Here is a 129,189-nt window from a genome sequence, read left to right on the forward strand (position 1 = left end):
GACTGGTTGAATTTCAGTTTAATTTTCTAGTATTTTGTATTAATTTTCTTTTTCAAATTTATTTTTGTTCACGAGTCTAGGGTATCTAGTGGATTTCAATCAATTCTAGGGTTTCTGTTAAGAAGAGTTTGATTTTGGGATAGGTTTTAAAGATCTTAGTCTTTGCTACTTTAAGATCGGATCGTTAGTCTTGTAATTGCTTGAGCAGAAATTGCTGTTAACGCCTATTGGTATTGTTTGTTCTGTTTTTATTTAGATCATCTTGTCTATATTTTGTTTATGCACAAATTTGATTTATTCATGATGCCATTAGGGTTTTCGCTTTAGAATAATGGGGATCTCTGGGTGCAGGCATCATTACAAGATGTTGGTTCCTGAAATGGGTTTAAAGTTCTATTTTTTTTATTGATGCTACCTTGATAATTTTGCAGTTAGTGATCAAAGAGTTCAATTTTACTTTTTTTTCCTTTACCCCATCAAATATTGAATGATATTCCGTATTACTTGGTAGCGATTCTTTTATTCAATCATGTGATGTTATGTCTTGTATTAGAATTTTTTCTTATGGGAGGCTTTATTTTTCTGTTGCAGGTTTTGTTGATTTGAGGTTTTTGGGTGATAGTCATGAAATTCAGGAAAGGAAGTAAAATTGAAGTATTGAGCAAGAAGGAGGTGTCATCAGGCTCCTGGCGCTCTGCGGAAATAATTTCGGGCAATGGGCATAATTATGATGTAAAATATGATTGGAACCAAGATTCCACAGGCAGTTTGATGATTGAAAGAGTGTCTAGAAAGCATATTAGGCCTTGCCCACCTCCTGTTGAAGGTGCAGTTGATTGGGTTGTAGGTGACCTTGTAGAGGTCTTGCATAATGTATCTTGGAAAATCGCCACAGTTCTAAAGGTTTTGGGCGGGGATGCCTTTTTGGTTAAACTACTTGGAACCTCCTTGGAATTGACAGTTCACAAATCTTATCTCAGGGTGAGGCAATCTTGGCAACACGACAGATGGGTTGTAGTTGGAAAGGTATGTACTTTCTCTTTTTTGCAAGTGCCATCTCCGATACATGATATTTGATTAGATCAAATTTAACAGAGTATTTAGAAATCTATAAACTAAGATTTACTAATTAGTTGCTTTTATTTGCTACGACAGGGTTCTGCAACTAGGGGAGATGGATGTTTGGACAAACTCTCGACATCGATATTCTATCAGAAGACAAACGTCCATGTACCGGCAGACGCTCCCAAGGCAAAAAGATATGTAGGAGATAACTTCATTCTGGATAAGAACAACATTGGTTTTGAGGAGTTCCAAAGGGTTCCTGCAAAGGCTTTGAAGAGAAGGTCATCTTATGCTACATCTCAGGTTGAAGCAACCGGACCTGGTCGAAAACGAAGAGCAATTGAGGAAGATGGTAGGCGCCAAAGAATGGTTTCTGAGCATCCTTCACCATTTTCGGAAAAGGTAGATGCTGTTGCTTCCCCACATAATGTGATGGGTGAAAAATACATGCATGCTTCCTTAATAAAACAATCTGGATTTTGTAAAATGGATATGGTGAGAGCAGAATCTAATGGAGATGTTGAGTGTGTTTTAACTAGAAGCTTAGAACCTAATGATGCTGACAGTAGTGTGTCCTCTGTTGGTAGTTGTAGCAGTAGTCCCTATAGAATGCCTTTTCATTCTTTAACTGATCGTAGTCAAGAACCCGAAGACTGTTATAGTGATGCTGAATCTTCCTGTGGTTTGGGATATGAAAAAGAATGTTTCCTTCTCAAGGAAGACGACTGGGCGGAAACAGTCCATAGATTAGAACTTGACGCCTATCGTAGTACCTTAGAGGCATTATTTGCCTCTGGGCCCTTGAGTTGGGAACAGGAGGAACTAGTAACAAACCTCCGTCTTAAACTCCATATTTCAAATGACGAACATTTAATGGAGATACGGAACTTAGTTTCAGGTTCCAATTAGGTTATAGGAAAAATTTCCAGGTCACATGGTATATTTTTCCTTTCTCATCCTTACCATTTGTTGGTTAGTTTTTGTTCAAATTCTTTCTTAGAATTGTAAGGTGCAGAATGTATTCAATATGTTTCTCTAAAGTGATTATCTTTCAAGATTTAGACAAGTTAAAATTTTGTACTATAATAGTTTTGTTAAAGAAAGTAATTTCTTGCATTCTAAGTTCATTAATAGTGTTCAGTTCTTATGTAGTAGTGAATTGTTGATTAGATTTTGTTAAGCATTTTTGTGACATGAAAGGTAGAAACGGGTTCTTAAGCATCCTGCATCAACATGTAGCAATTTAAGTGACAGATACTACTGCACGTTTTGAGTCTGTTTACATGTATCAATCAATTAAATTATGCAGTGTTTTAGGGTAAATTGCTCCTGTCTGGTATCTCTTTCAGGGAAAATTATGGTTACCTATCTTTATCGCTTTGGACAATGAAACAAGGATATGTTATTCATTTATTAACTTTAAAAATTTGGAGGGAATCTATCCCCTTCTTTCTAATGGTTGGAAATGAAGATTATTTTTCAGCTACAAATCTTTCATGCTTCCGTGACTTGTTTTTTTTCTGTTAAAAATGAGACGGTTTAAGTTTTTATTATTAATGTAATCGAGTAATTGATTAATTGTTTATCCAGGCTAGTGGAATTGTCTCTTATTCCCAATTCTGTGCCTCTCTTATTTTTACTTCAATGGATTATCTGATTTTGACTTCTTGCATAGCATTACAGCTTAAGTGAATGCTATTGATGCTTCCCTGCATTTTCAGGGCCGAAGTTGGGGGCTTGTACACCTTGCTTCCAAAGGTTTAGAGAGATGATTGTGGGGTTCCCTCATCTTTCTTGCTGTAGGCAGTGGGGCATTACACACATCCAGTCCGCTACAGATAATTAACATCTAATGAGCTAGTGGTATCATTATTATATTTGTTGTTCCTTCTATTTCAGGCTAACTAATGCCTATTGGTCCTTTTATCTTGTGCTGTTTTGAAGGGAGCAAAAAGTTGCTCGAACAATGGAATTTGGTGGTTATGCTCCAGAGGTTTTGTTTTTTCGACCTTCGAACTTATTTATAGCGTAATCTTATGCTTCACTAATTGATAAACACCTTCAACTTTGTCAAGGTTTGTGATACTAATAGTATTGCATGTTGTGTTATCACCTCGGGCTACTTGTAACTCTTAATAATGTTTTCCTCTGAAGCAGAACCAATTCCTGGGTGTTTTCTTATGGAAGCGAAGCATAGATGACCATGTGGGTTTGAGATAAAAGGTTCTCTGCTTTATAAGAATACCAATATCAGGTAACCGTCATTTCAATAAGGTAATAAGAATGTGTCGTAGGTGGAAAATGCAATGGGATGGGTAGAAAGTAGAAACAGCCTAAGTTCATTCCACTTGTGAATGCAAGCACAGGTAAAGAATTCATTGAGAATATGGAAATCCGAAGAACCAAGACATGTCTTAACCAATGCCTTTGGACCACGGTTCACTTCCGAAGGTGGTACCAGACCACTGGTATTGGTAGACAATATGCTAGCAGCATTCCTTTTATGAATAAATAGTTGAGCTTAGGCAGTTATCGTGCTTATCACATCTTCATGATGTATCAATGCCCTGTAACGACTAACGTAGATCGTAGTTGATTTCTCAAAACAAAAAAATCTTCACAAAACTTAAAATCTTAACTAGTTAACTAAATAGTTTGTAGCCAACTACTCACCCAGTTGAGCCTATAGATTTTTATAAAGAAATTGGGTTAATTGGAAGCTGAAGATTTTGGGTACACCAAATTTGGGATAATGGATCACGAACCCACGGTATTTGCAATCTGTATGCCGTACGCAAGGGGGTAGAGTATCTGGTAAAGTTGTTTTAAACATTGCATTTGATATTTAATAGTCTAGAAAGTATGAACCTTAACAACCCATTAAGTAGAGAGGAATGTATTAGAAATCATGAATTTGGCAGGAGTGGGAAGAATGAAGGGGAAATAATGAATCCGAAGAAATAAATTGATAAAATTCAAAGCCTGACAAGATATATTTGAAGTTTAATGGAGGAAGCATCTCAGAGAAGCTGTCTACAATCTTGTTTTCAGTTCTGCTTGCAATCACTGCTTCACAGTTCTTCTCTTTCTACGAGATCACTTGTCTCATATTGATGATTTGCACATGTTTAAGTTTTTTTTTCTCGGCTTCATACATCTCTGCACATAATGCAGGAAAAAAGCTCAACAATGTTGTAGAATTACCGGTCAAGTGTAGGAGAAGGTGCCATCACATTATATCAATCTGTGACCCTTAGTGTGAGATCTGGCTGTCTTTATGTCAACTGTAAGATACCCTTTCTTCTAGTTAAATTACTTCATCTATCAAAAGCCTTTTTAGCTGAAAGTGCTTAACCGATCTGCCTTAAGGTCTACTCGGGCATCTCTCGTTTCATACAATCAATCTGGAGACACTGGTATAGAAACTTGAATTTAGTTTTGATTCACTTACAAACTAAATCCATGGTCAGTTCCCGGTGTTACTATTTATTCCTTTTCTCGCCACTAGCTTTTCCCTAATTGAGTTTCAGATAATTTTACCTCTGTCGATTTTCCTACTAGAAGAATAAGAATGCGTTGTAACACAAATTTATGAATGACAGTAGGACTATAAATTATATCGGTGTTAAAATGATATCTTCATGATATTCAGCTTTGCCTGTTTTACCGCGTGTTTGCAACTTTGCAATAGTGACACGGATTAAATCTCAAGCAGTCAATAAGCATCGACTGGCAGTTCGAATGAACTATGATAGTTAGCCTTTGTTTGTTGACTCCATTAATGGATTAGTTAGAAGTATGGAAGTTCAATAGTGGTCAAAACCCTGAACTGATGATTTGATTGAGCAGGATGAAGAAGCAAAAGTTTGAAACTTGGGAATTGTGTTTAAAGGTGAGAGGAAATGGGTTTTGCACTTTTAGAGGTTAATTTGAAGATGGCAATGGGCTGTTGGGGGCATGCTGGGCTGGGTTATGATACCAATCATGATAGGGAGAATTGAGTTGACACCGAGATTTGCAACGGGCATCTGAACGCCATCCACTTTTAAATTTATAGCTCCTTGAGTACGCGCCCTACATAATAAATATAGACCCACCAATCTTTCGCCAATTTTGCATGCATAGGGGAGCTCTCGACCCGACCAGGTCGGTACTTCACCAAAGAAGATCAACACCAACTCATATTTGATGTAGGTTTATGTATATTTGTTCTATTTTTATCTTTTATCTTATTTGTTAACTCTGTAAATACACCATTGTAAACCCTACTCTGATATATAGAGAAATCTTCATTAAGCACTGAATACTCTTCAGCTCGGTTTCTCTAACTCTCGATCACGATATCTCTCTCCTCTAGGCTCCTTTCATCATCACCAGGGGGATTCTCACTTCACAGCTTGCAGTTGAAATAACTGTGAATCAAAAGGTATTTTGTTTCGATAGTTTACGTATGATATAATTTACATAATAAGAATCACGAATCAGAAACCTTAACTTTAATATTCGTCTTCATCTTGTAGTCGCCCAGTTGGGTGGTGCTTATGTCCATGGGCACCTATTGGGTGTTACTCCAATACCCTCTACAACAAAAATCCAAGTCAAACGAACATGAAAATCAAGAGGTTCGTAATCTGATCAATGAAGTGGGTGTGGATTGTTTGAATAGGATCACTTTCAATTTTCTCAGAAACAAAAAGACAATTAAATTCTATATGGTTTGTACATTTGGGGAAAAGGGAGTGGAAGCGATGTGTATCAACCTAATTGTCAAAATAAACCTCAAATGTTTGAAATTTGAAGGTTTTGGAAAAGATTAACCAAGATTTCTTTGTGTAGGAGTGTCATCGTCAGTGACTCCTCTTCAGTCTAAAAATACTGAATCTAGTCTATCAGCGCGCTCTCCGCGGGCTCTCTCATCCTCAATATGATGTGACCAACAATGACCTCAGTATCGTTCCCTCATAATATTTTATGAAATCATTCACTGGCAACAAGATTAACCAACAACAAATACAAAAAATAATGTAACTTATCAATAATGATACTTTTTTATGAGCTAAAGTCGGCTGGAATTTAAAGACACGAAATTAGGGTACGTATAATACTCTGCTATAACATAGACTACAAGTAAATATAGACAATCTCTCAACCAAAAAAATAAATAATATAGACAATGAGTAGCGTCTTAATATTGTGATATTTCAAGGCGTATTATTGGGATCTTAATTGGTTTCATTTATCGATGAGACGGGAGTAGATTACATAGGAATGTTCATTGAGGCGTCAAGCATGCCGAAGAGTTGGCACAGACTAGCCTTTAGTATGAAAAGAATAGTAAATATAGGGGTTGATTGAACTCTAACGAAAATCACATAAAATAGTGGAAGATGAAAAGAAAAAAATAGAAAAGAAATGCAACCGAGTGGGAGGGAATTGGCCTTCAACACAAAAGAGACAAGGGAAATACACTATTTTTTTTGTTTTTTAGGGAAATACACTCAACCCACCTCTTGGAACTCCCACTTGAACTGCCTGTGAGAGAAAAATAGATGAAAATGATATTGTTTTAATCTATTTACCAATATTAATTTATCAGTATATAAAGCAACAAAAGATATACTCAACCCACCTCTTAGAACTCCCACTTGAACTGCCTGTGAGAGAAAAAAGATTTGTTTCTCTCTCCTCTCACATGTTCAGTCATGTGGAGAGAGAAATCATTGTTTCTCTCCCAGGCGGTTCAAGTGAGAGTCCAAAAAGGCGGGTCACGTAGATTTTAATTTTCATATCCTTGTAATTCACCTCTTCTAATTTCTCTCTTTTTGAAATTTATATAATAAAGTATCTTTTTAGAATGTACCCTCACATAGTATCGATGTATTAATGCCCTTTGTAATGATGACCATTGTAGTCAATATTAAAAAAAAAAAATTACTCGTACTTATTAGAATTAAAGACATAAACTTGTTTATGGACAATCCACATCTTGATAAGTCATAATTAAACGGATAATTATCTCCATTGATATATTCATAATTAAAGTTAGTTAAATCAACTTTAGAGATTAGGTAATTATATAAATCTCACATGCTTCATGGCATGCTTTGTTTCTTTAGCAAAGTAAATCTCTATCTACTAATAGAGTTTGGATACCCTAACACATGCTCTCATGGGGACTCTAAATTGAACAACAAATTAGATTAGAGCTTGAAAGAACATTTAGGAGATCCCCATATGTAAAAGATAAAGTTTTTATTCCCTCCAAAACTTGCTACTTTGAATAAGCACTTAATCCTATAAAGTCAAAATATAAAAGAAACTTACCTCTTGGATTACAACTAACTTTGCTTTGAAATTGTAGTAATACAACTTCCCAAGGATATCTTACTTGTCTAGGGTTAAGGAAGTGTTTTTGTTTTATTTATAAATGTTTATACGTTTAATTTTTTTTAAATAAAGTCATTTCTTATGAAATACTAATTGGGTTTTAGCTAAGATGCACTATGAGGTTTAAAGAGCTTAATTGATGTGTTTTCTCGATTAATACGTGAAAAACAAATATTAGCTTCATAAGTCCTTGGCCTTTGGTGGCTCGAATAAACATTTACGCATTTATATGGTACTGTGTTATATGTGCATTGGATAGTCCATGTCGCGAAATTCATTTTTAAATTAGTGTTTTTGAAGAAAATTTGTTGTCTAAGTAGTGATTTTTTGAGTTTGAATTTGAAATTCTTTTTACAAAGAGTGACCCAATACTTGATGTGCTGTTATCATCAACTATGTAATGTTTACACTCTAACATTAATTTTAATCTAGACCTTAGCTTTATCATATTATATTCAAATATTTATTTAATTGCAAATCCACAAGTGTTCCTTTTTTGGAATTTCATACTTACTCGTTACTCTCTTCACTTTTTTATCTTTAGGAAAAAAACAATTTTCTTTTTGTTGAAAGATGAAAAAACAACTCGATTTCAAGGTTTTCTTGAATGCAAAATGAAAGAGAGAGAGAGATGAAGGTCGTCGACGGATGTTCTGTCGCTCGACCCCCCACCTGCCGTCAATCAATCCGAACGACGAAGAAAGATATAATCAAAGGTTGGAAAGGGAAAAGCTTTTAAATTATAGGTAAAAAGAAACAATTAACAGATAAAGTTGACTAACCAAAATTTAGTGTGAGGGCCATTTCTAACGGTTGGATAAATATGGAGTACAAATGTTTAAGTTAGTCACATTAAGGGACCAAATTAAAATCAAACAAAAATAAACCTTCTAAAGTATGTTATGTTTTAATTCTTGAACTAAATATTGCGACAAACAAAAATATAAAACAATTCTTGCCACTTAGTGGAAAGAGTTACTCTTAAATCGCAACACAACGAAAACTTACCATGTTCAACAAAAAAAAACGAAAACTTACCATTCTTACATGTGCAGCTAAAGACTTAAAAAGAGGAAGACAAATAAACGTATAGTAGCAAACATATAATACTTATAAATTTGTGGGGTTACAAAATTGTATACGAAAAAAACTTATACATTACATATAGGCCGAGCGACATAAGGTGTAGGAAAAAAAGTCCTGATTCTAGTTGAGAGAAGATTACTCAAAAAGAAAATTAAGAGAAGCACGCCAAGGGTAATCTGGACTTTTTCAAAAAACAGAGGTTCTGAGTTGTTAGAAGCAACCATTGTACAATTAGTGGTAGTATATATTATAAATTCGTCCATCTTAGGAGCATATTGGTCTTTTGCCATTTGTTCAACTTACACTGGACAACAATGTCGAAGGGGTACTTTCGTCATATAAAATATTGGCATTGTAGGAGCAAGTGGCAACCCTCCCCTACTTGTGTAAGTTGGGCATATTTTTGTTTAAGTGGTTGTGATTGTGAACTAATTTCATCATGACCCTTGATCTTGATTCTTAGTAGGAACCTCAAGACGTTGGAATATAATCGGTGCACCGTGTTGTGGATGTAAGAACATCAGAACTGTCGGAGCGTGTTGGTACTTTGGTGATAATTTGAAAAAGAACCGTTGAAGTATAGTTGCAATCGCTAGCTTCACTTGTAAGATTGCTAGGTTTTGGCCAATGCATGTACGTTCCCCTAGTCCAAACGGAATGAATGCCATTGGATGTTTTGCAGCTCGGGCTACTCCGTTAGCAAATCGAGACGGGTTAAATTCAGTTACATCGGTACCCCATAGTACTTGATCATGATGAACGGCTAAAATTGGTATAAGGAGCTCGGTCCCGCCAGGAATTCTATAGCTACCAAGATCTACATCACTCTTGGCTCGTCTTATAGTAGCGATAGCAGGTGGATACAATCGTAACGTCTCGTTCACTATCATATTTAGCTGCACAACAAAACAACAAAAAGATTTAATTAACTGCAAAATGACAAAATTGTCCTGGTAAATTAAATGACCAAAATGACCCTGGTGATGAGATCAATGAGTAAGTAGTAAACTGCAAAGCTGTTAAAAAGGAAGGCCGTACTTCATATCACAAAATGACAAGAATGCCACTTGAGAATCTAAATTAGTAAAAGGACGATAAGGAGATGTTTGGCTTCTCTACTTTTGGGGAATCCAGCCATGTTAGCTCACATCTATATTGTTAGTAACAAAAGGGACAAAATTGTCAGACTGTTTCCTTTGACACCCAAGCACGCAAGGGTATTTTTGTCCTTTCTCAATAGCTAAATGTTGGTTGAGCCACCAAATACAAGAATGATAATTTCCATTACCGTGTAGGCGAGGTTAAATTTGACAACGAGGTGGACAGACATAATCTAGAGAAGAAAAATATAAAGAGTCTCTTTTGAGATCCTTACCGTCTGCCTAGTGTTGGGTTGAATATCAGCCAAACTATGAGCACTGAGAATTTATTTGGACATACTAAACTAAATACTTGACCTTAGATCAGAATAGAAATGTCTTTATCAATAGTATTATTAATAATCTATAACTTACCGTTTTAAGTTTTACTATATGATCTTTTGTAGGGACGTCAAGTGACCCACACACTTCCACGACCTCCTTACGTGCCTTCTCTTGCCACTCTGGATGCATTGCCAAGAGAATTGTTGTCCACGTCAGCAAATTTGACGTAGTTTGCTTTCCGGCAAAGAAGAAACTCTTACATTCTTCCACTATATCAAGGATGGTAATCGTTGAAGAAGAATCCGTCGGAATAAGAGTTGAGTTTTTTGCACTTGCTTCAATCATCAATCCTAACAAGTCCTTAGGGAATTCGTTTGACATTTCTTGGCTAGAATTCATTTTTCGACGCTCAATAAGCTTAATGAGGGATTTCTTGATTTCTTTATCCAACCTCCAAGAACCTCTGTTTGTTTTCGTTGGAAGGAATCTGAAATAAAAATTACAGAATAATTATTCTCCATCAAAACTTCACAGATAAACACGCGTATTTTAATAAAAGTAATACCGAAAATATTTTAGTCATTTAAGTTAGATACAGCTATTACCAAAATATGTAATTTATATTATACTCCATTTATACTATTTTAACAATTTATTTATACATATAAATAAATTAAAGTACCTGTAACCAGGGATAAAAACTTTCTGAAATGCTTGGGCTGCAAAAATCATTTGCTCTTCTTGTAAGTGAAAAATTGCCTTTCCTTCTTCATAGCTGCTGCTACCAAAAGCAGTTCTAGTAATAACTTCTTCTACTAAGGACTGAAAGCACTCGGAAACTTCGACCTCTATTTCGCCGGAAACTGACATTTCAGACCATTTTTCTAACATTTCCAGTGAGCTTTTCCCCATCACAGGTATCAACAACTAAATTTAAAACAAAGAATCAATCAATTAACCCAAGTTTATTTTTTATTGAAATTTATTAAGTGAAAGTCATATTTTATAAAAAAAAAAAATTAAATTTTATAATGGGTTTTGTATTTACTTTGAGATTTTCCATATGAAAAGTTGGTGTGATGATTTTCCTATGGTGAGCCCATTTTTCTCCTTTGAGGCTTAACAATCCATCTCCTTCAAGTTGTCTCACAAGAGGGTGAGACTCATTTTTCTCATACAATTCTGATTTTGAAGTGAAGATTTCTCGAATAAGGTCGGGATCCGCTACTGCGAGACGAGCTGTTGGTCCGAACCATATAAGGAAGGTTCCACCTGCATTGAACCAAGTTCTCCCATTGTCAAGAAAATTATACTATATAATATGAAACATTTAAAAAAAAAATTTGTCAATTCTCTAAAATTAAATTATGGGTAGCCTTGAAACAAGTTTATTATGGTAAAAGTTTGGTTTGTAAAAAGAAGTAATAAGATGGAAATATAGGTGGGGTTAGAAATGTGACCCAACAAAAGAGAGAGAGAGGGAAGAAGATGACAACTCATGATAGTAAGCCATACAAAAAACTGCAATCTTCACAATCAAAATTAAAACTGAAAAGAACATTAGAAGAAAAGATAGAATAAATGACAATGAACACTCAACCTCTTCTCTCAAAAGTTTGACAAAAATGATCACAAGATAATTGTGACAAGAATTTTGCAAGTATTAAAAGCAAAAAATAGCAAGAAGAATAAGCATGATATGATGTCATGATACCTCAAAAAAAAACACCCATCACAATAAAACAAAATCTCAACATCAAGCTAGGATGAAAACCCACTACTTGAATTTCATTTCAAAATTGAAAACAAAAACTCATAGCAACCCAAAACCATAAAAAAGTTCAGCTAAGCAATTGAAGACTGAAATTAGTTTATTCTTCAAAAAACCCATATATATATAATATATAGTGAAAATTGAATATTTACTCATATTGAGTAAGAAAATAATGCAAAGCAATTTTGTGAAGAAAAGACTAACCCTTTATATATATATATGAGAATAAACAAGAAAAAAGAGCCAAGATGAATAAGTTGGAGAGAGAGAGAAGGTATATACCATAGATTTTCTTCCAATGATGGTAGAAAGAGAAAACTCTAGGGAGAATATTATGGGAGAGAGACATGGGTTGTGAAGAAGCTTTGAGCATCAAAGAAACAAGTTCTTTGACATTTCCTATAAAGAAATGATAAGGAGGTCCTTTGATTCCTTGTTTTGAGAAATGTTCTTCAATTCTTTTAGGTCTCCACCAAAGATAACTCACTACTTTTAATACTACTACAAACACTAAGGACATTATGAATAGTAACCATATCCAGTACGACCCACCTTCTTCCATTCTCTTCCCTTCTTTACTTCTCTCTCTCTCTCTCTCTCTCTCTCTCTCTCTCTCTCTCTCTCTATCTCTATCTCTAACTTGTTTTAGTTGTTGTAGTAGCCTTTCTTCTTATCTCCTTCATTTATATACTTTCTTTTCAACTTCCCCTTTTTATTCTCTTCTATGTGGGTGGGCACACCCTTTCTCAGGTAGCTGGTATAGGGACACCTACTTGGTATATTGGGAATTTGGGACATTACATAAATTTAATTTTCTTTAATTCTGTTCGGCCTCTAATTTATGACCAACTTCACCATTTGGCCCCCATAAGTGCTCGACTTTCCTATTTGGTTCTTATAAGTATTAGGGAGTTCGATTTGGCCTCCAAACTTTTTTAACCTTCCAATTCTACCCTCGTGACATTTATGTAATTAAAACTTTTTTTTCATTTTGTCCACCTCACCTCAACCATTTCCACCTTATCTTTTTTCTAGCGACCTTCAAATTTTTTTTTATCTTTCTTCTTCCCTAACCTCTGGTATCCTCCACCTTTTGCTCTCTTTCTTTTCTTTGTTTTTATTCTCTTCCATCTTTCTCTCCCTTCCCTCTTCTCTACTCCCTCCAACTTCTTTGTTTCAGCAAAAGGGTTTCCCATCGTTGGAAAGTCGCTGGTCTGGGGAAACCTCAAATCCAGTCCCCCCAAACGAAGCTGAGGAAAGATAAAGAAAATTGAAGATCATCGTCACCATCTTCTTTATCATCTCTCTCCTCTTTCCCTTCTTTTTATATTGTTGTCATTTTCTTCACCGTCTTTCCTCTCAACTCTTTATGCTTTTTTGGATGTCGGCAACTCTGTTATGTAGGCGAAAAAAAAATGTCCTCCGACTTCGGCAGAAAGGGAGGTGGGAGACAGATTTTTGACTCGGTGGTAGGATGCAATACTTTCAAAAAGGTCATTAAAGCAAGTTGTTTGGTTACACAAAATGATAGGCTCTAAATAAAATTGATCTCCCAATAGACCTTCTAAGTGTCCCTATACCAGCTACCTTTCCTCTCTACATTACTTTGAGAGAGGGAGAGAGACTATCTTTAGGGGGGGTTTGCAAGGCCGGCGCCGTAGGGGCCGCCAATGGAGCTATAGGGGTCAACGCGGAAGGGGTGTTTTTCTGATTGTTTAATTAAAATTTGGACAATAATACCCTTACATGTTTAAAGTTGTACATATGTATCCGTTTTTTAAATTTTAATTTTTGGTTGTAGGAAATTAGCCTAGTGAGCTGTTTTGAGGACACATAGTTCAAATTTAAATATAAGCCAAAATTAATTTGCATTTATGAGGATGCTGGAGGCAGTTATTCGATAGAATAATAATTATGGTGAAAACTAAATTATTTTTGTTAGAAAAAATATTATAAACGAAACATGGGTTTGCTTCTTATCAAGGGACAAATATGCCATTTTTTAACAAATAAATTCTTGGAAGTTGATATAATTTGATTTCAAACAAATTATTTAGGGTTTAGGGAGATTTTATAGACAATGTCTTTTATTGTCAAAGGCAATGTATTTTGCAAGCTTGACTTAGTCAATTCATCATGACCAAGTTTGGTTAAAGGCAATAATGCTACCTAGAAGATTAAGTTGACCAACCGGAGAAAAAGTCACCGGCCGCCCATCTCCGGCGAACAATCTTAATTAAAAAAAGTTCAAGATGTGGCGAAGAATCTCTTCTCACCTTCAAATTGTATCTTCATTTCGAACAATTCTGAAAATTAATTTCAATAAACTGACGAATCACTGTTTTATCAACTCATCAGTTTCATCTTCCTCGACCACCAAAATTTCTCCTTTTCAGACCGCTTCCCCTCTCTTCTCTCAACATCCAACTTTTGAATCTAGTAAAGATCCAAAAGAAGCCCTTCCTTTTGTTATTTAATTTAGTACCTAACGTTTTAATTTGGTGGAGATACATATGTTTTTGTAGATACCATTTTCTCCAATGGGAAAAAGAAGGTTGAAGATGTAATGCCTATAGCAACAGGTCATGAACGAGATGAGATTGAAGCGGAGCTTGAGATTTCTGATTTTCATTTGTTTTCTGGATTTCCTTTCATTAATACTATAAAGAACTTAAGGTTTGATTTGTCTTGCCTCTTTATCTCAAGGAAGAAACCTTCAAGAAATGGATAATCAGATGGTCTTTTTCGTACTAAGGTAATAGATATCTTTTGTATTAGACCGAAGAGAGGGAGAGATGAGGGGAAAGAAGGAGAAGCTGGAGAAGGAAGAAGAGAGAGAGAGAGAGAGAGAGAGAGAGAGAGAGAGAGAGAGAGAGAGAGAGAGAGAGAGAGAAGGAAAATCAGATCGTCGGTAGGAGTCCGTCAGCGCCGTTAGGTCAAATCTTGGTTGAGGCATTGCGTCTTCAATACACATTGTCTTTAACTAAATTGGGGATTGCATCTAGCGAGATTGCCTATAACAACTTTGGCCATTGCCAGTAAAATCTCTCGATTATTTATAAGAGTTAATTCCTATTTGGCCCTCTACTTTGTGACCAATTTTCTTTATGATCTCCTATTTTTCATAAATTCAAATATGGCCCCCTTTTAGTGTAAATGTCATAAGTACCCTTCATATATATATATATATATATTTTAAAAATAAAGTTAATTATAACACATGAAATTTTACCTCACTTCCACCTCATATCTCTCTCTCCACCTCACCTCATTCTTCAACTTACATCTCTCTCGGTCGCCGGAGAAGACAAGGGTGAGTTGGAGAGAGACAGAGAGAGAGAGAGAGAGAGAGAGAGAGAGAGAGAGAGAGAGAGAGAGAGAGAGAGAGAGAGAGAGAGAGAGAGAGGTGAGTTGAAGAGAGAGGTGATGTGGAGAGAAAGATGTGAGGTGTATAGAGATGTAAGGTGGAAGTGAGGTGGAATTTCATGTGTTAAAATTAATTTTATTTTGAAAAAATATATATAAGAATGGTACTTATGGTATTTACACTAAAAAAAGTGAGTCATATTTGAATTTATGAAAATAGGAGACCATAAACGGAACTGGTCACAAAGTAAGGGCCAAATAGGAATTAACTCTATTTATAAAGTATATGTGTATATATGTGTGTCCCAAAGTGTGGACATGACTATTCTATCCTTGTATTTTTAATAGTATAGAAAAGTATAAAGAATAAAATTCATACAAATATGTTATTTGGGAGAATTATTCTATATGCAAAAAAATAATTATAATTAGTCTGCATGGAAATATGGTACATGAATTTAGAAGGGTATGAACAATAAAACAAAGACACGGCAATCTCACATAATATTGTTCTAAGTTTCTCTAACAATTTTTATTATCTTCTTAAGTAGATTCAAAATACTAAGTTAACTCTCCATGGTCGGGAAATGGATCAACTCATTATTTTGATAAGTAAATACATTATGCAACCATATTAAGTTAATTATCCAAAAGTCAAAAAAAAAAAAACGAATCGATGTTAATGTGAATCATCAATCTATTTTTTTTTTAATATAGGGACCTCTCATTCACAAACTAACAGACTAATTTTAGCATTTTGTTCGTGCTTCTTGTTAATAACTACATAATAATTGTGTCTAATGGCAAAAGAATGTGTAAAAATATAAACAAAAACATTTTGTAATTGAAATTCTAATCCTTCAACTCAATAATTACTAGTGATAGGAATTGATTAGTTACAATGATGGTTTTAGAATCATTGATAAAAATTAGGTCAATACCCATGATACACCATGTTCATTGTTCAATAGAAAAGTAAAATCTTTAGACTCATGACTCACTAATGTAGAGATGATGTCTGAAATATACCCAACTCACCTTATTGGCATTCGATTCTTGTCTACATTGACTTTCAGTTTGATTTTGAAAATCTTTTCCTTTATCATAATTTGAGAGAAGAAATCTTTTTCCTTCTCTATCTTTTTTTATTTTCTAGATAAAAATTATAAGGGTATATTAGTCAAATGTGAGGACCTGTTAACTACTGTCTTTCTTTGAACTTCCCATGGTAATGAAGTACACAACTATCATTGGTATTTTAATTCTTTATTATTAGGGCTTTATGAAATGAACATCATTCTTCCAATGTAGCTGCTATTTTTTGTAATTTTAGAATTTCCTATTCTTTCACTCCATGCCTATTATTATAAGTGAATTTCCCTAAAATCGTTTTCTTCTAATATTAGTGTCTAATCAAATCTACTTTAGGACTGGTAGGCTATCACAGCTTTTGACTCTTTGAATACGGTTGTAAAATATGAACTCCGCCGACCTTGAAAGTAATAAATAATTGTGCCTATTGCAATGCCGCTTAACTGTGTTGCTTCAACCGATAAGTATGCAACCTGGTACGCAACCTTGAAGATTGACATTGCTCTGTGTCTCTAGTTCAGTAGTGTCAAGTACGTTTTCACTTCTTCTTTTTTCAAATTGCTCAAGACCCACTTTAACACTTCGAATTCTCCTCAAATTTTGGTCTTCTCTCTATAATGCACTCTCTAGGATAGAATTAACTTTTGAGAATATCTACCTTGGCCTTTTTTAAATCAACTTGTATGTAATTCAAAAAATTTCTTTCTTTTAATTCTGCTTTTAAGTAAGGGCTTGCGAATAATATCTTTTTTATTTTTTAAAGTAATAAATAATACTAGTTAACATTTTTCCTTTTTAATCCTCTAAATAGTATTTTTTTTGTTGGACTCACAACCTCAATTAACCATCTTTTAGGGTATGATTCCTTCATTGAGTTTCAAATGGTGAAAATATGTTTTTTTTTTTTTTTTTTGCAAATAGCCAAATACAAATTGGCATAAGTGGTTGATTGTGGTCGGCTAAAGTTGTGGCTAAAAAACTGAAAATTTAAATTAAATTTTGAACTAATATTGTCTTAAGCTGTAGCCCCAACTTAATATTAATCTAGCGCTGCCGCTAGCTTATTTTATTTTCGTTCAACTATTTCTAGTTGTACTTATCTGTGAGAAAAAAATTGTCAAACAATACTTCTTATTTTAGGGTATCAAGATTACATAGTTGTAATAAGAATTTGTCATTTTATTTCCTTATTTTCGTTATTCAAACATTTGTTTCGATCGAAATTCATGGATGTCTCTTAACCATGAGAAAAGGGTTTCATTTTTGAGTCACGACCTTTCGGAATAAATTAATATGATAAAATCTAAGGTATATACATTTGCAACAATCAAAACTAACAAAAGACAATTGTATCATTGTATGAAGTATGAAGATAATATATATAATGGGCCTGATAATATAAAATGGGCCCAGCCGACTATTTTCCTCTGGGTATTGGATTTTTGCCTTCCTTTTTTTTGTGCATGAAATCCCTCAATTCAGGCAGCATTTTAAGCTATCCAATGTCATTGGATATTTTGTCTATCTTTTTTTATGTTTTAGTGTGATATGTAAGATTTTTTCTTTCTTTACCCAATTCTGCCTCACATTTTGATAATTTAATCTTGTATTTGTTTTTGTTATTAATTGGGGTATACATTTTAGATGAGTGAACACTTTTCTTAATAGATATAATGTTGACCACAAGTTGACTCTAAAACCACAATATAGGGAAGAGATCATATCTAGCAACTTTTTCTTTATTCATATGTAAGTTAATTTGTGCATGCTGACTAATAAATACAAAAAGTATACTCAACCCGTTTCCTGTGACTCCCACTTGAACCGCATGCGAGAGAAACAAGAGTTTCTCTTCTTTTGCCTCGAAATCCGAATAATATGAATTACTCGAGGTGGCTCTTTCAGGCATTTACCGAACCCTCTCACATGTTCAGTCACGTGGAGAGAGAAATCTTTGTTTATCTCACAGGCGGTTCAAATGGAAGTCCAAAAAGGCGGGTCATGTAGATTTGTTGTAATAAATACGAGACCAGTTAAGTACAAACGCTAGTAGTTTGCATAAATTTAATCATCAAATTACGTACCGGTTATTTGAGTTTTTCAATCCCTAGCTAGCCTTATTTTTCTTTTGAAATTATTACTTATAATTCATCATTTGTAATTGTTAATTTATAATTTATCTTTTTATTTACTTTTATGTTCATAACTTCATTTTTCTACTTCTTTATTTCTTTTGCTTTATTTTTTTAACAAGAATCTATGGTTGTTTGTTGTTCGCAAAACAAAAAGAAAATCATGTTCTATAGATGACTATCTCTTTTGTGTTTGCGGAATATGGATTTATATAATTTCTGTCCAAAGGTATCAGAACAACTTTCATATAGTTTTTCTTATAATAAAATAAGGAAGTACATGAACTATGCCAAAATGAATATTTATAAAATGCACATATAAGTTTATCTTGTAATTTTAAAGAAGAGAAAGGATTGAATTTAGAGAAGGTTCTTTCTATTCTCCTTGTACTCAAGGAATGATTTGGGTAATGAGAGGGAAAGAAGGAGGCACAAAGAGGGTTGGTGTTTTGGGAGTTAGCTATTAAATCTGTGCACATGGAAACAATGCTGTTTATTTTAGTGCCCCGCCCTCTCTCTCCAATTTTGATTGGGATATATGCCTTGGTCCACCCAACAGTAGTTACCCCACACTAGGGCACCTTCCTAATCTTGTCTTAATATTCCCAAAACATGTTGGGGGCCATGTGCCCCTCTTTTACCCCTCCCCACAAGTCACACCAACTAACCCTCCTCTGTTTCTCTTGGTGTTACCACACTCACTATTCAAAGATATAAGTTTGTCTAGCCCATAATTAGAATAGTCCCACATTGATAACAGATAGCTCTGGATGAAGTACCATAAAATATCTATTGGGTGTCTATTTATCTTCAATTGATTTCCTTAGTAGACTTCAATAAATTTATTATGGTACAAAATTTTGACCCGTAGTAACAACTTTAACAGCTAAATAGTTCTCGTAACCAACAACAAATATGTTTTTGCTCTAAAAAACTACAAGTGCAAAGGTTAATCTCGGGTAGATTGAAAAAAAAAAACAGTATCATTTCTCCCGAATGTGTCTGTTGATTTTAAACTGAACATCTACAAAATTTAATGACCGTCCCTGTGTGATATTCTGTCATAATTACCCTATTAAAAGTAACAACACTCATGACATTGTCGTTAGCTGATTTACCAGGTCACGGTGTTTATTAAATTACCCAACTGAATCACATTTCAGTACTTTGATCGTATGCAATTTATATTCTCCTCAAATGATTTACATTGTCGTTAGCTGATTTACCAGGTCACGGTGTTTATTAAATTACCCAACTGAATCACATTTCAGTACTTTGATCGTATGCAATTTATATTCTCCTCAAATGATTTAAATATTATCTTTGATATACAATAAGATACTATAAAGTAAGATATCAATTTCAATTTCTTTTTTTTTGTTGTTGAAAGAATTTCAGTATAACTAACCCCACATACAAACATGTCAACAAAAAAAAACCCCACATTCAAATAAAAATACAATATAAATCAGTCAAAAAAAATATAAATGAAATCAAAATCCACAAATATTTCAAATGCATGAAATAGATTCACATTTAGTAGTAGAACCTAAGCACCCCTTGTAATTTACTAATTTAGGTTATGGGGCTCGATTGAAACTTAACGGCGATAATTAATTTCTTGAACTCACAATGTTCCCCACAACGTTAAGTAAAATAGCATATGATTCTATCATTACCCGTTAGTGTTTTGTACTTTAAACAATAATATATATTTTTTGATAATTTGACGTACAACCTCGGAGTAAATTAATTATTTTATTTAATTCCTTAACTTAGTAATTATATTCTTAATTATTTATAGTCTTTGAGTGAAGGATAATACATTATAAATGGAACCAAAACATATTTTGTTAAGATTTTCCACATTATTTATATTGAATCCTTCATTTAGACAAGTATACACCTATGGTTCTATACTAGGTTTATGAATTAATCAAGTGATTTACTGTAATGACTTTTAACAAAGGTAACAATACTTATGAATTTTAATTTAATACATAATGAAATCTCAAGGAAATAATGTCATGTTGTCTTATTGGATAGATTAATATCCCGGAAATAAGAAAACAATGGACATCATTGTTTTTTTTTATGAAGAGTAATGGACATCATTGTTGGTGAGCAAAAAAAAAATTGTTTTACGAATACAAATTTTTAGAAAGAGAAAAAAACACTCTAGAAAAGAATATGATCGTTTCGATCAGCAGAGATTTTTTTGTAAAACTACGTATCAAGAGAGTTTTTCAAAGGTTGTCTATGATAGTATAAATGACCAACAAATTCGTCAAAAGAAAAAACGAAACTAGTTTTGATACATGTAACAATTATTGTTCTAGAAAGAAAAAATACAAATGAAGCTTAATCAGATGATGATATACTCGATTTTATATCTCTCTTGCTGAAAATGACATCAATGATGATCCAATGATGCAATCTTACCTCTAACGCATAATCGTAGCGTTAAAAGCTTGTCAAACAGAAATGGAAGAAGACGGATTTGTTATAATATTACGACACAACTATATTGTGTTATACTAGCGCTTAACATTCTATTTATACTCATCATACGTTATGACGAGAAAAAAAAATTATTTAGAAAGAAAACAATTTTCTATTCGAGCTGAAGAATGAAATAGGATTTTTCTCACAATGCAAATGATGTTTCGTAACATTATGATCAATATTTGTACAAAAAGAACATTATATTCAATCGTAATGCCTTCTCAAAATTCACATGGATTCATGTGATTTCACAACTCGAGATATTTTGATGCGAAAAAAATGACTAATTAGAACGATGAAATTTGAACTAAGTGAAGAGAAATAGTATTGTTGTATCAACTTTCTCCTCCTTTACTAGACTAGTTTTATTTTTCTAAGAAAAAACAAACACTATAATTATCATAAAAACATTAAAAGTTTTTGGTTGGAATAGTTATCAAATTAGTTTTATATTCTAGGTCTCAAGTTCGAAACAAAAATATTGGTATATTAATATTCTAAAAAAAATGTACATTCAAGCTTTTAATCACAATAAAATTTAATAAATATAATAAAAATAATAAAATTGACATCAAATCAGTACAAACTCTGATCATTATCATTTACTGGCATATACTTCCATGGCTCACCAACTTGAGTGCTTCTAAGAAGATCTGATTTAGTTTTATTTTGTCCACTTTCCTATTTAACTGTATTTATCCTTATATATAAGAAGATAAATATTGGAAAAAATATAATTTTTAGTAATTTAAAAACAAATAAATTGCATAAAAAGACAAAGTGGAGATCCAATCAACATAACAGGCTTTGAAGTTAACGAAAAAATCAAAAAAATCAATCACAAAAAAGTTGGCAGATGATAAGAAATCAGTAGCTTTAATTTTGCTATTTTTTAGATTCTTGTTTTTGTTTTTTCTTTTGTGTCATTTTAATTTTTTGTATCTTTTTTATGGCAAAAAGCTGCTAAATAGTTTCAATTTTGGAAGGGCAATTGCATTATTTGTCATATTAGTGACAAATTAGGCTGCAATTGGATATTTTTCCATTCGACAACATTTCTCTTTTGGGACACAAGGCTCAAGGGGTATTCATTCAAATCTATTTTTCCTCCTTGCTCGTTATAACTGATTTATATTAAAATTTGACTGGTCACAGAATAAATAGTACAATTTCGTTCCCGTTGAGTGTTTTTTGTGTTCTCCAAGGGTTAATGTTGAGTTTTTTTTTTTTGCTAAGTTGAGTTAATGTTGAGTTGGCTCATAAAAGTTTTAAAACGGACATTTAAATCCTAAGATAACTTTACATAAACTATATATATTGCAATAAAGAGAAAAACATGGAATATATATGCGGAAATTCGATTCATCTCTCGATTTGGTCACTTCCTCAACCCTCCATCTGATATGAGACATATCACTTGAGCGTGGAACAAATGGAGAGAGAATAGTGAGAATATATATGCTCAAGTGATATGTCGTCATCTCAAAAAAAAAGTGATGTGTCGTCACATCAGACGGAAAGTTAGGGGAGGGACCAAATGGAGAGATGAATTGAATGTTTCATATATGAGTGCGAAAAATTGTGAATTCCGACAAAAAATTTATTTATAACTCTTTATATGATAATGTAAACATGCTAATATGCTACATATTTTCTGCTAAGATATAAATAAGTAAAAGACATAGTTGATATTTGATTAATTATTTATTATAAATAAATTTCAAGTATGAAACACAAGAAAAGATTATATTAAATAAATAATTAATCAAATATCAACTGTCTTTTACTTATTTATATCGAACTCAAGAAATAAATAATTGCATTACTCGGTTCAAATTGTGTCACACTGTTTTTTTACTTAGTTTTATGGGTTTTAGGAGCAAACGTACAGTTTACTCGAACTCATGTAACCAGTAACAATGTGCCTTCTACTGTCGAATTTAAGAAATAAATTTATATCTTATGGAAAATGATCAAATGTCCGGACACAATCTCGGTCTAATCCCGGCCAGAGTATATGGTCTGGCACAGCATGGGGGCTGTTATCTTATAACACAACAAACCAAATGTGTCAAATTTGAACGATCTCGAGGGAGTTGGGATTTGTGTCTAACTGAGTAGTTCTATCAACCCCTAGATACAGATATAGAAAGTACAGCATCTGAAATTTACTCCCCTGAATTTCTTGTGATTAAAAAAAATACATACTTTTTTTTTTTTGTTGAGAAAAGAAATAGAAGGACTAAAATACAGAAGTTAAGAATCAAATCATCTCTCTCTCTCTCTCTCTATTGGTGTCTTTTACAATCAATCTTATGAGGTTCTGAATTTCTGATAAATGTGAGTTAACGAGTTTTTTGGACGAGTCTTTCTAACTCTGACCAAGTCAATTATCATATCAAATCTTAGTCATACACGTGTCATCCAATCATCCAGCCCCTATCTCTTCTGATCTGTTACCCAATCATCTAGGCCTTTTTGTAACATCAACTCAGCAATAGTGAATGAGTCAGACTCCAGCTGGTTTCCTGCCATTAATTACCTAAGAAATTTTTAGATTTGGGTCCCTAGAGTGTATCCAATTTTGTCTTTTAAGTCTATAAATGGTAGGTATAGCATTTAGATACCAAACTAACGGTCGATTAGTTTGATAGTTCAATAAAGTTTATTACTATTACATAACAAGGTCGTTACAAAATCTATTGTCATATACATCAAATAATTAATAGTATTAGAAGCCAACACCACAAAATTGCAAGTGTATACGTAGAAATAAGACTCCTTTCGTACCCCACATGATAATTAAACTGAAGTAGAAAAAAAAATGTATTATATAATTCAAAGAAAAATAAAGTTGAGAGATCTTTTCATCAATTTGTGGGATTTTGCTTACAATAAAATTTCTTGAGTGAAAGATTTCATCCAATAAATTAGGATTTATGTATGGATGATTGAAGCAAATTAATGTCATCAGGGTAGAGCTCTTTTGATTAAATATGTAGATTTCAAACTTGATAACCTTCATTTGCAAATCACAAAATTTAGGAAGTAATGTAGTGATTTGTTTTAATTTAAATTCTTAGATCAATCTTTAGGCTATCTTTACTTAGCTTTATTAAAAATATGTCTACCTACCTCGAACCGTCACTTAAGCTCTTCCCCACAAGTAAGCAATATCTTAAATATGTAGTATTTTTTTTTAAGTTTTACAATCATCTTAAAATTTAAGATGTTGTCGTTTTATGCGACAAAACTAAAGTGACGGTTGTAAACATGATTCGTAGGATTCCACTTCTTAGTTTTCCAGTTTAATATATTATTTGTATTGTGAGAATTCAGAATTGAGTGTTTAAGATTTTTGTAATCTCTGCAATCAAAACCTAATTCTTTTGAAGAATAAAAAATTAACAAAAATAAAATAAAATGGAAACATCTAGGGGTAGCTTAGGATGGAAAAAAATCGAAGCTTTAAAAGGAAAAGGAAACTAGAGTGTTATTTATTTTGACTAGAGTTATACCAACTCTATTCTAAGCCGTCTAGGATCATCTGTCTATAAATCTCAATTTTTTTGGGGATAAACAACACAAATCTCAATAAATAAAATAAAATGAACGCGGGGTGATTCTGGACAGTTGTTAAAAAAACCCAAGACTAGAGATGTTTGAACATTACTATAGTTTATTTGTTTACAAAGATAACAACCTCTGCTACAAGTATCACTGTTATGATCTGTACATTCTTCATTCTCGTGACTCGATGATCTTAATTTTATGTTTGATAAGTTTTAACTTTTTTCACATAAAAACACTTGTTTTATGACTTTTAAAAACTACTTTAAACTTTTTTATTTGCTTTCCCTAGATGTGAAGAAAAGAAATAAAATCACACCATAAAAAAGGTTTAATAACAAATACTGCATTTCATGCTTAATGTTTTGTCCCATTAAAACCATATTTGTCTGAGTGTCTCTGTCCAAACGGCCATGTCTTTTTAACTTAAATAAAAATTAACTTTTTATTCCTTTAATAGCCATTAAAGAGTGGGAGGTGGTGTTTGGCGTGCCAACTTTTTTTTTTTTCTGATTTTATTTTATTTTTATTGTCTTTTCACTTTTGATATTAAATCAATTTTGTAAGAATTAGTGCTTGTCAAGAGTGCAGTAGCACGTGACATACCTATTAGAGTTAAATTTTGTGTTAGTGAAGTTAAAACATAATTACTAGAACGCTAAGTGTGGTGGATATTGTAAAATTAAATTTAGTTTTTGAAAACACATAATTGTTAAGAAATGTGTATAGATAGGGAAATGTTCTGAAAATGTATTATAGTTGTTTAAATATAGAGTTAATTCCTATATGGCCCCCTACTTTGTGACCAGCTTCTTTTATGGCCCCTTTTTTTCGTAAATTCAAATATAGCCCCCTATTTTCAAGTAAATGTCCTAATTGTCCTTCCTATTTATATTTTTCAAAATAAAATTAAATACATTCCACCTCATTTCCACCTCACCTCTATCTCCACCTCACATGTCTCTCCACCTCACCTCTCTCTCTCCACCTTTCTTTCTCTCTCTCCACTTTTCTTTCTCTCTCTCTCCACCTTTCTTTCTCTGTCTCTCTCTTTCAACCTCTCCCACTTCGTCTTCCCCGGCAAGGTCGCCGGTCGGAAAATTTTCCGGCCGGCGACCTTAAAAAAAAAAAAAAACTCATCTCTCTCTCTCTCAAAAGATTCCGGCGAAGGGGTTACCCTTCGCTGGAATCTGTTGAACCAGACCTTTAGGTCTGTTCCGAGCAGACCTTCAAAGGGTCTGCTCGGAACAGACCTTCAGATCTGTTAGGTCTGGTTCAACAGATTCCGGCGAAGGGGTTACCCTTCGCCGGAATCTTTTGAGAGAGAGAGAGAGATGAGAGTTTTTTTTTTTAAGGTCGCCGGCCGGAAAATTTTCCGGCCGGCGACCTTGTCGGGGAAGACGAAGTGGGAGAGGTTGAAAGAGAGAGACAGAGAAAGAAAGGTGGAGAGAGAGAAAGAAAAGTGGAGAGAGAGAAAGAAAGGTGGAGAGAGAGAAGTGAGGTGGAGAGACATGTGAGGTGGAGATAGAGGTGAGGTGGAATGTATTTAATTTTATTTTGAAAAATTATAAATAGGAAGGACAATTAGGACATTTACTTAAAAATAGGGGGCCATATTTGAATTTACGAAAAAAAAGGGGTCATAAAGGAAGCTGGTCACAAAGTAGGGGGCCATATAGGAATTAACTCTTAAATATATATATTGTTTACTAATATCACGAGGAAACCACTACTGTTATAACAATTTTTAACGGAGTCAAAATGTCGTAAGGAAAACAAGTGAAAGAATGATTATGATAAGCAACATTTGTTTAACGTAGATAAATAATAATAAGAGGAAAGCTTATCGTTGTAAAAGGTTAGAATGGTCAAAATTATTGAAAATATACTAAAGGTCTGGATAATATCAAGATCTAATCTTTTGAGTTTCAAAGATATACGATGAAGATTTATCAAATTAAGGTGTCCAAGATATGGAAGGTCCCAATTGTGAGATAGTTGAGACGAAAGATTTTATGAGGAAATACAATAACAAAAGAGAGCATTATGAAAAGAAAATAGCTTTGTCATAAGAATTACAATATGAGATATATTTGGAAGGAAAGTTCTCATCTAACAACATAACGCATCAACTTTTATTATTACAAGTTTTCTGAGTTGATCGATATTTTTGTGTCCGTACTCTTATTTTATTGTAGAAGAAAATCATCCTCTGATCATATTTTTTGTTATGCTCTTCATTAATACAAATATACCAAAAGAAGTGTCATTAATGCAGAAGAAATATGAAACTCAACCAAGTTTGCATTTGAAGTTTTTTGTGTTAAAAGTTATCCTTCCGTTATCCTAAAAGGGCTAAAATGAAAGTCCATATAGTGGCCCACTAGTTAGAAGTCACTTTATTAGGTCTAGCAATAAATTGACATGCCATTTAACCTCTCTACCAAGCAAATTTGTGTAACCTTACTCCAAGAAAGGGACTTTGTTAGGGTTAGAGGAGTCCTAAAACTTAGGACAGTGTCTTTGAGTCTCCTCTATTTTTGTGGGTATGCTTGCAAAGGTCAGACCTGTTTTTTGAAGCATTGAATGTCTTGCTTTCATACACTATTTGCTTTCTAGTTGGATTGATTTCGATATCTTCTTTGTGGGCCTAACCTTGTTTTTGGTTTATTTGGTTTATCTGTCCTCGCCGACAATCAGAAGCTCATAACAGGTCGTGTTGTATCCAAATTACGCGATATATTGGACACTGTACAACATAGTGGACGCCACGTTTTACTATTGTCGTCTTGATGCGGGTCTTTCAATTTTAATGAAGTGGGCCTGTGGGCTAGTGTGTAGGACTAACCATACCCCTCCTCTTTAAAGAACACCATCCTCTTATGTCTCTTCTTTTCAACAATGTGGATAAACAAATATGAGGGTTTCAAATTTTAACAGGCTATGCCAAATACAGGATGACTTGTACCAAGGGTCACCGTGTACCATTATTAAGTTGTGCCCTAATAGTTAATCCAAAACCGAGATATGACATAACGCGTAAGCCTATACCATGTTGTCATGACAGAAAGAGTCATAGCCAGGGCCATTCGTCCCTTCCAAAGTTAACCCGGCCGGCCAATATGAATGTATACAAGAAATAAGTGTTTAGGGCCTATTATTGTTAGAGAAGACATAAATGACGTTGGAACGAGTACGAAGAAACTAGAAAACCATGAATGCCCACAACATGTGAAATGGTGAGACAACGTAACAGGATTGTGTAAGAGTATGAACTTCAGAGAAAACTGTCTGGCTTGAAACCTAGCTAGTTATTAAAAATGTCTTCTCTATTTATGTCCATGTTAAGTCATAAAAACCATTACTAAGGTAAGGTAGATAAAGAAAATGAAAAAAAATGTCCCTACATGAAATTATAACTTGTTTGGGATTGTTGAGTAAGCAAAAAAAACAACTCGAAAAGATATCTCAACAAGCATCTGAGTAGACATAATTGACTAATAACCGAGCTATGTTAATAGACAGGCTTAATATCCGAGTTATCTGACTGTTGACGTGAAAAAGAAAAGAAAAAAAAAAAAGGAGAGGAAAAGGTGGTACTTATACTTCGACGCTAAGAATTGCCCAATAATATAGTCCTATAGTTTTTTTATCAATCACATATGAAGTATTTGAGCTTTAACTAGAAAAAAGATTAATAATATTTTTGGACATTTTAGATAGGCTTTGAATTGGAAACCAACTAGAGAACTACATTTGGTATTAGAGCAAAAGCCCACATACTGATATAGACAACAAAGAGATTGATGGTTTGGAAATCCTCTTCCACTTATCTCGTATATGGAAGACGGTCATAATCGATAGCAACACTCAAAGACGAGTATCTTCTTTATTCTCCTTCCTCTCTCTCTCTCTCTCTCTCTCTCTCTCTCTCAAATACTGTCATGATCATCTTGTTCAACGATATACTCAAAGGCGATGATGGTATGTGTCCTTGTATATAGCCTATGCATATACAAGTCTTCTATTATTGTGTCTGTTTATATATGTCACTATAATATGATCCTAAAGCTAGAATATAGGGTCATTTGTGGTATTTTCTCTTATTTGAATAGAAGTATGATCCGACTCGAAAATAATGTTTTCGGTGGAAAGTAGTCACCTTATGTGCTCTTATTGCGATCTATTCCCTTGTAAATAAAACTCAACTTGTTGCTTATGCATAATCCTGTAGGCTCATTTTGGGCTTCCTTTTGATCTCACACTCAATAGTTTGCAGTAGACATAACCCAAAGTTTTCAGGATATACATGGCGGAGAAGTACTATATAACATGCAAACCGATGGTAAGTTTGTTTGTTCTTCTCGGCCGATCAGACCATTCGATCAAGTCATAGGGCCTTGTCTACTTTACCTAGATAAGATAATTACCCAATTAGAGAAGTTCTTAATTTAGTTTATCTTTTCTTGTACAACAAGGATTCCTAATATCTTGAACTTATAACATTTTCGGCGTATAAATATACATAGAGGTTTAGGATTCTTTCATCCAAAATCTAATTCTATAATGAAGTGCCCAAAAATATTTGGCCCAGTCCATACTAAAGGCAAAAACAAGAAAAGTTAAGATGAGAGCAAACAAAGGTTGGGACTTGGGACATTTCAGATGCACTCACCACTTGGATCTAACATACTCACATTTCACTTGATTTAGTCAATCTCCCATGACCAAGTCATAGGTTATTCTCACTCACCACAGAACCACTTCTTCCTCCATTAGGGACTATCAAACCTCCTTCACCTCTCTCTAAAATCTCCTCTGTTCCGGGTGGGGGGGGGTGGGGGGGTGGGGGGGTGGGGGGGCACCTATCTTTGTGAGCGAGCTGCCATTTTTTCAACAATGTCAAATCTGTGTGTAGATGACATAAGGGTATAGTAAAAATGGTAAGTGCGAATAATCGTGAGTGCGAATAATCGTGACTTCCAGATTCAACCAAACAAGGGCCAACCATTATTTTTTTCAATTTATAGAAAAGATGCAGGGTTGTACAAGGGACGGGGTTGCCAGTGCAGCAGGCTGCATAGCGAAATCTCGGGTGCCCAGAAAGCTGCCCACTCAAGCGACTTGGGTTCGCAATGGACCAGCTCAATAGGCCCATCTTTCATCACAAGTGCCTTTCAGGAAAATCTTTTAGGGAAGTCATTTGGGCACAGGCGCACAGCCAGCTTTCCAACCGAAAAGAATACATCCAAACCACCAACCCAAATGTGAGAAGAACAAACATAATTCCATGTCCCATTTAAAGGCACACAAAGGAGTAAGAATCTAATACCTAAATTGAAAAAGAACAAGCATTTGTCTAAATATAAGTGTTTGAACCCATTAAAAAAAACCTCCCATCACTCATAGCTGAAAGAACAAAAACAGCATCCTGACGGAGAACAATCTAACACAATTTCCTCTAATCACTAGGCCGAATTTGACCAGAAATTATTATATGGTTTCTTGCTTACTCAAATGCATCATCGTCGTCATCAGGGAGTGGCTGAGCTGCTGCTTGGAGCAATTCCTGCTCATGCCTGGAAAAGATAAAAAAAATGTTTTGATTAGTATTTGAATATCCTGGGTTTTCAATTAGCGATACTCTAGTAAAGTAGCTTAAACACGTAAAGAAGCTTATATAAACAAAAACTTGATAAATGTTATTTTGGATTGCCGACAAACAAACCAAAAATTGTACAAAATATCGAAGTAAAGTAGCCTAAAACAATACTACTCATATTGGAGTTGATAAGTTGTAGAAATCTTTTCGGTATATAGTTATCAGTTCAATACTAACCTAAGGATAAATATTAAGAATTATGTTGATAATGTGAAAGGAAGTAAGAGAAAGAAAAGAACGCTTACTTCTCTTGAGCAGCCATGTCAATTTGAACTTCAGGAGGGGCAAGAGCAGGTGACTCGACAAAGTGGAGGTTAGCATCACTGCAGAAAAGAAATATTATGTTAGCAATTTCCTTCATATGTTTGGAGGGGCGAATTCACAAAGAGCTCCATAGTAAAATACCCTGCAAGTTTTCTAGCGAGATATAAGAAAGGCTTCTCGAAATTGTAGTTGCTCTTTGCAGAAATTTCGTAGTACTGCAGATTCTTCTTCCTGTGGAACGTGACCTGCTTTGCTTTCACTTGCCTGTTCTTAACATCAACCTTGTTCCCGCAAAGAACGATTGGGATATTTTCACAAACCCTAGAATAATAAACATGGAATTAAAATATGTACGGAAATTTTTAGAATCTACAAACAGAAGGCCTGGGAAGATAAAATAGAAGGTAACATAAATGGGAGACCTGCAGAGATCTCTGTGCCATGTGGGGACATTCTTGTAAGTCAAACGGGCAGTGACGTCAAACATAATGATTGCACATTGCCCGTGGATGCTACAAAAAAACAAAAAGTAAGTATGTTATTGACTATGGAATGAAATAGAAGTCGACTTAACACGAACTAGGCAAATCAAACAGAAATCCAGACTACATGTAACATATGCGTTCTAGCAAAACAGTTCAGATAAGGTAATGCACGCTTGCACAGATAAGAACATGGACAATTTCGCTTTTAAGACGGAATTTGTTCACTGTAGTTGGAGAAGCAAATTGTAGTGTACTGCACCTTTCCACCTTGTTTAGTTGCAAAATCTTCATACTCGTGTTCTTAACGAAGAAGTACAGAGTTGAAAGGAAGTTTATCATCAAGCAAAGCTTGTATGTGCTATATAATGTTATGCCTGTTCTTAAAGCTACTATGCTACATACACAGTATATTTTACGTACAAAAATTGAGTATGAGTTGGCCGAAGTCAACTAGGTAAGCTCCTTCATTATAGTACATGGTCGTGGAGGTGAGGGGACTCAACTCCCACGCGCACCTTTTCGGGAGGAAAAAAAGGGAAAAGGAAAGAAGAAATCAATTTTCCACTGTTTCTGGGTCATTTCTGAATTCTCACAACCTAATATAGAATATAGAGGGGTCGATCAAGCCACACAACTTAAAAATTTGTTCTCCATTTCTAAATCAATTTATGTACGTTCTTTATACAATTTAGGCAGGGAATAATGGAGGGGAATGCGTAAAATTTCTAACAATGTTAATTTGAGTATGTTCAACCATAAATGGAAGAATATCATGAAGCAATAAAATTGCACTAACGATATCAATTCAAGTATTGTCAACTGCCAAATGTTCAGAACACTTTCACATAACAATTAAAGATAACCTAAATCTAAACCATCCAATTCCAAAGATCAAAAAGCATCATGAAATGCCCACATATAACACAAAATACGGGTAAACCAAAATTGACCAATACATTTATAAGAGGAATTTTGGAACACACAAAATACTATAAAGAAAGATCAAATTTCTGTGGGATCAAAACTTGTAAAACTGAATAATAATAATAAGTTTAAACATAAGAAAATCTTACTAATATCCATCTCTAAGTCCTCCAAACTTCTCTTGTCCGGCTGTATCCCAACAATAAAACCTAATCGGCCCACAATTTGTATGGAAATCCAAAGGATGAACTTCAACACCAATAGTAGCTGCAAAATTATCAATGTTTCAGCAATTAGATTTGTATTCAACACCAAGATTTCAAAAACTAAATGATTTCAAAAACTAAATACTTACGTTCGTATTTCTTTTCAAATTCTCCAGTAAGATGTCTTTTAACAAAAGTAGTCTTCCCTGCATTTATAATAATAATAATAATCAAAGATCTTACCTCTCTCCATGATAGAATTCTATCGAATCAAAACTACAAACAAAATTAGAGAAGATAAGAAATGATCATCTTTTACCAGTTCCACCATCACCAACAATAACAAGCTTGAAACTAGGGTAATTGACGGTCTGTTGATTCGGAAGTGCCTACGATGAACAAAGAAAGAATCGTATAGGTTAGGAAGACAAAACCACGAAAAATAACGTTAAACCCTAATTCTAGAGAGAAAAGTGAGTTAGTGACGCAACCATATTTCGCTCAGATTCTAGAGAGGGTGACGAATTTGGATTCTGAGAGAGAGAGAGAGAGAGAGAGAGAGGAGTCATTTATACAAGGGGGAGTCTGTAACCCCCTCCATTTCACTCTTGGGCCTCCCACACTCTTCGGGCCCACGGATTGGGTAGTCCGAGATCACTCAGACTGAGCACGATCTGTGTTGGGCTTGAAGAGCACTGACTGACACTAGTCTGGGACTCTCACTAATCCATGGTCCTGATCAGTTCGAACCCCACAGGAAGTGCCAAGAGAGGCAGGCACCTGCTAAAGCAAAAGTATGGGGCGACCTCAAAGGTACCCTTTGTACCAAAGAAATGGGGTTTACAACCACAAGAACTTGGATCCCATTCCAACCAGACTGCGGACTTGCTCACTCTCTTATCTTTCTCTCTTTTAGGATTTAGTCTTATTTAGCAACGAGTTAGACAATTTTTTTTTTTTTGAACCATTGGAAACATATCCATTCATAAGTGATAAAATCACGATTTACATGGACGATAATTGTTATTTCTCTCCTGATGTAGAAACGCAGCAGAATTAAAGATATGAAATAACTAAATAAGAACAATGAAATTAAAGATCAAATAACTCTAAATAATAAACTTTATTAAAACTTCAATGGGGTTTTTCTCTCAAATCTGAAAATAATAGACAAACTAGATATCCCTCTTATAGGGTTTTGGACTTTCCTAGATAGACTTGAATTAGAATTCCTAAATAATTAAATACTGCAACTTGCCTAAATAACTGGACTAACTCTAGACCTTTCCAATTATTGGAAATATTAAAATAGCATAATTCCTAAACCAAAATTAATTAATAAACATACTAAAATAAGAACTTTCTAAGTCCTCTCTCCTTGGCCGGTTGGACCATGATCGGGTCCGGTCATGGAATTAGTCTCCATGCCGGGTGCCCCTGCATCAGCATCCTCTTCCCTCAAGAGGTTCGTCCCGAACCGTTTGTGAAGAGAATGTAATTCCTCCGATCCATCTTCAATTGGTAATAATGTCACAATCTTCTTCTTCCATGGAAATTCATAAACATTCGAACGACCACGGTAAGTGGCATCAACATCAGATTGCCATGGCCGTCCTAATATGATGTGGCATAAATCCATATCTGTAACATCACAATTAACTGTAGACACATAAGAAGAACCAATAGAAAGATTAATAGTACACATATGATCAACTCTTGTAGTAGTACCGAACTGAATCCAAGCTGTTTTATATGGTGTTGATTTAATCACTGTAGGAATACCCAAGAAATTGACTAGTTTAGTAGAAATCAAATTCTCTACACAACCATTGTCAATCACAATAGTACAAACTTTATTCAGTACTGTTCCCCGTGTAACGAACAAATTCTTTCGTTGAGATAAATTCCTCTTGAAAGGTGTGAAAAGAACTCGTCGAGTGAGTAACATAACCCTATCACCATTGTCGGGAATAGTGTTAATTCGTTCAAATTGATCCTCATCTGTATCCGAATCAGCTTTCTTTTCTACCAAATTAGCTTTACCGCGAGAGGGGCAAGCATTAGAATAGTGGCCTGTTTCAAAACAACGATAACACTTAACTGGTGGAGGCTTTTTATAAGGATTTTCTGTTAGTGATTTAGTACCGTCTTCCGCCTGCTTTGATTGATCTAATTCATCTGGTAGAGTTCTGACTGTTTGATTTCTCGTACTATGTCCTCGAAAAATTGAACGTGAATCAGATTCAAAAGACCGAGCTACACTAATACATTCAGAAACCGAATTAAAAGCTCTCAAATTAACCAAATCTTTAATATCATTACGAAGTCCGTCCTTGAATTTTTCTACTTTCATTGACTCTGAATCTGGGAGATTAAGTCTAGTAATAAGTCTTTGGAATTCCGAAGCATATTCCTCAACGGAACGTCTTCCTTGGCGGCAACGTAAATAATCAACACATAGTTGGTTCTCATAATCCGGAGGGAGAAAACGGGAGAACATTAATGGTTTCAATTCTAACCATGAAGAAATAGGTGGAAGGTTTAATAAACGACGATTCTCAGATTCCTGTTTCCACCAAGTAAGAGCAGTTTTAGATAAATAACCAGTTACACAACGTACCTGTTCAGGGCCTTCAACTTGCATAACATCAAAAAATATCTCAAGTCTAGAGACGTAATCCAAGAAATCTTCAATATTAATCGAACCATCATATGAAGGTACCTCCATTCGAATACGGTATGATGAACTAGGATTTGGAGATTCGATGTCGGTGGGTGGAATGTAGTGATCACGTTCGGTTTGGTTGCTTTGTACTCCCAAAGTTTGTCGTTGTTGTATGTTGGTTGGACGGGTGAGAGTGGTAGTAAGGTCACGGTTGAGAGAATTGGTGGAGAGGTGGTCTCGGTTTCGGTTGACCGGGTGGTTTTGATGACGTTGGTTGGTAGTGTTTTCGGGTTGGAAAGGGAGGTTGTGGTGTGGTTCGGTTTCAAGGGGGCGACGGTGTTGTGAAGGTGGTTTGACCGGATCAAAAGGTGTGGTGGTTGATCGTGTTTCGGTATGAGGGTTGTATTGGTAGTGATGTTGATGGTACGGTGGGTTGGTTTCGATTGGGTTTGTTGGGAATGATGGGTATCGGTTATACGGGTAAAGGGTACGTGGGTCTTGTTGGGTCGTAACGGTTCCTAAAGGGTCAATTGGTTGGGTTAGGTTGGTGATGTTTCGGTTGTTGGTTTGTGGAGTGGTGAGGGTATTGTGATCGGCCGAAAGGTGGCTCTCGGGTGGTGGTCGGTGTGGTGTTGTCGTCGGCTCGGGGAAGGAGAATGATGGTGGTGTTGAAGAGTGGGTATAGGGGGGTAGCTAGGTGTTGGAAAAAATGTGTTTGGTGAATAGGAGGTGGTGAAGGGTGGTGTTATAATCGGTGGAGGGTGGCTAATGGTGTGGCCGAAGAGTGGTGTCGTCGGTTCGGAGGAGAAACCTAGAGGGGGAAACCGAGTGGTTGTGGTGGTGGTGGTGCCCATTAGTGGTGAGGGTTGATGTGTGATAGTGGTAGGAGGTGGAGTTTGGTTTTTACACATACCTTCAAGTTGTTTGGAGATGATGGTGATTGAGTCATTGAGTTGATCGAATCTTTTATCGATTTTGTCGAATTTTTCTGTTGTTTCCTTCTTGTACTCATTGAACCCTTCTTCCAATTTTCTTCCTGCAGATAGCCCTTCTTTAATGTTGTCCCATTCAGAAGAGAAAGTTGGTGATTTCTCCTTAGTTGGTGTAGTAGTAGTAGTATTAACCATGATGATAAAAGTGATGAAGAAAAGAAAAAAATTATGGCTCTAGATACCACTTGATGTAGAAACGCAGCGGAATTAAAGATATGAAATAACTAAATAAGAACAATGAAATTAAAGATCAAATAACTCTAAATAATAAACTTTATTAAAACTTCAATGGGGTTTTTCTCTCAAATCTGAAAATAATAGACAAACTAGATATCCCTCTTATAGGGTTTTGGACTTTCCTAGATAGACTTGAATTAGAATTCCTAAATAATTAAATACTGCAACTTGCCTAAATAACTGGACTAACTCTAGACCTTTCCAATTATTGGAAATATTAAAATAGCATAATTCCTAAACCAAAATTAATTAATAAACATACTAAAATAAGAACTTTCTAAGTCCTCTCTCCTTGGCCGGTTGGACCATGACCGGGTCCGGTCATGGAATTAGTCTCCATGCCGGGTGCCCCTGCATCATCTCCTATGAAAACTTCACGAGAGTTGCATACTTTTAAATGCACAAGTGCCTCATGAAGGGAAAAAAAATTGGACTAGACACAGACACAAAGGATCCTAAAGATCCGAGAAAAGAACCCCCGAAGGATTGACAAAAGGACCCTAAAGATCCGACTAAAAAGACCCTGAAGGCCGACTAAAGAAAATAAAGAAAATTCCAATACTAAGACAAATATAAAAAGAAAGAACTGCCGATGCTATCATCCGGAAGATTGCTTTCAACACCGGAAAACCGCCTTCATTGCCGAAAAACCGCCGCCATCCCCGGATAACCGCCGCCACCACAGAAAAACCGCCGCCACTGCAAACACCCACCGTCCCGACGAAGAGGCCACTCTGTGTCATCACAAAACCGCCATCTTCTCTTACCAGTAACATGCCCCCACCATCACCACAATACACCATGAAAACCCTCCACCTCTACCATTAGTCACAATCCCATTCTTCACCACCACACCACCCCCACACCACCACACTACCACACTACCACCATCACTCAACAGTCAACACCCCTCAGAATCCACGCCACCACCACCACACCTACTTAAAAAACCAACAAGTCTTGTCCAAAAACCAGTTGCACCACCACCACATCACCCCCATCATCAAACCAACACCATCACTAAACTCCACCGCATAAACCACATCACCACCACATCCCACCACTAAACACCACCAAATCTTTCCGTCTAACCCATTTGCACCAACACCACCGCCACCACCACCATCACAAACGGTTAACTGTATAAGAGAGAGAGAGGAGAGAAAGAGGAAGAGAGAAGCTATAAAAGAACCATAAAAGATTCCGGCGAAGGGAGAACCCTTCGCCGGAGAAATCGACTAGATCTGAACGGTTTTCCTTTAGAAACTAGATGGAGGAGAGAGAGAGAGAAAAAAAATGTTGTAATACGAGTTAGACAATTTGAAGCGACAATCGTAGCTAGTTTCTAGCTTAATATTGCGATCTGTAGAATGACTTAGCTTGACGATCTTTATCATCTACTTTTCATTGTGACATCTCTCAATCTTCAATAACTTCAAAAAGACCAGCGCTTTGGGGAAAGCAAAATAGTTTTCGGGGTGTGAAGACATTGGTCAATTTTGTTTGACAATTTTATTTTGTAAGTTGTTACAAGGGAATAAATTTAGGGACTTAAAAAAGCAATTTCAAATTTAAGAAAATAAAAATAAAAAACCCTCCACCTCACTTCACTCTCTCTCCACCTGACCTCTCTCTCTCCCCACCTCACCTCTCTCTCCCCACCACTCTCTCTATCTTCTCCGACCAGGTCGCCGGTCACCACTCTCTCCCCACCACTCTCTCTATCTTCTCCGACCAGGTCGCCGGTCGGAAAATTTTCCGGCCGACGACCTTGTCTGAGGACAGAGATAGAGGTGGGGAGAGAGAGAGATGAGGTGGAGGATTTTTTATTTTTATTTTGAAACATATTCCCCATAAAATGTTTCCCTCAAAATTTTACATATTCCCTTTAATATTTCACACCTCGAAAACTATTTAGCTTTCCCCAAAGCGCTGGCCCTTCGTAAACTAACCGCCCTATTTTGTAAATCCTTTTCCTACTTACCCTGACTACATTTTCATAATCTCAGGCAAGAAATCTCGACCACATTTTCATAATCTCAGGCAAGAAATCTGGCAAAGGGATTCCTCCCCTTCACCTTAGAGAGAAAGAAGAGAGCAAAAAGAGATAAAAAAAAAGATAAAGAGAAGATAGAGAGAGAGAGGAGAGACAGGAGAGAGAACGAAGTCGTCGGGCACTGACTAACTCCGACCGACGACTTTAAGTATATTTTTGGTTTATTTATTTTTGGGTTTAAACCTTTTTTCCGGGATAACTTGTTTCCCTAAATCAGGGACCTTAAGATGTAACCCAGGGTTCAATAAGCAAGAGAAGGCAACCCGAAGAACCATTTAGTATCTAGTTAGCTAAAAATTTCTCGCCCATCAACAAAAGCCACAAAAATACCACTAGAACGGAGCCAACACAAACATAAACAGAACTATTTTGAACCAAGGTAGCAACAGGGAAGAACCAATTGTCTCAACCATTTACTTAAAACAATGACCCTCCATAATAACACAACCCATTAAAGCTGAAATAAGAAAAAACAGCATAGTCTTTGGGCACTCAATTTCCAAACACAAATCTTCCCAATCAAAGGATCATCGATGCTGCATGGTTTAATATTATCATCACATTTAATCGAATGCATCATCATCATCATCTGGAAGAGGCTGAGCCGCAGCTTGGAGCAATTCCTGTTCATGCCTGCATAAAAACCGAGTCGAGTTAACATCTCAATTAGTTCTCTGGTAGCTTAACCAAGTATATGAATGGACAAAGAAAACCGATCTGATGCATGAAATGGTATATTTGTTTCCTAACCAGGTTAACACCATAACAAGGAGTGCATCGATGGAACTAGTCTAATATCGTCCATCACAAGAAGCACAGATAAACATACAGAAAAATCTGACCCACTACTCAATTCTATATTTCTATCCACGACAAACATATGAGCAGCGTTAGCAAACAAAATTTCTTTTTCTTAATCTATGTATGCATTAGAAAAACAAGTTTTTGAACTTACTTTTCTTGTGCGGCCATGTCAATTTGAACTTCTGGCGGGGCAAGAGCAGGAGACTCGACAAAGTGGAGGTTAACATCACTGCAAAATGTTTAGGTTAGAATTTCCATCAGTTGGAGCTGAGAGATAAATGGAATACAAGCAACAAAAATTAATGAATCGTCTTAAAAGTACCCTGCTAGCTTTCGGGCAAGATACAAGAAAGGTTTCTCGAAATTGTAGTTGCTCTTGGCTGAAATTTCATAGTACTGCAGGTTCTTCTTCCTGTGGAATGTAACTTGCTTTGCTTTCACTTGCCTGTTCTTGACATCAACCTTGTTTCCACAAAGAACGATTGGTATATTCTCGCAAACCCTAAAATCATACCCATTTCATTTAAATTCATATAAAAAATTCAACCAAGAATATACTTATAGCAAATAAGATGATCGAATTTCGTATAACAGACCTGCAGAGATCCCTGTGCCATGTCGGGACATTCTTGTATGTTAGTCGAGCTGTAACATCGAACATAATGATCGCACATTGTCCATGGATACTGAAAAGAGAATAATGTGTTTAGGTGTCAAATACATAACTACAACCAGTCCACTACAACAAGCCAACGTGACGGCAAAACAAGAAACTTGTGCTTTGAGAAGTTGAAATTGCAAAAACACCCAAATCACAATCCTTGAACATATGAGAAATATAGAGATTTGAATAAATCATATCCATTTCGTTAAGATTTGAATTATGATTACATCATTTATCATACAATTGAAAACCCACACAGTGTTAACAGAGTAACCAAGATATTCAGTTTCAGCCATTCCTTTGGCTGTAGAGGTTCGGAGAATTATCATCGTCAACCTAAGTAAGCTTCTAAACCCAACCTAAGTAAGCTACTAAGCATCATTAAAATCTGAAGATCATGCTATAAACAAGTAGCAGTAGTAAAAAAACCAATTGGCAAAAAGATCAAAACTTTACAAACCTCACAAACAATACCATCAAATAATTGAAATTTAAAGATCACTAGAAGTAGGATCAGACATATTTATAAATAAATATGAACTTACTAATATCCATCTCTGAGTCCACCAAATTTCTCTTGACCGGCTGTATCCCAACAGTAAAACCTAATTGGACCACAGTTTGTGTGAAAATCCAATGGATGAACTTCGACACCAATGGTAGCTGTAAAATATCACAAATTTCAGCAATCAATCACGATCAAACAACCCAAAAATAACCTAAATTTCAACAGGATCTAATCCTTACGTTCATATTTCTTCTCAAATTCTCCAGTAAGATGCCTTTTCACAAAAGTAGTCTTCCCTGAAAAAAAAAACACCCAAAGATCTATTTATATCAAAACAACAACAACCTAATGGCTTCAAAACCAGTTTGAAATAAACCCTAAAAACAAAGAAGATGATTAGTTACCAGTTCCACCATCACCAACAATGACAAGCTTGAAACTAGGGTATGCCACGGTTTGTTGATTCGGGAGCGCCTGTAGTAATAAAACAAACAACCATGAGGAAAGATCATGAAGAACAGTAAAACCCTAACCCTAATCTCGAAGAAGAAGAAGAAAGTAAGGAGCTGAAAACGAACCATGTTATCGCCGCCTCTTCCTTGAGAGTTTTTAGAGAGAGAGAGAGAGAAAGAGAGGGTTTTGTGTGAAATTTGAATGTTCTGTTGAGAGAGAGAAGGGTTTCTAGCTTTATACTCAGTGGGCTTTGGGCTTTTGAAAGATCTCTGCTTTCTTTCGACGCGAGCCTAATAACCGTGCGATCAGAGTTTACATTTAGCCGAAGATGAGACTGAGACCGTACACGTTTCGGCCGGTTACAGCTTCTCATGATTCTCTATAGCTGCGTGGTATTGGCGCTGTATTGGGCCCGCTTTAGGGTATCTGGTATAAATTGGTCCCACTCCTGGAGAGAACATTTTTCTTTTTTGAGAAATCGAGTACCATTTACGTTAGTCGTTACAAGGAATTGATACATGATGAAGATGTGATGAGCACGATAACTGCTTAAAATCCGACAAATTATTATATTATTTACTATATATATTGTCTAAATTACATGAGATAAATTTCGATGACAAACTGCTTCCATCGAGACTCGACCTCACGACCTCATGGGCTTAAGAGGGGTGTCCAACCGTTTCGCCAAAGGGTGGTGCACTAGAGAAAACACTTCTGCAAAAGTCATTATATACTATAGGCAAATATATGAACAAAAAAAAGTTTATATAGACAAAATTTTAAAGAAAATGTCACAACAACTGATGAAGTAGGCAAGAATCGAAAATCCAATTGTTGGATTCACGGCAATTTCTCTCTCTTTATGGAACATGATGGTGTGATCGATGGATTTATATTCACACCATCTTCACGCTTAAATTGGCAATTCTCGAATCACGATCTGGATAGTGATGGTGGCTACTTTGTGGTGGTCGCGATCTAGATGGTGGTAGTGGTGGCTTCTTCGTTGCACTGGTGGTAGGGATCTGGTTCATGTTGGTGGACGGTGGTGGTTCTACGGTGGTGGTGGTGTTATATGGTGGTGGTGGTGGTGGTGGTTCTGCCGAGATGGTGCTTTTATGGTGGCAGTGGTTTTGTGGCGGTAGTGGTTCTGTGGTGGTGGTTGTTTTGTGATGGTTTGGTAGTGGTGGTGGTGGTGTGGAGGTTCTATGGTGGTGGTGGTGGTGGTTGTGTGATAATTTTTCTTTATCACGGGAGTATTAACGTCATTTCATACTTTTCAGAGGCCAACCAAATACAATCACCCAATCTATCAACCAAAAACTGTAAGTGTCAAAAACTTTTAAGTTTCGTTTTGCAGTGGCCAAATATATTACTTGTTTCATACAATTTTAATATGTCACAACTGAGTCGAAAATTTGCTATTTCTGAGAAAATAAAACTGAACAAATTAGAAGTAAGATCAACAAAAAGAAAACAAATTAGAAGTAAATTCGAAATTAGAACCAGAGGACCTACCTCTAGGGAAGTATTATGGAAGTCTTTTGCCCTCCATAAACTAAAAATAAGTAAATAACAAATAACCTTAGTATTTGTAATTTATAAATATCATTAAAACAAAGCTTAGAGCTAATCTCAAACTAGTAAAGTCTCTGCTTGAAAAGACAACTAAATATTTAAAGGTATACACTAAAGCCCAAACTTTAACATGAAGCACATACACTCAAGGCCTACGAAGGCTCATTAACTTGACGTCGTCGATAACTGGTCCACATAGTGATGCCATATCATCGCTTCTCATTGTGTAAAACGTACTATAGAACATAATTCGTGTTCGAGTTTTAGTAGCAACAAATTGTAGAACTGCACGTTTGGAACCGCCTTTGCCATTCGATTGATAAGGGACTTTAACGGTATTTAGATCAGCAAAGGCCTCGACTACCATTGAACCTTGACAAGTATTCCTAGCATCTCCTACCGCGAACGAAAGACGGTAAACCTTTCCTGGGATCGTTCGAACGATTTGAGCAATTGCACTTTCTTTTCCTGCAACGAGTTCAACTGCTCTCCTTCCTTGTGGTACGGAAAAATGTTCTTTATCAATGTATTTTACGGCTTTAAGAGATTCAATCATCCAACCAGGCAATGGAGAATGATCATCTTCGATGTTTGGAGGAATCAAAACACCCCAAGATGTGTTTGGAATGATGTATGGACCTTCCTCAAATCCACCATTTTTCAACAAGTTCACTACATGAAACACAAACACAAACACAAACACAAACACAAACACAAATGTTATAGGACAATCATAAACAAGTGCCAATAAAACCAAATGGGCTTTATAATGAGGCCCTGTAAATACTTACGATTTGTGGGCCTTGGCGGGTATAAAGCCTTCATAGCAATGGAATCAATGAGAGGCCCACAAGCAGGATCCTCTTCAACTCCTGGATTATGGATGATAATTTCAACCTCTGGATATTCTGCTTGGAAGGCCCATGCGTGAGAGTCCCAACCGTTGCTACTATACAAAGTTTGCATGGGGAGTACGCCGAAGTCTGGTGCGACAGACACGTTAAGCCTCTCTTCCTGCGCACATGTTCGAGCCGCGCTAAATGTTAACGAGTAGTACATTCCCTTTGTTACTTTTATCTTTTGTTTTATCGATGCTTCATTTCCTAGCCTTACTGCAAAGGCTCCTTCAGGTACGACTAGTAACATATCTCCTTGTTTCTGTCCTGATTTTATGTACTCAATAAAGCCTGATAACTCCCAATTTGGTATTGCGTTGTGACCTATCACCACCGTTCCGTTCATTTGAGATGCCTTTGGTCCGTACTCGAAATTTCCATTAGGCAACAAACCTGCATTTTTTTTTAGGAAATTATTAAATAAAGTAAAACTTGGTTAGTCAAATTTCGTAAATATCGTAATGGCCAATAATTACAAATAAACATTTCACATGGTGTAGTTTCAAAAATACCTATATTCCATATTTATAGTCATGTCCAATGGTTTTAAGTACAAGTCGGCAATATACGGTGGATTTAAAGCCGACAATAGATGGGAACAAAATAATGGAGGGATAACAATAGAGGATAAGCTCGTGAGCTAAAATCGTAAATATTAACGAGAGATGGTTAAAGTTGTAAATTCAACTTGTGGTACGTCCACAATAATAATGAGTTAAAAATAGTGTCTGTAAACTCTCAACCTAGCCATCTGATATTCTTTCATAATTTCCACAATTTAATTCAACCACCAACCACAATCCACAAGATCATAAATTTAAAACAAAAGAAATTTGTTGAAAAAAGTTAAAAATGTTTGATTTCAATAAATTTTAAAAATTAACTTTGACTCTAACTTTACTGTATTACTCTACCTTATAAACTAAAGAAAATATATTTTACAATGAGTATTTTAAACCTTCTAATCGTAATTTACTTGAAAAATAGCATTTATTTTTGCATACGTTTGACCACAAGACAAACTAGGTTATACAATGTAAATTAGCGTAACCTAGACAAAAATTATAATGATCCTATATAAGGTATAAATTAGTAGTTTTTTTTTCTGACAAATTACTACTACCTTTAACAAAATTTTCTGAAAATTGTGCGGAAGAAAAGTATTGTGACGCTGCACACTACAGTTTAGTAGTAGTTATCGATATTGTCTACCTTTAATCCACAGGTACAGAATTTTGTTTTTCACGAATTTCTTTACATGTGAACTTAGACTAGAAGCAGAATCAATATTATCGAGAACTACAACTCAAAAGAGACTGAAAACAATCAAATAAATGAAGGGTGGAAAATCCATTAGAGAAGTAAGGAGTTGAAGAGGATCTTACCGTCTGTGAAGGCAAAGGTGATGTTGAAGCTGGCGCATAATAGCCCAGCTAGTAAAATAGCTGAAAGCATAGTTGTTGCTTTTTCTATTAAGATCATTGAGAGAGATAGAAAGGAGGAACTTAATTTAGAGAGAGAAAGTAAAAAGAATTATGAGTCCCTGTTGGAGAGAGAGAGAGAGGAGATGATTATCCTTGAAATAAAGGAGTTATTGAGAACCAGTTTATAAACATGCTAATCCTCAAAAATACCTTGAGATTTTAAATTTATTACAAAATGCCATTTCATTTGTCACCATTAACAAGTTTAGAATATAGTCATTTTAAATAGAGTTAATTCCTATATGACCCCCTACTTTGTGACCAGCTTCCTTTATGGCTCCTTTTTTTTCATAAATTCAAATATGGCCCCCTATTTTCATGGAAATGTCCTAACTACCCTTCCTTTAAATCTTTTTTCAAAATAAAATCAAAGAAACAAACATAATTCCACCTCACTTCCCTCTCCACCACTTATCTCTCTCCACCTCACCTCTCTTCCCAAATCATCTTTCTCTCTCTCCAACTCACCTCTCTCTCTCTCCACCTCACTATATCTTCTCCGATGAAGGTCGCCGGCCGGAAAATTTTCCGGCCGGCGACCTTCAACCTAAAAAAAAAAAACAATTTTTTTTTTACTCTCATCTCTCTCTCTCTAAAAACTCCAGCGAAGGGGGTTTCCTTCGCCGGAGTACGGGTCTGTTGAAGAACAGACCGGATCTGGTCTGTTCTGTTAGGTTGAAGGTCGTCGGCCGGAAAATTTTCCGGCCGGCGACCTTCATCGGAGAAGATAGAGTGAGGTGGAGAGAGAGAGAGGTGAGGTGGAGAGAGAAAAATGTGAGTTGGAGAGAGAGAAAGATGATTTGGGAAGAGAGGTGAGGTGGAGAGAGATAAGTGGTGGAGAGGGAAGTGAGGTGGAATTATGTTTGTTTTTTTTTATTTTATTTTGAAAAAAGATTTAAAGGAAGGGTAGTTAGGACATTTCCATGAAAATAGGGGGTCATATTTGAATTTACGAAAAAAAGAGGGCTATAAAGGAAGCTGGTCACAAAGTAGGGGGCCATATAGGAATTAACTCTTTTAAATATCACAATGTATAATAATACTAGTAATTCCAAGTTTGAAAGTTATCCAAAGGATAGGATATTCAGGAACTAAATTTGGATTCAATTTCATTATCAAATTATAATATTATTATCCTTACCTTCTTTTTGGCACAAAAACATGCAAATATTTGGGTGAACAACACTATGATCTGCCAGAATTCACATGGTTTAGACGGAGCCTAGAAAATATTTTGTCATACGGCAACTGTTATCACTCCAATTTGTCTGTTTTACGATGTAACGGTTAAGAGTTCGGTGGGATTTATAAGAAAAAAGACAAAGTGTTGTCTCTAACTCTAAGGGTGTAAGTGTTAAAGACGCGCCTCCCTTAGAGTAATTTTGACAGAAAATTTGTGAGAGGAATTGTCTTTTAAAACTACTTATAGGAGACGACTTTAAAACTCCCCAAACAAAAAATGGTAAAGATAGAATGAATTAGTATTAGTTTTTTTTTTTTTTTTTGAACGATTTAGTATTAGTTACAGTACTATTGTTACTTTAGTGATCGAAAACAAAACCACGACAATCTAGTCATTTAAGGGTATTTTACTTTAGTTATCGAAAATAAAATCACGACAATCTAGTCATTTAAGGATATTGTGGTCAGATTCAACGTACCCTTATTGTTTTATAACATAATTTTTTCGTTAAATAAATTCAAATTAAACAATTAGGGCACCTATTTCGCACAATTTAGCATATTGTTTTGGGAGCGTCTATAAGCGCTCTGCCTTTGTACTCTGGCGCGCCTCCTCTCTAAACGATCTCACGGACTAGCTAGGTAAGTCACCAAGTCTGAGGGCTCTTCTATTAGGCTTGATTCGTGCAGGATTTGAACAATGCGAACTCAGACCAGTCCGAAGCCCACAAAGAGTGCCAAGAGTAAAGGCGGGCCTGACTAAAAAGGTGGGACGACTTTGGAGTGACCTCATTATTTCTATTTTCAAAAAGGTCGATAGATACTCAGATTCTCTGAATTTGATTGAGAACACGTAAGTACTTAACCTTGTATATTTGAGATTGAAAGAAAACAATGATGATAACATAGATGATTTGGGTCATGTATGAGAATAATCAAGGCGGAAATTGAGTGTTTGAGTTGGATATTGACACATTGTAGTGAGCACCCCATGTGCACATACTTAAAATAAGAACAAAAAGTTAGTTCTTTACTATAAATCTTGTTTTTCTTTTTGAAGCAAAATGTGGCATGCATGTGGAGGTAAAACATAAATAGATACACACCACTATAGATAAGATTCTGGTCTTTTTCGCTTGAGGCCCCTGGTCAAATAATTTTGACTAGATGATTAGAGCATCACTAGTATATTTTTATTGTGAAGCGATAAGATGTTTGTTAGTGTCATGCAATCATAAAATTGTCTTCTGCATGATTAATAGATCGTCTTTGTGTGCTTCTACATCTGTAACATTGTAATATATCATATTTTAAACCAATTAAAATGTGTAACAAATGAATGAACTTAGATTTCTGAATATTATTATGACATCCTTCGATCAATCTACACTCGAATTTTAAGGTAATCTCTTTAAACACAACAAATTTATAAGCTCAAACACAACAAAATACACCTTTTGTTGTTTTTTTGGAGGAAAGGAACAAAAGGAATTTGTTAACGAATTTAATGTGAACGATCATGCACTAATTTAGATTTTTAAGACCTTACACTACGAGCACTGATTAGCTTCACATCATCAATAATTGGTCCACAAAGCGAAGAAAGATCGTCACTTCTCATGGTGTAAAATGTACTGAAAAACATAATTCTTGTTCTAGTTGAAGGAGCGGTGAATCGGAGAGTTGCACGTTTGAAACCACCTTTTCCTTTCGATTCATATGGGACTTGTATAGTCTCACCACCAGCAAAAGCTTCAATTTGCAGTGAACCAACACAAGCATTACCCCCATCTCCAACAACAAATGTTAAAAAGTATACTTTGTTAGGGACAGTTCGAACTATTTGAGTAAGGACACTTTCTTTTCCTGCAATGAGTTCAACTGCTCTTCGTCCTTCTGGAACTGAAAAATGTTTTGAATCTACGTATCTAACTCCTTTAAGGGATTCAATCATCCAACCGGACAATGGAGAGTTCTCATCATCGATATTTGGAGGAATTACGACTCCCCAATTTGTCTTAGGAATTATGTATGGGCCTTCCTCAAAATTTCCATTTTTCAATACATTACCTGCATCCACGATATTAAATAAATAAATATATAGTTGGAACCGACATTTATTAAATAAATAAAAGTAAGATAAAGTTAAGAAATAATGAGAAATAAAAGAGTAATCTCAAATCAGCATCTAAGATACTTTACTTTACTGTCTTCTACACTTTAACATGGAGAAAGACCAAATTTCAAATAGAGAAAATTCGACTGGGAAAAAGTGATATACTTTTTCAATGATTGAGCGTTTTGTATAAGAGTCTCATTTGCGAGAACAATGTCATACGTAAAAAAAAAAAAGGTATTTAAATGATCAAATATATAATATTTAGGTCATTCTTAGTATTGTCAATTGATATTGAGTTGGATATATGTGATAATACGAACTTATCATGATATATATAGTACCTCAACCTCAAGGAGCAATGGCTCAACCATATTCATAGAGTGGATATTTTGTAAACTCACCATTTGTTGGCTTAGGTGGGTGCAAAGATCTCATGGCAACAGAATCAACAAGAGGTCCACAAGTTGCGTCCTTTTCAACCCTAGGGTTATGGATTTTTATCTCAACTTCTGAAGATTGTGCTAGAGATGCCCATGAGTATGAATCCCAGCCGTTGCTACTATACATTGTTCCCATAGGAAGGACCCCGAAATCGGACCCAATTGAAATATTAAGGCGTTCTTCTTGTGCACACGTTCGAGAAACACTAAACGTTAATGAATAATGCATCCCTTTAGTCACCTTCACTTTCTGTTTGATCGACGCCTTATTGCCTAGTCTAACTGCGAAGTTTCCTTCTGGAACAAGTAGCAACATGTCATCTTGTTTCGTCCCTGATTTTATATATTCGACATAGCCTGATGTTTCCCAATTTGGTATTGCGTTGTTTTTGGTTACTACAGTTCCTTTCATTTCTGAAAATTGTGGTCCATCTTCAAATCCTCCATTGGGTAGAAATCCTGCAATTTTAACAAATTATGTCATTTTTCTTCTTGTAAAAACATTCTCTACCAGGATACTCTTCTAATTAATCAATGTATAGGCAAAAATGGGATTGTTAATTCTGGACAAGGTTTGATATGGTATGATTTAGGGTTTACTTATTTCCATTGGAAGACCAATTTTGAGGATACATTATATCAGTACATCATATTGGGAAGATAAATGAGGATAAAGTAAGGGCATCTTAAAATATTATAACATCATAAATTAAACAAAACTTTAACTGATTTATTCGTCAAGTCTCAATTGAGATACTCGTTCTTATATGGCTAAATTGAGCGTCTCTAATTAAAAAAAACTCTAAGAATAACACATATTACACATACATTTAATAGGAAAAAGCGTTTGAGGGGGAAAGTCTCTCTATTAGTCCGAAGATTAAATTTGATGAGTAGGATACTTAAGATACTAATCTAAAATATAGAGTTTGTAATCGAGACATCTTAAAATTAAATGCTTCCACATCATCTTAAGATGAGAGGTTTTCTTAGAAAAATAACTTTAAATTCCTAGCCTAGGTGACACTTAAATTTTAAGATCGAATCTTGCATAAGAGCAGACATTGGTACATCCTACTATTACAGACATTAATAAAATATATAAAGACTTTAAAAGTCATTAAAATGTACCCTAAAGACCACAACCCTTTAATTGTTCGCTATACGCGCACCTATAGATTGCGTGTGATAATTCAAGAGACAAACATCAGAAACCGAATGTGTGACCTCTTAATATTTTAAAGGATGAACGGAACTAGGCTAATTCGTAAAAAAATATTCATTAGACGCATGTATCAAGTCCCAATTGAAATTCTTATTTCTATGTGGAGAACTAGAAGTCCTCTAATTTTTGTGTATCCAATAAAAATCCCTAAAGTTGTTTTGGGGTTGATAACTTTTGGAAATAGGTGATTTTGACAATTAGACTATCTAAAGAGGGCGCTCTAGAACAAAATATCGTCTTGAGATATGTCTATTTAAATACCCGCATCATCTAAGACATTCAAATTCAATTTTACATTAACTTTTTTTTTTTTTGAAAAACTTATGTGACACTCATAAATTTGAAAATTGAGTGATTCATTGGAGATGCTCTAAATGCCCATATGTATTTGAACACCATTTCTTCACCATTTCTCAAAAGATCTTTTTATCTATACATATCTCTGTCTACTTGGACAAAAAATCATGAAACCCCAACTCTTCCCTCCTAGGGAAAATATATATATGTAGGAATGAATGTGATAGTAACATATACTAAAATAGGTCAAGGGTGAAGATCCATTTGCAGATAATAAGAAAGAGAAACTCAACCTAAAAGATACATGTATAGTGGGTATAGTAGCAAAAGAGGCTTACCGTCGGTGAAGGCGAAGACAATGTGGGTGTTGGCGCATAAAAGCACCGTAAAAACAGTGACCACCGCAATCATGGTTGTCGTGTTTGTACAAAGTTAGAGAGAGAGAAAATGAGAAAAGATATGATGGTGACGGTAATGAAAGGGATGCCAAAGGTTGGCTTTTATTGACAATGAAATCACTCAAAGACCCTCATTAGTTTATTAAATAATGAGGGCTTTGCTTGGAATTTTCTAGGGAGACATGATTTAGAACCAAGGTTATCTTCATTTTAATCTCACATGGGTTTTCCCTAAATGACGTTCTTACCCTTTATCTGTATTGATGAAGTATGTCCAAAATCTTGTGGGACTTGGGTGAAACAGAGAAAAACTATTGAATGAAATATAGAAGAACTAATTCATCTGAGAGGAAAGTGAAAACCAAGAAACGATTGAAAGGCTGCCAACAAAGCACATGGTTGAGAAGGTGACAAGAGAATTATGATTACTAGGTTCACATGCATTTTAGGTAGGAGACGCTAAAGGCACCAGGTGGAATTGTTATTCTCGCCCAGTACTGACTGATTTCGGACTCAAATTTTGATTTCAAATCAACGTTGATGAATGATGAGTTGGAGAGAGAAAGAATCTTGATAAAAATGCCACCATTAAAATTACTTTCAAGAACCCTACCCTCAGACTGGTCTCGAACCGGACCATTCCGAAACCTTGAGCAAAATTTTTTACTCGTCAGTCTGAACCCAAAGCAAAGGGTTCGGACTGGACCAGTTTGAAACCTTGCTTTGGATTTCGGACGAGTCGATTTGTGTCGGATGCCAATAGATATTTGGGGTTAAAAGAGTTTGACCTTAGTCAATCTCATCACCGGGTGCTAACAACCATTTTCAGGTGCTTTTAGCCGCACCCTTTAGGCAGTTAACTTTCCTTTTGTCCAAGGAATAAAATGTCGACATATTTCGGTCGAAATGACCGAAACATGTCCTAAATTCACATCACCGAAACGAAATTTCCACCGAAATCTGACACGAAATTTCGAAACAGAGATTTAGGCTTAGGGTTTCGAAAGATTCTAAAATCATAACTCATATAATACCTTAGTCTTTTATCTTCTACCTTTCTATTAATTTGTTCCATCTTTCTTGACTACTCAAATCTTTTGTTCTTCAAGAGATTCTTCTCTTCTTTAGGTGATCTTTAACTTCAGATTCCGATTTGAGAGAGAAAGAGGAAGAGGGAACAGTCGGTTTCGGCTGAGAAGTCATAGAAATAGGGATTAAGGGTTGTATTTAAGGGGAAAACAATTTTTACTACAAAACAAGAATGTTATGTTTTATTTCTGGTTAGCCCCCTAACTATTACTATTATAGCAGATTGAACCCCTAAACTAATTGTTTTAGGTTTACATCTGATAAATAATTCAATGTACCCCCTAAACTAACTGTTTAATTGCAGATAAACACCTAACTTAACTGTTTTAGTACTAATAGAGTTAAATAACTCAATTTATCCCCTAAACTAATTGTTTTATTGCAGATTAATACGGAACTTAATTGTTTGAGAACTGTTTTATCATTCCGCAAATTTGTAAAATTTCCACGCAGACCGAAACGTTTCCCCGAAACGTGTCCACTTTTGGACCGACCGAAATTTCCATCGAAACCGAAATTTCATTCCTTGCTTTTGTCCCACAATTTGTAATGTGATCTGCTTTGGAGAACCAAAAAAAATATTTTGAATATAAAATTTTAAATAGAAGTTAAAAGTTTTTTCAAAAGAATTCGGACAATAATTTTTTTCTCATTTCCGAACACCCATCTTCGATTGTCATCTCCGACTGCTATCGATTCCTATATTACCACCACCATCCACCACCATCACTATTTCTCTCATTTTTCTCTTCATCTTCTTCTCCTTAGCTATTCCCCTCCCTCACCATCTATCTTTCCCATAATTTTCCTCCTCCTTCTGTCTTTCCCTGTTTTCCAGCAAAGGGGAGTGTCCTCTTTCTAGGAACTTCAGTTTGGTTCGACAAATTTATTTCAAATGAATATGCACAAGTTTAGAAAAGGTCTCTCAAATTAAATCAGGATCCTGGGAAAGGACTCTTTCTTTTGTCGCAACAAATAGAGAAAGGAGGAAAGAGAAAAAATAAAGGAGAATATAACATGGAGGAAAAATACAGGAAGGACGAGAGAGAATGAAAAAAGATAAGATGAATGGGATACTTTAATCGAAGATTTTGAATGTTATTAATCTAGTTACAACTACAAAATCAATGGTCAACACTTGGTTGCCCAAGTGGTTAAAGTGTTGACATATACTTCAAAAGTCTCTAGAAGTCCCAGGTTCGATCCCCATAGGAGGTGGAATCTTTGAGGTGGAATCATATGGATTTATTTAACACTACAATAGATCTTCAGTTAGCGGAGTTGCATAAAGTATATGAAAAGTACGATGAAACTTCTTATTCTTAGTTTAACTTAGATCAAAGATGAATATAACAAAACATTGACAATGTTTTCACTCTATCAGAAAAGTTTATTCACAAAATTTCAATGTTCAAGAGATGAATGTTATGAGATGTCAGTTGCAACATTATGAGCTTGATGTTCTTAAGACATTATGAGTTCCATAGTTTGTCTACTGTTTCAGAACTATGTAGACATTTTGTCGAAACATAAAAATCAAAATGTTACAATTTTGATTCACAATTGATCGATTTATCTAGTGTTAACTCGGACTGTTTTGCAACTACTATTGAACGAACATTTTCAGCAATGAAACTTGTCAAAAATTAAACTTGCTCAGGTAAAGCTTATTTTCCGAAAGATCAAGTAACACAATTAATTATTCATGTGTTATTTTGATGGTTGGATATATTATATCTTAGTAGTTTTTTTTTGTCGTTTGCTAAAATTATGTTTCAAACTTTCTTTATATACATAATTTGGCATACTTCATAAGATATGTAGTAAATCTTGTACTTAGGCACATATTGGTCAATATAAATTTTACTTAGAGATCTTAATTAGTACTTGCACGAATCTTTAAATCAATCTGTTCATTTTTTTGTCTCAAGTTAAGTTCTTACTGGATCTTATTTATGAAATGTTATATTTTTGCAAGTAAGAATTTTGGAAACTGTCAAATCATGTGGATATACAATAGCTAAAAAAGAAGACTATTTTGCCCTCTCATCATGTAAGACTTTCTATTCATTTGGGTGAACATTTAAATTTTTTATTTAGAAAATTTATCTTAAATGTCAAATGAATCATTAAGAATATATTGTTATCACTAGAAATTAGTTCTAAATAACATTTTTATATGTATTCCATGCATCTAAAATAGAAACTCACTTCAAGTGATTTTTCATCAAAAAATCAAGCTTTAAATGTTACGTTTGTCAAACTTAAAATCTTCACTTGGCCGGTAATCAAAAGTAAATACATTTAATTTGTGTTAACAAAGTTAACTCTTGTAGTCTTTTTAGTTCCTCGTACTGTTGTCCCGATTGACCAAGTCACATTAGTTTCTAAACGTTCATTTTTTAATCTAACTAATTCATTTATTTGTACGAATGACTGAATATCTATTTGGGTAAACATAACTATGATACTGACGAAAAGATGTCACATTCAAAAAGAATATATCGAATTTATCTCCTCAACACTAATTAATAATTAAATTTACTCTATTCATTAATTATTAACCAATTTTATTCTCCTAGTCAAATGGTAATTGAGTTTTTAACCTCGTGGACATGTGAGGACGAAACACCGCCATAGTAGAGAGAGAGAGAGTCCAGAAAGGAGGATAACTATGAAGAGACCCAACCCACATGATCGATGATGGGGTGACGAGGGAGAATTAGTTATGACCTAAAATGGTTTCCACTTTCTAGTGTTGGACGTATCTAGGGCACCGTCGTAGGTGTGGGGTCAAGGGCCATAAGGACGGGTTGGACGGTGGACCCTACCCCAATCTCCACCTACTCCAGTTCTTACCCTTTTTCATTAGGGGCATGTCATGTGGACTCCTCAACTTGATCCGGATCTCGTGGGTTCCAATCTTGGAATTATACCTACCTCTAAACAAGAATCAATTATTCTTTCTAATCAACAAACATACAAGTTCAATTAATCATAAAACAAGGTTTAGATTGTTGTCTCCTTTAACACTAAACTCATTCAAAATTAAGTGCCACGATCTATATGTTCTATTATTAATACTACAAATTATTTGTCGTTATACCAACTGTATCTTTTTGTCGTTTAAAAATTTTCTTTTATTTTGTTGTCCATCAGTCGGAAATGTAATGGAAATGAACTATTTCAACCGCTAGACTGGCCGATTTAAAATCATTAGATTTTCGTATAAATCCAAAATTACGCGAAAAAGTATAGACTACCTCTGAATCGTTATTGTTATTGTTGTCAACTTTGGTCCCTCTTTTCATTTCATTAGTTTCTTTAGCTTTTTGGCATAGTAATTAACAAAAATTATCTAAGCAACATAAAAAAAAAACATTTTGGTCAAAAAGAAAATAATTAAACATCAACTTTGAAATTATGTTTGTTTAAAATAGATAGGATTCAAATTAGTTCTTAACACCCACCCAACTACCATGGTTTCACATGTGTAGGGAACTTGTGATTCAACTTCCAAGCAGGGCTAAAGATGCCCTAATTCCGATCCTTATTTTCACTTGACAACATGGATCATCTTCCACTTCATTTATCTAGTTGTTCTTTATCAGCTGGTATTTGCCACTTCCTATCATCTCTTGAGTCTTGACATTGTTAATGTCATCTAATATTCTAATGTACATCCTCCACAATGACTATAATCAAATTGGGTATTCGAGGATTGGTGTCCTATTTTTTTTGTTGAATTCATCAAGGTTGACTAAAAGAATAAATCTAAATATGAGAGATCATTTTTTGAAATAGTCTGAAATGGCTATTATACATGACTAGTAGGGCAGTGTAAATCGCGGTCAACCAAATTCAAACACAAAGAATAAACACTACCTATGACAAGATACACCCAAATACGTTTATTTTTTTTGCGAACAACGACATTACGAAATTTTCTTGTCCTACAAACAATACACAGTTATATTAACATTGCGTAATCATCTAATTTACAAAAGATTTCTCGTGCTAATTGTAATAAATCTCTATCCATTATCTTAGAAATGCTTAGATAAATATTGGTCAGTCTTGACCAAATAAAAAGTCAACTAGTTGACTTGTCTGATACTTTGAGTTCTGTCATGACTTAAAGGCTAGTAGTTAGAAATAGATTGGCGCAAAATTTCATTTTGAAAGTTGAATCACAAATGGGGTTTGGTATCCAACCATATTCAGGATCACTATCAACTGAGGGTGTCACAGGAAACCTTCTTTGTCTCGAGCAAACCCTGGATCGAGGGTTTCTTTTGAAGCCTCTGTGGAAGGTTCATTTCTAGAGAATGATTCCAACTCAAAGGGGCTCTAATCAGCCATTTTTGTCCTTATAAAGGAGAAGAAATTAGGCAGGTGAGTGAGTGGGGTTACTACTCTTGTGAGAAAACTATTCAGAAAGATTTTTCAAAATGTATTGTGAAAATATGAAATCTGAGGAGGACTTCCCTCCATTAATAGCTGAAAGGACTAGTCACATGGGTAAGACAGGGGGGGCATCTATTGAAGGGGATAGAGTACAGGCCAGCAATTCAACCACTCACGGCAGGAAGGTAGGAGAAAAGAGGGATAGTAACATCTCCGACCAGTCACCGGGATCGGATTATCCAAGAGGCAAGAGCACCGCCACCGGGGAAAACGATGCAGTAAGGAAGAATATGTTTACAGGCCTATTACGCAAAGAAACCACTAATCCAACGGTGAGGTCTGAACTAGTAGTAACCAAGCAAGTCCAGGCAGAGGTAAACCCACCGGAGAGTTTTAGGGTTCTGGCAATGGCTAGGGTTAGTGAAGAGACAGGTAGGGGCCCATCTGGGCTTTTAAATTTAGATTGTAGAATAAATCAAACTACTTGGCCTTCGTCCCAGTCCAACTGGGCTGAACTATTTAGGAAGGGACCAAATCTTAACCGCACCCCTCTCTTGTATACACCTCCCACTTTAATCAATGGGGAACTCGTAGCTGAGATTAATTTAGATGACTACTCGGACGAGATCAAGGAACTCGAGTCTGTACTTATAGGAAGCTCTGTGGGTGACCGACTGGAATTTGGATTGGTTCAGAATTCATTACTACAGAAATGGAAACCTAAAGGTGAAATGAAGTTAACGATTTACGGGGAATCGGCATTTGTGATATGATTCTCATCATTAGAGGATCGAAAGAGAGCAATGGAACATGAACCTATATTCATAGCGGGGCGTCTATTCGTGGTTAGACCTTGGCGATTATTTATAGAAAAAGAACTATAAGAGCTACGATCTATACGAATTGACAATTGAACGGACAAATATTATAGGTATGGATACTTGAGGGACAGTCAGAATGAGTAAAGGGATGGGTGATGCAACTGACACAATAGCATTAGTATTTTACGATAAGTGAGACCGTGACAAGTCAAGGATTGGATGAGCTATAGGAAGACTTCTATTTTAGTAGTTTCCGAATTTTATATTTTCTTAGTTTTAGCCGTTTCAAAATATTAGTTGTTTTAAGAAGACTTTCTAGTTTTTAGCAGTTTCCAAATTTTAGTTGTTTTACTAATTTTTAGTAGTTTCTATATTCTAGATATTGTAGAGTTTTAATAATTTTATACTTGTATTATTTTAGGTGTTGAAGTCTATAAATAGACCTTTTATATTCATTGTTTAAGAGAGCTTAGTTTATTGAATACAATTTTGTTTGATTTAATCAATCATAGAAGAGCGATCTCTATACTTTTAGTCTCTTGCCTACTACGCGCTGCATCAATGGGGCTAAGTGCCAAGTGACTTCTGTAATTCTTATTAGTCTTCTGTTTTTCTTTTCTTTTGATTTAGTGTAAAACTTCAACAACTTTCATAATTCTCTCTATTAAAACACAAATGCAAAACTTCAACAACTATATAAGGGATGATATTGAAAGAAGATAATGGTGTGATTTTGACCTCTTTCATAATCTCACCATCAAAATACCAATGAAAAACTTCAACAACTAAAAGATGATATTGAATAAAGATAATGGTGTAATTTCGATGTTCCTACAGCAAAAGAATCATGAAGTAGTTCTGTATTGCGGTTAATGCAGGCCTGGGTGTGGCCCGTGCGGGTCGTACACCCGCACTGACCCCCACCACAAGGGACCCACCTTTTGGGGAGTATTTTTGTTTTAGTCAAATTGTCGTACTAATAAAAAACAGGTGACACAAAATTAATTATTGTCGCTTACTGGTAAGCTATTTAACTCCACTGGTCATAGGTTCAACTCCAGTTGATGGAGTTTTGACAGTTTTTTGATGATTTTATTAAGGGCGTACTAATAAATAACAGTTTCGCCCATTCTTTTCTTTATAAGAGCCAACTCTCTATGTATGTTACGCTTCTTTTGTTTTTTTTGCTGAAAATGCTTCTTCTTTGTTGAATATCCATCTATATTATGTTAATTTACCCATGTTCATTTGTTTATTTAACTATGATTTTGATAATCAAATAACTTATCGTAGTATTTACAAGCATAAAATACCTTATGGGTTCCAAAACGACTCCGAGAATCAAACTCTTCCTCTGGAAGTGCTGCACCAACAGTTTACCAGTGAAAGACAAAATCGGAAAATATATCGGCAACATCTATCAATGTGCGTTCTGTGAGGAACGGGAATCCTTGTCACACTTGCTTCTCCACTGCACCTTTGCGCGATCTATTTGGTTCTATTTCAACATACGCTCGGATTTCGTGACCTCGGCTATTGAATGGATTAAGTCATGGCAACAATGGGATGACCCCACTAAAGCGATCCTCGCTAAAATTATGTGGTTTATCTGGAAGGCGAGATGTGAGAAATGTTTTGGTCGGCAGGCTCACATGCCGCAGCAGGTGATCAGGCAGATTCTTTGTTACTCAACCAGCCTCCAGGAAGAGCAACACTCCACTGGCGGGGACCCACCCGCGGCTTGGGAGCATCAATCCAATCGCTTCATCAAAATAAATGTAGATGCCTCCTTCATCAAACTATCAGATCTGGCGGGTATAGGTTGCATCATTCATGACGCAAACGGAGAATTCATGATGGCAAAAGCAGAGCCTGTGCGAGGACAGACTGCGGAGGAATGCGAATGCTTGGCGATTCTGAAGGCAATTCAATGGGCGAAAGATCTCAATATCCACCACCTTTGCATAGTGAGTGACAACAACAATCTCATTCAACATCTCAAAAATGAAAAGCTATCTATAAACTGGCAGTCACTTCAACACATGAAGAGTATCAAAGCATGCCGTCTCCACTTCGAGAACATTCAATTTCAATACAGCCCGCGCCAAACCAATACTCTCGCGGATGCACTAGCGAAGTGGGCGAGAACTCGAGGGGGCAGTCGAACGTGGCAGTCGAAGGAGAATATGTGTTTTGAGCTGAATGTCTAGTTTGGTGTATTTATGTTTGCTTCAACAAAAAAAAAAAAAAAAAAGGCATAATACGTTAAGGCCTCCCAAATCGCGTCTCATCACTCTCTGCAAATCCTCTTTCACGCAAATGTCAATCATTGGCTTTTTGACTCTCTCTCTCTCTGTATCAAATCTATCTTTTTAAACTTTTTGGATGGTGTCACAAAACAAAGCTGGGACTTTAATTTTAAACAAAAATCTATACAAATGAAGGAGGTTTTATTTGAATGTTAGGCCCATGATGGGAGACAACCGTTCATTGAGTTTGTAAATTATTACAAATTTGTGTTTATTATTTCGAGGCCTCCGAATAAAGTTTGGCAGTTGGGCCCTAAATGGTTGGCCAAGCCCCTGGATTAATGAGATTCCAAGTTTTTGGGACATTAGTTTGGCTCTTTTTGACCCAATGGCGACTGTGAGTGAAACAAAACGAGGTCAAATTGAAGTCAAGTTAAATCCGTACTTTATTGAAATCCATAGTTTGGCTCTTTAAGCCCGGTCGCGTAAGGGTTTAAAAATTTGACGATGATTATCGTGCTAATCATATTTTATTTGATGTATCTATATCATTGCAGTGAAGATCGTAATCAATTTTCGAAAAGAAAAAAAAAGTGAAATGTGACACATTAAAAAGGCAAACCAATGTTAAGGGAAATGTTTAGGGTTCAGGCTTCCCGCTCTTGATAACCAAGCTTCTTCAGTAAACTTCTCTGGCGCATTCTCAAAAATCTGGGCACTCTTTGGGCTAAAATTCTAAAAGTCAAATACTTTCCCAAGGAGTCTAAGCCTAGATCAGCTAAACCTAATTGACTCTGGAAGTCTATTGTTAAACACTTCAATAAAGTGTCGAGCCTCATTTTTTGGGACGTGAACAAAGAAATAGATATTAATATTTGGCACGATTACTGGATCCTGGACCACCCACCACCCATAAGCAACACTAGTAATAGTCGGTTAACTACGGTAGCACAACCCATTAGCAACAACGAGTGGAATATGAATATTATATCTAACAGCTTTAATAGAGATATATGCAATGCAATTCTTAGCAATAATCTACAGGTTATTAAGGAAGGCACAGTACAATGGACTCTTACCAAATCAGGTAACTTTACTATCAGCTCTATATACTTTCATCTGAGAAACTACAACTATGTGTATGAGACGAAAGAATGGAAATTCATATGAAACTTAACTACTACACTGAGAATTAAACTATTTATATGGAAGTGTTGTACGAACAGTCTATCGGTACGGGACAGAATAGGTAAATATATTGGTAATTCTTACAATTGTGTACACTGTGACAATATTGAAACGATAACTCATTCTTTATTACACTGTTGTCATACCCGTCCTATCTGGTTTCACTTTAACATTATGACAGATAACATAATCAGTCTACAGGAATGGATCCTCATTTGGAACGATCTAGACGATAATACTACTAGCCTATATGCAAAGATCTTATGGTTCATATGAAAAGCGAGATGTGAAAAATATTTCTCTTCACAGGATCAAACACCTATGCAGATTATTACTCGTATTATGGGAACCACGACTAGCTTGAAGACAAAGAGTACATACAAATTCACAATGAGTCAGATTCCGTGGAAACCACTAGTAGTCCCGTTTATCAAAATAAATGGTGATGCCTCCTTCACCTCTCTGTCAAAACCAGCAGGAATCGGATACATTATGCATGATGATCAGACAGATTTCATTACAGCATTAACCGACACAACCAGAGGAAGAATGCGAATGCTGCGCCATTATTGGCGCAATAAAATGGGCGACATAGCTCAAAATTCAGTACCTCCACATTGAGAGTGACAACCAAAACTTGATCCAACACCTCCTCAACAAAAACACTTCGATCCAATAGCAGACCGAGAAACACATAGACAACATCGCCAGCCTTAAGAACAATTTCGAGAGCATCACGTTTTCCTACACTCTTATACTGAACAACAATCAGGCGGATAAACTGGCAAATTGGGGAAGGCACAATCAACTCCGGCGTTCCTGGCACTCCATTGAAGATGTGGCCAACTGTTTGGACTTGTAGTTTCTTGTTTGTTTCGTCTGCTTAGTTTCCTTCAACAAAAAAAATAGAAAAAGGGAAGGTAATGTGAATGGCAAATCAAAAGTGTGAGTGTATATATAATTTCCTATTCAAAATGACCAAAATAACCTTTCCAATTTTACTCAAACCCTAAATCAACGATCACGAAATTCTTTGAAGAAAACCCTTCTCTCATTTTGATTTTAGGTCTGTAATAATGGCTTCAACTTCTGATCCTTTCAATGGGTAAGTCTATAATTACTATTCCTCAAACAAATCCCATAGTATTGATCTTTTATTTAAACTAAATTTTCTTTGTTTCGATTGCAGAGATGCTGTTGTCAGGAGACCAAAACGAGGATCTCAAATCAAGTTCTTAATCCCTCTCTTATATGCTCCTATTCTTCCTCTCAGTATGCCCCCCTTTTCCTTATCTTTTTTGTGATTTTCAATAGTTAGATTGTTTTTCTGCCGATTTTCTTTTCTGGGTATGATTTATTCACCAATTTTGATTGTGGGTATTCTTTGATTTTGGATTTACTTTTATAGATTAATATTTTTGGGTGTTTTTTATCTAATGCATTTCAGTTCGAATTGTGTTTCGGAGGAACCCAGTAGTAAGGGATCGACTATTTACAGGAGTTTTGGCTGGGGGTTTTCTTCATGGAGCTTACTTGGTGTATCCTTTATTTCAATTTTGTTTTACTATCACCCTAATTTGATATTGTTTGAAATTATTGTTAATTGATTTGTTATTGTTATTGAACTATTACTTCGCTTTCTAGGTTGTTTCTTATAATTCTCACTTTCTATAGGAAATAATGTTAGGGAAGTAATCTAAATAGTCAATTTCAATTCCGAGAATCGGTTTCTTAGAACCTATAGGTGCTTAGTAAGACTGAATAAATGGCTCGAGTTAGATTCATGGGTTTTACTTGTTAACCATATAATTAGGTTTCGACATCATAGTCTAGTACTATAATGGAAGTAGTTTCAGATGCTATGATGGATTATTCAAGGAAAGATGTTCTTAAGAAACGGAACAATTTATAAATCGTCTACATGTATATATGAACTATTTATTTCGTGAAATCTAGTACATCATTGAACTTCGGGTTTTTATTATGGTAGAAGGTTGATTTTTGAAGAATTACGAAAGCACCAATTGCAAACCAATCTTGTATAAGGATTAAATTTATTGATTCCCCGGTTTAAAAAAGTAGGAGGATAATAGTTTTTCGTGGACTTACGAGGTTTCTCTGATCTGTCTTGTTTCTACAGCGTCTCTGCTCATTCTCCTTAAGAGTCCTGATTTTAGGGTGAGATTTGCGTGGAGGTCGTCTTGGATTGTTAGATGATAATCTTATAAACCATTTCGTTTTATTTCCATTGATATTCAACCTTTTGCGTTGCTATCCTTTATATGTTATCATTGTAACCAGCATATTTGTTCCTTTCGGCACCTTTGTTTCAGCATTAATTCAAGTCTAATATATAATATGATATACACTTATTAGATAACATCCTGAACTAGATATAAGTCTAGGCAAGTGGGATTCGATAATATAAATCCTACAGCTTTTGCTACTGCTTACACCCTATTTTTGGTTTTGAGGGATTTAACTTCGAAATTGAAGAAGTTGTATCGATAGTTGATCTTGGTTCAAAAATAGTGAGGTAAACAAAGGATTTTTCATTTTTTCAATCTTGGATATGACTGTAGTAAGGTCGGACAAACTCGTTTGCTCCCTACTGTCTTGAATTTAGTCATTTTCTTGGATTTGTATCCTTATGGACCTAATATTTTCATTTAATTCGAGTTTGTTATTTCTCTTATCTCCCATTTATGCTTATTTTCCTTAACAGAAGCATTTCAGATCTGATCTTTATGACGCCGAGAGTAAGTCTTGAGCATCAAGGAGTTTTCCGACTAATCAATCATTTTCTTAGCCTCGGCGTTTCGAATTTTTGATTGTGTGTGATTCTACTCAATTGAACTTTTATTATCTCGTAGAGAGCTTAAGATTATTATAGCCACTTGGGTTAGTATCTTATATCTCATTTTTTTTTTGTTTCTCGAAAATACTGCTTATGATGGCCGAAGAAGTTATTAAAAATTTTCATACACTAATGGATAAGCAGCCATGTGCACGTAATAGACTGTTACCAAGATACTGATATCTCCTTTTCTTTTTCTGATCAGTAACATAGTATTTTATTATTTGTCATTGGCTCATGATATTGTATCAGCAACTATACTGGTTATTCTTTTCGGATCGTTAACAAAGTTGAACTTTTACTGGTTTTCTGAATCACGGATTCTGTGAATTCTGCTATGTGCTTTTGATACTGGGAGCATTGCTCTAACTCTTCGTTTGAGGATTGGAGTTACTGTCACGTAGTAGTTCCTAGGGCTGGGTCATGCCTTGGCGGCGTCATTTTTTTAAATTACTACTTTGTTCCTTACATATAAGACCTGCCTTTAGAGGTAAGGTCCTTTTGCGAAAACGGAGAGGTACCTTTAGAACTTGCTTCAATAGTAAATTATTCGATGAAGTTGCTATCCCCTAAGTATAAGAAACATTGTAGGTGTGGTTATGTGCCTCTCTTGCCCTAAAAAACTAGAGGAGTTGTTTTACTTCACAATTATAAAGTGAACTCCGATTTCCTACAACATTTTGCTGCCTTGACGAGTGAGGACAATCCCACGGTCGTGGTTGAGGGGCAGGATCTAGTTGCCATCCAAGCATAGGATGTTAAGACCAGGATTATTAAGTTCCTTAGCATGAAGCGAGTGGAAATAAGTCAAGCAATGATGCACCTTTTGCGAGTGATTCACGGACCAAATAAGTTTTAGCTTACAGAGGTTGATGATAACAATTTTTTTTTAATAAAGTTCCAAACATGACCACAGGTTAGGACTAGCTATTGAAAGTTCACCGTTGACGGACGGGTGATTTTAGTAGAATGTGATGTCCCTCTTGCGTCAGGGGAATACAAGTTTGATTCGGCAAGGTTTTTGATACAAATGCATAATATAAAAAACCCACATATTCGGCCGACTAAGGATAATTTCGGGAATCTTTTCAATACACTTTCACAGGCGAAGAAATAAAAAGTGGCTTTGTCGGATGGACAAACTATGGGGATAGTTGCATCTTCCCAGTCTCCACAGGTGGAAGTCCAGACTTATGACAATGGATCCAGGCGATGCAATAAGCGTTATGCGAAACCAAGATCGATTGATATGAGTTCTGAAAGGGTGGCGCGACCCCAATGCCGTTGGATGAATGAGTTGTCTATCTTGAAATTGTCGTGGTCCAGGGAACATGTAGACAAAAGAATCTCGCAAACAACTCCTTCGGTTTACTAAGCCCAAAATAGTTTTTTCTTTCTCAAACTCGTTTATCTAATTTAAATATATTTCCTAATTTTAATAATGAAGGACTAGAGAATGTATTCCAGGTACCTTCCATAGGCCGAAGTGGAAGACTACTCCTTTTTTGGTCAAGTGATATGACCACAATCGTTAATTATTCGTCTGTCAATTTAATACATATCACTATAGTCGATCAATTAGATGGTGTAAACTGGGACTTAGTCTGTATTTATTGACTGCCCCGAATCCAAAATCATCATCCTTTTCAGAATGACAGGCTAAATCTACGGGCCTTGCCCTTGATCACAAACTCCTTCTGTTGCATTGGGGACTTGAATAATATAGTCAATGTTGAAAAGTGGAGAGGGGTAAGTGCCACTCCTATCTCCAATCAAATTAACTACTTTATTTCTCAGGCTGGACTAATAGATCTAGGGTTTAATAGAATGTCTATACATGGACAAACTCTCGAGTCTCGAGCTATTCACCACTTAACACAAGAACGGTTAGATCAAACCCTTTTCTTGGCTCTTACAATTCTCAGAAGCGGGTCTTTTTCATCTCCCTAGATACAATAGCGACCACTCACAAATCCTTCTCAAAATTTAAGGTAGATGGTCAAGTCCTAAGGACTACATCTCATTAAGAGGTTTTTGGGTCAAAACATGACCAATATAACAACACTATTCTCAGACAGAGTTGGGAATCTAGCCTGCATAACCAGCTCCGTTGGCGTTTTGAACCCTCAACTCTATGTAAGTTGGTTATTGTATGAACCAACCATATGTTAATTTGACATGAACTAAAAGTTTATCTAGATACCGACTGACAAGGCGGGTTGACAAGCATCCAATATTTTGATTTTCTTTCGGGTTTCTTGCACCATTAACTCGTCATTCGGAATGATCAATCAAAAGGTTAAAATTGTGACACATTATGCTGTATGTACATGTCTAGAATTCTTGACATAATTATAGATCTTCCTGTGGTTTTTTCGTCTAACTATATCATTTCTATGTGCAGGATTTTGTCGCTTGATTTCGGTAAATTATGCAGGATCAGATTAGAGGAGATGGTATAGCTTAGCAAGTTTCACATACTTGGCCGATGTATATAAAAGGTTTTATGTTCAAGTTTTGCTGCAGTTCGTCGGCTCTGATATTTATCTGCCTCAACAAGGCTTTATAGGCGTATACCCGTGTGGGTGGGAAAAATATTTCTTCGAGTTTTCTACAGTTTTGCTCATTATGTACATATCAGATTATCTAGGTTCGACTCGGAGATGATAGCAGATAATAATATGGCCAAGTACAGGAATGAAAAAAAAAATTGGTTATGGAACTGTTCTGCACTTAATCTTTTCTTTGTTTACTACTAAAGTTACAGAGTCATCTACGATCATTGTTCGTAGGAGAGAAAGAGAGAGATAAAGAAGAATCGAAACATCTTGATTTCCATTACTTATATTGATTAACTGGCTATTCAAGAAAAAGTGCTTTTAGGGGTTAACCATGGTGGATCAGAATAACAGATATTTTGATTTCCATTACTAATACCTTCTCTAGGGCGAAGTAGTTCTTCGGTATCATCGGGTAAATGACTTACGAGTCTAACAACTGGTTTTCTTGCAGGTAATACAGGTAATGGAGCTTCTCCCTTCAGAACCCTAGCTGCTTCCTTCACAGTTGGCCTCTCTATGCAGTTTGGATGTACACAAGATAAACCCACCATTAACATTCTCTCCATCTCTCTCTTATCAAACCTACTCAATCTATAATCCGCAGCTTCTATCAGTTTACCTTTACTCCACTTATTCCATACCCAATCGACGAGGATAATTCCGTCATCTTCCACCGGTCGTCTTCCAGTAGCAACCTCCAACACCATCACTCCAAAGCTATAAACGTCCGACTTCTCAGTTGGTACACCTGAATGTACATATTCCGGTGCAACACAACCCATAGTTCCTGCCGGAATTGTGGCTTCCCTTGCACTTGAGCTACGTTCGTAGAGCTCTGCTAAACCGAAATCACCGAGTTTTGCATTGAATTCATCATCGAGCATTACGTTACAAGCCTTGACATCTCTATGAATTATCTGTTTTTCGCATTCTTCGTGTAGGTATATTAATGCTGATGCAACTCCAAGAACAATTTTCAGCCTATCTTCCCATTTCAGCACGGTTGGCGAATCAGATGCTCTGTGTAAGAACTTGTTGAGATTTCCATTAGGCATATATTCATAAACCAGAACTAGTTCATCTTCCTCACTGCACCAACCTTGAAGCTGAAGTAAGTTCTTGTGTTTTAAGCAACCAATCATGGCTGCTAATTCATTAGTGAATGGATCATTGAACGGGTCGGTGTTGTTTATCCGACTGAATCGTTTAATGGCGACTTCCTTGCCAGAAGCAAGACATCCTCCGTAAACGATTCCCGACCCACCTTCGCCGATTATTTTACTTCGATGAAACCCCCTTGTTGCTGATTTTATCTCAGACAGTGATAGTCTTTTAGGTACTTGGTTAAGTTCAGTTCTGCAGAGATTCTGATCAGCTTCAGTTCTATCATGGCTTCCTTTCTTTCTTATTCGATACCAACTTATGATCCCAACAATCACTGCAACTAAGAAGAAAAATGCTGCCCCTCCAAACCCTAGAACTAATTCTGTTCTGTTTCTTCTTTTTGATCGAAAATCGACATACCCATTTTCAGAATCATTACACATAAAGCAGCCACCTTCTTCCCTAGTATCAAATGGAGTTACAGAAGGGATCATCCCAAATGTTCTAAACCGCCATTTTTCGACAATATGTAGAGCTTCTGATCCTTTTCCATTCGAAGCGGAAAATCCGACATACATGAACTCTTTAAAATACATAGAAAGATCAATATGGGTAGCAAGAATTGGTCTAATAGATCTTGATCTTGAATAACTTATCCAAACTTTGATCATCTTCTTGGAATCTAAGTATTCAATCCAAACAGTTGATAGTTTTCCATTCTTTAAATCAAAACCCATTGAAGTTGAATCAACAGAAGCAAATGAAATAACTGAATTTATATCAATACCTATATGATTATCACTTATATCTTCAAGAAATGGATCGAAACTTGTATCGAATTCTATAGCTATAAATGATTCTTGAATATTTTCAATTGGCAGACCCATATAGCCAACAGAATTACTGAATGTTCTTGGATTAGATGTGATCAGAAAGGTTAACCCATCTCCAAAAGAAGAAGAAGAAGAAGAAGGAGATATAAAGAAGGAAAATCGAGAAGTAAATGAAGCAGTGGAATTAGTTGTGGGGTTGAGAAATCTAATTGGGTTACTGTAAATAGCTCTTCCAACTCCAATGGAAGATGAAGAATCTTGTTGGGTAAGAGAAATTCGACCTAGTTCTTTAAATTCTGCATCACCAAGAAGAGTGATGTTGTTGTTGTTCATTGAAATTAAAGCCATTGATGGAAATGATGAATTCAGAATGAGGAAAAGAAAGGGGAAGAAGAAAAACAGAGTCCATGGAAACAGGGTTGAAGAAGAAGAAGAAGAAGCCATTGTTCTGAGAAATACAGAGAGTTCTTGATTTTTACTGGGAAAAAGATTTACCCTTTTGATTTCTAGCTAATCCTGTTTTTTGATCGTTAGAAGCGATCAACTTCTTTCAGAAAATTGAAAGCAATCAAACAGAAAACTACTAACTTTTAGAGAGAGAGAGAGAGAAAAAGTGAGAAATTTATTTGGTATAATCCTGTCTTCACCATTGTCAAATAAATATGGACAATAACGAAAACTTAGAATTTGTTTACTAATGGCAACCAGGTTGAAACACGGGTGCTCGGGGAAATGGGGTTCAGTTATCGTCTCTTAGTACCGGGTAGAAATAGACAAGTCTTCCTCCCATTACAAGCACTTTAGCGGCTAGGTCGAGTAAATCTTGAGCACGTTTAGCTAAGCAGCACGGGGCCGTGGACGGTATGTGATCTACCCTTTTGTCACGTGGATCGAACCGTGTATGGACCGATTACACCTTTCATTAGTTTTCTTCCTCCAGATTTACGGGCACCAGCACGAACTCGGTAAGGTGGATCACAAATAACTACATCCAACATCTAATAAGTGTAGCAGAAACAACAAAGAGTTGGTCAAAACAAGAACTTGTGGGCTTCATGTTAGAAGTTAAAACAAGAACTATATGCTGCTAAATTATAAATCGTCGACTAGATAGACTAAACACTAACTCAGACAGCTATGTTATATCATCATAACTTCTCAGTTGTGGACAAAATCGTAAGCGATTTAGACTTATATAGTCCAGTTCAAGCCACTGCTCCAATGGAATATTAACCCTTTTACATCTTCCAATTCTGTTACATTACGGTGGCTGGATTCCTTAAAAATCTTAGTATTATTCCTACCCTTCCAAAAGTATCAAATGATTGTAAAGGGGATCAGATTCAAATAATCCTTTCTTGCTTTCGGATTCTTTGTATCCTGCCATTGAATAATTGCGTGATCAATTGACCTCGAGAGGCTCCAATAAATGTTGAAGGCGTTAATGAAGTAATACCACAAAGCCATGACCACTTCGCCATGCACCAAAATGTGGTCTGTTTTCTCTTCCCGCTCCTCAGAAGGAACACATTTATTCACAAGCTGGAGCAACCTCTTCTTAAGATGGGCGACTGTGTTAGAAAAATTGCCTTCGGGAACAAATAAAGATGAATGGAAGAGGGATGGAGATTAGAGGCTTGAAACGTGTACGAGGTACACTTTCCTTAAAGCATTATTTGCTCCCTCTCGATCGAGATCACTTGAAGGTTCAAGGCAAATTGTTTCCTAAGATATGACAAGCCTTTGTGAAACTACACCAAGTAATTTGTGGAGATTTCACTTAAGTAGCATTAGAACATATTTTAGATGGCAAAGGAGATTCCGACATAATTTCTACATAGTTTTTACTACACTTTCAAATCTGTTTTGAGAAAACCTTATTTATAGAAAACAAAAGAACACTTTTCAAGTAGAAAAACTTTTCACAAATAGATATATCTATCTAAATAATTTATCAAAAGATATAACTATTAGACATCAATTTCAAATTCAAATATTATAAAACTAATTTCTAATTTTGTAAAATAGCTTAATTAATAAATTGTCCCAAATTTCCAACAATCTCCCACTTGGACAATTATTAAGTAAACACCTTTGCCAAAAATAATTATTAAGTAGTATTGATAGTTATTTTAAATTAATTCTTCATTATTTATGCTTCATGATTTGATTTATCATGCTTAGGTTGTGTTTGTTTTTTTGTGGAGGTCTGAATCTTAATTGACTGAATTGAATTGGCTGAATCTGAAATGTCTATATTATTTATGTGTAAGATGTTTGTTTTCTTTAATTTGAATAATTGAGTCTGAATTGAAAATTGACGTTTATACCCTTAAGACCCTTATTAGTCTTTTTTATGAAAAAAAAATCTGCCTAATTTCTCTTTCTTCAAAACTAAAAACCCTAATAATATCTTTTGTTCCTCTCTTTCCTAAACTCTCTCTGCCGATGGCTGCCTGGTAGGGATTCTCTCTCTCATTCTTTGTCTCTCTCTCTCTCTCTCTCTCTCTCCCTCTCCCTCTCCCTCTCCCCCTCTCTATATCTAAGATCTAAGAGAGCTATATCCATCTCTATATCTCTACACAGAGATATAACCCTCATGAAGAATGAATAAGTTTGCCCTAGGTTTTCTGGTGTTTAACTAAAAATCCTAGAAAGGGAATGAAGGCAGAAGAAGGTGGCGATTCTGGTCGTTGGTGGTGGTTCTTGTCAGTGGTGGTGATGGTGGTTCTGGTCGGTGGTGGAGGTGGTTATGGTCGGTGGTGTAAAATTTGAATCTGGCTCAAACAGTGATTAGATTTGTGTTTCTTAGGTCGGTGGTGGAGATCAGATCTGCGTTTCTAAATCAGTGGTGGTGGTGCTGGTGGTGGCGGCGTTGGTAGTGGTATTGCCGGTGGTGGTGGTGGTAGTGTCGTCGGGGGGCATTGCCGGTGGTGGTAGGTGAAAAAGATAAGAGGGAGAACAAAAGCATTTTCTATTTTCACAGGGGTAAAACAGTGATTCAACACATTTCAAAAGTTGGACTCTCTTTTCAGACTTGTTTTAAAGTCTGAAATGAGTGGGCTTGTTTTCAGCCCATTCAGACAAATATCCAATTCAACCCAAATTTTCTTGATAAAAATAACAAACATCTGAAATCTGAAATAAGTCTCAATTCAGATTTCATATCTGAAAATTTTTAAAAACAAACACAACCTTAGATTAAATTCTTTGATAGTCTATACTTATTAGTTGATGAGTAATAGTTGGATAATTTTATATTCATACCAATGGTGAATAGATAAGTAATTAATATTGTTTCAACGGAAATATTTTCCGGACTTTAGATAGTTCATATCCTAAGGTCCGAGTAATAGAAAAGAAATTTATATTAATTTGTTAAGGGAGATTCTGTAGGCCCCCCTCCCCATTTTTGTTAAATGGACCCCTCCTTTAAAAGCGCCCCCCCGAATCTCCCATTTGGGTTAGAAGGACCCCTCCAGAAAAAGACACTCTCCCTTTTCTAGTTTGACCTAACGGTAAAGTTAACGTTGTTAGGTCAAAATTATTCAAACCAAGAAAATGTCCGTTGACCGATCAAAAGCCCCACCTCTCTTCATCTTCCCCATAACCTCCGTTCTTCTTCTTCTTCTTCTTCAAATTATCCCATCTCTCTGTAAAATCTATCACCTTTATCACTACCGCCATTTTCATCTCATCTCTCCCTCATTCTCTCTCGGTTTTTCTCTCGTTCTCTCTTTCTTTCTCCTTCTTTTCATCTTCATCTCTTCCTCTTTCATCTTCTTCGTAACCCTAGGTTTTGTTTTTATTGTTTTTTTGAAACTACAATGATTTAATACTTGAATGTTGAATCTACTGGCTAGCAACACAAGGAAGAAGATTTGCGGACCTTATTTGAAAGTATTTCGTCTAGAAGCGGGTGAAAATGAAGAGAGGAAGAAAACCCCCAAATGAGCTTTTTGGTGGCACCAGATTGAAAAGCTACTGGTGGAAAATACGGTGGGTTTGAGCCGTAATATTGCATAATTCGACCTAAGACCACCGGAAATTGGTCCAACAGCTACCTGCTCCAGCAGCTACTTGCTGGACCAATTTTCGGTGGGCTCAGGCGAATTATGTAACATTTTACTGTGGGCTCACGCCGAATTATGCAACATTTTACGCTGGACTCGGTCCGTAAATATTGCATAATTCGGCCTGAGCCCACCGAAAATTGGACCAGTAGCTCTGTTTTATCTTCTTTTTCTTCAACTTATCTTCTCTCTCTGTAAAATCTATCACCTCTATCACTACTGACATTTTCATCTTCATCTCTCCCTCATTCTCTCTCGATTTGTCTCTCGTTATCTCTCCCTCTTTTCATCTTCATCTTTCATCTTCTTCAAACTCTAGGTTTAGTTTTTTGAAAGTTTGATTATCACCAAAGTGGAAGAAGAGGAATGTTTAGGGATTTGAGTTTTGGAGAGATTTAGGGTTGAGATATGTAAATTGTTAATGTGGGTGATATACACCCTTAAAGTGAGTTTTTTTTAAACCATTGCAAGGGGGGGGGGGGGGGGGGGGGTTAACCAAACAAGGTCAATGACTATTTACCAAGTCAATGATTTCATGGGGAAGCCTTTTAACAAAAATGAGAGGGCCCTATAAAACTTCTCATTTATTAAATGTCTTTTTAAGTGTTTCATAGGTAGATTCAAACTCTCTAGGTTTTCCCCACATTGATTTTATTGTATTGTTATTATTTGTCTTCGTTTTAATATTTTATCATTTTATCTCACCAATCAACTTTGAACGAAACCCGTACTAGTTCTAAGTTTCAGAATAGGTTTCACTTAGTCTTTGAGGATCGATCCTGGTCTTAGTGGGTTTTAACTACTTGACGCCCGTATACTGGTAGGTGGAGACCTTTTAGGGTAACCTTTTAGGCACATCAATCATGTCCACTACTAATTTACTATTGTCTCTCTAAACTAGATAACTTCAACATGACTTCATCTTCTTTCTCCTACATATTTTTCTAGCAATCTCTTTATCTCTACAAACTAAACAACTACAAAATGATCAATTCATATTTAGATTTTATATCCCTCTCATTAAGGTTGTTAATTGTCAGAATTGTTAAATATATTTCTTAAGCCATTTGCACCAATACTATGCAAATTAATTTCTTGCACATCCGTATACACGTAAAATGCTAAATTTATACAGCGAAAGATATAGTTGATATCTTATGTGTGAATATGTCCCACCAACTATCAACTACCTTTCATCTTTAATGTCGACGAGTCTTTATGGTTAGTGTATGTTAGGTCTGGGCAAACAATCGATCGAGTATATATGTGGATACCATTCTCTACATGTTGCAATTGTTATTTTTTGTTTCAAACTCAATACTCTAAGTCAGATATTTGGCAATAAAACTATTATAAATTTTAATTTTTTCAGTTTCATATTTTCGTTGGGATCCTTTCAGAATAAAAAAAAAACATATACTACAAGCAGCTTATATGATTCTTCTGATAGTTTGTTGTGATCCTTTCAGAGAATATTTATTCCCACCCATCTCCTATTTTGTTCTATATCTATATAATAAAACAGAAGGGAAAACGGTGACCGGGACAAACATCCTTTTTTAATAAAGGATATTGTCTAGAAGCCCTTCTCAAAATTTAAAATGTAGTCCTTCGTAGAAATAAAGTTACCTATTTAAAAAACAATAATCGTTTCCTTCTTAGAAATAAAATAACTAATTTAAGAAATAAAGAAACAAAATAAATTTCAAGGGTTGAAAAAAGAAATTGAAATCTCTCTCTCTCAAAAGAATAATAACTAATTTAAGAGAAAAGAAACAAAAAAATAATAACTAATAAAAATCTCTCTCTCAATAAAATATAACAATAAATTTCGTAACATTTAATTGATACAAGTGTCCGTGTCCTAGGGCACGGGATATACCCTAGTATATATATATATATACTAGAATAAAGGATGATTGAAATTTACCATTCTTCAAACGACAATTTATTCTTTTTTTTTCTTTAGTTTTCATGATTTTCATTTCTTTCCGTACTATCTTGATCTCATGTCAAAGTTTTTTTTTCGTAAAATCACCTCCAACACCAGCACTGAGGAAGTATAAACAAGTATAAATTGGAGGATGCATTAGTTTTTGGTAGAGTTATTACTATATAAAATGTCATTCTTCTTCATCCCCACATTTGGAGAGGTGCCTCAAAGTTTATATGGTTTTATTGATGATGTTTAACTGAATTTTTTTCTCTAATAGATATCGAATTCTTAAATCTAAATTTAATCAAATATCTGATAAATGATAAATTTTGTAAAAAATGAAATTAAATAATAAACGTTATGTTTATAAATTATGTTATTTTATAAATATATATAGTATTTGTATTTAATATTCATTAACTAATACAGGAAAATTTATAAATACATGACCTTTTATTTTTTAATTACACGATAATCTATTTTTTAATTACATGATAATCTATTTTTTAATTGATAGAAGAATAGACATGGTTTGGGTCATATGTAGAAGTTTAAAAGTGAGAAAAAATTCAGCCCAAAGTCAATCAAAATCCATTTGTCTGCCCGAAAGACAACAAGTCTGCCCGATAATATATATATAGGCCCCTTATATATATTGGGTTTTTCTACTCTTTCTCTCACTCGCTATTGGTCAAAAAGATGAATGGAAAGTACCCTCCCATACTAATATTTATTTAACATATATATAACAAAATAATAAATAAACATCTTTAGTTAATTTTGGTTTAACAAATAATTTTATGACTGTTTTTTAATTTAAAGAACTGTCTAAAGGGTTTATTGTATTTAATGACAGATGAGACTTCTGGGGAAATTTTATTTGAGTTTATGGCTATGTTAGAATTGATATTAATATTATTGGTGAAAATTATAAAACTATCTTTCTCCTATTATCTTTATTGTTTTCTCTGAGTTATTACTTTATAATAAGTATATTAAAAAAATTATAAATAATAAATGTTATCTTTATAAATTATGTTTTATATTTATTTTAATAACTTATACTAATTTAAACTTTTTGGTTGTTATTAATAGATAATATTTATTTTTAATAGGCAATATTTATTTAACATAGCATATTCGAATTACAAGTCCCTTTATATTGTCAGATGGTCTAGATTTGAAGCTTAGGACGCATAAATGTCTAAGTATATACAGTCACAACTTCGATATACAAATGCACCATAGAGACATAGTCTACCTCGATGAGTAAATTTTCATGCATCACAAACTGCGTAGCTAATTAAAATATACAACGCTCGTAGGCCACAGTGGACATCTAGTAAGTAATAAATCATGGTAAAGAATCTTATAGAATATTATATAATGTGATAAGTGACATGCCACATCTTATTCCTTTTGGCTTCAATAAGTTTTTTGCTCAACACACAGGCTTTGGTGATATTTTGACAACATTATCTTTTTTCTTGTTGAAAACTTGACAAAATTATTTGACTCAAAAAACTATTTGCCCATTAACCTTTTTTCTTTTTTTTTACTGTTGGCACTATCAGTTTCCACTATAACCAATCCAAAAAATTGAAAAAGAAGTCCTAACCACCTCTTTCATTTAATGCCTAAATTTTTGCACCGGCCATCGGCCACACTCTCATCTCCTTTGATTTCAACAAGAATTACCATGGATGTGAATGTATAGCAAAATTGGGGAGTGCATTCAAAACTTCTCAAAAAATGTTAGGGCAGATTGGCTATCTGACGGACAATCTTTTGTTGAGGGTGGCTAAAGGAACCCGGTTAAATTGCAATTTACGTCGGGTGTCTATAGCGACGGGTATGGCCTGGGGTTATGCGCGCTCCCTTCGACTACACTAATATAATTTTATTTTACGTTTCTTATGTCTTCATCTTCTTCGTGTTTTCGCCATCATCAGGGGCGAGCCCACATAGGGATGCGCTAAAGGCACCCTCAAATGGCCCATGGCCCACCTACCTATGAGACTATGACCGTCCATGGCCCACCTACCTATGAGACAAGAAAATTCAACCCGTCATTAATTGAGGAAGTAAAAAAACTCAAATGGCCCATGGCCCACCTACTTATGAGGCTATGACCGTCCAATTCAACAAACTAACGGCCACAACCCACACATTCACTGTAATCAAACAATTAGAAAAAAACCTTAAAAAAAACGGGAGTGCTACATGTACAAAGTTCTTGACAAAATTCTTGACTTAATGACTCATTTTCCCTTAATCAGGAATTTTAAACCCTAATTGTTTACGGTGAGGGTATATCTTTTTCTCTCTCTAACTTCCAAAATGTCATAATGATTATTTTTTATAGATTAGTTTCAAAATAATTTTAATTTATTATCAATTTTGAAATAATTAATTTATATTTTATGTTAATGATTGGTGTTTGTTTATATTATTTTTAATGCATTTCGTGCGAAAGGTAAAAACTATGTACAATTTGGTTAAAGGTATGCTGACATGGTAAACTTTTTGTTTTTTTTTTTCTATAGCGTATGAATTTGTTATTTACTTTTGTAAGAGGGCAGTTTCTAACAGCTTTAGGAGGCGGTTTAACAAGATGGCTATACGCGGTTTGAATTGGGCAGTTTAACAAGATGCCTATAGGCGGTTTGAATTGGATGGATAGTTTCCAATTTTCTACTCAATTTGGAGTCAGCACAATCCAATCCCACCGGCTTATATCATATATAAATAGGGGGGTTTGGATGCTTGTATTCGATCAATTAACATCAACAACAAACACAACTCTTCTAAAGATAGAGCAAGTGAGAGAGAAATTTTGTTCATAATTTTGAGCGGTGTTTAATTTCTCGGTCGTCGAAGATCTAGTATAGAAGGTTAATTTCTATACGGTACCATCTTGGGACGAACTTGCGGGTTGTGTGAGTCGTCTTCATCTATCCTTCAATAAAGATTTCTTGTTCGCCCGAGGACGTAGGCTTTAGGCCGAACCTCATTATTTCTGTTCGCATAGTTAGATTTTGGCTTAGCTTTTCGATAATCTTCATCATCGGATCAATTTCTGGGATAGGTTCGATAGCTTCCGCGATTTTTAGTTCTAACAACTTTAACTTAAGAGTGCCCCCACATCAAAAAGTTTCTGGCCTCACCACTGGCCATCATCAGGCCAAAAAACCACCATGAAACATTGATAAAGATTTGAACTAGAAAGACTCCAAAACAAGTAATTTCAATTCGTTAAATCTTTAAAAAATATATATTTAGATGTAATATTGAACAATCAAATTCGATTAGAATTTGTCACACCTATTTACCAAAAAAATCATGGTAATTGTCTTAAAGCAAAGTTAGGACAAGATAACAACTCGAAGTTCTCCCTTAAAAATACCATCATACTGGTCTCAGAGGGTAGGGATGTCAAGGGGGCAGGTTTGGGATGGTTCACCCTCTTTTCAATTTCATCTCGTCAGTAACGGATTGGGAAGTTTTAAAGGTAATGTGTTTTTCTGTTAAGAGCAATGTATTTTGCATTCAGAACTTGGTCAAAACAAGTTGACCGAGTTTAGTTAGAGGCAATGCCATCTTCTTTATTCTCCATAAAAAACTGTCGGCCGAAATTCAAAGATCGTAGGGCAGTCGACCTGAAATAAAAAAAAAACTTTTCTCTCTCTTCTTCCTCTTCCTTCATCTTCTTTGATGGAATAATGACACTATAATGATAGGATCATGTCCACGTTTCCATCAGACACTCGATCTAGAACATAACTAAATACCTCCAAAGGAACTCTAGTAATACCGATGAATCAGGTAATCCCTTCTTTCTTCAACTTCTGAAGCTAGGGAATTGTTTCATTTACTATATATTACAACTTCAAAACAATTTAAAATCTTCATCAAAGTGAAAGAGGGAAAAGAAATCCCTAATTGAACAGTTAGTAAGTATTACCATATCAATATCTCCAAAATCAATATCATGGGCACTGCAACATATCAGCATATTCAAGTTGCAATCAAAACCATCTCCATAACAACCACACTTTGTTGAAAGGATGAACTCCTCTCTAAGAACTCCAAATGCTTTCAGCCATTTCCCGTTTTCGATTTAGTGGTACCATAATACCTAAACCCAAATCATCAATTCACAAAAACCTGAAATTCGACCCCTGAGAAAACAAAAAGGAAGTAAATTGCAGAATTAAAGTGTGAAGAAGTATCGAAGAAATTGATACCAAGACGAAAAGCATTCACGAACTATATTAATGGAGTCTTGTCTAGTTACATGACCAAAACACCTTCAATAAGAGAAGAACCAAGTCCCACAGATCTAAGTTTGAGATTTGTTGTTCAGATACAAATCTGGTTCCAAAGTAAAATGAAGAATAAGAAGGAAGAAGAAGATATAAAAAAAAAATCATGTTAGGTCGCCGACCAGACGTTGTCGAGCGGCAACTTTACGTCGTCGAGCGGCAACTTTACATCGTCAAGTCAAAGTTTGATCAGGCATTGCCTCTTGATCACACATTGTCTTTAATTAAGTTAAGGACTGCCGCGATATTGCCTTTAACAACTTTGAGAATTGCCTATAAAATCTCTCAAACGGATTTTACCGTCTCGATGGTTAATTGGGGTAGGTATTTCATTTTATCATACCTGCCTGATTAAAAATATCATTGTCGTGCTGTCCCACTCTTTTAATATAAATGGGTCTTGTAGGGTAGAAACGAATTTCAAAAAAGTTAGTATTTTTTTTTCCAAGTCCTGTATTAATGTTAATAAAATTTTGGACTTTGGTTTTATCAATTCATAACACTACAAATAATTAAGTAATAAATATCAAAATAAAATAGTTGAATTGATAATATTGTTATAAGATGGTGCGTGCTAGCCTTCAAGACTGTTAGTGATACTGTCCGCTTTGGCACACCTGTAGCTCACGGTTTAAATGCCTCACTAGGGAAGGATGCTTAACCTCTTAAGAGGTACACACCCTCCCAAGACCACATCACAGTAGAGCAAATCGTGTTGATAATGTGTCATAGGATGGTGCAGACCAGCCTTCCGGGTTGCTAGTGATAATATCCGCTAGGGAATGCACACCTGGGCCCCACGGTTTTAAAAGGCCTCACTAGAGAAGGGTGCTTAACCTCTTAAGAGAAGCACCACACTCCGTCTCACCACCAATGTGGGATTGTTTTACAACAAATATAAAATTAACTTTTTAGAAATATAATGTATATTTAGTATATGACATGTTAATCGAGTAGGTATTCAGTTTACTATACCAAATCCGCCCAGAACTCTGATCATTTTTTTTAACTTCATCGTATACCCGCCCCGGTTAAATAAACGGGTCGGTAAACCATTCCCGTTAGGGACTGGTTTGGACGAAGATCTGTTGGTTCAGACTAAATTGCTACTCCTAAGTATGGACTCGGATTAGATCCCTTGGGTCGATCGGAATCCGCAGTTTTGGAGTCAAGGGAGATTGACTGATCTCCTTGTGCGAACGGCCAAATAGCCTTTCTATGGGATGCCTTTAGCCACTATTTGCGTTAAGCCTGTAAACAGTAGCTTATCAGGTCGGATATAAGCATATCCGTGTCTGAATCCGATAAGCTATTTGAATATCTGTATCCGATAATTCCGACGGATATTATAAATCAATATCCGAATCCGATAATATTAACGAATATCGGATAATATCCGACATCCGAAACTTTCACAAAATTTCAAAATTTTTTTAAATTTTTTTACCATTAGATTAAATAGTAAATCTCAACCATGCATTTTATATAGGGAGTTCTGGCCAAAACTCCCTAAGAAATTATGACTTTAGTTAAAAAGGATTCATCAAAGTTTTTTAGGCTTCACCTCCCTGATGGCAATTATGTAATTTTCAATTTCAGTAAAAAGACCAACCTAACCCTAGTCTAAGAAAATACCTTGCAAACACCTTGCACTGCCTTGCAAACACTTTGCACTGCCTTGCAAAGCCTTGCAAACACCTTGCAGAGCCTTGCAAACACCTTGCAGAGCCTTGCAAACACCTTGCAGAGCCTTGCAAACACCTTGCAGAGCCTTGCAAAAACTTTGCAGAGCCTTGCGAACACCTTGCATAACTTTTGCAAATACCTTGCACAACCTTGCGAACACCTTGCAGAGCCTTGCAAAGCTTTGCACATACCTTGCAGAGCCTTGCAAACACCTTGCAGAGCCTTGCAAACACCTTGCAGAGCCTTGCAAACACCTTGCAGAGCCTTGCTTTGGGTACCGTTATTTTCTATTTCATCCGCGTCACCTAAACTCATAGGGATAAAGTCAAAAAGAATTCAGATTCATTACCGTACGATTATCTTTTCTTTAACTCTTTTCTCGTGACACTACCAACTACTAAAACCGTTGGATCATTCTCTCCATTATGTTAGTGTTTCAAGCTTTTGGTCTACCAACAGATCTTCCAGATCATCAAGACACACGATACGATCAAAATGAATAATAATGGTTGAATCACAAACACAAATCATTAGATCTGAAATCTGATAAACCAGATCAAAGATGAAATTTAACAAAATTAGGGTTAACTACTGTAATAAAAGTTCAAACTTCAATATATACATCCGTACAGAGAGAGAGAGAGAGAGAGAGAGAGAGAGAGATTTGAACAAAATAAAAAGAAAAATATCATCAGATCTCCTCCGTAAAGGATAAAAGGATTCAACGAAGACAAACCAGATCTTGCTTGCTGACCTAAGTTCTTCCAAGTAAAGTCGACAGATTTTGGTTGGTAAAAGACTAAAAAACAAAATAAATAAAAAAACATGATAATCGCCTAAAAAACTATCGGCGCCGGAATCGTACCGGAAAACTGACGAAACTTAAACATCAGATCTGATCGGAACATCAGATGCAAGACGAGAAGCTATAGCTGAATGATACATGATATCATGAAATGTAGCTGATTCCATCGTCTTCATTCGTAGTTGTTTAGCTTTTTCTTCGGTGAAACAACCAGGCATGAATCTAGATCTTGAATTTGTCAGATCCGAATTTGATTCTAATCTGTTCTTCGACGATGATGATGATTTATCTGGTTTATCGATGTAATCAGGATCAGAGTTCCACGCAAAAAGTGGAGTCCACCAATTAGCCGATTGATTTTTTCGATTGTTTGTGTCAGATTTACCGGTACCGGAGTAGGCACAGGCTTGGATTCCGGTAGGGCGGAAGTTGAGGATAGTTGACGCCATTGTAGAGAGAGAAAGTAAAGGATAGATTTTTTAGAGAGATAAAGTAAAGATTGGAATAAGAATGGGAAAGAAAGTTGATGATTTATAGGAAGGAAGAAGAAGAAGTAAGAAATTGGATAAGATTGTACACACATGGATCTACGTTTGCTCTCTTTCTTTAACACTTTTTTACCAAACTTTATCAGGTTTTGTCATTATCAATGGACGGAAGAGGCACCGAAACTACCGGTTAATATTTTATTTTGTTGACTCAGATTTAGTGTAAGTGAAGAAAACCCCTATCTTTATTACCGTTGACAGTTGAACGGTCTTGTGACATGGAGTTATGCCGTTTACGGTCAGCAAGGTGGGTTTGAAGAAGTGAGTTATGGAAAGAAAGGTCAATAAAATTATTTACTTTTTACCCATAGATTAGCATGCCAATACATTTGCCTTTCTACAAAGTTGACATTGTTTCTTAGACCATCTCCCAGTCAGGGACGGAACCAGAACTTTTGTTAGCGGGGGGCCGAGATATTCTAGTCATAAACTAATTCAAAAATTTATACGCAAATAAGCCATGAAGATTTAACACAAATCAATTTCATTCCATTCCATTCAGAACTACAAACTTAAAAAAATTCAATTCCATTCAAAATATATACAATCAATTCCTCCCACTAGCCATTTGAATCGTACCTACTTAAAATACATTTTATCGACATTATTTAAACGTTTACTTACAAATATATATATACATTTATGTAATTAACTTGTAAGCACAAAGAAGAGGGTGTGTGTGAGTGAGAGAGAGATATATAGAGAGAGAGATTGACTATTTTTCTAACAAATTTACCTGTTCTCGATTACAATTAAAGAGACAACCGACTTTGGTTAATAATATGAAACTTTGAATGACTCGAACTAATTTTTCTTTATAATTGGAACCAATATATATATATATATATATATATATATATTGGATCCAATATATATATATATATATATATATTAACAAATAGAAAAGCACTAGAAACTTATAATATAACATACCATTGAAATAATAAAAACTTACCATTCGAAATAGAGAGGCGGTGGAAACTAAGGGCATTAGGTCATTTACTTATTGATGTCTAGGAATTCTGGTGGTGGAAAGAATTTATGTTGTGTTAGATTTATTTGAGAAAGATTAAGTTGAGTTGGCTTGGGTTGAGTTTATTTAAGAAAGAATGAGGGTTTGTTAAGTTGTTGGGTTTTAGGTAGGGCCATTAAAGGTAATGTAAAACTATATTTTAATATAATTAAATGGGCATAATTGGAATGCTTAAGGGTCAGGGGGGCCATGACCCCTCCTGGCCCTTGAGTAGATACGTCCCTGCTCCCAGTCAAAACTTAAGAAAACTACTATCTCTTCGTCTCTCCCTCTCTGTTGCAGTTTGTCTAAATCTCTATGGAAATCAGAGACTTTGTGGTCACTAAACGTTTTATAGTCGTGAAATTCTCTCGTTGAAGTCTGGTTCCGGCGAAGTGAACATTTTCCTTCGTCGGAACAGTGTATGAGAGGGAGAAATAGTCAACGAAAGATCGGTCGAGAAACAATGAGAGATCGAGAGAGAAAAAGTGAAAGATCGAGAGAGAAATAGAGAGAGAGAGATAATGAGAGAGGAGAGATCGAGATAGTGAATAACAGCGAGTGAGAGCGGAAAGATGAGAGGTGGACAGTGACAATAGTAGTCGGGATGGTGGTGGTAGGAAGTTGTGGTGGTGAAACTGATAGAAAAATAAAGATTAAGGTACTATATTGGATCATGTTAATTTTTAGATTAAAAAATAATGTACCTACAAAATTATATAAAAATGAAAGATTATTCTTTACAACAAAAACCGCGGCCTTATGGAACACCATTTGAGAAAATATGAAGGGGGCCTTTAGGGAACACCATTTGAGAAAATATGAAGGGGAGATATTTAGGTGTGCACGTGTTTATTTTTTTTGTACACAGAGACTAGTGTTTTGGTTTCTTCTATAAGAAATGGACGGACGTGATTGTGACCCCGTTTCTCAAATTCTATCGTTACAGTCATTATCGGGAGATTTAGAAAAAAGTGCAGGATACTGACTTCCCACCGGCCATTTCGTCTGACTCTAATTTTTCTAAAATCTAGAATTTACTCCAAACTTTTACCGATTCTCATCGCTCGTTTCTGTCCGTTTTAATGCTCGTATTTCGAGATTATATTGTCCGTCAGATTCAAATCTTGAGGAAAATCGGGGCAACTTGATGTATCAATAAACATTTTCTTCGCTCTTACCTCACCCCTCTCCTTCGTTGCTGTCATGAAAATGACATTAATGCCCATGCGCGCTCTTCTCATGGGCTTAGCTACTTGCAGCCCGTGATAGATTTTCTAAATTTCCCACAAAGTTATAGACATCCAAAGAATTAGATAGATTAGTGGCTCCACACTTGAGGTCCAGACTTGGAATGCAATCATTGGTTTTGTTTTTCCTTCTTAATAGTTTTATTTTCCCTTCTCAATGTTTTTGAGTTTTGTCCTCTAAATTTTCACTTAATTTTTATCTTTTTATGTAGTGATTATAAAGATGATTAAAGTTATAGTTCACTGATCCACAATCATTGTTTGAAGTTTCGATTCTATCACTCGCATTAACTAAGAGTAGTATAGGTCTTTTATGATATAAAGTTGTGGTACATTTACTATGGAGTCACAAGACTAGCAAAATTACGTAGGGGATAATCTTTGTTATTCAAATTGTTGTTAAGAAATCCATTAAAATTAAGCTTAATGAATATTTTAACTTTCTAAATCATCAACTGGCATTTGAAGAAAAACATTAGGATAAATGTTCGATGACTAACATAGTTAACCAATTGTAAGTGAACTAAACATTCCGTCTTCCAAGCAATAGTTCTAAGAATCAAAACTTTTACCATTTGTTTTATAGTAATTTTAGGCCAGTGGTGCATCAATTCAAATCCTAGTTCCGCACTTATATCTACTGCTACTAAAAACTGACATGTCGCACCATACTAGTAGAAACCTTTCGTTTAACACGACACTTAAAACTGACAAATATAAAACCATCTTCTTTCCACTTCAACTGTGATTGGGAATGTTATAAAAAGTTTTTGGTGTCTGTCAAAAATCCAAAATATAAGATCAAATATCAATCAACTGTTAAGAGAGGAAAATAGGTAAAATTTAGAAGTCTACGGCATATCTTGTCCAGATTTTAGTTGTTTTTCGGCCATATTTGTTCTATTTTAGTACGAAAGCTACCTCTAAGTTTATAAATATGAAATTTATTTATTTCAATGATTTTTTATCTACATAAATTGATTGGTAAGTAACAGTGAACTAATGATCAGGCATGAAAGGAGAACCAAATCAAGTGCCACCGCACAGTTACTCGAAGTGTCTAGACAAACGGCTCAGTAGTAAGAGCATCTCCAATGGGACACTCTAACAAACACTCTAAAAGTCCTAGTTGTCAAGGGCCAATAGAGATTCTCTTTCCAAAATGTCAATATAGAGACACTCTAATTTTTGTTGGTCTCCAATGGAGATCTCTAAAGTGTCTATACTTAATACACATGTCCTTCTTCAATTCAATTGATAAAAAGTAGTTGAAAAGCAAGAATTTTTATTGGTTGAAATTTAAAAGTAACACTTAGAGTGTCTCAAGTAGACACTCTCATTTTAGAGTTTCTCTCTCTAGACACTCTACAATAAATGTGTCCACCTCATATTAGAGTGTCTAATAAAGTGTTCCATTGGAGATGATTTTTAACAAAAACTCCAAAAAGTCTATGGTTGTGTTTGTTTTTTTTTTTTGTCTGAATCTGAATTGGCTGAATCTGAATTGGCTGAACTGAAATGGCTGAATCTGAATTGGCTGAATAATTTTACGAGTTAGCATGTTTGTTTTTTCATCTGAAATATTATGTCTGAATTGAATTTTTTACATTTATACCCTTATAGTAAAAGAACAATTACTTCCAAATCTTTCAACAAAAAAAATCCAAATCTTTCAACAAAAAAAAAATCCAAATGTGTGTTAATTTAACACTAATAACCCCTTGAATTAAAAAACTTCCACCACCAACACCACTACCACCACCACCACAACCGAACCAGCACCACTAACCACCACAAAACCTGAATAAAAACTATCTACCGATTCACAAGGAACTCCTTCTCACTGATCATGTACTCGTCTTCATGCTCCGTGCCTTTCTCAAGTGAGTCAGCTACCTATTATTAAATCAAACAGAGAAGTTATTAAGTAGGTTGATTATTTTCTATCAAGACCATAGAAATTAAAGGAATAGTAAGCCCTGATATCTGTCAAACTTCCAAAACTTAACAAAGCTGGGAGTTACTTATCAGCATTATCACTACGGTAAGTACAGCTCGCATATGTTCATTACAAGTAGCAGTATCCCTAACAAGAGTCATGATCATGATTCAAGCATTTAATCATGATCATGATTCATTTATTCATTCAGTTATTTGATATATAAGTATTGGTTTAAAGTGAACAAAATTAGAAAACTTTTAACGACATTGAAACAAATCACTAGGCCACGAAAAAAAAAAAACGAGTAGTTAAAGTGAATATATCTACCTTATAAGTGAATATAAACAATAATCTTGAAGTTTATATTCCTTATAAGCTTGTACAACACAAGTATATCAATATATATGTATATGTACATATACACACTGATATGCACTTTCTTGATTGAGACCTAGTTCTGAAGTTCATGGATGAAATTACTGTACATACTGAATAGCATGAGAGTGTGTAATATGTATATGTCATTACATTTCTATAGTCTGATTTTTTGCACCTTTCTTCTACAGTGCTTACTACCTAGGACCACCCATGGATAAAGAGAGAGATAAAGTATGTACTAGACATGCATCATATCATTACAAGATTCTTCTCTTTCTTCCATTTCAAAAAAAAACCCTTAATTCTTTAACCAGCAAAAACCCTAGTTACTACTTTCACACATTCATTTAAATTCATCAAAACCTGTACCAATTAAACCAACAAAAATTCTTAAAACTAAGCAAACCCATTGTTGACTGAGAATAGTCCGGCACTTGAAATCGTTGAAAACTATGCAGTAAATGCACCATTGTTCTTCGAAGACTTCAAGAAATCAATGATGAAAATGGGAAGTTTGAAGCCTCTTACTGGTGAAAATGGGGAGATTCGTCGTAGTTGTAGGATTGTTAATTAGTTAGTTTAACTATCGATGTCTCTGTAATCTAGTATCGACGATGATCATGCTTGTGTAAGTACCCTTTTAGGTACTATAATATCTACTCTCATATAGTAATGGTTGGGCTTTAACTAAGATAAGTAATGTTCGAATTTCGAGTCTAGAAATCAACCAAGTAGTAAATATTGGTGTTGTAAAACTCAATTAACAACCTCTTCCTGCAATTTTTTGTGGGTCTTGTGAAATCAGGATCAATCAATTCAGGCAACTTCAATATCTAATCTAGCATAAACTGACCTATTCCAGTTCAGCCTAGGTGATGTTTGTCCCTTTTTCAGTTCGTTTGAGTGGATCTCAAATCAACCATTCAAACGACTTCAAACATCAAAACTAAGCAAACCCATTAAACCCTTTATAGGGTTTATGACAATATTAGTAAGTAATAGTAGTTCAAAAACTGCAAAATAAAATACAGAAATGAAACTAACAACTTATTGAACTTGTTGAGAGAGAGAAATGATCATTACTAGGTCCCCGGTGCTGCTCACAACTAGGTCTCCGGTGCTGCTCGTCGCGCTCAATAGCTTCAAATTGGCGATCTTATGGAAGGTGAATCAACAAATTCTGCGATTTTGACAGAGGGTTTAAGAGAGAGAAAGTGCGTGTGTGTGTGTTTTAGAGAGAGAGAGAGGGAGGAGGGAGGGAAAGCATAAGGACTGGAACTCAGCTGGAACCCTAGGGTTTTCTGAGTGAAGAAGCCGAGAAGAGAAGAGAAGAAACTCTCGATTGTTTTGATTTCTAATTTTTTTAAGAGGGTTAAGTTCGTCATTTTACTCATTTCAGATTGTGTCCTTCATTTTCAGACTTGTTTTGAAGTCTGAAAATATGTGGACTTATTTCAGCCGAATTCAGACCTTGGGACTATTCAGACGTCAATTCAGATTTTGTGAAAAAAAAAAAACAAACGTCTGAAATCTGAATTGGAGACCAATTCAGATTTCAGATCTGAAATTTTGAAAAAACAAACACAACCTATGTGACACTCTAAGTGTTAGAGATTGAGTGTCCCATTGGAGATGCTCTAAGTTATCCGATCATAGTCAGGAAAAACATACACTCCAATAGACGATTGATTCCATGAAAAATCCTAGGGACCTCGAGATCCCCATTTTTGTGAAGGCAATGTACGGCACGTGCATGCACGTGAGCCAAAGCAATACACACAACTTGGTCTACTATGGTGTGGAAGTTGTTTTTCCTGGTATCATCATGCAAGTGGAGTGAGTAAGATTATTTTCGAATCAAAGGATATCCGTTTTTCCAAGATCGGGTTGCCTTCCAAGGTCATCTGCCAGTTAATTTACCTATATTTTTCCATTCTTGAAAACTTCAAACCAAAGGAACCCAATTAATACTGTGACTACTAGCTTAGTGACTGATTTGGGTTTTATGTTTAAAGAAGACAAAATTAAAAAAGTATAGTCAAATTTCTTTTTTTTTTTTTGTTGAAGGAATCAAATTTTGTTTAAGTTTCATCTATTAATTGTGAAGTCCATACGCAAATAACTAGTACTTAAAACTTCCAAAAAGTAATAGCAACTTCTGATGTGCAATTGTCAAGAATTCGAGACACACTGACTATTCAAAGACAAAAATTTAATTTGGAACAAATTTTGGCAAGTTAAACACGAGAAAAAAAAGGTTTTGTAGGGTTTTGAAAATTTTGAGTTCTAGTTTTAGGGGTTTAGGGTTCTTAGATCTTATCTTTCTCTTTGGGAAGATCCTTCACCAATTCCCTTCCCTTTCTTTGATGCCATAATCAACAATGCTTCTCCAAAAAATTTCTCTCTAGAAATTTGGTTGTTGGTGATGAAGATTAAGTAGTAGGAAGAAGAAGACCAAACTAAATCAGGGTTTATGGAGAGGGAGGAGTTAAAATAATACATCTAATTCTAAGAGGACTTAAGTGAAAATAATAGAGAGTTGTCCCCTTAAAAACTGGTGTCCATATAAAAAAATTAATTTTTCTAGTTGTCCACTTAAGATAGTTGTCCATATAAGAAAAATGGTTGTCCACTTATTGGCCACCATAATAAATAGCCTCTTCTTATATTTCCGCTTAGATAAGAGATCACTGATTTAAACAATTTTTTTACAACACATTTACTTATCACCAAGATTTTAGGTAATAAAATCTTCCCTACGTTAAGTTTGTGGCCATCCAACTCAAACGTGGTGGGCTTAAAAGCGTGGTGGACCCATAATCCACTAGTCCCACACGTGATAGGCTTAAAAGCCACACGTGCTCCACGTCAACCGAAAGAAAAAAAACACACACGTGTTAGACTCAAAGAACGCCACACGTGAGGGGGCGTGTGAGAATATTCCTACATGGGAGAATGGGTAACTAGCAACCAAGAATGTAAAATATAGGTTCTCTCCACTCATTGCCAATTGGTTTTGAGTTGGATGACCACTAACTTAACATGGTATCAGAGCTAGGCACACACGTGATAGGCTTAAAAGCCACACGTGTTCCACGTAAAAAAACACACGTGTTAGGCTCAAAAGAACGCTACACGTGAGGGGGTGTGTGAGAATAGTCCCACATGGGAGAATCGGTAACTAGCATCCAAGAATATAAAGTATAAGTCCTCTCCACTCATTGCCAATTGATTTTGAGATGGATGACCACAAACTTAACACCCTAATTTAGGAAAAATCCCTAATTTGATCAGTGATATAGACTTTTGACTATATAAATAACCAAAATGATCCTATGCCCGGTCAATATTCCGACTGAATTCCGGCCGAAGTACTTGACAATAGATCCTAAAAAGTCCTATCCTTGATTCTCTTATTTGTACACCGGCCACATACCCCGGTAGGGATTCGACCGGGATATTGGCCGGACATAGCATCAGGGCTCATATGAATAAACTCTAAAAACATTTGGCGCCAAGAAATGAGCTTCAAGGCCTTTGACTTTTTTGACTAATTTTGACCAAAGACCTTCAAATTGACTTAGTTTCTATTTCTAGGTAAAGGTTTTTGTCTTTTTTGTTAAGAAGGAAAAGGTCTTTGTTTTCAAGCCAATTTTCAAGAAGTGTAGATCCATCCAGAGTGAAAGTTAAGAAAGTGGGTATATACCTCAAGGATATGACTACAAGAGACAGCTACGACAAGGGCAAGAACAAGAACAAGAACAAGAACAAGAACAAGAACAAGTACAAATCATGCATCTTCTTTAGTGATTGCCCTTTAAGTAACCACATATATTACGACGATCCATAATCCAAGTTTTCTTTTTTTGCCAAAAGCATGTTCCCCAAGTTCATGATATTGACGTTTTCCAAGGACCATTCATGCATTTCCACCCGTTGGCATAAGGTGTATAGAGTAATGAATCAAGAAACTAACATTACAGTCACTTCGGGACCCTACTATCGTTTGCAGGGTCCTGGAGTGACTATAATACGATACGATAGTAGGGTCCAGGAGTGACTATAATGTTAGTATCTTGCAATGGTGGAAATGCATGAATGATACCTGGAAAACGTTTCTATCGATTTCAATGTAAAATGTCAAGGTGATCTGAAATTAGGTATGAAAGAAGAAGAGTAAAATGGAAGGGACGAAGAAACTTGAGGAATAACAACTATATTGGATGAAGCCAAGGCCATTGAAGGTGCTTTGTTTAAGCCAAACAGGAAAAATACTTGAAAATGTCAAATACTAAACAACATTAGGAAATAGTACTTCTTTGGTGAGAAATTCTTTTTTGATTTTGTGGGAAAGACTTGCCTAGAAACACTTTGTCACTCTAATGACACAATTCTACAAGTTTTACTTTTTGAATTCATTTTCTTTTTATGAATGAAAGTTCAGTACATACGGTAGATTAATTTTATGAAAAAAAATACATTTTGTTAAACATATATTTTTTCCTAAAAGAATTTTATAGCATCACTAAATGTTGTTATATTTACGGAAAATATTTGAAATTAAAAATATGCACTAAAATCATGTATAATACATAGGATATGTCTATTACTTATCTAACACCATTAAAAGTTGGAGACAACGAAGATATCTCTCTTGGAAAAGAAGTAGAGATCAGATCTTGGAGGTCTAACTCTACTTATGAGTTTATCTACCTATAGTGATACTGAAAGATAGAGAGATAGAGGGGGAGGTGAGCTAAGTGAGAAACGGGTTGGGGGTAGTTCTAGGGAAAAACATGAAAGAAACATGTGGGTGCATGGAATTTGTGGTGTACCTACATGTGGGTGCATGGAATCGGTGATGTACCTACGAGATTGTTTTTCTTCTTTTTCACGTAGATTCGAAGAAGCACTACTTTATATCTAGATATATCATGAATACATAATGTGCAGATACATTATGAATTCAATAAGTCTTATATTTCGTCGACTTTTAGGCCATTAGTAATTCCATCTCTGATAGAATATCAGGCTACAATTCTGATTGGGGTATGTGGCAGACTGATATTTAGAGAGAAAAATTACTTCACATTCTCTCTCTAAATATCTGTCAGACATTGTCCCATTTTCTTAGTGATTTTGCAGTTCTAGTGCTTATCACATTGTATCGATGTAAATGCCTTTGTAATGATCATCGTGATCAATATTCAAAAAAAAAATCCACTCGTGGGCCACTTTTTTTTTTTTCTTATTTGTGTATGTCTTGAGAGACAATCTTTTTGCACCTCTTCTAATACTGATACCCCTCCATTTATTTTCTCTCTAGCTGCTGGATCTCTCAAAGTCACTCTCTTCTGATTTCACTCCTTACATCGTCCATGTAATATATATACAAGTTTAGTTTAAAAAATATTAGAAGCTTTTAGTGGTTTGTCGCTACGAGCTAAGAGGGCTAACCAACATAATTTTCCGATCGAGGGTGAAATTGCAAGGGCCAAGGATGGGTAATAGCTCCTCTCACCTCCAAATAATGTTGACACAATTGAAATTAGCTACATAGAAACAAAAAAGTTACCATGCACCAAAAAAAGTTACCTCGTGTCAAAATAGAAATCGTTACGGAGCCTTGTTTATAAAGCCAAAATATGTCTCGCACGTTTTTGATAGAAAGTAATCCTACTTTAAAGTTGATTTTGCGTTGTAGTTGAGCATGACTTAAAAATTTGTTTCTCATATTTGTACATATTTTTTCTTCTAAAATCTTGTTTGTAAGGATATATTCTGATCTATTATATAAAGGGTCCATGGGTTTTAAGTCCATAATAAAGTTCAAAAAAAGTTTAAGGTCCAATCTTCCCAGAAAATAGGTTTTTAGTCATTTTCGTTTTGGAAGAAACATTGTTGATAAATAACGTGTTATGTATGACACATATAAAAAAAATGAAATAAAGTATGGAAAACATGAAATAAAGTATGAAACTTTAACAATAAATAACAGGTAATTTATGAAACAAAACAAGAATTTTTAAACAGAAAAATACTGTAACTTTGAAGTTTATACATACTTTAACTAATTTGGACTAAATATCCATTATAATTATTATTTTGGCTTAAAATCCTATATTAATATTAGGGGGGACTAAATGTGTGTTTAGGGGTAGATTTTTGGACTAGGAACCCAAAAATTCTTATATAAAACAGGTCGAAGAGTGCTGACTGGAACAAACATAGAGATAAATCTACCCATCCCCAGTCAACACTAGTATCAACCTTTAGATCGTTTCAATTACTATCAACGTAAAAAAAAAAAAAAAAAAAAAAAAAAAAAAAAAAAAAAAAAAAAAAAAATCTTTAGTTTTGACTAAATAACATGTTTTCGAAACGCCCCTAGCTGCCAGATTTGATTGGCTCGTCCACCAAATATTAATTAACTCAATAACATATCTAAATTATAAATGATCGCAAGATGAAACTCAACCCTAAACTTTGAACCCTAAACTCCAATATGGTCTGCTAAGTATTCCTAATATTCTTGTTGATTAGTTTTCAACAACTGCTCCTCTATCTAAAATATCTAGATGTTAGAGTTAAACGCATTGATGTCTCTATTATTTTACTTGAAAGGGGAACATATCTCTCCTCTCCATCCATTGAGTATAGTTGCTTGATCTAAAAGATTACAGAATTCATAAAGTATCTGTTACTTCTTCTAGAAGGATTTTTAGTGGTTACTTTAGGATAGGACCTAGAAGGATTTTTAGTGGTTACTTTAGGATAGGACGTTGACACATTTATTTGTTATTATCCTTTCAAATAATACATCAAGAAAATCTCAATCCTCGAACGGAACACTTCATCTTTCGTGGAAGTTTCTCCATATCATTATCTTTGACATTAAAAAAAATTTATCTTTGACATTATGAGTGGGATCCTATGCAAAGAGGAGAAGAATACGGAGGAATGAAAAATATTTGAGTAGTAGGAGGTTTAGTTTTCGACCCTAGAGGTCAGGGTTCGAGACACGCTTCAATTTCACAAAAAAAGAATAATATTTGATTTTCAACCAATAGAAATCGAATCTTTTATATTTTCTAACAACTAATTATTTCTATACAAAAATAACTATCCACGTAAATAACTAAGATAAGTTTAGAGTTTTGTATCGGAGACAAAAAAAAATGGAAGATCTCTATTTTCACCACCTACGAGTGAGAATCTCAATTGAAATACACATGTGATGAATAGAGTTTTTTAAATTTTGCATTGGAGAGGCTCTTAGGAACCGTAAGGGCCGCAGATTTCTTTGAAGTTCTCTTCAATGCAAACTTCATCATGTTTAACCACAGTGATGTTCTTACTGAGAGGGTATTTCTTTAATGAATATACCTTCGTGGAATTTATTTCTAAGTCTAAGGATTGATATTAGATCTACTAAACTTATCTAATATAAAGATTAAGATTGTACCTCCCAAACTTTCTTTCAACAGTCATAGACTATATAATGTCCTATTTGGTTTAAAAATAAAATAATGATGTGTTCGTTCGGGAGCTTGACTTTTCTAAGACTATCCGACTAAACCCTTTTCTCAGTAGCTATAGTCCCTCATTTAAACTCCAATAGACCTCCAAAAATAGAGATTCAGACTGATCTCATTTAACTTGGAACAAAGAAGAATTATCTACCACATTAAAGAAAGAAGCCAGTAACAACCTAAAAAAAGAGTATTATATAAAATGAGGGTGACTCTGTGTAGTTCAATTATTAACAGTGGTGAAACCACATCCACCACTGAACACATTATACTAGAAAGAATATCGAAATCAAACTAAGATCGGATAAGACCCAAATATCACGATTTCATAGTGATCTCTCCATCGAAAGACTACTATCTGGCCAATAACCCCGTTATTTCCTTAGTAAGATATGTTGTTTCGCGATGGGGAGAAAGAAGAAGAAATTGTGTACTCCAATTATGGGATGCTTCGCTGGTAAAGAGGCAATGCTCCGAGTGCCTCCCGTTCTGCGTTCTCCCTCTTAACCTGCAAAACGAAATTAGGTCAAGATTCCTGGTATGCTCTCAAGTAATCTAGTATGTGATAAATAGACGAGAAATGCATAAAAAGACTTAAAAGATGAAGCATTGAAGTTGAAAAGAATTAATATGAACTTACAAGAGCCAACATATCATTGAGATAGCTCCTGAATGGTGTCTGCTTTGCCTGTTATCAACAATAAAATCAAAGAGTTCAACATTGTAGTCCACGATGAACAACGGAAAGCATTCATTCAGTTCATTTACCACTTTCTTATTCTGTGAAATAACAACTGACATACATGCTAAAGTTACTAACCAGTTATGAGAGCAGAGTGTAGGATTTTCAAATACTAGGATAGTTTAATGTGTTGTAAGAAAAGAGAATTGTATTGACCAAGGAATGAAACTTCGGTTTCGGTAGAAGTTTCGGTAAGTCCAAAAGTGGATACGTTTCGTGGAAACGTTTCGGTCAGTGTGGAAATTTTACAAATTTTTGGAAGTGATAGAAATATGATTTAGTTGTTTACAAGACTCTTTAACCATTATTAAGCACATATGGGTCAACAATAACAAAAAAGTAGTGGATTTGTAACATAACTTGTTAGTTGGAGAAGTAATCTTCAATCTCACACTTAGATCGGGGGATGGAGTTGAATATATTTGACTTCCACAGTTATTTTAGGGGGTAAATTACTATACTAAACAATTATGTTGACTTTAAAATAAAAATGACAGACCAGAATACAAAAGATAGTTATATAGGCGCTCCGCATAAGTGTTAAAAGCACCTCTTTCCTACACCCACGAAAATGTCTTGATGGGCGTTTTTAACACTTCAAGTGGGTGCTTTTAAAGTTCCTCTATAAAACATAACATTAGGGTTTCATAGAGACCCTTCTTCCTTCTTCTCTGCCGCTCTTTCTCTCTCTAAGATTTCTGAAGTGATGAAGAAGAAGAACACGAATCTCTTTTAACTTTTTAGCCGTTCCAATCAAGGAGATGACAAGTATAGTTTCTGAAAACCAAATGAAGAAGGGAATCGACCAAAAATGTTACTTTTGTTGAACGGATTTGGTATTTTTCGGTCTGATTTCGAATATTTCGAAGTTTCAACCGAAATTTCGGTTAATGTCGGACGATATCTTGCTCGAAACATCTGTAAGTAGGGTTTCGTCTACCTAATTTGAAAAACCGAAATATTTCGACCATTTCGGTCGAAATATTTCGACATTTCATTCCTTGGTATTGACTTGATATCCCTAACTATTACATAAGATCTCTATAAAGAGTTTTACACGAGACAAGTTTTAACAATTACACTATGTAGGACTATATAACTATTTTAACATCCTCCCCTCAAACGAATGACTTTTGCTAGTGAAAAATTCATGAGTTTGCTAAAATTTGTAGAGTTTGACTTGTTATTGATATGGAGACATCATTGTGAGGTTGCTCGTGTATTTGTATATTGTATTTTGTGGTTTGTTGTTGTCTTTTCTCTATTTGAAAAAAAGTTGGCACCATTGCCAGGTGTTGGCACCATTACCAGGTTTTGACAATTACTAACCATTGTCCGATTTTGTTTGGAGTTCTTCTTCCCTTGGTTTTAAAAGCTCTCACACGATGCATACCCCAACATCATCAATGTAATAAATTTCAAGCCCTTGATCTACTTGATTTTATTCTTTGTTAAACATAAACACTAGCAATCATCGTTCTTGATTTTTCCCACTATTATTCTTTATACTCTTTCTCTTATCCCCTCTTCATTTGATCTTATGGAAAAACTAACAAAACAAAGTAACTACCTAACGGAACAAAGGTTTGAGAGTTCTCAACTTAGATATAAGAAGTATGAGCAAATCACATGCACCGTTATCAATATTCCTTATTTCATAACTCCAATGGCAAATCAAGTAAGAGATCGAACTTGTTTGCCATGAACGAACCCATGAACATGTTTAAAACATCAAAAGCAAACCCTCTTTGAGAATACCATCATTTCTTTTACACATTCTATCGAACACTTGGTGTGCATACGTTTATAAATCAAAATTGGGAACACTAAAAGTCTAGTTTCAAGATAAACATGGGTAAATATAGTTTTGTTAAACCTTTTCTCTTGTAAAACTCTTTATAAAGATCTTATGTAATAGCTAGGAATATCAATTCAATCAATACAATTATCTTTTCTTACATGATATAAGAGCTTAGGTTACTTTATTGGGAATAGTTAGTCAGTTATAGTATTCCGCTTAGCCGGCGGCGGTAGTCCCATTAATGGCTACCGTCCGCCGGACTTTCGCCAGTTTTTAGCTTATGTTTCTAGTTTTTTTTTTCAATAAGAGTAGTTCTCTTCTATTATTCAAATCTAGTCATTATTCAATACTTTTCTCAATAGTATTTGATAATGATGTAGATTAACTAGAAGAAGAAATATCAAAACAAGAGTAATTTGTTGAAGAAATTAAAAGATAAGGTCTTAAATGATCTCAAGCATTTCAAATGCCTCAAGCTCTCCACAATATGAATCCGATGTGCATCAATGGTCATTTAAATAAAGCTCTATTTGAGGTGTTCAAACAAGAGAAATTGGAAAGCTATTAGAGAGGGGGAAAGAAATCATTGGATTTTTATTAGAATAGTAATATACCCCATGTTTATCTTGAAACTAGACTTATAGTTTTCTAAGATTTGATTTGCTAAATGATGCACACCAAGTGGTCGATAGAATGTGTCAAAAAAATTATGTTTATTCTCAAAGATGGTTTTCATTTGATGTTTTGTGTAAACATGTATGTGGGTTAGTTAATGGCAAAAGAGTTCATTCTCTTAATTGATTTGCTCATACTTCTTATATCCAAGTTAAGAACTCTCAAACTATTGTTCTTTAGTTTCCATTAGATCAAATGAAGAGGAGATAGGAGAAAAGAGTATAAAGAAAAATAGAAGTGGGAAAAATCAAGAATGGTGATTGTTAGTGTCTGAGGGCTATTAAAACCAAGGGAGGAAGAACTCTACCCAAAACCGGACAATGGATTATAATTGTCAAACTTCTCTTTAAGTAGAGAACACAAATTCTCTTTAAGTAGAGAACACAACTTCTCTTTAAATAGAGAACACACCTGACAATGGTGCTAACTTTTCTTCGAACGGAGAAAAGACAACAAACAACAACATAGCAACCTCACAATGATGTCTCCATATTAATAACAAGTTAAAATCTACAATTTGTTTTTAGCAACTCATGAATTTTTCACTAGCAAAAGTCATTCGTTTGAGGGGGAACGTTAGAATAGTTACATAGTCCCACATTGTGCAATTGTTAAAACCTTTCTCTTATAAAACTATTTATAAAGATTTTATGTAATAGCTAAGAATATCAATTCAATCAATACAATTTTCTTTTCTTAAATGATGAATCGAGTATCAATTATTCGAGTACAAGAGCTCTTTTAAATGGCACAGGCAGCTTTACATCGCCATACATCATAGCTCAGTAAGAGATGTCACAAAATATAAAGAACATTCAAGAGCAGTAGTTGCATGCGAACAATCTGATTTCTGATTCACTTCATCACTTGGCATCTCTTAATCTTTTTAAGATATTTAGAGTATTAAGTAATGCATTGGTGTTTTCTTCTGGATACAAGAATATAAATTGATTGGTAGCTTGTAATATGAGTTGTGCAAAAATTGGTACATGTACTTAAGTTAAAACTAAAAATACAAAGACCAACTTGCCAAATTCATAGGGCTAGAATTTCTTAGATTTAAACTCTACTCTAGGTAGTGGAGAGACACATATTACCACGAAAACAATAACACTTTCATTTGAGTTAAAACTTAATAGTACTTTCATTTGAGAGAACAATAACAAACCCTAATTTGTAACTACCAAGTTCACAAATGAAGCGAACAAAAGAGAGGTATATAGAGAAGATGAGATTATATATAGAGAGAGAGAGAGAGAGAGAAAGAGGACCTGCAAATCTGCGGAGAGGTATTCGTGTTTCATGGATAGATCCATGGCACGCTTGATACGCTGGTTCCTAGCATCAACGATTTCACGAGGAAGACGAGCTAATGCTTCTTTAATATCCAGATCGTACATCGGATCATATAGATCATCGTATCGAAGACCTAGAAAAGTAGAAATTAGGTCAGAATCACAATAGGGAAAGTCTTATTGAATGTGAAGAAATAGGGATTTCAAAGCGAAATCAAGATCAAAATGAAATTAAAATCGGAAGGACTAACCGTATTTCTTCAAGCGATTTGATATTGCCTTCATGTGTTGAGCAGCGAACCAGTTTTTTGATGGATTAATGAAGGATTGAATCAGCGACGACGCCATGCCTCTCCTCAGACTCTCTCTCTCTCTCTCTCTCTCTTCTTTGTTCCTCCTATTAGTATTCCTTCTGGAATAATCGCCAAGCATTTAAATACCGAATATATTATGACGGGAGAATCTTGTAGAGAATATCAACGGTAAGTAACTCGATAACATATTAATTTTCTGTCACGAGAAGCATCAGATCAGTTCATTCTATGGTTCCTCGCGACAATGGATCTGTTCCATTTTTATTCGGCCCGGCTTAGGTGTTGTTTGTTTTTCTCATTTTTCAGATCTGAAATCTGAATTGGGGATCCAATTCAGATTTCAGACGTTTGTTTTTCTTATTGATGAAAATCTGAAATGTTGGCTGACTAGGTTAAACATCTGAATTAGCTGAACAAATGGTCACTTAATTCAGACTTTAAAACAAGTCTAAAAAGAAGGCCTAACTTCTGAAATGATTAAAATGACGAATATGCCCTCCCAAATAAAAATATTTCCAGCTTCTTCTTCATCCTCCCCCCACCACCTGATCCTTCTCTCTTTAGCTTTATCTCCCTCTTTCTCTCCATCGACACCACCAATACCTCTGACCTAGATTATTAACCCATTCGCTAATGGCAAACAGAGACCTCCGATTAGGGAGAGAGAGAGAGAGATCAGGCAAAGGTCGAGCTTTCCACCCCTTTCGATTAGAGAGAGAGATTCGACGAAGGTTACCTTCGGTTATAAAGAGAGAGAGAGAGATCCAGTGAGGGGTTTATACTTTCGATTAGAGAGATCTCCGGCGAGGATTCATCTTCCCACACATACGGTTATAGAGAGAGAAAGAGATCCGGTGATGGGTTTATACTTTGGGTTAGAGAGAGAGACAGAGGAAGAGGCAGTGTGGTTTTCCATTTTTTGAGATAAAAGAAGGGTCCGTGGGTATATAGACCAAAATAATATTCAAAAAAAGTTTATGATCCAATCTTCCCAAAACATGGATATTTAGTCCTTTTACATCATGGACATAATAACCCATTCTTTATGAGAAAACTACCGTCCATGTCCCTCCTACAAAAATCACGGGATTTTTAATTTTCCAGGGTGAATTTGGAATGTTTCTAATGTGGGCGTGATTTAGGGGATTTAAAGCAACTAACTATAAATCCGAAATTGATTTTTATCTATCTTCTAACCGTTTTGGAAAGCAAATCTATTTCCAAAATCAATTCAAAACAAAAATCGTAACCAAATCAATTTTCTCTCTCTTTACAGATTTGGAAACCAAATCAATTTTCTCTCTCTTACTATGTAAATTTTTTTCGATTCAAATCAATTTTCTCTCACTTAACTTTCAGATTTGGAAATAGTATATTTTCTAGGATGAATTTAGCGTGATTTGGGGGTTAATATACAAAACATATAAATATCATTTTCTCTCACTTAACTTTCAGTTTTGGAAATAATATATTTTTCTGAGAACATTAAAGCAACATATGTTTTCGTTTTTACTCATACATAAATACACATAGAATACAAATTATGAAACAAATACGTAAATTATGTATTATTTATGACGAGGAAACCATCATTTGTCAAATATACAACATAATTTATCAAATGTATGTGGGTCTTGTTCAATAAATTACACATAATTTCTTTTACATTACATATAATTCCTTTACATTCTGTTACAAAAAAAAAGTACAAAATCTTCTTTGGTTCAAATATGGTGCCCGTCCATGTACTCTCCATTAGTTTCGTTGACTCACTTTGATTTGATGATTCTCTTTGAAATTTCATCTGGTATATCAAATCTACACACATAAATACACATACATTAAAGAAAAAAAAAATCATATATTGTATTATAAACTACATGCACAATTTCGTAAATTATATATAATGTTTGTCAAATTTTGGCAACATTTGAAGGTTTTGAGTAGTTTGGTAAACTTATCAAGGCTACTGTTTTTAGTGAAAAGTACACGTAATGGTAAATAAATAATACATAATTTATGAGCACTTATACGTAAATTATATACATAATGGTAAGAACATGAAGATATACGCAAATTATATATACTTTATTGCAAAGTACACGAGATTTGATAGTAAAGCGAAGTATTTTTACTAATGAAATGAGTACTGTTTTGGTGTTAAAGCACGGGTAATGTTCTGTAAATTACCCATAATTTACTATAGATTGTGGTAATTTACGATACAGTACATGTACTGTAAATTCTGTTATGAGTAACCGTACGAAAGAACAAATGTTTTATAAATCCGTATGGATTGAAAACCAGATCTGAACAAAAAAAATGAGAATATCATTAAGCTAAAACTACAAATCTAAAGATATCTGCTATGATCATTGATTGCAATAATGTCAAACTCTAGTTGAAGGATTAAACATCAAGATCAAAAACATAAATGAAATTTTAAGAGAGAGAAAGAAAATAAACAACAAACATTCGATTGATAATTGATAATCTGATCTCACGAAATATCAGAAACAATAGAAGATTAAACATAGATCTAAAGAAATATGATATTATCACTGGATGCAAACATAACATACTAACTTTGAAGGAATCATTGAATAAGGAATAAACATAAAGATCTTAAACAGTTATGAAAATTTTAGGGTTTTAGTTATAAATCATTGAATAAGGAATAAACATAAAGATCTTAAACAGTTATGAAAATTTTAGAGAGAGAAAATAAACATCATACAATCGAAATTAATGAATTAGTAAACAGATCTATAGATATGTAGCATAAATCTGATACGTTTTATAATAGAGCGAAATAATTTGGGTTTTAGTTATAAGAAGAAATATTAGATATTAACAATGGTGTTTATAAAGATTTCGAAAGTATTAAACCTGATAATGATGAATTTGGACAGCAATATAATGTAGAAGAAGAAGATTTTCTGAGTTTAATGGAGGTTTGTCAACTAAATCGGTTTTAGAGAGATCAAATAAAGAGTTTCCGTTACTGAAAATAATGAAGATATCCTTACTTTGAATAGAAACATGATTGGAGAGAAATATGGGAGATAATAATGAAGATATCCTTACTTTGAATAGAAACATGATTGGAGAGAAATATGGGACATAAATATGGAAAAAGATATGCATAGATTTGGAATATAAATTAGTTATAAAATATGGAAAGGTTAGATTAGGGATTATGAAATAATATTTATTCTAGAGATTTGTGTTTTCTCTCTAGATGAGACCAAATGGACTAGATATCCATTTATATTATTTTTTTGGTTTTAAAACCCTTTATAGGATTAGAGAGGATTATATCTACTATTAGGACCCGTTTTTTGGACTATAAACCTAAAAATTCATAAAAGAAAGAGAAACCCTAATTTATTCTGACAAGATGGAAAAAAAAGAAACCTTATATATGGTTGTTTGTCAAATATATTAGTGAAGGCTTGAAGGGTATAAACATCAAAATTGTAATTCAGATTTAAGGATTTAGATGTAGAAAACAAACATCTAACTCGTAAAACAATTCAGCTAATTCAGATTCAGTTAATTCAGTTCAGCTAATTCAGATTCAGCTAATTCAGATTCAGGCCCTTATAAAAAAACAAACAACACCTTAGTTTCACATGAAATGGTAGTACTAGGGGTGAGCAACGGTCAGTTTTATTCAGTTTTGACTCAAGCAGAATCAATAAGTGACGGTTTGATTAAGTGACCTTTAAAGGCCATTATAAGGGGTCTTACCGTTTATCTGAATTACTTATATTTTATTTATAGTTAATAATTACATGAGATAAATTTTAGAAATAGTATATTTCTAGTCTCCAAGACCTTAAGAAGCAAAGTACTGAACCAAATCATTTCGTGCTATAATTCAAACTTTAGAAATAGTCCGAAATACTTATATTTTATTTATAGCTTTAATAACTCAAGTTCAATAAACTCATGGGTTCTACACTCTCTGAGAATTAAATCCGGGACCTCCAAGATTGTAGAGTTTATGTCAACACTATTAACCAGTGATGAAAGATAGTATCAATTTCATTATTCTATATTTGTTCGGCCACAATTGTTATACCCAACCACAATTAGATTCTACCATTCTAGCGACCAATAACTTTTCCTTCACATATGTTTAAAGATAAGTTTGGGAGGGCAACTCTTTGCGATAAGTTTGAGAGATAGAATCTTAACCATTGAAGGTGGTTCGGAGATAAGTTTTGGAGATGTAATCTCAACCATTTGAGATTAATATGGAAAATATAATCTTAGCTATTGAAGATGAGAAATATTGTAAAGAAAAGATACACCTTCCCTTATTATATAGATTATAAGTAATTCAATAGATTTTTGTCAAAGATATGTGAACAAAAATGAAAACCAAATGATGGAGAATCCTAATACATAAAAAAATAAAAGATAAATATGATTAGAAAGAGGCCTTTAATTCATCAATCTTGACTTTTGTTGTGTTTCAAGTAGAGAGAACAAAAGCTCTCCTTCTACTAAACCCATTACATTCATCATCTACTTAACTATTTATATTTTCTTAATTTTTTTCTCACTTTATCATTAATATTACATTGTCTTCTTCATATCTTTCTCTCTCTTCCTTTGGTGTTTTCTTTCCACCCAAAGTACTAAAAAAATATCAAGAATTAAAAATTAACTCTCTTGTTATGATGATGAATAATCTAATAGTAAAAAAAAAAAAAGTAAAAAAGAAGTGCCACTACCCCAAAACAAAATTACATTTCATCTTCCCATTTTTTTCTCTCTGATCTCTGTCATTCTCTCTTACTTACACTTTCCCTCACCACCTCCCTTTTCTTTTATTATGATGATATATATCTTTTAGTGAAATGGTTGTTGAAAATACAAGTGGATAAAATCCTCTTCCACTTCCCTTCTCCAATGAATTTTTCTTCACTACCATTTTTCTTAATCAATTGATTTCCTTTCTAACAAGATCTCTTATGACTCACTCCTGTTGGCTGCTCTCTGGATGCACCTGCAATTACCACACAAACAACAACACCTAAGTTTTTTTTCCATATGTAAGTCATGTACGAAATTTGACTCGAGGTCTGAACTGACTTGAGTCAGATTTAGAATGTTTGTATTTGTCAAACTCATGGCTGATTTGCGATGCTTTTAGGTTCATTTGAGTCAAATGATTCAAATTTGGACAAAGGGAAAAAAAGACAGCACCTAAGTTTATTCAGATGAACCTGGGTTCACATGAGAAGAAGGGAGAGAGAAATATACCTGTAAGTGCCTCTCTTCCTTATAGCTTACACTTCTAAGCTTCAACTCTCCTCTACTTGTAGTGAGTTCATCCAATATCTCGGCATCACATAATTCTGGTACACTGTCCTCACCAGATGTGGCTGGCTCCTGCTCAAATGATTCAAAAATATTGAAATTGATTATGAGAAACGAAAACAATCACTTCAAGTCCGGGGAAGGAGGAAAGAATTCATAAATCTTGAGAGTTTACCTTGAGTGAAAGGCTTCGTGTATGGAAAGGTGCGCCGGAAATTTCTTCATATTCAGCTGCATCTAACTCGTATAGGTGATGGGGTTGAAACAGCTTAGGGAGGAGATGCTCTCTGATACTTATTAACAGAAAAAATGGCAGAGGAAACAGAATTCCGGCTATAGGTATCCATGTTACTCCAAAACATATCAAAAGATAAATAAACTGGAAAATGGTAAACCGAGCCATGTGTCTAAATGGTACCGACTCCACAAAGGAAGCATGAACTCCTTCCAAAATCCTGCTCATAACAGTTAAAAAATGCACCAAGGAAGCAATTAGATAAATCCAATGTTTAAATAATGGTTTTAGAACGTTAACAAAAAACAGTATAATGGAGTTATAAAAAACAAGATCGCCACTCAGAATTGAACTTACTTGTATCGTCTGCTAGGAGTAATGAAGAGTAACAACATTCTTTCCCAGAACTGATTCCCGGGGAGACTGTCGATGGCCATATATGCGAAATATCCCCATAGAACTGATGTAGGTATCAACTTAATGACAGGCATAGCAAATACAGCACCACCGACAAGGAGAGACTGTAATAGGTTGCTTAGTCTTTGCTCGTTAACACGGACAGGCAAGTACGGATCAATGTGTTTCTCAGGATCAAATTTATCCTTGTTTTCGTCCTCACTTCTCATTACAGCATCCTTCAAATCTTTTAAGTCATTAGCTGCTGTAACCGACTATAATAGAAAACAATGGAACCAACAAGAATGCTTGAGAGGTTGCACTAAAATTGGTATATATCGACAGCATGGTATATGAGAAGACCATATTAGCACTTACACAAGGGGCTCTGTCTACTTCTATAAACACTTCCTGCATCCTGCCATATATTTCAGAGTTACTAGCTTGCATCTTTATGCATTCTTGAGCACTCCGTACCATCTTCTTCCGAATCAACTATAAGTAGAAAGAATAGATTTTAACTAACCCCCATTTCAACATTACTGGGATTGAGAATTTGAGATACAAGTTAAAAATTAAAAGAGATCAAATATAATTTATAAAATAAATTCTAGATCCTTAACCAACCTGCCTCTTAAGAACAGCAAGGCTCTTAGTGTGCATAGGAGATTGTGGGAGTACCCCATTTGATGGAGGAATTCCAAGCAATCCACATATCAAAACCTGAACAAATGGATTTAGGTCGACAATAATTGTTAAAGATATAGATGGAAGTATGCAACTAGATGGGGCACAAATGAATGAATGAGTGAAGCAAAATAAACGTAGTTATACCATGAAACCGAGCAACAAAATGTCATAGTGGTAAGCAGACGGATTTTTCAGATTAAACTCCTTCTGTTGTGCCATTTGGGAAGCAACACTGTGGTCGAAAAAATATAGACCAGCTACCATCAAAGCGGGAATAATGGCAGCAAATATGTAAACAGGTGGTACTTTGCTCATATCCTGCAATTAACATAAATCACTTCAGTGTCCAATCTTACACCATGATATGAATATATCTGGGTGATAAATATATAGAAGTAGTATAGGATTGTACTACCTTGACTACGGTCCAATGATACAATGATGGAGCTTCCCATGGCATAGGAGTAAAAAGTCTTCTGGGGACCCCAGTTGGAACTTTGCTTGGTACACCAAATGACATTGCTGTCCAAAGCAGAACCATTAAGGGAACCCCATAATCTGCAATAAAACTTCTGAAGAATCCTGCATGGAAAAAGTTGAAGTAGATTTCAGAACCCAAATGATTCATTATGTAAAAGATTAGAACAATTGAATTACTTCACAAACCTGTCCCATATCTCCAAGACCTTGCCCTTCTGCTTTTGAGAGCAGTAAACAGAAGCCCAAATGTGAAAATTAGTCCCAATAGTCCATTTGTATAGAGCCACTGGAATTGATACTTATCTTCAGTTGGATTTTCGGATTTCGGAATTTTGAATTCACTCACCATACCCTGTGATGTGAACATTAAATATAGATTAACAAATTGCCATACTTCCAAAAAAAACAAATTGCCACAACTTTAATTCACATATAGAAAATAAATCTAAATCATCTCATTTCGGAATAGATTTTGATATAGAAAAAATATACCTTTATCGCTTCTTGAATGAAAAGAACAGTAATCAACATGCCGAAAAGTTCACCAGCAATCCTTGTAAATCTAGTGATTATAGTGCAAGCATTGAAAATTGCAAGGAGAAACAGCATTATCGCCGTCCAGACACAAACCCTGGAATATCAACAAGTTATAGATACTCCGAAAAACATTAAAATAACATAGAGAAGTTTTAGTTCTAGTTACCATCCAGCCCAAGCGATGAAAAGTTTAGGACCTATATCTTCTCTTCCTTTGCAAAAGTTGTACAAATAGGTATACATTATAATGGTGGGCTCCGCAACACCTAGAACTAACATCGGTTGTCCACCAAGTATTGAATGTAGTATACCACAAATAGCCGTAGAAGCTAAGGTTTCCACTGTGCTCAAGCTTCCATCTGCACAAAACATACATTAAGAAACTTTTTTTTCTACGAAATCAAAAACACTTACGAAGAATATATCAGACGGGTTTTACCTGTTTCTCTACTCAATTGCTCTCCAAATGCAATAACAGGAAGAGCAGAAGCGAAAAAGATATAGGCAGTAGGAGCCAATATCCTGATACATAGAAATAAAGACCAAATATTAGACAAAATTTAGAACCCCATTGAAAAACAAAACCCAATTGGTAAAAAAAGACAAGAAGATAAGAACAAGAGGAAACATACTTAAACCCTGAATGTAGTCCATGAGTCCAATCCTCCTTATAACAGGCCTTTCTTCCATTGAAATCCTTCATTATCCCTTTAAATGGCTTTTTAACGTTCTCCATCCCTGAACACTGAGTGAGAAAACAAAAACGAAATATGTGAGAGGACTTCCTGTGATAAACGAAACCGAATATTTGTCCCATATACAACTACTCCATTTCATTATACCCTAATTCTGCCATTTTTATATATTCTTAAACATTTCACCATAATCACCAAAGCAGAAAATCAATCCCTACCACTTAAAAGTACTTCCTACCTAAATCTCTCATCAGTCCATTGAACCAGACAATTTGTTTATCAGAAATGAAAAACAATCACAAAACAACGAAACAATTAAACAAAATGAATTAATCAAAGAAGAAATCAAGATTTGACAACAAGCTTCTCGAATTCTTATCTCCTTTCAAATCTTCATAACAAATGAAAAAAACTACAGGAATTGATTTCAGATCCATGAATGAATAACAACAGGGCCATGAATTTGAAAACCAATCGTCATTGACAATTGTTATATAAGATTAACGATTAAACCTGATTGAAACTTATCCAAATCATCTTCAACAAAACAAATTTTCATAGTTAACGTCCATTAACAAATGACATCCATCGGATTAATCTTCAAAAAATAAGAACAGAAATTCGTCCATTAACAAAAACAATTTCGAACAAATTTCCGAATAAAAAACAAAATCAAACGAAAAACATAAATGAGAATGCCATTCAACAGTGAACAGAATATTCCAATGGTTCATGCAATAAGAAAACTCAATTCCAGATTGTAAAATCTTCGCTCAAATTCATTCAAACAAATCATATAACATTATAACCTAATCTTCTATCGCCAATCTCCAATCATCATCATTAGAGGAAAGAGATAAACAAACTAGTAAGAGCGAGAGAATGAAAATCTACGTTGAAGAACTTACGTAACCCTAAGAATCTCGTCGATAATAAGATATCTTCGGCGGCGAAGAGTGGAGGATCGATGGCGGTGATTTATAGAGAGAGAGAAAGAAGAGGAGAGAGAGAGAGAGAGAGTCTTTGTTTTTGTTTTTTATTTTTTTTTCTTTCGTTCGACCGCTCTGGTTGGGAGCGGGAGAACAAAGAGAAGAAAGACTAGAACGGAATGAGAGAAACAAAGAAACTCTCTTTTCTCCTCATCCTTTCAAAACCGCGAAAATCGTGTGGTCCCTACTCCCTTTTCAATACCCTTTTCCATCAAACTCGGTTTAATATTCCACGTGTCAATTTATTATTTGATATTATACTTTGGCCGTTCCGCCGGTGTAATGAACTTCACCGCTGGTGATAGCTGTACCGCGGATGGTTGAGAGACCTGGTATTATATCTTGTACATTAAGGAATACCGGATTAAATAACTTTTCTATGAGTTAGCAAAGGTGATTATACCCTATTTATATTTTAGCCCAAAAATTCATACGATTAACCTTCGTCTTCTCATCGCCTTCACCACCACCATTTCCATCTACCAACCACCTCTTCCTCTTTTTGTCTCTCATTATCTCTCTTTCTTTCTCGTTGTCTCTCTCTCTCGCTTCCTGTTTTCAGATTTTTTTTTTTTTATGTTGCAAAGTCGCGACCTATGTATAAATGCTACGTCGAAGGGGTCAAAAAATCTAGAACTGAGCAAAGTAGAGATGAACAACAACGGGTAAAGGCGGCCAGCCCTAAAAGGCCGCTAACTCAATGATTTTACAAAGCTGGAATTGTCGGGGAGTGGGGAATGCTCCGACAATTCTGTCCGTCAATTCATTCCTCCGGGCAATAAAACCAAGCATAGTTTTTTTTGTCTGAAACAAAGTTATCAGCCATATCATCTGAAAGTTGGGTAAGAAAATTGAGTTACAAAAATCATTATATTGTTCCGTCTATTGGATTGAGTGGTGGATTGTGGCTACTTTGGGATGATGAAGTCAGTATTGAAATAGCTTCATCTTCTTCGAATCATATTCATGCTCGAATCAGGGAAGTTGGTACCACACAATATTGGAGTCTCCTATTAGTTTATGGTCCACCAAATAGTAATGATAGAGAGGTTTTCTGGGATTTTATGAGGGAGTTCCATAACCGAATACAGGAACCTTGGTGTGCTATGGGTGATTTTAATGCTGTTATGACCGATGTGGAAAAATGGGGAGGTTCAGGGCTGAATAGAGGTGCGGCAGAAAAGTTCAGAAATATGATCTCTGACTGTGAACTTATTGATATTGGATATTCTGGTCCTGCATATACATGGGTGAATGGAAGAGAAGTAAATACCCATATTAGAGAAAGATTAGATAGGGTATTTGCGAATCCAGCATGGAGACTCAAGTTCCCGGACTCACTTGTGAAACACCTACCTAGGTTTAATAATGACCATGCACCAATTATATTAAATACGGTAAAACCAAAAGTCAGAGGACATATTCCGTTCAGATTTGAAGCACATTGGACAGTTCATGAGGAGTTTGACGATACGATGATGGAAAGTTGGGGTACAACAAGAGGAGGATTTATTCAAAAATTACCACAATTGGCTAGAAAATTAAAAGTTTGGAGTAGGGAAAGAGTGGGGCAGATTTTTAATAAGATAAAAGAGGCTGAACAAGAGCTACTCATAGCTCAATCTCGGCCTCCATCTCAATCGGCGATAGAAGAGGAAAATCAGGTTACTCAAAAGTTAAAGGAATTGAGGAAAATGGAGGAATTATTTTGGTTGCAGAGGGCGAAGAAACATTGGGTGCAGGACATTGATAGAAATACGAGATTCTTTCATCTCTCAGTTTTGAATCGGAGAAGGAAAAATAATATTATAATGGTCAAGTTGGAAGACCATTCATGGTCGGACAACCCAACTGAAATTTCTAACATTTTTCTTGATCATTTTTACAGGGCTTCTAGGGCGGAACCAATCTCAGCGTTTCCAGAAACACTTGTTCTCACAAATCGTCCATTAATGGCGAGTGAAAATATGGCAATAAGCATCCCCCCATCGAAGGAGGAAATTTGGCGAACTATCAAGGAGATGAAATCATACAAGGCTCCAGGTCCGGATGGGTTTTCTGCTATTTTCTACAAGAAGTGTTGGAACCTTATTGGTGATGAAGTCACGTCGCAAATTAAGATGATATTTGAATCAGGCCAACTCCCGGGTAATTTAAATCATACTAATATTGCTCTTATCCCCAAGAAGCAGAATCCGGAAAGACCAGTCGATTATAGACCAATTGCGTTATGCAATGTCTTATATAGAGTTATCACCAAGATTCTGACAAACAGACTAAACCTCTACTCGGTAAGCTTGTTTCAGATGTACAAAATGCCTTTATTCCTGGTCGACAGATCTCGGATAACATTATAATAGCTCAGGAAATTTTTCATTCTCTCTCGAATACCACGGTAAAGGATGGAAATTTTGCTTTGAAAGTAGATATGGCGAAAGCCTATGACAGAGTAGATTGGCTTTTTTTGGGAGAAGTGTTGAAGAGATATGGTATTACGGCGAATACACATTCATTGATTATGAACTGTGTTACTACGGCATCTTTTTCTATTATACTTAATGGCAGGCCGAAGGGGAAATTCTTTAGTGAAAGAGGGTTACGACAGGGTTGCCCTCTTAGCCCGTACCTATTTATTTTATGTTCAGAAACTCTTACTAGACTGGTGGTTCAGGCGGAAGAAGTTGGGCTATATAATGGGTTGAGAATCAATAGATATGCTCCGAGTGTTAGTCACCTCATGTTTGCAGATGACCTTTTCTTCTTTGGTAAAGCTTCAAACGAAAATCTAAATTCGTTAAAAAGCTTACTAAATGTTTATACAGATTGCTCAGGACAGAAAATAAACTACACAAAATCGGCAATACACTTGAGTGCTAATTGTGATGAGGAGAAAAGAGAGATGGTTAAGAATATTCTAAGGGTTAAGGAGATGGAGAATGATGATGTATATTTGGGCAACTTTCTTCTAAAGCCGAAATACAAAGTTTCGTCTTATGATTTCTTGGTGCAAAAAGTGGAGAAGAAATTATCGGGATGGAAAAGAAGTTCTCTATCACATGCGGAACGGAAAATACTATTGAAGAATGAGCTAGCATCCATTCCAATTTATTTTTTATCGACGAATTTGGTACCAAAGGGAGTTACTCATAAACTTGAAAAATGTCAAAGAAACTTTTGGTGGGGACATAATTTAGAAAAGTCGAAGATGCATTACATCAATTGGGAACAATTACAAGCTACTCAAAAAGACGGTGGGTTGGGGATAAGAAAATTGGAAGCGGTGAATCGATCTTTAATAGGTAAGTTGGTATGGAGATTTCTTACCGAACCTCAAGCTCTTTGGGTTAGGTTATTACGAGCCAAATACCTAAAACACAATGATTTCTGGAATTTCAAACAAAAACCGGCTACACCTTCAACAACTACATGGAAGAATATGTTAGAATTAAGAGAAGAAGTTCAAAAGGGGATCTGTTACCTAATTGGCAACGGAACAACAACAAGAATATGGGAAGATCCTTGGATCCCATCGTTGAGAGGGTTTAAACCGTGTAGAAAAAGGGAAGATGATGAAGGTAATCGGTTGGTTTATGTGAAAGAATTGATCGATGACCAAGGACAGTGGAAGAGAAGGCTTATCGAAACCACTTTTGACATTATAGCTGCAAATGCAATCTTAAAAATCAACTTACCAATAAGAGATGCCGAAGACAAACTCATTTGGATATATACAGATAAAGGTTTGTTTACAAGTAAATCCTTATATACAACGATTATAAAAGATAAACCATCGACTTTGAATACTCTTGAACTCCCATATGGATTGACTTGGAAGAAAGTTTGGTCACGATTTAATCTAGCACCAAGAGTCAGAACCTTCGTTTGGAGAGTACTTCATGATGCGCTCCCTACGAAGAAAAGAGCCCTCAGATTTAACAATGAAATATCTAAACTCTGTGCTTATTGTAAAGAAGAGGACGAAGATATCGATCATATATTCAGAACATGCCGTATTGCACGAGAAACATGGATTTGTCCACCTTTAGAACTGAGATTGGAAGGGAGTAGGACTTTTATTGATATATTATGTGGTTGGTTATCGGGTAGTGAAGAAGAGAAGGTAATTGAGCTAAGGATATGTGTCGCTTGGTATTTATGGAAGGCAAGAAACAAATTTAACTTCGGTGAACAATCACACTGTAGTCGACAAATCATATTGGTAATGAAGAGTTCGAAGATAACAAAGAAGTGAATGGAGAAGATACCCAAGAAGCAGGGCACAACCCAAATTGGCAGCCCCCTGGTAGGGAGGAATTGAAAATTAATTTTGATGCTGGATATATCAATGGACAAGCCAGACTAGCCGCGGTTTGTAGAAATTTTAAGGGGGATTTTGTAATGGCTTGGGTGCAATCGGCAGATGCCTCGTCGGCCTTAGATGCTGAAGCAAAGGCAGCTGCTTTAGTTGTAAAGCTAGCTAAGGATCTACATCAATACACAAGCATCGTTGAAGGTGACGCAATGAATGTGGTATTGGCGTGTTCAGGCTTGGAAGATGATATACCATGGAGGATTAAACCAACAATAGTCGATATAAGAGATACACTGCAATTTTTAAAAAGTTATCGCTTTTCTTTCTGTCCTCGTAATGCAAATAAGGTCGCACATTTATTAGCACATGAAAATTTTGGGAACAACTATGATACGCCAATGGAATTGGTCGTAGTTCCTGAATGCATTGTAAGTCAGTTGGAGACGGATAAACCCAACATTTCTTTGACAATTTCTGAGTAATAAAGTTAGGCTAAGCCTATTTTCATCAAAAAAAAAAAAAATGCTACAGTGTTTCTGGCGTTGTAACTCCATTTTCGTCTTTTCAGTCGGCTTAGGACATCTAACTGTTTTTCAGTCGGCTTAGGGCATCTAACTGTTTTTCAGTCGGCTTAGGGCGTCTAATTGTTTTTCAGTCGGCTTAGGGCTATTTTCTGCTAATTTTAGGGACAAAATACCCATTTAATGTTGTTTCATAGTATTTGATGTTGTTTCATATATGAGCATGTTCAATTTATGTGATGTATTTGATTTGAAACATATGGTTATAAAATGAAAATTCTTAGATTGAAAATGATTAAACTCTATCATATGTCGTGAAATCCTATTGTAACAATAATTTGTTGTCTTACAAAAGTCTTTTGTAATTAAATTCGTCATGCTTATCGTGTGATAATACTGTGAAATTTATTGAAATTTCAACCCTTATAGACATTAGGATTGAAAATTTCTTTAGAAGTGTAAATTCCTTGGAAATCAAGAAAACACACACCTCTTTCAAACAGAAAAAATAAATAAATATAACATTATCTTTAGAAAGGAGAGTATTATCATGGCTCTTCAACAAACAAAATAGAGTTCTCGGATCACTTAAAATTTATATAGACTATTATGAAATTTATTGATTTTATATTGACTCATTTTACTCAAATTTTTCTGAAAGCAGTTGATAGAAATATAGCCAAGAAAAATGTTAGATGGATTTCTATAGGATTCCGTACAAGCCTTTAAGACTAAATGAAAAATAAATAAAAAATAAAAGTACGTTTCTCTTAAAAAAATCCGCCTCTCCATCATTTGACGTTTTTAGTTGACTTCAACAACCAAGTTAAATGAAGAATCTAATGGCAAGTCCTCGAAGGAATGTATGTCATCTTTGATTTCAGAAAGGTTGTATTTATATGTATATAATAAGGTCACTTATCACCTCTGTTACAAGAGATAATTTTATACAGTATTTGCAAATTATTACTATCTTAGTACGAAATCTAGGTTTCTTAATATTCATGTGTGATGCTCGTTGAATAAGTCTAGCCTAACCCATGTATTTTTCATGTCAATTAGAAAACCATAAAATGCCAACTTATTAAGCTTATTTTCCTCTCAAACTTTAAACCGGGAAATAAAATAAGATCGAATAGATATTTTTTGAAGAACACATTCAAGTAAGATGTTGAGGTTTTGTTTCTTTTGGCTTAATTCCTAATTGTTCTCAAGCACTTGATTCTGAATGGTTTATGAACCACTTGACTTGAATGAGACGCTTTTCAAACTATGCTGACTATAGGTGTTTTGAACCACTCGAATCAAGTGGTATTGGACCGAGAAAGGTTGTCCGATGTGTGTTTGAACCACTCGTCCGAATGAGTTCGACGATCTTTGCTGGCATAAACACATAGATTTGGATATTTTGAGATACTACTCTTTTATCACGTAAAAGATTCAAATAGGTCCATTGTACTTTTTCTTGTTGAGATAAATATCTATAGTTTATAAAATAGTTATTTCTCGAAAGACCCCCTACTTTGTGACCAGCTTCCCGCGAAGCCCCCTACCTTATCAAAACTACCCAGAAAGCCTCTTTTTTTTGTTACTGGTAAATGTCTGCTACTCTCTCCTCCATGTCATCACCACTCTCTGCCACATCATCTTCTCCGATAAAGTCGTCGGCCGACCAAAAATTTCGGCGACCTTCATACTGAAAAAAAAATTCTGTCAATCTTTCCACTTCACCTCTTTCTTCTCCGGCGAAGGTTGTCAGTCGGAAAATTTTCCGGACGCGACCTTCAAACATAAGAAAAAATTATGAAGGTCGCCAAAATTTTTGACCGGCTGGCGGCCCTATCGGAGAAGATGATGATGTGGCAAGAGATATGACAAGCCAGAGAGAGGTGATGAGATGGAGGAGAGAGAGTAAAGGACATTTAACGGTAACGAATAAAAGGGGGTCTTCTGGATATTTTTGACAAAGTAGGGGGCTTCGCGAGAAGCTGATCACAAAGTAAGGGCCTTTCGGAAAATAATCCTTTCTAAAACTTGGATATAAATAAGATATAAGCGGAAATATATAAGCTCTCATGTCCAATATATACGATGACCTTAGGCTTTATATACGATCCATGATCCTAATATCCTAAGATGTTTTTGGGCGGTAGTTATTGAGTTTACTAAAATCATATGTTTTATGTCATGTAAGTAATGACTCTTGAGTCTATATTAAAAAAAGTCAAATAAACCACTTAAATAACACATTACATATATTTTTGTTAAATTGAGATCGAGAAAAAAAAAGTAAATGCAATCTTACTTTTCGGTTCGGATCTGAATAAATTCGATTGCGTACAGATTTTGTGTTCTCAACACCATGAATAATATTTTAGTAATGCTTTCCGTACAGCTATCTTTATATGTTACATTGATAGGAGGCTAATAGCAGGTGGATATATTCTCTTACACAAATAGGTACGTGGATTCCACTATTACATTTTTATAATCACATTTTAATTTGTTGTTAACTTTAGTTATGAGAACATTGAAGGCACTCAAGGACAAGAAATTCAGCATGGTAATGTAATTTCAAGTTGTTTTATCACCTTAGTCGGATAGAGTTCAAAAATATACGCATAGTTTAGATGGCAAAAATCATGAATCTTTAGGATCTTTTAAGTCTTTTTAATTTGTTGCTAACTTATGTTTAAAGCATGCACAAATTTACTTTACCGAATCTTTCTTTTTTCTTTGTTTACCTATGTTACACCACAAACAAAACTTACACGTTACACCACACCATTATCCTTCTACCATCACCACCCCACCTTAACTACTATCTCTATACCTCCATCACCACGACATCCCCACCACGACCACTATCATTACAACAACAACAACCATACCTTCACCACCACCATACCTCCACTACCACCACACCTCAATCACCACCACCATTGTACCACCACCACCATTCATCTACCACCACCACCATCATCCATCTACCACCATGATCCCACTCTTCCACCACCTCCACCACCAGATGACTAGCATCCCCCTATATCCACCACGCCGCCATCATACCCCTACCACCATAATTCCACCACCGCACCTCCATCATCATGCATCCAAAGCTCCACCACTATCACCAATATCACCACCATCTCTTCCTCAAGAGTAATCGTAGAAATTATAAACAAATTAAATTAAAATTAAATATTCTGTGAGAAAAATAAAAATGAAAATAGAAAAGTAAATTTGGTCACCAAATTAATCTTTTGACTCTTTTACTTATACATGTCATTTTTGTCTAACAAAGTTTGCAAGATCTGCAAATTGAGTTTGCATTTTGCAAACTTAGTTTGTGCGATTTGTAAATCTAGTTTACCGAATTTGGCAACCTAGTTTCAAATTTTGTAAACAGAATTTGCGACACTTGCAAATCTAGTTTACAAAACAACAAATGAAAATGAATGCTAGCATTTTGTGTGATTTTTGTTAGAAAAAAAAATAATGAAAGCGGGTCTGATTACAAACTTAATGAAAAATCTTTTCTATATATATATATACAAGTTTTACCGAAGTCTGCCATTTGATGAAAAATTATATATATTTAAAATTTAAAAAAAAAATACAGATTACGAATTAGTTGCACAAAAGAATTTTTTTTTTTAGAAATCGACTACGACAGACAAATTCAATATATTATTTATACTTTTAATAACTTAAATTCAATAACCATGGATTTGATCTCTTCTAGGAACCCAACTTGTGATCTGATTTTGGAGTTTATGTTAACACTATCAACCACTAGAACAACCAAACCAAGTGTTTCACACTAAAGAATAATTTAACCATTATAAATGTTCATCACAACTGATAGAACCGAAACGAGGTTACCTGGTCCCAAATAGGCCCCATTGTTACCGTATGTGTATGTTATAATACGAGAAAATGGTGTCCGTGTATATGATGCTTTCGGGAATGGAATCATATGGGATTTGGTGATAGGAGGAGAGAGGAGTAGACTGAAAATAACCCGCGCCCAACGCTTGATGTACCAACTTACACGGCCGTGTGTATTTTTCTTTTTGAGAGGGGTCCTAAAGTGGACTTTTTTTTTAAGAGTGAATTTCATTGTGCTCCTTTGAGACAATTTACCTTTTGCCTCCGTAAATGTCCCATTCTTCGATTTAGTCCTAAGTATTTTTCGAAAAATATCAGGGGCCAAAATAGATTAGTTTTTTTTAAGCCAAAATAGATTAGTTGTAACAAAATCTTAAAATATTCATTCCACATCATCTTCCCTTCTCTCTTCCATTTCGTCTCATTTCTCCTCAGTGGTGTGGCTGAGAATTCGGGGGGCCGGTGCGAAAAAAAATTGGGGGCCCTTTCTATTTCAAATGTGACACATTTAGCAAAAATCAAAATGGACTACGAATGTGACACATTTAGCAAAAATCAAAATGGACTACGTTAGAAAACATTTTCTTTCCTCACATGAATCTAAGTTGTATATTTTTTGTTCCAAAAAATTTATTTAAACAAGAACCACACGTATCGAAGTAAACTTATTCTATAAATGAAACAACAAGTATTACACTTTACGATTAATCTTTTACAAACTAACCTAAATCTAGTGGAACAAATAAACCTAAATCTACTTGATTATCTACTATTAATAGTTGGTGTTGTTATTCCTAATAGTTCGAGATAACAAAGAATTGAGAAAATAAACAAAAAAAGAAAGGCAAGGGAGAGAGTTTTGAACTTGTGACCTCATGCTTATTTTGTAAACTATTTACCAACTAAGCTACATATCTTTGTAGAGTTATTTTACATTGTCTAGTTATTAGACTTGGTTCAAAATTTAGGGCCCCCTCGAACAAAGCAAATATGTCGTAGTTTGAAGGGGACCGGTGCGACCGCACCCGTCGCACCCCCCTCAAACACCCCCTCTTTCTCCTCAATAACGCCCCCCTTACACTTTGGTTTTTTATAATTCTGGCATTACATTTATCTATTTTTGACCACTTTTAAAATAAATTCTTCTTCTAATTTTTTTTAAGAAATTTGATTCAAATCCTATTTTATAAGAATTATATCCAAATTTTACTCGAACTATCTTTCCTCCATATTATTCTTATGTTTTTTTTTCTTAATTTTATTCTCACGATTCCAGATTCCAAGACACAAATAACTCTCATTCTTCTGAAAAAAAAAATGACCAAGGCAGTAGGCACCCCAAAAGTGCAATACATATTACTTTTTAAAGACACCAAAAACTTTTCTATAATCCTAACAAACGTTTATATGCTCAAATCACACGTAAAAAAGTGACTCTTTCCCATTAAAAAAAAGTTAATTTTCACATCTTACAGTTTCTCACTAAAAGAACATATTCTAAATGTGCCCCCATAAAGGAATTTTTCCGAGGTTCGCCATTGCCTCTCCTTTCTTCACCTTACTCTTCTTCTATGGCAGAAGGTTGCAGATCGGTAACCTCTGGGCAGCGACTTTAAACCAAAATTTTGTCTTCTTCTTTTCTTTTCTCTTCTCTCTTTACACCGTGTTCTCTCTGGCGAAGGGGAGGACCCCTTTCGCCAGAGAGAGGGAGAAAGAAAGAGAAAGGGAGGGGAAAGAAGAGATGACAAGAAGAAGAGAGAGTTAAAAGAGGGAAATCGAATAAAAGATTTTGTCAGGTTAAATGTCACCGGTTGAGGACATTTTGTTGGAGAAGGAAGTTGAGGTGGAGAGAGGGGGAGATGAAGTGGAGGAAAGATGGAACATAATGAAAAAGATAAGGGAAGATGGTGTGAATTAATGTTTTAAGATTTTGTAAAACTAACTCCATTTTAGTCCCAAACGTGTTTCCGAAACAAATTGAATTTTTGGAGGTCAAAACGAATTGTCGAATGCGTGTGAGGCTAAAATGTTGAGCTGGTCACAAGTTGAGGACCAAATCGAAATTAGTCCTTCAAAAAATAAAAACTATAGCCTCACACGACATTATTAATAATACTAGTCTAATCTTCGGATAGATTGGTTATCAAACTGGTTTTTGCCTTTTAAGTTCCAATTTCGAGACACAGATACTATAATACATTTCAAAGGATAAATAAGGAATAATACTAAAAACTAGAGGCTGGAACTGTATAAATTATTAAACAAGAAAATACCAATAAGAAATAAAAATAAAAAATAGAGAATGAATAAACAAGGGTTAGACTTGATACGAGAACAAAAACAAGTTACTAAGAACATTTATCTTAATTCAACAGAAAAATAAAACTTTTATCTTCTTCCAACACAAAAAAAAAAGAACATTTATCCTATCTTGACGGGGATCATATATTTTATCCATGGTCAAACTAGATTAGTTATCTATCATCTTCAAAGAAATAATTTAATAGTTTTTTCAGTCATTTTCTCTTGATGATAAGAAATTATAAAGATAATTTTCGATTGGATTAATTTACAAATGACCTCCTTCATATAATAAATAATCTATCTCATCTTACATTTCAATCAATAGACTGTTTTGCTATCTAACTAATAATCCATCAATTGAGCCCTAAGTAACACCTTTCTCTCCAATTGTTTAACCTTTTATCATTTTCTACCATCTTTCGTATTTTTCAATTTCCTTTTAATGACATTAAAAAACGACATAAAAGAGGTAAAAGACGGATGCCCTATCTTTCTCTTTATGCAGCAGGAGATCCAGGGTCGGACCATCTACTACCTCATAAAATCTTATCATGATATTCAAAGCCGTTGAATTAGAATCGAAGGACATGGGCTATTCAGATCATAGCAAGGAAAAGTAAAAACCTAAAGACGAACACTAGGATAGCAAAAGAAAACAAACTAAAAGGGACGGATATGAATACCTCTCTCACCGTACGAATCTTACTATTTCTCAAAAAAAAAAATATCAAGCAATGCAACCCAACTAGTATTTGCACGTTTCAACACGTTCATGCCTTGTTCACTCACGCGCTTTCAAACAAAATATATGTTGGTCGTTGCGTGTAAATACAACAAAACCTAATGTAACCAAAAAGAGAAATTTACTTACTAAAGTGAAAGAAATGGCAATCAACCAATAGCCATACCACAATTTGGTTTAAGGTCATTATCAATGATTTGTCTATGTATACAAATCAAGTAGAAAGCGATGGAATCATATAAACCACAAAATAATGGTCTTATATTGTACGTCCCATGGCTGCTAAGTATAACTGATCAACGTAATAGATGGATCCGAAAACTTGACCGAAGTTTAAATCCAAAAATATTAGTATAAGTACAAATCATATCACTTACAAATGTGGTTTAGTAGGGTATTGAGTCGTTAGTAACTAAGATTCTTAGATTAATTAGTTAATCAACATCGAGATTGTAAATGATGGTCTAATCCAACAACAATTGAACAGGTTGGAGATGTTCAAATTTAAAATATGCAATTCTTTGTGCATGGGTTAACTTTATCCCATGAAAATGGTCGAGGATTTAGTAATTAAGGCCTAACTACAGATTATTTGTGGAATTTGAAGTCGATTTTTTCAGCATTATAAGTAAAGACGCCATCATATCCCAAAGTATGAAACATAAATTTGTTCTAGTAAAGAAAACATACAACAATATTGTGGAAACATTTTTTTTTTTCAATTGACGGTCGGGGTACTAGAACTAAATACAAAAATAACATTAAAAAAGGTCAATAAAAATCATTGCTTGGACTTCAAGCCTATCTAGGGGAAGGAATTTTATAGGCACACCAAATTGCAAGACCCAACCCCATAATGAAGTGGATTAGGGGACGAGGTGTCTATAGACGCTCGAAGTCATACGTACGCCTTTCACTGTACAGTGGAGCCGTTGTTTTTTCGTAATGACCATTGGCCTGTCAAGTTAGATATGACCCCAGATAATTTACTAGTCGAATCATGAGTTGGTTTGTTCTTCATTACGCAGATTTTAAATAACAGTTGATATAGAAGCTCCTAATTCTGTTTCTAGCTCTCCAATAGGACCATTTTTGTAGGCATAGATTTTGAAGGACTTACTGGTTCAAAAGTGAATCATTGGTTCCATAATACTTCCATTATAGTCATACCCTCAAAACAGTTTGAAGGAAAGTGTGAACATGAACTGTGCATAATTTATGAGACCACAAATGGGCAAGCAAAAATGACCTACTGCATCAAGAAGAGTGTATCACAAGTGCAGCCGAGCAAACTCAAAATTGTAGCAGCAATGTGATGATGTCCAATTAGGCCTGCAAGAGCAAGTTGTTCTTTCGTAGATGCTTGTTCTATGTAGTTGTCTGGTAGAACTACCGGTCCCCACTGAAAGAGAATTTGCATTTCAGAGTCTGAATGAGCATAGAGAGGGAGATATGCAAATAACACGCGGGAAAAGTACATGATATCAATCTTAGTTTTTTTTAACGAGTAAGAAATATTCATCAACAAACGAACTAAAAGAATAAATAGACTAACAAGTTAGTTGAGCTCCCCAAAGAGGAAGCTGTTCGGGATTGAGAGAGGTCCGAGTCCACCTCTCCAGCTAGCTTTTGAATTGAGAGAGGTCCGAGTCCACTCAACACAGGTTTCAGAATTAAGGACACAACAAGTCTGATCAGCCTAGTACTGTAGTACCCTATCGAAGTTAAAACTAATGTTTTGTTGGAAGATTGTTGGGTTAGTCGCAAATGTGTCGGGTAGTTTGTAAGTGGAGGGGCAACCTCACCTCTTGAGTCTTGAGGTAGCTTTTTGGGGTGAGAGGCCTATGGTCACGCGACAAGTTCTCTTGACCTAGAAAAGTACTACTTCAAGTGAGCTCCATGGCTCCATCAAAGAGTAGAAAACTTCACATTATTTGAGATCAAATACATAACAAGTAAAGTTGACGCCTAAGGAGTAACGTATGAGCTTAATTTTGCCATCAAGTGCAATGAACTATACAACATGAGAACCAAAACCTCCCACTGAACCTTCCTCGACAGTTACTAAATATTCATGGTTTTCGCAAGATGCCTAACAAGTTTAATATCAAGGGGTTTGCAGAACTATTGATTTTGGGATTTTCATGCATTCTTTCCATTTAACTATTGATTTTTATGACTTCTATTTGGATATTCAAAGTGTCCTATTATTTCACGCGAATCCACAGACTATATACTTGAGCGGGGATGCAGATGCGAAACATAAATTCGTACTATATAGTAAAGAAAACATAAAAGAAATATTTTTTTTTGAACAAGCAAAGGAACTCGTTTAATTTCTCCCTTAATGTGGGAATAAAACAAAAGACAGATGACAATGTGACCATCTCTACCAGAGCAAATAATTCTAGTAATAATGCTAGGACTATATTTCATCACGCCTTTCGTGTCCTAACAGGATAAATGCTCTCCGTGATAATAGAAGCCTCATACCAATAAGGATACATGAAAAACACTATTTGGGGTTTATTCTTTGGGTTGATGATACTACCATATTCATTTAACTTCTTCTCTTTCCTGTCATAAATATATAAACTTAAAATTTTATTGTTGTCATTTTCATTTTCATCTTCATCTTCTGGGTCCGAGTCCGAGCCCGAGTCCGAGTCCGAGCTTGAGTCCGAGTCCGAGTCTGAGTCCGAGTCCGAGCTTGAGTCCAAGCTTGAGTCTGAGTCCGAGTCCGAGTCCGAGTCCGAGTCTGAGTCCGAGCTTGAGTCCGAGTCCGAGTCCGAACTTGAGTCTGAGTCTGAGTCCGAGTCCGAGTCCGAGTCCGAGTCTGAGTCTGAGTCCGAGTCCGAGTCCGAGTCTGAGCTTGAGTCTGAGTCCGAGTCCGAGCTTGAGTCCAAGCTTGAGTCTGAGTCCGAGTCCGAGCCCGAGCTTGAGTCTGAGTCCGAGTCCGAGCTTGAGTCCGAGTCCGAGTCCGAGTCTGAGTCCGAGTCCGAGTCCGAGTCCGAGCTTGAGTCTGAGTCCGAGTCCGAGCTTGAGTCTGAGTCCGAGTCCGAGTCCGAGTCCGAGTCCGAGTCTGAGTCTGAGTCTGAGTCCGAGTCCGAGTCTGAGTCTGAGTCTGAGTCCGAGTCCGAGTCCGAGCCCGAGTCCGAGTCCGAGTCTAAGCTTGAGTCCGAGTCCGAGTCCGAGTCCGAGTCCGAGTCCGAGTCTGAGTCTGAGTCTGAGTCTGAGTCTGAGTCCGAGTCCGAGTCCGAGCCCGAGCTTGAGTCTGAGTCTGAGTCTGAGTTTGAGTCCGAGTCCGAGTCCGAGCTTGAGTCCGCGTCCGAGTCCGATTCCGAGTCCGAGTCTGAGTCTGAGTCTGAGTCCGAGTCCGAGCCTGAGCTTGAGTCTGAGTTTGAGGAAGAGTTGATGATACTACCATATTCATTCAACTTCTTCTCTGACTTATCATAAATATGTAAACTTAAAACTTTATTGTTGTCATCTCCATCTTCATCTTCATCTTTTGAGTCTGAGTCTGAATCCGAGTCCGACTCTGAGTCCGAGTCCGAATCTAAGTCCGAGTCTGAGTCCGAATCCGAGTTTGAGGTCGAGTTGATGATACTACCATATTCATTCAACTTCTTCTCTGACCTATCATCATAAATATGTAAACTTAAAACTTTATTGTTGTCATCTCCATCTCCATCTTCATCTTCATCTTCGGAGTCTGAGTTTGAGTCTGAGTCCGACTCTGAGTCGGAGTCTGAGTCCGCTTCTGGTCTTGTTGTTATGATTAATTTATTTGTTCCTGCAATTGATTTAAAAACATAAGCAAGTTTATTATTCTTCATATGGCAAGGCAATTCAATTGGTTCTTCAATCCACCTATTCTCCTTCTCATCCTCAATAAAAATCCATAATTTCATCTCTGTTTTGGACCATCTCCCTTTTTCACGATGACGACATTGGTCTATTAATGCTAAATGTCCATCCACTTCTAATAAATTTTCAAAACAAGTAGCACCACGAAGACAAGAACCAGGAAGACGACTCTTGAAAATATCGTTAGAGTACTTTATTACTCTAAGCTTCTCCTTTCCAACATCAAATGCTAGTATGCTATCAATATTTTTCTTTTTGGGAGAAATTGGATTTTCCAACCAATATAAAGAACCATTCGCATAAATTGGGTCTCTCTTAACAATTATTTTTGGCGTGTTAGTTTCAATGGTTCTCCAAATATTTTCACCAACTGTCAATACTTCACAAACATAAAAAGGCACTTCCTCATAATCTTTTCTCACCAATCTACTCCACATGAATACTACTTTATGTTTTTGAGTTATGGGATCAAATCCAAATCCACAAACAGGAATTTTGGAATAAGAAAGTCCGGACCGATCTTTTCCTATATTTGATCTAATCCATGGTGTTTTTTGTCTTATGCAATTATTGTAGATTCTAACAGAAGAATCCTCGTAGTTCACGTAACAAACCAAACCATAAGAAGATACTAATACGCAATGATGACTTTTCTCCCATCGAGGCGAATATCTTCTCACATAACTACTGTTAGGTTGAAACAAACCTAGGGAGAAAAAAGTATGTCCACCCCACCTCTCATGTTTAGTAGTTATGAGGAGTTTTTGGTGTGATTTTGATGATTGAGAATTGTGCAAGTATTTATCTTTTTCGATCAAATACAACCAACTCTTACTTACACACTTAAATCGCATCAATGACTTTGCTGGAAGTCTGCTCAGTATTTCTAACATTAATTCTTCCTTCACATAGACTCCATCTAAACGACTTTTCTTCATTCTAGTTTGACTAGTTACCCGGGTAAGTTTCTGTCGAACCAATATAAGATAAAAACCTTACATAGAATAAAGAATTTAACCTAAGAATTAGGAGAAACTAGAGAGGTGGAAAATTCTTGCTTACCTTGACAGGGCTTGAATTTGGATAGGGCAAAAGATGAGAAATTGAGAATGGGTTAAGGAGGTATCCAAAGACTTGAATTTATAACTTTATTTAGGGTGGTTGAACACTGAAGGTAGCCCCGCCAGTGATGGAAGTGGAACCGCCAAAGGCCTGCTAAAACTAAACCTCATAAAAGAAGAGATTTGGGGGATGCTTTTAAAGGAAGGGGGCCCTTTTAACAAAAACGGGGCCCTATAAAATCTCCCAATAAAAATTCACATCCAATCGAAAAAGAAGCCTATCTAGGGGAAGAAATTCTATAGGCACCATCAGAAGTGCAAGACCCCAACCCTGTAGTGAAGTGAATTAGGAGACGAGGCGTCTATAGACGGCGAGACGCCCAACGGCCCAAGCTCCAATGTACCCCTTTCATTGTATAGTGGTGCCGTTGTTTTTTTCGTAATGCCCATTGGTCTAACATGTTAAAAATGAGCCCCGATAATTTATCAATCGTATCATGAGATGGGTTGTTCTTCATTCCGCAGATTTTGATTAACAGTAGATACCGAAGCTCCCAATTTTGTTTCTAACTCTCGAATAGGACCATTTTTTAAGGCATAGATTTTGCAGGACTTACTGGTTGGAAGTGAATAATTGATTCCATATTACATATTTACATCCATTATAGTTGTATACTCAGAACAGGTTGTGGAAAAGTGTAAACATGAACTGTGCATAATTTATGAGACCGCATAAGGGCAAGTAAAAATGACCTACTTGACAATATGGAATTCGCATGTGCATAATCTATAGACCGCATAATTTATGAGACCGCATAAGGGCAAGTAACGCCTAACTTGCCAATAATGTTCTTGAACGGTTCTGCCCCAAGTGGCTTTGTGAAGATATCCGCTAACTGATTTTCTGTACTGGTGAAGCGTGTGGCAATGACGTTGTCTTTAATCTTTTCACGAACGATGTGGCAATCTATCTCAATGTGTTTTGTACGTTCGTGGAAGACGGGGTTATCAGCAATGTGGAGAGCGGCCCGATTGTCACAGTAAACTGTCATCGGGTCAGAGTGATTGATTCCAAAATCAAGTAGTAAATACTTGAGCCATTGTAATTCGCATGTGAGGATGGCTAAAGCTCGATATTCTGCTTCTGCCGAAGATTTTGCAACTGTGGGTTGCTTCTTTGATTTCCAGGAGAGGGGGCTGGATCCCAACATTGTGAAATACCCAGTAGTAGATCTACGGGTTGAAGGACAGCCAGCCCAATCCGAATCACAGTATCCTGTAATATGGAGAGAGCTGTCTGCGGATAAGAAGACTCCTTTATCAAGAGTACCCTTCAAGTATCGTAGAACGCGATGAGCTGCGTCTAAGTGTACTTGGCTAGGTGTTTGCATGAATTGACTGAGGTTGTTTACGGCAAAGGTGATATCCGGCCGTGTAACCGTTAAGTAAAGTAATCTGCCTATGAGACGGCGGTAAACTGACGGATCTGGTAAAGGTGTACCGTCAGTGGGACTGAGGCGGAGTTTTTGTTCCATTGGAAACTCAGAAGGACGTGCAGCGGTGAGTCCAGAATCTTTCAAAATATCAAGCGCATATTTTCTTTGACATAGAAAAATGCCTTGTGATGAGCGAGATACTTCGATACCAAGGAAGTACTGTAGACGGCCCATATCTTTTAGTGAAAAAGCTTTATTTAAGAATATTTTTAACTGGGAAATAGCATGATCATTATTTCCTGTAATAATTATGTCGTCAACATAGACAAGGACATAAATTTGAGTGGAGTGAGATCGAAAAGTGAAAAGAGAATAGTCACTTTTAGACTGAGAAAAGCCTCGTTCGATGAGAACGGAGGAAAACTTGGAAAACCATTGCCGGGATGCTTGTTTGAGACCATAAAGGGATTTATGGAGACGACATACCTTAGACTCCCCCTGAGATGAAAAACCGGGGGGTAATTTCATGTAAACCTCTTCATCGAGGTCGCCTTGAAGAAAGGCGTTATTGACATCCAATTGATGGAGATTCCAACCTTTAATGGCGGCAATTGAAAGAAGGACACGAACGGTTACTAATTTAGCAACCGGAGCAAAAGTGTCATGATAATCCAACCCCTCGATTTGGGTGTATCCTTTGGCTACTAAGCGGGCTTTATATCGTTCTATAGAACCATCGGATTTGAACTTAATTTTATACACCCATTTACAACCGATGGGCTTTTTACCGGGTGGTAAAACAGTGATTGTCCAGGTTTTATTTTCTTCCAAGGCTGAGATTTCCTTGGCCATTGCCTCTTTCCAATGAGGGGACTTCATTGCTTGAGTGAAAGAGGTTGGTTCGGTAGTTGATAAAACCGAAGAGAGAAATTGTTGATGAGAATTTGAAAACGAGTTGATGGAAAAGTAGTTTTCAAGAGGATATTTAATATTGCTTGTATTGGAACACATGTAATCATCAAGGTGACTAGGTGGTCGGCGGGACCGGACTGGTCGGCCGGAATCGGCAACAGCGGTGTCGGAAGAAGGATACGGCAATGAGGATTCATTGCTCGTCGGTGGAGTATACTGTTCTGGAGGCACTCCAGAGACTGGATCCCCATCACGGTCTGCTGAAGGCACTCCTGATGGGGAAGATGGTCCTGTGTGAACAGGGCCTGTAGGCGGGTCATCGGGGGTGTCTGAAGGCACCCCCTGTCCCGAATTCAGACTCGCCGGAACAGCAACAGCAGGTTCATCGTTGAATCTGCTGCTGTCCGGCGGTGATATTGATCGAGGTTTATCGGTTGCCGGAAACTCGAATGTGTCGTCGTCGTCGATGGAGATGAAAGGTGTCGGGCGCGAGCTAGACGGTTTATCCGTCGGTTCGGTTGACATCGGAAAACGATTTTCAAAAAAAGTCACATCACGAGAAGTATATATACGTCGTGTGGAGATATCATAAATTCGATAACCCTTTTGTCCATTAGGATAACCAAGGAAGATGCCGGCGGAGGAACGAGCGTCCATCTTGGTGTTGACCAAAGGGATTCGGGCGTAACAAAGACAACCGAATACACGTAAGTGTGTAAGATTTGGAGGAGAACCCATGAGGACTTCATGAGGTGATTTTCCATCAAGGATAGGTGTAGGTAACTTGTTAATGAGATAGACGGCGGTTAGGACGCACTCTCCCCAAAAGTAAAGCGGGAGATGAGCTTGAAGGCGTAAAGAACGTGCCACTTCAAGAATGTGACGGTGTTTGCGCTCAACAACTCCGTTTTGTTGAGGTGTATAGGTACAACTACGTTGGTGGGAAATTCCTTTTTCAAGAAACCAATGTTGTAAAGAATTGTTCATAAATTCGGAACCGTTATCCGAACGAATTGTCTTAATATTGCAATTGAATTGCGTGTTAACGTAATTAGAAAAATTTATAATTAACGTATTTGAGTCCGATTTGGAACTCATGAGAAATATCCAAGTGCAACGAGAAAAATCGTCAACAAGGGTCAAAAAATAACGACACCCGGAGGTGGAGGGAACCGGAAAAGGACCCCATATATCGGCATGAACTAACTCAAATATATGAGTAGAAGAAGAAGTACTAAGTGGAAAGGGTAGCCTAGTTTGTTTAGAAAGTGGACAAACATCGCACGGTACTTTATTCGATAAAAACTTAAAATTTAAACATGGAAGTTTAGAATTAAAAAATTGAAAACGACTAAAGGATGGGTGTCCCAAACGGGAGTGCCATAAAAGAAAAGACTCTTGACTAGAACTATCTAAACTTGAAACCGAAAGGATGGGACGCTCCGTGCGAAGGAAGTAAAGATCATCATGAAGACTACCATGCCCAATCTCCGTCCTCGTTGATCGGTCCTGAAAAACACACAAATTGTGGTCAAATAGGACGGTACAACGAAGTGATTTAGATATTTGAGAAATAGATAAGAGATTAAATTGAAAAGATGGAATATGAAGCACATCTTGTAAATAAAATTTATTTGAGAAATAAATTGTACCAATATGATCAACCTTGATTCGGGAACCATCCGGTAATCGAACATAGAAATCCGGAGGTGCAAGAGAATAAGAAGAAAATCGAGAAAGATTTGAACAAATATGTTTAGCGGCTCCCGAATCAATGACCCAAGGAGGATGATAAGAGGAAGAATACGTACCCGTTAAGTTGACAAGAGGATCCTTGTTGGTGCCCTTAGAATTGGTAGATGTGGGCTGTTGAGATCGTTCCAATAGAGCAAGGACGTTTTGGTATTGTTCATTGGTTAAAGAAGTTGCTGTAGGCACCCCCATACTTTGATCTAAAACCGAGTTGGCCCTAGGGTCTTCTCGAGTGCGATTTCGATTGCGTTGGCCATAATTGGGTGGATAACCATGTATCTTATAACAAGAAGTGACGTCATGACCATGAATCTTGCAATTGTCACAAAAAGGTCTAGGTCTTTTTGTGCGTTGCCTCTCCGAACCGTTGTAACGGTTTTGATTATATTCATTGTTACCAACGGCAAGGGCAGCATTGTTGGAGTCGATATGCATAGGAGTAATGAGATTTTGTTGAACCTCTTCTTGTTTAATAAGGGAATGAATACGTAGGATTGATGGGAAGGGTTCAATCAATAGGATTTGACTCCTAATTGACGAGAATCGGTCATTAAGACCTTGGAGAAATTCCATAGCTCTATCTTGATTTGTTCGATCAATCAAGGATCTACCATGACCACATGTACAAGGCTCGGTAATTAGCAAAGAGTTGAGTTCATCTTGAAGAGCCTTGAGTTTGGTAAAGTATGTGGAAACATCAAAATTATCTTGTTTGAGACAAGAAATAGCTCTCTTCAATTGGAATATTTTGGGAGCATTGCTTTGGTGAAAGCGATCATATAGATTGTGCCATATATCAAAAGCCGATTCATCATATAAGATTGAATCACGAAGAGGTGGATCAACGGAATTGATGAGCCAACTAGAGACGAGATCGTTACATCGTCCCCATAATTCTAATTCTTTTGGATCGGTGGGTTTTTCAATGCTTCCATCAACGAAACCAAGTTTAGCTTTAGCCCTTAAGGCCTTAGTCATTCCTCGTGACCATGAGGAGTAATTGTCACCGGTTAGAAGCGGTGTGATGAGAATAGTAGTAGGAGAATCCGAGTGGTGAACATCAAACGGCCCACTATTGGTGCTAGGATTAGCTTGAGAGATTTCCGAAGATTCGGCGGTAGTCATCTTTCAAAAAAAAATTTGAATTCTTTAGGCTCTGATACCATGTGAAGAGGTACTAACCTCTTGATGATCGACTCGGATGAAGCCGAGGGTGATGTAGCAATATCTCGGTTGAAGTCGAGAAGTGGGAAGGAGATGCTCTCGGTGTGAACCGAGAGGAGGAGAAGTAACTCTCGGCTGAACCCGAGAGCTATGATAATGACTCTCGGGTGAAACCGAGAGCGAGAGAAAGAGTAAACTCGGTTGAATCCGAGAGGACTGTGTAGCAGCTTCGGGTGAGACCGAGAGATGGAGTGAGAGAGCTTCGATGATGTCGAGAAGAAGAAGATGTTGATCGTGAGAGAGATTAGGTAAAACCTTTGTTTATTCACAATAACATGATTATTACATTATGGTTTGATCTCTTTATATAGGTTTACATTGAAGAAGTTTTAGAAATAGAAAATAGAAATAGAAAAACTAATTACTACAACATTCCTAATTAAACTAGGACTAGGATTCCTAATTATAGTAGGAAACCTTTTCCTAATCAATGGACTAATCC

The 129,189-nt window shown here is 35.6% G+C and overlaps 13 protein-coding genes across 62 annotated transcripts in view; 3 read left to right on the forward strand and 10 right to left on the reverse strand.

Annotated features, from left to right (window-relative positions):
• The window catches only part of LOC147539734 (protein AGENET DOMAIN (AGD)-CONTAINING P1-like), a 6,171-nt gene extending 807 nt beyond the window's left edge, over positions 1 to 5,364 (forward strand). Inside the window, exons 2-9 of one of the 50 annotated variants that reach the window (XR_015225091.1) lie at positions 592 to 1,026; positions 1,156 to 1,467; positions 2,787 to 3,093; positions 3,223 to 3,319; positions 3,432 to 3,872; positions 3,923 to 4,351; positions 4,435 to 4,481; positions 4,915 to 5,364. Coding sequence is in view for 2 of the 50 variants with exons in the window: in XM_086639881.1 (XP_086496007.1) it covers positions 625 to 1,026; positions 1,156 to 1,974 (1,221 nt within the window). In the remaining 48 variants the exon portion in view is untranslated. Of the gene's footprint in view, positions 1 to 591; positions 1,027 to 1,155; positions 2,182 to 2,786 lie in introns of those variants that run through there. The other 49 variants (XR_015225095.1, XR_015225098.1, XR_015225077.1 and 46 more) reach the window with 49 other exon arrangements.
• A 3,178-nt stretch (positions 5,365 to 8,542) lies between these two features.
• Positions 8,543 to 12,423, reverse strand: LOC147539735 (cytochrome P450 734A1-like). Its single transcript, XM_086644295.1, has 5 exons — positions 12,019 to 12,423; positions 11,011 to 11,234; positions 10,645 to 10,889; positions 10,053 to 10,449; positions 8,543 to 9,434 (listed from the first exon to the last, which is right to left on the reverse strand). The coding sequence occupies exons 1-5, from the start codon at positions 12,296 to 12,298 to the stop codon at positions 8,976 to 8,978; spliced, it is 1,605 nt and encodes a 534-aa protein (XP_086500421.1). The 5' UTR covers positions 12,299 to 12,423; the 3' UTR covers positions 8,543 to 8,975.
• Positions 12,424 to 29,627: 17,204 nt separating this feature from the next.
• Positions 29,628 to 32,745, reverse strand: LOC147539736 (GTP-binding nuclear protein Ran-B1). The gene is made up of 8 exons (XM_086644296.1): positions 32,434 to 32,745; positions 32,262 to 32,331; positions 32,092 to 32,148; positions 31,886 to 32,003; positions 30,750 to 30,839; positions 30,469 to 30,648; positions 30,309 to 30,386; positions 29,628 to 29,980 (listed from the first exon to the last, which is right to left on the reverse strand). The coding sequence occupies exons 1-8, from the start codon at positions 32,509 to 32,511 to the stop codon at positions 29,911 to 29,913; spliced, it is 741 nt and encodes a 246-aa protein (XP_086500422.1). The 5' UTR covers positions 32,512 to 32,745; the 3' UTR covers positions 29,628 to 29,910.
• A 5,497-nt stretch (positions 32,746 to 38,242) lies between these two features.
• On the reverse strand, positions 38,243 to 40,524 carry LOC147539737 (GTP-binding nuclear protein Ran1A). Its single transcript, XM_086644297.1, has 8 exons — positions 40,447 to 40,524; positions 40,273 to 40,342; positions 40,108 to 40,164; positions 39,906 to 40,023; positions 39,293 to 39,382; positions 39,019 to 39,198; positions 38,848 to 38,925; positions 38,243 to 38,525 (listed from the first exon to the last, which is right to left on the reverse strand). Exons 1-8 carry the CDS (start codon positions 40,447 to 40,449, stop codon positions 38,456 to 38,458), a joined length of 666 nt encoding a protein of 221 aa, XP_086500423.1. The 5' UTR covers positions 40,450 to 40,524; the 3' UTR covers positions 38,243 to 38,455.
• A 1,373-nt stretch (positions 40,525 to 41,897) lies between these two features.
• LOC147539738 (BIIDXI-like protein At5g11420) lies at positions 41,898 to 44,520 on the reverse strand. Its single transcript, XM_086643575.1, has 3 exons — positions 44,184 to 44,520; positions 42,694 to 43,191; positions 41,898 to 42,574 (listed from the first exon to the last, which is right to left on the reverse strand). Exons 1-3 carry the CDS (start codon positions 44,278 to 44,280, stop codon positions 42,048 to 42,050), a joined length of 1,122 nt encoding a protein of 373 aa, XP_086499701.1. The 5' UTR covers positions 44,281 to 44,520; the 3' UTR covers positions 41,898 to 42,047.
• A 2,271-nt stretch (positions 44,521 to 46,791) lies between these two features.
• On the reverse strand, positions 46,792 to 50,255 carry LOC147539739 (BIIDXI-like protein At5g11420). Its single transcript, XM_086643846.1, has 3 exons — positions 49,884 to 50,255; positions 47,985 to 48,482; positions 46,792 to 47,534 (listed from the first exon to the last, which is right to left on the reverse strand). Exons 1-3 carry the CDS (start codon positions 49,954 to 49,956, stop codon positions 47,002 to 47,004), a joined length of 1,104 nt encoding a protein of 367 aa, XP_086499972.1. The 5' UTR covers positions 49,957 to 50,255; the 3' UTR covers positions 46,792 to 47,001.
• Positions 50,256 to 57,576: 7,321 nt separating this feature from the next.
• LOC147539740 (uncharacterized) lies at positions 57,577 to 58,470 on the forward strand. The gene has a single exon (XM_086643170.1). It carries the CDS (start codon positions 57,577 to 57,579, stop codon positions 58,468 to 58,470), a length of 894 nt encoding a protein of 297 aa, XP_086499296.1.
• Positions 58,471 to 60,600: 2,130 nt separating this feature from the next.
• Positions 60,601 to 62,784, forward strand: LOC147539741 (SH3/FCH domain protein). The gene is made up of 4 exons (XM_086642529.1): positions 60,601 to 60,802; positions 60,887 to 60,969; positions 61,145 to 61,235; positions 62,434 to 62,784. Exons 1-4 carry the CDS (start codon positions 60,774 to 60,776, stop codon positions 62,465 to 62,467), a joined length of 237 nt encoding a protein of 78 aa, XP_086498655.1. The 5' UTR covers positions 60,601 to 60,773; the 3' UTR covers positions 62,468 to 62,784.
• Positions 62,785 to 65,282: 2,498 nt separating this feature from the next.
• LOC147539742 (L-type lectin-domain containing receptor kinase S.6-like) lies at positions 65,283 to 67,859 on the reverse strand. Its single transcript, XM_086642528.1, has one exon. The coding sequence runs from the start codon at positions 67,494 to 67,496 to the stop codon at positions 65,418 to 65,420; it is 2,079 nt and encodes a 692-aa protein (XP_086498654.1). The 5' UTR covers positions 67,497 to 67,859; the 3' UTR covers positions 65,283 to 65,417.
• A 12,095-nt stretch (positions 67,860 to 79,954) lies between these two features.
• Positions 79,955 to 80,326, reverse strand: LOC147539743 (uncharacterized). The gene has a single exon (XM_086643171.1). The coding sequence runs from the start codon at positions 80,324 to 80,326 to the stop codon at positions 79,955 to 79,957; it is 372 nt and encodes a 123-aa protein (XP_086499297.1).
• Positions 80,327 to 92,711: 12,385 nt separating this feature from the next.
• On the reverse strand, positions 92,712 to 97,466 carry LOC147539744 (cytochrome b-c1 complex subunit 7-2, mitochondrial-like). The gene is made up of 4 exons (XM_086644298.1): positions 97,304 to 97,466; positions 97,029 to 97,186; positions 93,180 to 93,227; positions 92,712 to 93,047 (listed from the first exon to the last, which is right to left on the reverse strand). Exons 1-4 carry the CDS (start codon positions 97,398 to 97,400, stop codon positions 92,979 to 92,981), a joined length of 372 nt encoding a protein of 123 aa, XP_086500424.1. The 5' UTR covers positions 97,401 to 97,466; the 3' UTR covers positions 92,712 to 92,978.
• A 4,335-nt stretch (positions 97,467 to 101,801) lies between these two features.
• On the reverse strand, positions 101,802 to 107,288 carry LOC147539745 (boron transporter 4-like). Its single transcript, XM_086640375.1, has 14 exons — positions 106,642 to 107,288; positions 105,671 to 105,783; positions 105,478 to 105,560; positions 105,205 to 105,397; positions 104,994 to 105,132; positions 104,688 to 104,853; positions 104,437 to 104,603; positions 104,166 to 104,339; positions 103,959 to 104,054; positions 103,710 to 103,826; positions 103,293 to 103,606; positions 102,876 to 103,155; positions 102,644 to 102,772; positions 101,802 to 102,386 (listed from the first exon to the last, which is right to left on the reverse strand). The coding sequence occupies exons 2-14, from the start codon at positions 105,772 to 105,774 to the stop codon at positions 102,357 to 102,359; spliced, it is 1,992 nt and encodes a 663-aa protein (XP_086496501.1). The 5' UTR covers positions 105,775 to 105,783; positions 106,642 to 107,288; the 3' UTR covers positions 101,802 to 102,356.
• A 13,639-nt stretch (positions 107,289 to 120,927) lies between these two features.
• Positions 120,928 to 123,562, reverse strand: LOC147539746 (uncharacterized). The gene has a single exon (XM_086643172.1). It carries the CDS (start codon positions 123,298 to 123,300, stop codon positions 120,928 to 120,930), a length of 2,373 nt encoding a protein of 790 aa, XP_086499298.1. The 5' UTR covers positions 123,301 to 123,562.
• Positions 123,563 to 129,189: the final 5,627 nt, after the last annotated feature.

Source organism: Eschscholzia californica, unplaced genomic scaffold (assembly GCF_041429995.1).
Source record: "Eschscholzia californica isolate CP2 unplaced genomic scaffold, dmEscCali1.0.p SCAF_5, whole genome shotgun sequence".
NCBI lineage: Eukaryota > Viridiplantae > Streptophyta > Magnoliopsida > Ranunculales > Papaveraceae > Eschscholzia > Eschscholzia californica.

What these genes read in the sequence shown, in the direction of transcription:
- LOC147539735 (XM_086644295.1), bottom strand. Translation starts at nt 12,298, where the DNA reads ATGGAAGAAGGTGGGTCGTACTGGATATGGTTACTATTCATAATGTCC. An exon ending in TTCATATGGAAAATCTCAAA is followed by an intron (nt 10,890 to 11,010) that starts GTAAATACAAAA and finishes TTTTAAATTTAG; the next exon opens with TTGTTGATACCTGTGATGGG. An exon ending in GTTTTTATCCCTGGTTACAG is followed by an intron (nt 10,450 to 10,644) that starts GTACTTTAATTT and finishes TTTTTATTTCAG; the next exon opens with ATTCCTTCCAACGAAAACAA.
- LOC147539736 (XM_086644296.1), bottom strand. Translation starts at nt 32,511, where the DNA reads ATGACTCCTCTCTCTCTCTCTCTCTCTCTCTCTCAGAATCCAAATTCG. An exon ending in TGTTGGTGATGGTGGAACTG is followed by an intron (nt 32,149 to 32,261) that starts GTAAAAGATGAT and finishes TTATAAATGCAG; the next exon opens with GGAAGACTACTTTTGTTAAA. An exon ending in TGGCACAGAGATCTCTGCAG is followed by an intron (nt 30,649 to 30,749) that starts GTCTCCCATTTA and finishes TTATTATTCTAG; the next exon opens with GGTTTGTGAAAATATCCCAA.
- LOC147539737 (XM_086644297.1), bottom strand. An exon ending in GGACTCAGAGATGGATATTA is followed by an intron (nt 39,383 to 39,905) that starts GTAAGTTCATAT and finishes TTCTCTTTTCAG; the next exon opens with TATCCATGGACAATGTGCGA. An exon ending in GACATGGCCGCACAAGAAAA is followed by an intron (nt 38,526 to 38,847) that starts GTAAGTTCAAAA and finishes GTTTTTATGCAG; the next exon opens with GCATGAACAGGAATTGCTCC.
- LOC147539738 (XM_086643575.1), bottom strand. Translation starts at nt 44,280, where the DNA reads ATGATCTTAATAGAAAAAGCAACAACTATGCTTTCAGCTATTTTACTA. An exon ending in CACCTTTGCCTTCACAGACG is followed by an intron (nt 43,192 to 44,183) that starts GTAAGATCCTCT and finishes AAAAAAATGCAG; the next exon opens with GTTTGTTGCCTAATGGAAAT. An exon ending in CCCGCCAAGGCCCACAAATC is followed by an intron (nt 42,575 to 42,693) that starts GTAAGTATTTAC and finishes TGTTTCATGTAG; the next exon opens with TGAACTTGTTGAAAAATGGT.
- LOC147539739 (XM_086643846.1), bottom strand. Translation starts at nt 49,956, where the DNA reads ATGATTGCGGTGGTCACTGTTTTTACGGTGCTTTTATGCGCCAACACC. An exon ending in TGTCTTCGCCTTCACCGACG is followed by an intron (nt 48,483 to 49,883) that starts GTAAGCCTCTTT and finishes TTAAAATTGCAG; the next exon opens with GATTTCTACCCAATGGAGGA. An exon ending in CCCACCTAAGCCAACAAATG is followed by an intron (nt 47,535 to 47,984) that starts GTGAGTTTACAA and finishes TCGTGGATGCAG; the next exon opens with GTAATGTATTGAAAAATGGA.
- LOC147539740 (XM_086643170.1), top strand. Translation starts at nt 57,577, where the DNA reads ATGGGTTCCAAAACGACTCCGAGAATCAAACTCTTCCTCTGGAAGTGC.
- LOC147539741 (XM_086642529.1), top strand. Translation starts at nt 60,774, where the DNA reads ATGGCTTCAACTTCTGATCCTTTCAATGG. An exon ending in ACTTCTGATCCTTTCAATGG is followed by an intron (nt 60,803 to 60,886) that starts GTAAGTCTATAA and finishes TTTCGATTGCAG; the next exon opens with AGATGCTGTTGTCAGGAGAC. An exon ending in TGCTCCTATTCTTCCTCTCA is followed by an intron (nt 60,970 to 61,144) that starts GTATGCCCCCCT and finishes AATGCATTTCAG; the next exon opens with TTCGAATTGTGTTTCGGAGG.
- LOC147539742 (XM_086642528.1), bottom strand. Translation starts at nt 67,496, where the DNA reads ATGGCTTCTTCTTCTTCTTCTTCAACCCTGTTTCCATGGACTCTGTTT.
- LOC147539743 (XM_086643171.1), bottom strand. Translation starts at nt 80,326, where the DNA reads ATGGCGTCAACTATCCTCAACTTCCGCCCTACCGGAATCCAAGCCTGT.
- LOC147539744 (XM_086644298.1), bottom strand. Translation starts at nt 97,400, where the DNA reads ATGGCGTCGTCGCTGATTCAATCCTTCATTAATCCATCAAAAAACTGG. An exon ending in AAATCGCTTGAAGAAATACG is followed by an intron (nt 97,187 to 97,303) that starts GTTAGTCCTTCC and finishes CTACTTTTCTAG; the next exon opens with GTCTTCGATACGATGATCTA. An exon ending in ACCTCTCCGCAGATTTGCAG is followed by an intron (nt 93,228 to 97,028) that starts GTCCTCTTTCTC and finishes TGTTGATAACAG; the next exon opens with GCAAAGCAGACACCATTCAG.
- LOC147539745 (XM_086640375.1), bottom strand. Translation starts at nt 105,774, where the DNA reads ATGGAGAACGTTAAAAAGCCATTTAAAGGGATAATGAAGGATTTCAAT. An exon ending in GCAATTGAGTAGAGAAACAG is followed by an intron (nt 105,398 to 105,477) that starts GTAAAACCCGTC and finishes TGTTTTGTGCAG; the next exon opens with ATGGAAGCTTGAGCACAGTG. An exon ending in ACTCCTAGCAGACGATACAA is followed by an intron (nt 103,156 to 103,292) that starts GTAAGTTCAATT and finishes TGTTATGAGCAG; the next exon opens with GATTTTGGAAGGAGTTCATG.
- LOC147539746 (XM_086643172.1), bottom strand. Translation starts at nt 123,300, where the DNA reads ATGAAGAAAAGTCGTTTAGATGGAGTCTATGTGAAGGAAGAATTAATG.